The following is a 139,037-nucleotide window of genomic DNA, read 5'->3' on the forward strand; positions in this document are numbered from 1 at the left end:
AGATCCTGAGGGACAGGATTTATGAGCATTTAGAGAAGTTTAGTATGCTCAAAAGTAGTCAGCACGGCTTTGTCAAAGGCAAATCGTGCCTTACCAGCCTGGTGGATTTCTTTGAAAATGTGACTAAACACATTGACGAAGGAAAAGTGGTAGATGTCGTTTACATGGACTTCAGCAAGGCATTCGGTAAGGTCCCCCATGCAAGACTTTTCGAGAAAGTGAGAGGGCATGGGATCCAAGGAGCTGTTGCCTTGTGGATCCAGAACTGGCTTGGCTGCAGAAGGCAGAGTGTGGTTGGAGATGGGTCTTTTTCTGAATGGAGGTCGGTCACCAGTCGAGTGCCCCAGCGATCTGTTCTGGGATCCTTGCTGTTTGTCATTTTCATAAATGACCTGGATGAGGAAGTGGAGGGATGGGTTAGTAAGTTTGCCGACGACACGAAGGTTGGTGGTGTTGTGGATAGGCTGGAGGGATGTCAGAAGCTGCAGCGTGACATAGATAGAATGCAAGACTGGGCGGAGAAGTGGCAGATGGACTTCAACCCGAATAAGTGTGTAGTTGTCCATTTTGGCAGGTCAAATGGGAAGATGGAGTATAATATCAAGGGTAAGACTCTTATAAGTGTAGAGGATCAGAAGGACCTTGGGGTCCGGGTCCACAGGACTTTTAAATCGGCCTCGCAGGTGGAGGAGGTGGTTAAGAAGGCGTACGGTGTGCAGGCCTTCATCAATCGAGGGATTGAGTTTAGGAGTCGGGAGATAATGATGCAGCTACATATGACCCTCGTCAGACCCCACTTGGAATACTGTGCTCAGTTCTGGTCGCCTCATTACAGGAGAACAAACAAAGAACAAAGAACAGTACAGCACAGGAAACAGGCCCTTCGGCCCTCAATGCCTGTGATGCTCGTTGGTCCAACCAGACTAATCGTTTGTAACCCTCCATTCCCAGTCTGCTAATGTGTCTATCCAGGTAAGTCCTAAACGACGTCAGCGTGCCTGCCTCCACCACCCCGCTTGGCAGCGCATTCCAGGCCCCCACCACCCTCTGTGTAAAAAACATCCCTCTAATATCTGAGTTATACCTCGTCCCTCTCACCTTGAGCCCGTGACCCCTCGTGATCGTCACCTCCGACCTGGGAAAAAGCTTCCCACTGTTCACCCTATCTATCCCCTTCATGAACTTGTACGCCTCTATTAGTTCTCCCCTCATTATCCGTCTTTCCAGGGAGAACAACCCCAGTTTACGCAATCTCTCCTCATAGCTAAGACCCTCCATACCAGGCAACATCCTGGTAAACCTCTCTGCACTTTTTGTAAAGCCTCCACGTCCTTCTGGTAGTGTGGCGACCAGAACTGGACGCAGTACTCCAAATGTGGCCTAACCAGCGTTCTATACAGCTGCATCATCGGACTCCAGCTTTTATACTCTATACCCCGTCCTATAAAGGCAAGCATACCATATGCCTTCTTCACCACCTTCTCCACCTGTGTTGCCACCTTCAAGGATTTGTGGACTTGCACACCTAGGTCCCTCTGTGTTTCTATACTCTTGATGGCTCTGCCATTAATTGTATAACTCCTCCCTACATTATTTCTTCCAAAATGCATCACTTCGCATTTAACCGGATTAAATTCCATCTTCCACCTCTCCGCCCAATTTTCCAGCCTATCTATATCCTGCTGTATTGCCCGACAATGCTCATCGCTATCCGCAAGTGCAGCCATCTTCGTGTCATCCACAAACTTGCTGATATCACCAGTTACACCTTCTTCCAAATCATTTGTATATATCACAAATAGCAGAGGTCCCAGTACAGAGCCCTACGCAACTCCACTGGTCACAGACCTCCAGCCGGAAAAAACGCTATCCTCTGTCTCCTATGGCCAAGCCAGTTCTCCACCCATCTAGCCACTTCTCCTTGTATCCCATGAGCCTTAACCTTCTTAACCAACCTGCCATGTGGGACTTTGTCAAATGCCTTCCTGAAATCCATAGAGCTGAAATCCACGGCCCTTCCTTCGTGGGAGTGGAAATGATTGAAAGGGTGAAGAGAAGATTTACAAGGATGTTGCCTGGATTGAGTGGCATGCCTCATGAGGATAGGCTGAGGGAGCTCGGTCCTTTCTCCTTGGAGAGACGAAGGACGAGAGGTGACCTGATAGAGGTGTATAAGATGTTTAGAGGTATAGATCGGGTGGATTCTCGGAGGCTTTTTCCCAGGGCTGAAATGGCTGCTACGAGAGGACACAGGTTTAAGGTGCTGGGGAGTAGGTACAGAGGAGATATAAGGGGTAAGTTTTTCACTCAGAGGGTGGTGGGTGAGTGGAATCGGCTGCCGTCAGTGGTGATGGAGGCAAACTCGAAAGGGCCTTTTAAGAGCCTTCTGTATGAGTGCATGGGACTGAGGATTGAGGGTTATAGGTTCGGTAGGCAGGGACACGACTGGCGCAACTTGTGGGCCGAAGGGCCTGTTTGTGCTGTATATTTTCTATGTTCTATTTGCCTTCTTGATTACCTGCTGCACCTGCAAACTGAGTTTTTATGATCCATGCACAAAGAGCCCCAGGTCCGTTTGCACAGCAGCATGTTGCAATTTTTCACCCTTTAAATAAGAGTCCATTTTGCTGTTATTCCTTCCAAAGTGGATAACCTCACACTTACCAACGTTATACTCCATCTGCCAGATCCTTGCCCACTCACTTAGCCTATCCAAATCTCTCTGCAGACTTTCTGCATCCTCCACGCAATTCGCTTTCCCACTTGTCTTTGTGTCCTCCGCAAACTCTGTTACCCTACACTCAGTCCCCTCCTCCAGGTCGTCTATGTATATGGTCAACAGTTGAGGCCCCAGCACCGATCCCTGCGGCACGCCACTAATTGCCAACCGGAAAAGCACCCATATATTCGGACTCTCTGCTTCCTGTTAGATAGCCAATCCTCAGTCCATGCTATCACTTTACCCCCAACTCCGTGTACCTATATCTTATGCTGTGAGGGGGTGACGGGGTGGGGGGGGGGGGGGGAGGCAGGGTGTGTACGGGGTGTTGTACAATAATTTGCCACACTGACAGGGGGTGAGGAGGGGTGGGGGAGGGGGGGGGGAAGCTGCTGCTGGTGAGGTTTATAGGGTAGTTTGGTAACTCCTGTGGCGGGGACTGTCAACAAACAAAGAACAAAGAACAGTACAGCACAGGAAACAGGCCCTTCAAGCCTGTGCCGCTCCTTGGTCCAACTAGACCAATCGTTTGTATCCCTCCATTCCCAGGCTGCTCATGTGACTATCGAGGTAAGTCTTAAACGATGTCAGCGTGCCTGCCTCCACCACCCTACTTGGCAGCGCATTCCAGGGGGAGAGAGAGAGGGGGGAGAGAGGGGGAGAGAGAGAAAGGTGGAGAGAGAGTGAGAGGGGGGAGAGAGGGGGGGGGAGAGAGAGAGAGAGACGGGGGAGATCTTTCTGTGATTGTGGCTTTGTCCCCAACTGAGCTCCGTATGTTAATGGAAATCTCTGCGTTCCCCCTTCCCTCTCCCCCGTCCCTCTCCCCCTTCCACCCCTCTGTCTCCCCCTCTCTCTCCCCCACGCCTCTCTCTCTCTCTCCCCCCTCTCTCTCTCCCCCTCTCTCTCTCACTCCACCCTCTCTCCCCCCCTCTCTGTCTCTCCCCCCACCACTCTCTCTTTCTCTCTTACCCCCCTCTCTCTCTCTCCCTCTCTCTCTCTCTCTCCGCCTCTCTCTATCTCTCTCACCCTTCTCTCTCTACCCCCTCTCTCTTTCTCTCCCCCCCTCCCCCTCCCTCTCTCTTCCTCTCTCTCTCTCTCCCGCCTTCTCTCACCCCTCTCCCCCCTTCACTATCTCTCTCTCCCTCTCTCTCTCCCTCTCTCTCCCCCTCTCACTCTCTCTCCACCTCACTCTCTCTCTCCCCCTCTCTCCCCCCTCTCTCTCTCCCCCTCCCTCTCTCTTCCCCACTCTCACTCTCCCTCCCCCCCTCTCTTCCCCTCTCTCTCTCTCTCTCTCTCCCCCTCTCTCTTTCCCTCCCCCCTCTCCTTCCCCCCCCTTTCTCTCTCTCTCTCTCTCTCTCTCTCGCACGACCCCTTCTCTCTCTCTCACTCCCCGCCCTCTCTCTCACCCCCGGACTTTTCCCAGCGAACCTGCACCAACATGTCAACATGTGCTCGGACCCAAGCTGCCGCTAGCCCGGGAATATCCTGCTAAAACTTCTGGGAGAACGAGGGACCTCCGTTACATTGCCACGATTACCAAGAAGCATTATTCCTTTCTGTTTGAGACGAGACTTGATCGAGGCGGCAAAAGCCAACTCGAAAGCGATTTTGCCAGAATCAAGAGGAGATATTGCCTTTATCACTGTCTGTGTGGAGTTTGCACGTTCTCCCCGTGTCTGCGTGGGTTTCCTCGAGGTTCTCCGGTTCCCTCCCACAGTCCAACTTTCGTGGATTGGCCATGCTAAATTGCCCCTTAGTGTCAGAACATGTGCAAATTAATTGAATTGGCCAGACTAATTGTCCCTTAGTGTTCAAAGATATGTGGGTTAGTTGGATTGGCCAGACTAAGTTGCCCCTTCGTGTTCAAAGATGTGCTGGTTATGTGGATTGGCCATGCCAAATTCTCCCTCAGTGTGACCCAAACAGGCGGCGGAGTGTGGCAACTAGGGGATTTTCACAGTAACTTCATTGCGGTGTTAATGTAAGCCTATTTGTGACATTGATTTAAAAAAAACTACCATCCTTACCCGGTCTGGCCTCCATGTGACTCCAGAGCCACAGCAATATGGTTGACTCTCAACTGCCCTCCAAGGGCAACTGGGGATGGGCAATAAATGCTGTCCCAGCCAGCGACGCCCGTGTCCCACAAATGAATAAAAAGCCTCCCCTTGCAAGGTACAGCAAGATTTACACTTTTTGGGCTAGATTTGTAAAAATTAGTTCCCACGCTCTATTTTTAAAGTAAAAAGCCAGATGGTTCTTTTTCAATGGAAATCGGCAACAGTTGCATCATCATCATTGGATTTTAAATCCAATATGTTTGTATAAAATTGAATTCGAATTTCTCCGTCTGCTGTGATGGGGTTTCCAACCCAGGACCCCAGATCTCATCCAGGGTCTCCACTAATCTTACTGCGTTTACCCCGTCCAACGCCAGCATCTCCACATTATAGATTACGGAAGCAGGGAGGTTAGATTGGAGTTATATAGAACTTTGGTGAGGCCACAGCTCGAGGAGCGTGTGCCGTTCTGGCAGTGGCGGATTAACTACCACCCGGACCCCTCAGCTGAGCTTTAGTAAGGCCCCCTGACCTTGCCCCCCGCCCCCTGCCCCCACCCTTCGTTGAAGAGAATAAAGTGACGTTACGTGACGTTAGCAGTGGCGGATTAACGACCACAATGGCGGCGCGCCAACAAAAGTCTATTTTGACGTTTGTTTTCACAGGCAGTAAATGCGCTCAACAACAGTTTTGATGATGGATTATGCAGTGATGATAGTGGGAGTGATTTAGATGCCGAGGATTTTGAAGTTGATATTGGTGAATTCTCAAATGATGATTGTGAATTTGATGATACATTGATAGCACTGGTGGCAGTGGTGACAGTCATCATGCTGTGGTGTGGGACGAATACTAAGTGAGGGTGAACGTTGACAAAAGTACTATATGTAACTAAGCATGCACTAAAATCATCATAGAAACCCTACAGTGCAGAAGGAGGCCATTCGGCCCATCGCGTCTGCACCGACCACAATCCCACCCAGGCCCTACCCCCACATATTTACCCGCTAATCTACACATTTTAGGATTCTAAGGGGCAATTTTGAACCTGGCCAATTAACCTAACCCACACATCTTTGGACTGTGGGAGGAAACCGGAGCACACCCACGCAGACACGAGGAGAATGTGCAAACTCCACACAGACAGTGACCCGAGCCGGGAATCAAACCCAGGACCCTGGAGCTGTGAAGCAGCAGTGCTAACCACTGTGCTACCGTGCCGCATGTAAATATGTATACATGTTATAGCATGATAATAAAGCCTTTGTTGAATTTATTTTGTATTTATTTGCATATAGTGCAAGTCCGGGAGTGAAGCTCCTCTATTTATAGGTATGTGTTATATTAATTCACCCACGGGGAACAGTTATGAAAATTTATTCACCCTTAAAAGGGTTAAACCCATTTTTTTTTTTGCTCTCGGGGCCTCCCTCCCTTCTAGGCCCCTGGGCTTAAGCCGACTCAGCCTAATGGTTAATCAGCCAATGCGTTCTGGTTGCCAAATTATCGGAAGGATGTGATCGCACTGGAGTGGGTGCAGAGGAGATTCACCAGGATGATGCCTGGGATGGAACGTTTCAGCTATGAAGAGGTGTTGAGTAGGGTTGGGTTGTTTTCGTTGGAGCAGGGAAGACTGAGGGGCGACCTGATTGAGGTGTACACGGTTATGAGGGGCATGGACAGAGTGGATAAAGAGCAGCCGTTCCCTTTAGTTGAAGGGTCAGTAAGGAGGGGACACAGGTTCAAAGTGAGGGGCAGGAAATTGAGGGGGAATGTGAGGAAAAACCTTTTTACCCAGAAGGTGGTGACGGTTTGGAAGGTGCTGCCCTTGGAGGGTGGTGTAGGCGGGATGCCTCACATCCTTTCCAAAGTAACTGGATGAGCAGTTGGCACGTCGTAACATTCAGGACTATGGGCCAAGTGCTGGTAAATGGGTTTAGGTCAGGTCAGGTGTTTCTCGCACGTCGGTTCAGACTCGATGGGCTGAAGGGCCTCTTCTGCACTGTGTGATATTATGATTGTTTGCGTGTCACTGTGTGGGTGTCTGTCTCTTGTAAGGAATAATCATTAAGACAACATATATTGGAAGGAATAATTATTAGGACAAGTAGGAGATAATAATTAACATAGAAGAGATAATCACTACTTAAGAAGTTCTCATATATATCACATATCTTATTAAGCATACACATGGATACTCGCATAAATGGACATAGAAGCTGAAAGTAATTTCTTAAATAAACGTGAGAAAGTCAGACACGGGAAAAAAGACTTGGCATAGATTAGACAATAAACTTCAGATAAGAAGGCAGGATGTAACCACAGTGATATCATAGCACATTCATTAGTGAAAAAACAGAAAGAAGGCAAATAACGTAGGTCTAGTAAATCATGGTGGCTAACGAAAAGTGGCCTTGGGGTCTGCAACAAAAAAACCTTGACTGTAAGATAAGAATGAAGCTAAATGTGGATAAAAAGGACTGTGAGAGCACTGGTTTTTTGGATTTGCCTGGGAATCCCGGCTTTATTGAAATGTACTAGCTAATAAAGCCTTGCTGCCTGGAAGATCAAGACTCAGACTCTCTATTCTGATTGATGAATTCTTCTTGCCGTCCACGGGGAACCACGGCAATTTTGGCGCTTGCGAGCAGGGCAGAGTTGAGGTCGTCCGGTGACTCAACCCCGGAGGGATCGAGGGAGACGGTGGTCCGACCGGAACCGAGAAGTCCCCAGCCGGCCTTCTGTCAACAAGGTAAGCAGACTTGCATGCATGTAAATCCTTGTTGTCAGAAAGGGGTTTTCGAGGCCTGGCGCACCCGGTTCTCCACTGGTCCTGGATCTCACCTGCCCAAAAGATAACCTGCATTGGTAAAGTTAAAATTGTGTAAAATATTGAGAGACTGAGTCTGATCGGAAGGGCAAATTTTGCATGTAAAAAGCACGCTTTAGTTTTATGTACTGTATTGTCCACGAATGGGTAAAAAGTGAGACGCTACAAAAACCGAACGCTAATTGATGCAATTAGGTTAGTCGAGCGGTTTGGAGCGGGCTTCCAGGTTACAACTTGCCCAAGGAGAGTAAGTGTAGGCAAGCCTGCCAGTCCAAACCTACCCAGGACCTCGGAGAGAGAGACGTCAGCCGAGAGGAAGGAGAGATCGAGGAGAGATTGGTCTCCTACCTGATATAGTAATTAAGGACCTACGTTGATCGCCGGAAGAAGAGAGGGGATAGGTAGTGAAATCAAGTAAAGGGGCTACAAGGAGAAGCCTGAAAAGGTTGATCTGGAATAGCGGTGTAAGCAGCTGTTGGTAAATGTGGAGTGCAAAGCAGGATCACGACAGTGATGAATCACGTAGGAATATTGCAGTAATAGATTTCTTAAGTAGTGGTGTTAACACACATTTTTTTAGAGAAGATCTAGTAAAAATAGTTAGAGGAGGTTTTAGGGAGTGGTACGAGGGTGAGAGAAATGCCCTGCTAAGAAGAATAACTGAAGTAGTTAATTTGGAGGAAGTGAATAAGGAGTGGCCATACGTAAATTGGGACGAAATAATATACAAAAATTGGACGAGTGAAGCAGTAGAAGAAACATTGACAGAATTAATAGAAGAAATCAGACCAAGTAAGGCTCTGTTGGAAATCAGTGAGCAAGTGGAGGCATATTATCCACTAGCAGAAGAAAAAGGATTATCACCAGGAGAGGGAAGAACAGGGAAGCAAATACTGAGACCTCGGTTGGAAATACAGGTGTCAGTCAGGGAAGTGCAGTGGGAAGATAGTCCAAGGACAGAAAAAGGGAAAACAGTATATCGCATAAAAATAACAATAGTGCCAAATACCAACATATCAGAAAATATTAAGCCGCAAGGCAGTGCAAAGAAACAGAACATGCCATATCAAACTAAGACACCGGTGGAAATTCTGGGAGAAAAGTACCCAGCCCTGAAAGGAGACATAGCCCATGTCTCCCAAAAATGGACCAAAAGAACAAGTAAATTAAACACACAGTGGCCAGAGGGAGGCACCTGGTGTACAGAAAGATGTGAGGATCAGAAAGGACTGGTAAAGAACTATAAACTAAGGGATAAATCACAAAAGAGAAATCAGAAAAGAAGAAAAGAATTGGAGACACTAACATTATTTGAAAAGGAAGGAAAAGAGAAAAAGCGCATATGGAAAATGCAAATGCCAGTTCAGATTCAGGAAAAGGAAAAATTGAAAGACCCAAATATAGCCCCGCCCCCTTATAAGGAAAACCAAGATTTTGCTGGGCTGTATCCAGTAATAAAGGGGACAGTGAATTTTGAGGGGGAATATGAAGAAAGGGACATGACCCGCGAACAATGGGCAAAGCAGGAGGTGGAAAGAAAGGTAAAAAGGGAAGAAGAAGGTGCTAAATTGGAAGGAGAACTGGATAACATACGCCGTATGAGGCAAGAGTTAGAGGAAGAGTTGGTTCGGGTAAGGGTGTTAAAATGGGCAAATAGAAAAATGGAGGAAGAACAGAGTAAAAAAGGTGAGGAGGCAGTGGACAGTGAGGCAAGGTGTGAAGAGGAGGAGGGTAAGGAAGAATGGGATGAAAAATGTAAATATAGCAAGGGAAGTGCAGGAGGAAAAGGACAGGGACAGGGAAAAGCACCCTATCAGAACCAGAGGGGACAAAACCAAGGATATAATCAAGGCCCCAGGCAGGGAGGACCACCTGGCCCTCCAGGGGTATGCTGGGGATGTGGGGAAACAGGACACATAAAGAGGAATTGTCCCCAAAACAGCTATAGACAAGGAGGTCAACAACAAATGAGTCAGCAAATGATGCAAGTGCCAACCAGTGATTGCCCAATGAGTCAGGGGCCAGTAAATCACCAGAGTTTCCTATAGGGAGGCCCAGAGAACCCCGAAATGGTAGGCCAGTATGTACAAATAACGGACACAGCAAATCAAGAACCTGTAATCAATGTTAGAATAGGGGGGGTTGAGATCCCCATGATGATAGATACAGGAGCTACTTGTACGTGCATACAAGAAAAATATGCAGGACACCTACCATTGTCAGGTCAGTTTGTAAAAACTGTGGGGTTCTCGGGGAAAGCAGTATTGACTCAAATGACGATGCCGGTGCCTATCACCGTTGGAAACAAAACCACTCATGTGCCTGTGTTAGTATGCAATAAAACACCACTGAATTTGTTAGGCCGGGATGCAATCTTAGGGTTAGGGTTAAAATTAGAGTGCACAACTCAAGGAATTAATCTGACGGGCATGTACGTAATTAGGGTAAGGGGAGAAGAGTGGGCCAATGTATATTGGCTAGGGGACATAGAAGAACAAATTAAAAAGCAGGTATGGGAAATTTGGGGGACATTTGTAGAGGCACAGATTCCAGACGCCGAATGGCCAAAAACTGAACTACATAGCACAATGATTTTTGATAAAATACAACAGTCAGAGATACAGGAGAAGTGGAATAAAGAGGCAGGACAAGAACAGGAAATAAATTCAGACAGCATTTTAATCGGACCAGAGGGAGCAGCCCTCACAATTAGAAGGAATGAATGGGTTAGAAAATGGTTCTCAGTGCCTGAGACAGAACCACATGTAACGCTAAAGGTGAATCCTGATTACAGACCAAAGGATTTGGGACTTATGACGTTTAGGGCACAGGAACTGGAATTTATTAAAGCAAACAATGAGAATATTTGGATGTCGACTGACGGACAAATGATGAAAATATCTGTTAATGCAAGGATGACTGGAAGACCAAAAGAGGTAAAAATAGAGTTAAAAGATAAAGAAGTAGAGCAAGAATGGAGAGCAAAGTTAGAAAAAGATTTAGATTCTCTCCCTGAGGAATTGTGGTCAAAGAACGACACAGATGTAGGCAAAGTTAAAACAGCTACCCCAGTCGAAGTAAAATTGAAGCCAGGATGTCAAGGACCTTATAAACCACAATATCCAATCAAGGCAGAAGCAGTAAAAGGCATAAGAGAAACAATCAAAGGATTAGTAGACGCAGAAATATTAAAAGAAACCCGAAGTAAATGTAACACACCCTTATTACCAGTTAAAAAGGCAGATGGGGAAAAGTGGAGGTTAGTTCACGACCTGAGAGCAGTTAATGAAGTAGTTGAAAATATGCCAGTAGAAGTCCCTAACCCCTACACCTTATTGACTAACATACCGTCTGAAAGCAGATGGTTTACAGTAATAGACTAATGCTCAGCATTTTTCAGTTTGGCACACGCGAGTCAGTACTTATTTGCTTTCAAGTACGAGGGAAAGCAGTACACATACAATAGAATGCCACAAGGATTCAAACACTCCCCACATGTATTCAACCAAGTGTTGAGAGCAGATTTGGCAGGGATACAACTAGAAGGAACACTGATACAATATGTGGATGACTTGTTGTTGTGTACAGAAACAAAGGAACAGTGTAGGGAAGAAAGTTTAAAACTGCTGGGAAAGCTGGCGAAAGGAGGACATAAAGTGTCAAGAAAGAAATTACAGTTCTGTCAAAGAAAAGTAGAATACCTTGGAAGGGAAATAACTGTTGGACAAAAAAGAATAGCTCACCAGCAGATAGAAGCAGTATTGAAAATCCCAAAACCACAGACAGTGAGACAGATGATGACATTCTTAGGAATGACAGGATTTAGTTCAGAATGGATAGAAAACTATGCAGAAAAAACACAAGCGTTAAGGAAAATAATGAAAGAGGCCGGATGTGAGGAGTTAAAAGCGATCTTGATATGGGACAGGGAGGCCTCAGAAGCATTTGATAACGTGAAACAAGAGATGGTGCAAGCACCAGCACTGATGCTGCCTTCGTATGATAAACCCTTCGACCTTTTTGTTAGCAACAGGGAAACAGGATTCGCAACTGCTGTGTTAATGCAGGACAGCTGTAAAGGAAGAAAGAAACAAGCAATAGCTTATTATAGCACCAAGTTAGATGATGTGGCCCTGGGGTACCCTCCATGTTATCAGGGTTTGGCAGCTGCTTGGTGGGCTTACGAAAAAGCAGCTACCATCACAATGGGATATTTAATAAACATACATGTACACCACAAAGTAGCTGAATTGATTGAGCAAGGAAAATTTGTGCTGGCACCTGCTAGGATCCATCATTATCGAATGCTAACCACATTTCCAGATATCACGATAATAAAGTGCAACAGAGTAAATCCAGCTGATTACATGCCATTACCTCATGAAGGAGAAGAACATGAATGCTTAAGAGAAGCAAAAACATTTATGAAACTGAGAGAAGACTTAAGAGCAGAGGGACTAGTGACAGAAGAGAAGAGGACACTGTATGTAGATGGCTCATGTTACAGGGATCACTTAGGAAACCACGCAGGCTATGCCATAGTTGAACAATGACCAGGAGGACTTGAAGTTGTAGAAGCAGAAAAATGTGAACAGCCCTGTTCGGCCCAACTAGCAGAACTTAAGGCACTAACCAGAGCATGTGAATTAGCAAAAGGGGAGGCAGTAGAAGTGTATACAGATTCGGCTTATGCACATGGAGTGTGTCATCTGTTTGGATCAATCTGGAAACAGAGAGGCTTTATGAAAAGTAGTGGGGGACCAATACAGCATGAAAGTCAAATAAAAGCCTTAATACAAGCTATGATGGGCCCAAAAGAATTGGCCATAATATTTGGAATTGGCTTGATAATGTATTCGGACAATGGGGAGCATGGTTTGCAAAGGCAGGGGTTATAATGGTAGTAGTAATAATCATAATTGGACTAATCTTTTGTTGTTTACTGCCTGCTTTGAGATCTTTTATTACCAGACGAATGATGCGACAAATGGTAGTGCGAATGGAGAATGAACAAATCCCCGAACAAGAAGTCCAGGAATGGGGTCAAGTTGAATTACCCCCACCGAATAGACTCATGATAACTTTGATTGAGACTGACGCTCCTTGTTTTGCAATGTAGCACTAAAGACTGCAAAAGAGGGGAAGATCTGTTTCAATGCGTTAAAAGAAGATGGAAATTTGATTTGTATACCAGTGATCAGTATTTTCCTTCCTCAGGAACAAGGACTGTTGACACAAACTCTACCGCTCAAGTTCATGGTTCATCGAATTCGACCCAGGAAACTGAGCTATCAACTGAACTGACAAAACAAGAGAAATCACTGAAATTGAAGCTGAAAGACTGTATAAACTAAATAGTAGTAGCGGCGACTAAGCGCGGGAAAAGAATTGTGTAAACTGTGATAAATTGTACTCTCCCTCCTTGTGATAGCATGGGAAAAGTAGGGGTAGGATGGATGGGGATAATACTAGTACTTAGTATGGGGGGTGGCAAGAGTAAAAATGAACAGGAAGAAGACAGATCGCATATAAATACTTACCTATATATGTCATATATGTATGCAGAAAGATTGAATATAAGCAAATGTTGGGTCTGTACTCATGTCCCAAGCCATTCCCAAGAAGGCCTACCACTCCAGTCTCTCCCTTTTCAGATTTCAGAAACTATAGAATGGATATTGAGACAAAATAAGACAGGGGAAGGAGGAAACATGACAATGTGGGAGTCAGCTGGGTATAGAATGACCAGGTTTGCTACATGGTACCAACCAACCTACGACCATTCCCAGTTCCCACCTGTACCGACGGTCCTAAAATCAAATGGACCAGGATCCTTCTGTTTAAAGAAAAATGTGGATTGAGCAAGAGTTGGAGAAACTAAATGTCAGCAAACTGTAGAATGGCAACCACCTGTGAAAGATTTAAGTACAGCTGGTATGTTCAAAATAGACTGGACTGGAATATGCAACATCACATCAAGCAACGTGTGGGAAGGAAAAGCTGTACAACCTTGGATGACGTTGGCTGATAACTTTACGGCCTACAATGGAACTTACTTTATATGCGGTACAAAGGCATATCCCTGGCTTCCTGCGAACTGGACAGGCTCCTGTTATCTGGGATATGTAGTGCCCTATATGCACCACATGCCTTCCCTACGAAGCTACCCTTCGCGAGCAAAACGAACAATCAGTAAGACTGACTGGTTCTTTATGATGGCCTTTCCATTACATGGGACAGGAAGAACGGCAAATGAGTTAATTTTGATGGCCACAGCCCTGGAACAACTGGCTAATATCACTGCAGCTGAAGCTCGATAAACAGGGCAAGCCTTGACAGAAGTATCAGCAGAACTGATGGCAGTCTGCACAGTAGCCCTGCAAAATAGACTGGCTTTGGACTATCTATTGGCCTCGCAGGGAGGAACATGTGCCATAATTTAACAAGAATGCTGTACTTACATACCAGATAAATCTGAGAATATAACTAACCTTGCAAAGCATATCAAGGCACAAGCAGACCAACTCCAAAAGATAGGTTACGAATTCCATGATTATAACCCACCTGGATGGTTAGGATGGGTAGGAAATGGGATGTTTGATTGGATTTTTAAATCATTTATGTTACTGCTGCTTATGATAGTAGGGATAGCGTTAGCAGGATGCTTATGTCGATGTGTAATTAACAGGGCAATGGACAGCATGTACCATTATCAATTGTTTGAAAATAAGAGGAGATAATATGACCCTAGATACCATACGCATAGAGAGGAATACTTAAATGATCAAGCAAAATCAAGGAGGGAGAGATGTGTTAGTACAAAGTGTATGAAATGTATTAATGCAAAAATGTATTTTAATGAACTATCAGGTAAAGGAAATCTGGAGGAGCAGTTCGCAATTAGGCTATTAATAAACAAAAAGGGATATTGATCCTACACTTAAGCTCCTCCACATTTCGTGAAACCAAACATAACTAAGACATATATTGGGAAAATATATCAAGAAATAGTTTAGTGAGACAATGATGTCTCAAAGAGGGGATATGGAAGGAATAATCATTAAGACAACATATATTGGAAGGAATAATTATTAGGACAAGTAGGAGATAATAATTAACATAGAAGAGATAATCACTACTTAAGAAGTTCTCATATATATCACATATCTTATTAAGCATACACATGGATACTCGCATAAATGAACATAGAAGCTGAAAGTAATTTCTTAAATAAACGTGAGAAAGTCAGACAACGGGAAAAAAGACTTGGCATAGATTAGACAATAAACTTCAGATAAGAAGACAGGATGGAACCACAGTGATATCATAGCACATTCATTAGTGAAAAAACAGAAAGAAGGCAGATAACGTAGGTCTAGTAAATCATGGTGGCTAACGAAAAGTGGCCTTGGGGTCTGCAACAAAAAAACCTTGGCTGTAAGATAAGAATGAAGCTAAATGTGGATAAAAAGGACTGTGAGAGCACTGTTTTTTTGGGTTTGCCTTGGAATCCCGGCTTTATTGAAATGTACTAGCTAATAAAGCCTTGCTGCCTGGAAGATCAAGACTCAGACTCTCTATTCTGATTGATGAATTCTTCTTGCCGTCCACGGGGAACCACGGCACTCTCTCTCTCTCTTTCCATGTGTGTGTGTGTGTCTCTGTCTCTGTCTGTGTGTGTGTGTCTCACTCACGCTCTCTCTCTCCCTGTGCCTATCTCTCTCTCTCTCTCTGTGCCTGTCTCTCTGTCTCTCTCTGTGCCTCTCTCTCTCTCTCTGTGCCTCTCTCTGTCTCTCTCTGTCTCTCTCTGTCTCTCTCTCTGTCTCTATCTCTCTGTCTCTCTCTCTGTCTCTTTCTCTCTCTCTCTGTCTCTTTCTCTCTCTCTGTCTCTCTCTCTGTCTCTGTCTCTGTCTTTCTCTCTGTCTCTCTCTCTCTGTCTCTGTCTCTCTCCGTCTGTCTCTCTCTCTCTCTCTCTCCCTTGTCCCTGTCTCTCTCTCCCTCTGTCTGTCTCCTCTGTCTGTCTCTCTCTCTCCCTCTCTCTCCCTCTCTCCCTCTGTCGCTCTCCCTCTCTCCCTCTCTCCCTCTGTCTCTCTCTCTCCCCCTGTCTCTTTCTCTCTCTCCCTCTGTCTGTCTGTCTCTCTCCCTCTGTCTCTCTCTCTCTCTCCCTTGTCCCTGTCGCTCTCTCCCTCTGTCTCTTTCTCCTCTGTCTGTCTCCCTCTCTCCCTCTGTCTGTCTCTCTCTGTCTCTCTCTCTCTCTCCCTCTGTCTCTCTCCCTCTGTCTCTCTCTTCCTCTGTCTCTGTCTCTCTCTCCCTCTGCCTGTCTCTCTCTCTCTCCCTCTGTCTCTGTCTCTCTCTCCCTCTGTCTCTCTCTCCCTCTGTCTCTGCCTCTCTCTCCCTCTGTCTGTCACTCTGTCTCCCTCTGTCTCTCTCTCTCCCTCTGTCTGTCTGTCTGTCTCTCTCTCTCTCTCTGTGTGTGAGTGTGTCTCTCTCTCTCTGTCTATCTCAGGATACTGTCAAACGCACAGTCCATTTTCCAATACTGGTTGCTGTGTTGGGTGTGTGCGTGTTTGCCTGAGGACACGCAACAGACTGGGAACAATGGTCTGTTCATCTCTGAGCTCCAAGATTAGCAGCCCATGCAAATACGGCGGAGGAAAGATAAAGATCTGTGAGCTTGCTTCTGTATCCACAGCATGCAAAACAGTGAGGTCCCTGGAATGATGCCAATATAGTGAGGAGTCTCGCTACACCAGGTTAAAGTCCAACAGGTTTATTTGGTAGCAAACGCCACTAGCTTTCGGAGCGCCGCTCCTACGTCAGGTGAGTGGGAGTTCGAGAACAAAGAACAAAGAACAATACAGCACAGGAACAGGCCCTTCGGCCCTCCAAGCCCGCGCCGCTCCCTGGTCCAAACTAGACCATTCTTTTGTATCCTTCCATTCCCACTCCGTTCATATGGCTGTCGAGATAAGTCTTAAACGTTCCCAGTGTGTCCGCCTCCACCACCTTGCCTGGTATGTGCCCAGTTCACAAACAGGGCACATAAAGACACAAACTGAATTTACAAAATAATGAATCATGATTGGAATGCGAGTCTTTACAGCTAATCAAGTCTCAAAGGTACAGACAATGTGATTGGAGAGAGCATGAGCACAGGTTAAAGAGATGTGTATTGTCTCCAGACAGGACAGCCAGTGAGACTTTGCAATTCGAGGCAAGTTGTGGAATTACAGATAGTGTGATATGTTCTACAGATCATGAACCCAAGATCCCGATTGAGGCCGTCCACATTTGTGCGGAACATGGCCATCAGTCTCTGCTCAGCGACTCTGCGCTGTCCTGTGTCGTGAAGGCCGCCTTGGAGAATTTTCACACGAATATCAGAAGCCGAATGCCCGTGACCGCTGAAGTGCTCCCCAACAGGAAGAGAACAGTCTTGCCTGGTGATTGTCGAGCGGTGTTCATTCATCCTTTGTTGTAGCGTCTGCATGGTTTCCCCAATGTACCATGCATCGGAACATCCTTTTTTGCAGCGTATCAGGTAGACAACGTTGGCCGAGTTGCAAGAGTATGTACCGTGTACCTGGTGGATGGTGTTCTCACGTGAGATGATGGCATCTGTCTCGATGATGCGGCACGTCTTGCAGAGGTTGCTGTGGCAAGGTTGTGTGGTGTCGTGGTCACTGTTCTCCTGAAGGCTGGGTAGTTTGCTGCGGACAATGGTCTGTTTGAGGTTGTGCGGTTGTTTGAAGGGAAGAAGTGGGGGTGTGGGGATGTCCTTGGCGAGATGTTCGTCTTCATCAATGACATGTTGAAGACTCCGGAGGAGATGCCGTAGCTTCTCCGCTCCGGGGAAGTACTGGACAACGAAGGGTACTCTGTCCACCGTGTCCCGTGTTTGTCTTCTGAGGAGGTCGGTGCGGTTTTTTGCTGTGGCGCGTCGGAACTGTCGATCAATGAGTCGAGCACCATATCCTGTTCTTATGAGGGCATCTTTCAGCGTCTGGAGGTGTCTGTTGCGATCCTCCTCATCCGAGCAGATCCTGTGTATACGGAGGGCTTGTCCGTAGGGGATGGATTCTTTAACGTGTTTAGGGTGGAAGCTGGAGAAGTGGAGCATCGTGAGGTTATCCGTGGGGTTGCGGTAGAGTGCGGTGCTGAGGTGACCGTCCTTAATTGAGATGCATGTGTCCAAGAATGCAACCGATTCCGGAGAGAAGTCCATGGTGAGTCTGATGGTGGGATGGAACTTGTTGATGTCATCATTGTGTTGTGTCAGTGATTGTTCGCCATGAGTCCAAAGGAAGAAAATGTCATCGATGTATCTAGTGTATATCATCGGTTGAAGGTCCTGTGCGGTGAAGAAGTCTTGTTCAAACCTGTGCATGAAGATGTTGACATATTGAAGGGCGAATTTGGTCCCCATGGCTGTTCCGTGTGTCTGGATGAAGAACTGGTTGTTGAAGGTGAAGACATTGTAGTCCAGGATGAAGCGGATGAGTTGTAAAATTGCATCTGGAACCTGACAGTTGTCGGCATTGAGTACAATCATTATTCATTATTCTGTAAATTGAGCTTGTGTCTTAAGATGCCCTGTTTGTGAACAGAACTCCCACTCACCTGACGAAGGAGCAGCGCTCCGAAAGCTAGTGGCGTTTGCTACCAAATAAACCTGTTGGACTTTAACCTGGTGCTGTTAGACTCCTTACTGTGTTTACCCCAGTCCAACGCCGGCGTCTCCACATCATGATGCCAATATGCCAACCTTCCAGAGCTGGGAAAGAAAGGGCAGGTAATGGCTCAGTTCCCAGCCTGGTGCTGTGGATGGATGGATGGGGCCGAGAATTAATGCAGGTCGCCGTCACACCAGTTTTAAAGTGTATTTAGTAGAGTCAGAAGTCAGCTTATATTAACACTGCAATGAAGCAACTGTGAAAATCCTCTCGTCGCCACACTGCCCCTTACCGTCAAAGACATGCGGGTTCGGTGGATTGGCCATGCTAAATTGCCCCTCAGTATCCAAAGATGTGCGGGTTGGGTGGATTGGCCGTGCAAAATGGCTCCTTCATGTCGGGGGGGCTGGCAAGGCTAAATGCATGGGGTTTCGGGGATGAGGCCTGCGTGGGATTGATTCGGTGCCGACTCGATGGGTTGAATGGCCTCTTTCTGCACTCTGATTCTATGAGTTCTATACTCCAGCCTCTTTGAAATTAAAACCAGCCTTCCATTTACCTTCCCTGTTACCTCCTGCACCTGTATCCTAGCTTTCTGGGATTCATGAACAAAGACCCCCCTCCCCATCCCCCCAACGGCCCCTTTGTGCCTCCGCTTTCTGCAGTCTCTCTCCATTTAAATAACGATTCCCCCGTCTCATTCTCCATTCCAAAATGAACAGCCCCACATTTCCCCGTGTTGAAATCCATTTGCCAATTTTCTGCCCACTGTCGATATCTCTGTGTAAACTATTTGTATCCTCCTTACAACCTCCCTTCCCTCCCACCTTTGTGTCATCCGCACATTTAGCCACAGTACATTCAGTTAGAATGGGGTGGCACGGTGACACAGTGGGTTAGCACTGCTGTCTCTCAGCGCCAGGGACCCGAGTTCGATTCCCGGCCTTGGGTCACTGTCTGTGCGGAGTCTGCACGTTCTCCCCGTGTCTGCGTGGGTTTCCTCCGGGTGCTCTGGCTTCCTCCCACAGTCCGTAAGACATGCTGGTTAGGTGGGTTGGCCATGCTAAATTGTCCCTTAGTGTCAGGGGGTGAGTAGGGTAGATCAGTAGGGTTATGGGGATAGGGCCTGGGTGGGATTGTGGTCGGTGCAGACTCGGTGGGCCGAATGGCCTCCTGCACTGTAGGATTCTATGAATCATAGAATTGAAACACTACAATGCAGAAGGAGGCCATTTGGCCCATCAAGCCTCACTGACCACAATCCCACCCAGCCCCTATCCCTGTTACCCCATGTATTTACCCCACAGCCCCACTGACATTAAGGGGCAGCATAGCACGGCCAGTCAACCCAACCCGCACATCTTTGGAGTGTGGGAGGAAACCGGAGCACCCGGAGGAAACACACGCAGACACGGGGAGAATGTGCAAACTCCACACAGACAGTTGTGATCACTCCCTTCCCCCCTCCCCCACTCCCCCCTCACTAAGACAGCAACAACCTCAATGCAGGAGGGAGTGTCGGGGGATGGGGGACCTCAGTGACGTGGAGAGATTGGAGAAAGTCGGGGAATGTTCTCCACGGGGAAGATGTGAAGGCGGAGAGGAGATTGGATCCAGGGGTTCAGGATCATGAGGAGGGTCTGGGACAGAGTCGAGAGGGAGAAACGGTTCATGTTGTGGGGGTCGGGTTGAGAACGAGAGGGGACAGAGACAGTTTCACGGGGATCGGGTAGAGAAGCGATGGGGACACGAGGAGAAATGTTTTCACGCGGCGAGTGGTTCGGGTGTGGAGTGAGCTGTCTGAGAGTGTGGGGGAGGCAGCTTCAATCGAGGGATTCGAAAGGGAATTAGACCAGTACTCGGAAAGGCGGAATGTGCCGAGGTTACAGCCCACTCCCCACACTCACTCCATCCCACTGCCCTCACTCACTCCATCCCACTCCCCTCACTCACTCCATCCCACTCCCCTCACTCACTCCATCCCACTCCCCTCACTCACTCCATCCCACTCCCCTCACTCACTCCATCCCACTCCCCTCACTCACTCCATCCCACTCCCCTCACTCACTCCATCCCACTCCCCTCACTCACTCCAGACCACTCCCCTCACTCACTCCATCCCACTCCCCTCACTCACTCCATCCCACTCCCCTCACTCCATCCCACTCCCCTCACTCACTCCATCCCACTCCCCTCACTCCATCCCACTCACTTCACCCGCTCCATCCCACTCCCCTCACTCACGCCATCCCACTCCCCTCACTCACGCCATCCCACTCCTCTCACTCACTCCATCCCACTCCCCTCACTCACTCCATCCCACTCCGCTCAGTCACTGCGTCCCATTCCCCTCACTCACTCCATCCAACTGCCCTCATTCACTACATCACACTCCCCTTGCTCACTCTATCGCAATTCCCCTCAATAACTCCGTCCCTCTCCCCTCAGTCACTCCGTCCCTCTCCCCTCAGTCACTCCGTCCCTCTCCCCTCAGTCACTCCGTCCCTCTCCCCTCAGTCACTCCATCCCTCTCCCCTCAGTCAATCCGTCCCTCTCCCCTCAGTCACTCTGTCCCTCTCCCCTCAGTCACTCTGTCCCTCTCCCCTCAGTCACTCCGTCCCCCTCCCCTCAGTCACTCCGTCCCTCTCCCCTCAGTCACTCCGCCCCTCTCCCCTCAGTCACTCCGTCGCTCTCCCCTCAGTCACTCCGTCCCTCTCCCCTCAGTCACTCCGTCCCTATCCCCTCAGTCACTCCGTCCCTCTCCCCTCAGTCACTTCGGCCCTCTCCCCTCAGTCACTGCGTCCCATTCCCCTCACTCACTCCATCCAACTCCGCTCATTCACTACATCACACTCCCCTTGCTCACTCTATCGTAACTCCCCTCACTCACTCCATCCCACTCCCCTCACTCACGCCATCCCACTCCCCTCACTCACGCCATCCCACTCCCCTCACTCTCTCCATCCCACTCGCCTCATTCTCTCCATCCCACTCCCCTCACTCACTCCATCCCACTCCCCTCAGTCACTGCGTCCCATTCCCGTCACTCACTCTATTCAACTCCCCGCATTCACTACATCACACTCCCCTTGCTCACTGTATCGCAACTCCCCTCAGTCAATCCGTCCCCCTCCCCTCAGTCAATCCGCCCCTCTCCCCTCAGTCACTACGTCCCTCTTCCCTCAGTCACTCGGTCCCTCTCCCCTCAGTCACTCCATCCCTCCCCCCTCAGTCACTCCGTCCCTCTCCCCTCAGTCAATCCGTCCCTCTCCCCTCAGTCACTCCGTCCCTCTCCCCTCAGTCACTCCGTCCCCCTCCCCTCAGTCACTCCGTCCCTCTCCCCTCAGTCACTCCGCCCCTCTCCCCTCAGTCACTACGTCCCTCTTCCCTCAGTCACTCGGTCCCTCTCCCCTCAGTCACTCCGTCCCTCTCCCCTCAGTCACTCCGTCCCTCTCCCCTCAGTCACTCCGTCCCTATCCCCTCAGTCACTCCGTCCCTCTCCCCTCAGTCACTCCGGCCCTCTCCCCTCAGTCACTGCATCCCATTCCCCTCACTCACTCCATCCAACTCCCCTCATTCACTACATCACACTCCCCTTGCTCACTCTATTGCAACTCGCCTCACTCACTCCGTCCCTCTCCCCTCAGTCACTCCGTCCCTCTCCCCTCAGTCACTCCGTCCCTCTCCCCTCAGTCACTCCGTCCCTCTCCCCTCAGTCACTCCGCCCATCTCCCCTCAGTCACTACGTCCCTCTCCCCTCAGTCACTCCATCCCTCTCCCCTCAGTCACTCTGTCCCCCTCCCCTTAGTCACTCCGTCCCTCTCCCCTCAGTCACTCCGCCCCTCTCCCCTCAGTCACTACGTCATTCTTCCATCAGTCACTCGGTCCCTCTCCCCTCAGTCACTCCATCCCTCTCCCCTCAGTCACTCCGCCCCTCTCCCCTCAGTCACTCCGTCCCTCTCCCCTCAGTCACTCCGTCCCTCTCCCCTCACTCACTCCGTCCCTCTCCCCTCAGTCGCTCCGTCCCTCTCCCCTCAGTCACTCCGTCCCTCTCCCCTCAGTCACTGGGTGTGTCAGTGTCCCGGTATATCCAGTGTTGCCCTCCTGGGTCATTTTGAAACAGCAATGTACCTGTGCAATAAGCAGCCTCACAGCCTGGTGTCGGTTTCAGCTCATAGACAAAGTAACCGTCGCAGTTTTTAATCTTTATCTCTCGCTTCCAGCTGCAGGGATTCCCATCCCAGTAAAAACAAACTGTCCGGTTTACTTCCCCCTGTTCCAGGGTGGGATGTGATCCTGAAATGAGGTGTATAAATATTGGTGAGTGTAAGCGATGTGAACAGTGCTGGACAGTGAGTGTAAATCTGATATTGTAAAGTCTGTCTCTACCCTGTAACCAGCCTGGATGATGTGTGGAGCAGTGTCCCAGTGCGACCCGAGTCTCCGGAATCTTCCATCCGCCAGGACTGGAACAACAATCACAGAGTCAGAGAATTACAGAATGATACAGCTGAGAATGAGCGCCATTCAGTCCCCCATGTCCCTGCTATCCCTTGTGAATGATCTATCCAATGATGTCCCACTCCCTTCCCATTCGCTCCCCACTGGACTGAACAGGGGTCTATAGACCAATGAGCAAAATGTCGGTAAGTCATAGAATCATTACAGTACAGGAGGAGGCCACTCAGGCCATTGCACTTACAACCTTAGTTAAGCTACACTTAGAACCTTAGTTCAGCCGCACTTTGTACCTTAGTTAGGCCGCATTTAGAACCATAGTTAGGCCGCACTTACAACCTTAGTTAGGCCGCATTAAGAACCTTAGTTAGGCCGCACTTACAACCTTAGTTAGGCCGCACTTCGAACATTAGTTAGGCCGCACTTCGAACCTTATTTAGGCCGCATTTGCAGCCTTAGTTAGGCCGCACTTAGAAACTTAGTCAGGCCGCACTTGGAATAAAGTGTTCAATTCTGTCCCAGAGAAGCTGTTCTTGAGTCTGGGATGTGATCTCAAACTTTTGTAACTTTTTCCCGAAGGAAGAAGGTGGAAGAGGGAATGTCCAGGGTGCATGGGGTCCTTAATTATGCTGGCTGCTTTTCCCGAGGCAGCGGGAAGTGTAGATAGAGTCATTGGATGGGAGGCTGGTGCGTGATGGATTGGGTTACATTCACGATATTTTGTAGTTCCTTGCGGTCTTGGGCAGAGCAGGAGCCATACCAAGCTGTGATACAACCAGAAAGAATGCTTTCCATGGTGCATCTGTAGAATTTGGTGAGAGTCGTAGCTGACATGGCAAATTTCCTTAGTCTTCTGAGAAAGTAACGGCATTGGTGGTGCTACCTTAACTATAGTGTCAGCATGGGGGGACCAGGACAGGTTGTTAGTGATCTGGACACCGAAAAACCTGATGCTCTCGATGGGCTGAATGGCCTCCTTTCTGCACTGTAGGAATTCTATGAAAATATTGTATGATTTTAGAAGCAGTTAGATAGAGCTCTTGGGGCTAAGGGGATCCATGGATGTGAGGGACGATTGATGGAGATGTGGAAATATTTTTTCACCCAAAGAGTAGTGAGCCTGTGGCATTCACTACCAAGCAAGCAGTTGAGGCCAAAACTTGGGTGGCATGGTGGCACGGCAGTTAGCGCTGCTGCCTCACAGCGCCAGGGATCCGGGTTCAATTCCAATCTCGGGACACTGTCTGTGTGGAACTTGTACTTTCTCCCCGTGTCTGCGTGGGTTTCCTCCGGGTGCTCCGGTTTCGTCCCACAGTCCAAAGAAGTGCGGGTTCGGTTGATTGAAAAAAAATGTTTATTTATTAGTCACAACTAAGCCTGACATTAACACTGCAATGAAGTTACTGCAATTCCCCGAGTTGCCACACTCCGGCACTTGTTCGGGTCAATCTACCTAACCAGCACGTCTTTCAGGCAGTGGGAGGAAACCGGAGCACCCAGAGGAAACCCACGCAGACACGAGGAGAACGTGCAGACTCCACACAGACAGTGACCCAGATCGAACCCGGGCCCCTGATCCTCTGAGGCAGGAGTGCGAACCACAATTCACACTCGTGTCAGGTGGATTAGCAGCGCAAATGTGTGGGATTACGGGAATAGGGCTTGGGAGGGATTGGAGTCGGTACAGATACGATGGGCTGAATGGCCTACTTCTGCACTGAAGGGATTGTACGAAAACATTGTGTGGCTTTGGAAGCAATTAGATAAAGCTCTTGGGGCGAAGGGGATCCATGGATATGAAGGGAAGGCAGGGATCAGGTTATTGAGTTGGACGGTCAGCCATGATCATCCGGAATGGTGGAGCAAAGGGCCGAATGGCCTTCTCCTGCTCCAACCTTCTCTGTTTCCCTGTTTCTCATTTGCATCTGCGGCTGAGTGTGACCTTTGAATGTTCTGAGCTGGGCTGTGCTATGAACAGGCCATTGTTCGTCTCTCTGGAACATATTTTTTCCAACACAACTTCCTCCACCACTGTACAAATGTGAGGTCATGCATTTTGGAAGGTCGAATACAGATGGGAAATATACAGTAAATGGCAGAACCCTTAAGAGTATTGATAGGCAGAGGGATCTGGGTGTACAGGTACACAGGTCACTGAAAGTGGCAACGCAGGTGGAGAAGTTGGTCAAGAAGGCACTTGGCATGCTTGCCTTCATCGGCCGGGGCACTGAGTTTAAAAATTGGCAAGTCATGTTGCAGCTTTATCGATCCTTAGTTATGCCGCACTTGGGGTATAGTGTTCAATTCTGGTCGCCACACGACCAGAAGGATGTGGAGGCTTTGGAAAGGGTAGAGAAAAGATTTACCAGGATGTTGCCTGGTATGGAGGGCATTAGCGATGAGGAGAGGTTGGAGAAACTTGGTTTGTTCTCACTGGAGCGACAGAGGTTGAGGGGAGACCTGATAGAAGTCTCCAAGATGATGAGGGGCATGGACAGAATGGATAGTCAGAAGCTTTTTCCCAGGTTGGAAGAGTCAATTACTAGGGGCCACAGGTTTAGGGTGCGAGGGGCAAGGTTTAAAGGAGATGTACGAGGCAGATTTTTTACACAGAGAGTAGTCGGTGCCTGGAACTCGTTACCGGGGGAGGTAGTGGAAGCGGATACGGTCGTGACTTTTAAGGGGCGTCTTGACAAATGCATGAATAGGATGGGAATAGAGGGATATGGTCCCTGGAAGGGTAGGGGGGTTTAGTCAGACAGGCAGCATGGTCGGTGCAGTGTTGATGGGCCGAAGGGCCTGTTCCTGTGCTGTAATTTTCTTTGTTCTTGTTCTATTTAAATTTGCTGAAATTGCCAACTCTCCCCGGATAGAAGCAGAGAGACGAGGAGCAGGAGTCGGCCTCGGAGCCTGCTCCACCATTCAATATGATCATGGCTGTCCCTCTCTCTGCACGCCACACGCACGCTCTCCGCGCCCACCCCCTCCCCCCGCCTCCAACTCCCTCCCTTTTGACACCTTCAGAGACTGGAAATCTATCCATTTCCTCCTTGAATACGTTCAGTGACTTGGCTTCCACCACTTTCTGTGGGAGAGAATTTCCACAGGTTCACCACCCTCTGAGTGAAGAAATTTATCCTCATCTCTGTCCCAAATGGTCTTCCCCTGTATCTTGAGACTGAGAACCCCCACCCCCTCGCCCAGCTTGTTCTAGACCCTTCCCCACCCAGCCAGAGGAAATATCATTCAATCTGTCCAGCCCTGTCAGAAGCTTATACCTTCCAATCAGACCACCCGCCCCAGCATTCTTCTAAACTCCAGTGAACACAGGACCCAGTCATAGAGATTTACAGCATGGAAACAGGCCCTTCGGCCCAACTTGTCCATACCACCCCTTTTTTTAAACCCCTAAGCTAGTCCCAATTGCCCGCATTTGGCCCAAATATCTCTATACCCATGTTACCCATGTACCTATCTAAATGCTTTTTAAAAGACAAAATTGTACCCGCCTCGACTACTACCTCTGGCAGCTTGTTCCAGACACTCAGCACCCTCTGTGTGAAAAGAATGCCCCTCTGGACACTTTTTGTATCTGTCCCCTCTCACCTTAAACATATGCCCTCTAGTTTTAGACTCCCCTACTTTTGGGAAAAGAGAAACCCCAAAACTCCGACCTCTTCCCATTTACCAGCCCGTATCCCTGCAAGTTCTGATGTGCCAAGTGCTCATCCAGGTACTTTTTAAAGGATGTGAGGCAACCCACCTCCACCACCTTCCCAGGCAGCGCATTCTAAACCCTCACCCACCCTCTGGGTGAAAAAGCTTTTCCTCACATCCCCCCCCCCCACGCAAGCCTCCCGCCCCCTCACCTTGAACCTGTGTCCCATCGTGACTGACCCTTCAACTAAGGGGAACGGCTGCTCCTTATCCACTCTGTCCATGCCCCTCGTAATCTGGAACACCTCAATCAGGTCGCCCCTCAGTCTTCTCTACTCCAACGAAAACAACCCAAGCCTTCACAACCACTCTTCATAACATAAATGTTCCATCCCAGTCAGCATCCTGGTGAATCTCCTCTGCACCCCTTCCAGTGTGATCATGGCACGTTGGGACAGTGGCTCAGCACTCCGGCCTCACAGTGCCAGGGAGCCAGGTTCAATTCCAGCCTTGGGTCACTGTCTGTGTGGAGTTTGCACAGTCTCCCCGTGTCTGCGTGGATTTCCTCCGGATGCTCCGGTTTCCTCCCACGAAAGACGTGTTGGTCAGGTGAATTGGCGGTGCTAATTCTCCCTCAGTGTAGCCGAACAGGGGCCGGATTGTGGCGACTAGGGAATTTTCACAGAAACTTCATTGCAGTGTTAATGTAACCTTACTTGTGGCACGAATGAATGAACTTTACTTTGCATCCTTCTTATAATGTGGTGACCAGAACTGCACACAGTACTCCAGCTGTGACCTCACCAAACTTTCCTGAGGACACAGGAGAACACATCCACCTTTCACTGGAACAATTTGCATGGATATTATACACTGTTGATTCATGATATTGATCCATCTAACTGGAGTTGACGTCAGTGCCAGGCCGGTGTCGGGGGCGGGGGGGGGGTGGCGTTTGGAGGTGTTTTAACTCCGTCCGAAACCTCTCCCAAACACATCGCGCCGGAGGCGGAGGAGGAAGGAGATAACCTGAACCCCCCCGCGACTGCCTCTGGCCCAGCGACACCTCCTTTGGTGGTAAGTCATTGGGTATGAATGGACTTTTCCAGTGAGTTCAGGGATGTGTGAGTTGTGGTGAGCTGTGTCTCGAGGGAACAGTAATGGAGCTGTGTTAGGATGTCAGGAAAGCAGCTCTGTACTGAGAGTGTGGAGAGTTTACTGTTTGTAGTGATTAATGATCTAGACGTGAATGTGGGGGGGAGGGGGGTTTTGATCAGTAAGTTTGATTTGATTTATTTATTGTCACATATATGAGTACACAGTGAAAAGCATTGTTTCTTGCGCGGTATACAGACAAAACATCCTGCTCATAGAGAGGGAAAGGAGAGGGTGCAGAATGTAGTGTTACAGTCATAGCGAGGGTGTGGAGAATGATCAAATTCATATAAGGTAGATACATTCAAAAGCCTGATGACAGCAGGAAAGAAGCTGTTCTTGAGTCGGTTGGTACATGTCCTCAGATTTTTGTATGTTTTTCCCGACGGAAGAAGTTGGAAGAGAGAATGTCTGGGGTGCGTGGGGGGGTCCTTGGTCATGCTGGCTGCTTTCCCCGAGGCAGCGGGAAGTATAGACAGAGTCTATGGATGAGAGGCTGGTTTGTGTGATGGGACTGGGCTACATTCACAGCCCTTTATAGTTTCTTGCGGTCTTGGTCAGAGCAGGAGCTGTGATACACCCGGAAAGGATGCTTTCTATGGTGCATCTGTAAAAGTTGGTGAGAGTCGTAGCTGACATGCCAAATTTCCTTAGTCTCCTGAGAAAGTAGAGGCGTTGGTGGACTTTCTTAACTATAGTGTCGGCATGGAGGGACCAGGACAGGTTGTTGGTGATCTGGACACTTCGTAACTTCGAGTTCTCGACCATTTCTCCCTCATTCCTGTTGATATAGACAGGGACATGTCCTCCACTGTGGTTCCTGAAGTCGATGACTATCTCCTTCATTTTACTGACATTGAGGGAGAGATTATTGTCACCGCACCAGTTTACCAGATTATCTATCTCTTTCCTGTACTCCGCCTCATCATCAAGTTCTCAGATGACATGAGAAATTAGTGATTTGCTAAATAAATAACGAGGAGTTAATCCTTAGATTACAGGATGATGTACACGGGGCTGGGCAGATGGGCTGAACCGTGGCAAATGGGATTTAACCCTGAAAAGTGTGAGGTGAGGCATTTTTGGGGGGACTCACAAGGCAAAGGAATATACAATGAACAGTAGGATGCTTGAACAGAGGAACCGAGGGGTGCGTGTCCATTGATCCTTGAAGGCAGCAGGACAGAGAGACCAAAGAACAAAGAACAGTACAGCACAGGAAACAGGCCCTTCGGCCCTCCAAGCCTGTGCCGCTCCTTGGTCCAACTAGACCAATCGTTTGTATCCCTCCATTCCTAGGCTGCTCATGTGACTATCCAGGTAAGTCTTAAACGTTGTCAGCGTGCCTGCCTCCACCACCCTACTTGGCAGCGCATTCCAGGCCCCCACCACCCTCTGTGTAAAAAACGTCCCTCTGATATCTGAGTTATACTTCGCCCCTCTCACCTTGAGCCCGTGACCCCTCGTGATCGTCACCTCCGACCTGGGAAAAAGCTTCCCACTGTTCACCCTATCTATACCCTTCATAATCTTGTACACCTCTATTAGATCTCCCCTCATTCTCCGTCTTTCCAAGGAGAACAACCCCAGTCTACCCAATCTCTCCTCATAGCTAAGACCCTCCATACCAGGCAACATCCTGGTAAACCTTCTCTGCACTCTCTCGAACGCCTCCACGTCCTTCTGGTAGTGCGGCGACCAGAACTGGACGCAGTACTCCAAATTTGGCCTAACCAGCGTTCTATACAGCTGCATCATCAGACTCCAGCTTTTATACTCTACACCAGGTGGTGAAGGAGGAATATGGGGATACTTGTCTTTATTAGCTGAGGCAGAGAATATCAGAACAGTGAGGTTACGATGGGAGCTGTATAAAACGCTGGTGATGCCAAAGTTAGAGCATTGTGTACAGTTCTGGTCGCCACACTTTATGAAGAATGTGATCGCACGAGAGAGACAGGGGGGGGGGGTGTGCAGAGGAGGGTCACCAGGCTGTTTCCTGGTCTGGCGCGTCTCAGCTATGGAGAGAGGGTGGTTAGGCTGGGGTTGTTTACCTCAGAGCAGAGAAGGCTGAGGAGGTGGGGACCTGATTGAGGAGCGCAAAATAATAAAAGGTATATATCGGGTAGAGAGGAAGAAACTTTTCCCACCTTAGTCGAGGGGTCAATAGCCAGGGGGCAGAGATTTAAGAGGCAGGAGATTTAGAGAGTGGAGGGAATCTGGATCTTGCTGCCTGAAAGGGTGTTCGAGGCAACAACTCTCACAACAATTAAGATGAGTTTAGGTCAGCACTTGAAACGCCACAGCGATGCAGAGCTGCAGACCAAGTCAATAGAGGAACTGAGTTTAGAAATCGGGAGATAATGCTGCAGCTGTATAGGACCCTGGTCAGACCCCACCTGGAGTACTGTGCCCAGTTCTGGTCGCCTCATTACAGAAAGGATGTGGAAGCCATAGAAAGGGTGCAGAGGAGATTTACAAGGATGTTGCCTGGATTAGGTGGCATGCCTTATGAGGATAGGTTGAGAGAGATAGGTCTATTCTCCTTGGAGAGGCGAAGGATGAAAGGTGACCTGATAGAGGTGTATAAGATGTTGAGGGGTATTGATAGAGTGGATTCTCAGAGGCTTTTACCCAGGGCTGAAATGGTTGCCACAACAGGTCACAGGTTTAGGGTGCTAGGGAGTAGGTACAGAGGAGATGTTAGGGGTAAGTTTTTCACTCAGAGGGTGATGGGTGCGTGGAATCGGCTGCCGGTAGTGGTGGTGGAGGCGGATTCGATAGGATTTTTAAGAGACTTTTGGATACGTTCATGGTTTGTTGGTAAGATAGAGGATTATAGGTAAGCCGAGTAGGTCGGGACATGTTCGGCACAACTTGTGGGCTGAAGGGACTGTTTGTGCTGTAGCTTTTCTATGTTCTGTGTTCTAAGTCCTAGAAAATGGAATTCCAATCGATAGGTGCTTGATGGCTGATGCTGACACAATGGGCTGAAGGGCTTCTCTCTCTGCTGTAAAACTCCGTGGGGACGATCTTACCAGCTCATTATGCCGGTCAATCGGCGAGCTGATAAGATCGCACGAGTGGCGAAAAGTTGGGTTCGCGCCGGCTTCTCACCTCTTGCGACCTTACCGGCCCCGATCTGCCAGCCTAATCTCGGCACTCGGCTGATTTCAATAATTAAAACCTAAGTTTAATGTGGTTAGTGAACCTGGGATGCGATTGTGTAGGTTCACTCGCCTTAACGGCCTTGCCAATGGAGCATGCATGGTCAGCTGATGTGAACCGGGGTGGTAGGGTGGAGGTGGGGGTACGATGTACGGGTGGGAGTTGAGGGGGAGTGCTGATCTCCCAGTGCGCTGTGTACTCTTGTCACAACACACTGGGAGATTCGGGTGCATGCGCAATGGCACCCTCTAGCTGTCTTCAGCCGGCTCATCGGCAAGTTTCGGCTCCACCCTCTGACGGGTAACTCATGGGGAGTTTTGGGGGTGGGAATTGAATACACAACCAGGGAAGGATGGAGTCAGCGGTGTAGTGGGACAGGAGGTGGGGCTCACCTAGGTCTATAGAGGACCCAGTCAGAGCTCACCTACTCTAACTGGAGAAACAGACTGATCTCTTGTAGGCACTCACTGTTTAATACTGGCTCCATTTCCCCGCACCCTCCCCCATATCTTCTCAACTCTCTCTAATATGAATTCTGTCTTTGCCTCTGCAGAATTTCAGCCAGCGAGATGAGGACCCTGCTGCTGATTCTGGTCCTCCTGAGTGAGTCATGTTGACAATCTCCACTGCATTGATGTCACGTGTTTTACATTTGTGTTTGCATGATTGCTTTACGATCACATGATTGGAAGGTGATGTCATTAGGGTGTTGCACAGGCTGCTGCTTAATGCAATCTGTACAGAAAGTGTCTCTCTCTTAGAATCATTGAATCCCTACAGTACATGAGGAAGACATTCGGCCCATCAAGCCTGCACTGACCCTCCAAAGAGGCACTCGACCTAGGCCCACTGACCTGCCCTGCCCCGTAACCCCACTTATTGATCCTGACCAATCCACCTAACTTACATATCTCCGGACACTGAGGGGACAATTTAGCATGGCCAACCCATCCAACCTGCACATCTTTGGACACTAAGCAACAAGCTAGCATGGCCAATCCACCCAGACACAGGAGGGCAATTTACCATGGCCAATCCACCTAACCTGTACATCTATAGATACGAAAGGACAATTTAGCAGGGCTAATCCACCATACCTACCCACTCTGGACACTGAAAGGCAATTTAGCATGGCCTATCCACCTAACCTACACAACTTTGGACACTAAAGGGCAATTCAGTATGGCCAATCCATCATACCTATGCACGCTGTACACTGAAAGGCAATGTAGCATGGTCAATCAATCTAATCTACACATCTATAGACACGAAGGGCCAATCAAGAATGGCCAATCCACCTAACTTTCACGTATTTAGACACTAATGGACAACTTAGCGTGGCAAATGCAGTTAAACTCAACATCATTGGACAGAAAGGGACAATTTAGCATGCCTTATCCACCTAAACTACACATCGTTGGACACTAAGGGGCAATTTAGCATGGCTAATCCACCAAACCTGCACATTTTTTGACATTAATGGGATACTTACCATGGTCATGCCACAAACCCACACATCTTTGGACATTAATGGCAAATTTCCCAAGGCCAATCCACATACTTTGCACATCTTTGTTCTCTGAGGGGCAATTTAGCATGGCCAATCCACCTAACCTATACATCTGTGGACACTAAGACGCACAGTGGCAATTTCGGCTGACCAATTCACTTAACATGCTCATCTATGGACACCAAGGGGCAATTTAGCATGGCCAATCTACATAACCTGCACATCTTTGGACTCAGATGGGCAATTCTGCATGGCCAGACGACCTATTTTACATACCTTTGATACTAAGAGGTAGTTTTTCATGGCCAATCCACCGAACCTGCACATCTTTGGTCCTAAAAGGGGCAATTTAATCTGGCCAATTCATCTAACATGCACATCTTTGGAAACCAAAAGTCAAATTAAAATGGTCAATCCAATCAAATTATATATCTTTGGACATAAGGGGGCAATTTGGCATGTCCAATCCACTCAACCTACACATCTTTGGACACTAATGTGCAAGCTCGAATGACCAATTCAGCAAAACTACAGATCATTGGACAGTAAGGGGAAATTTAGCGTAGGCCAAACCTACACATCTGTGGACACGAAAAGTAATTTCAGAATGGCCAACTAATCTTACCTACGCATCGTTGGACAGTAAGGGGCAATTTGGCATGGTGAATCAATCTGAACCACACACCTTTGGACACTGAGAGGCAATTTAGCATGCTCAATCCACTTAACCTGCACATCTTTGGACACTAAGGGGCAAATTAGCATTGTCATGCTGCCAACCTACACATATTTGGACATTAAAATGCAATTTACCGTGGCTAATCCACATCATCGGCACATCTATGGACATTACGGGGTAATTTACGATGGCCAAAGCGAAAGAGCAATTTAACATGGCTATTCCACACAACTTCAACCTCTTTCAATACTATGGGGACACTTTAGCATGGCCAATCCACCTAACCTGCTCATCTTTGTATATTAAGGGGCAATTTAACATGTCGGGTCACCCTATTATAGAAAGGATATTATTAAATTAGAAAAAGTGCAGTAGAGATTTATTAGGATGCGACCGGGACTTGATGGTTTGAGTTATAAGGAGAGGATGGATAGACGGGGATTTTTTTCCCTGGAGCGTAGAAGGCTGAGGGGTGATCTTATCGAGGCCTATAAAATGATGAGGGGCACAGATCAGCTGGGTCGTCAATATCTTTTCACAAAGTTAGGGGAGTCTAAAGCTAGAGAGCAGAGGTTTAAGGTGAGAGTGGAGAGATACAGAAGGGTCCAGAGGGGCAATTTGTTCACGCAGAGGGTGGTGAGTGTCTGGAACAAGCTGCCAGAGGTAGCAGTAGAGGCGGGTACAATTTTATCTAGAGACAAGTTAGCCTGGCCAATCCACCTAACCAGCACATCTGTAGATGTCACGATCAATGTAATATGATCAATCCACCTAAGTTACATATCTGTGGACACTAAGCGGCAGTTCAACATGGCCAGTCCACCTAGCCTATAGGTGTATTGGCCATGTTGGTCCACCCTGGCCGATAGGTGGATTCGAAGGAAAAGGGTAGATGTGGTTTACTTGGACTTCAGCAAGGCGTTCGATAAGGTCCCCCATGCAAGACTTCTCACGAAAGTGAGAGGGCATGGGATCCAAGGGGCTGCTGCCCTGTGGATCCAGAACTGACTTGCTCAAAGGAGGCAGAGAGTGGGTATAGATGGGTATTTTTCTAAATGGAGGTCGGTCACCAGTGGTGTGCACCAGGGATCTGTTCTGGGACCCTTGCTGTTTGTTTTTTTCATAAATGACCTGGATGAGGAAGTGGAGGGATGGGTTGGTAAGTTTGCCAACGACACGAATGTTGGTGGTGTTGAGGACAGGTTGGAGGGATGTCAGAAGCTGCAGCATGACATAGATAGGATGCAAGGCTGGGCAGAGAAGTGACAGATGGACTTTAACCCGGATAAATGTGTAGTGGTCCATTTTGGCAGGTCAAATGGGATGAAGGAGTGTAATATCAATGGTAAGAATCTTAGCAGTGTAGAGGATCAGAAGGATCTTGGGGTCCGGGTCCAAAAGACTTAAATCGGCTTCGCAGGTGGAGGAGGTGGTTAAGAAGGCGTATGGTGTGCTGGCCTTTATCAATCGAGGGATTGAATTTAGGAGTCGGGAGATAATGATACAGCTTTATAAGACCCACGTCAGACCCCACTTGGAGTACTGTGCTCGGTTCTGGTTGCCTCATTACAGGAGGGATGTGGAAATGATTGAAAGGGTGCAGAGAAGATTTACAAGGATGTTGCCTGGATTGGTTGGCATGCCTTACGAGGATAGGCTGAGGGAGCTCAGTCTTTTCTCCTTGGAGAGTCGAAGGATGAGAGGTGACCTGATAGAGGTGTACGGGATGTTGAGAGGTATAGATCGGGTGGATTCTCGGAGGCTTTTTCCCAGGGCTGAAATGGCTGCTACGAGAGGACACAGGTTCAAGGTGCTGGGGGGTAGGTACAGAGGAGATGTCAGGGGTAAGTGTTTCACTCAGAGGGTGGTGGGTGAGTGGAATCGGCTGCCGTCAGTGGTGGTGGGGGCAAACTCGATAGGGTCTGTTAAGTGACTTCTGGACGAGTACATGGGACTTAATAGGATTGAGGGTTACAGGTAAGCCTATATATAAGCCTAGGTAGGTAGGGACATGACCGGCGGAACGTGTGGGCCGAAGGGCCTGTTTGTGCTGTATTTCTTCTATGTTCTATGTTCTATACATCTTTGGACAATAAGGAGCAATTTGGACACAAAGGACTACATTTAGCATGATGAATCCATTTAATTATTTTTGAACACTAAGGGGAAATTTAGCATGGCCAATCCACCTAATCTGCATATGCTTAGACACACAAGGGGCAATTTATTATGGCGAGTCCAGCTAACCTGTACATTCTTGGACAATAATAAACAATTTAGCATGGCCAATCCGCATAATTTGCACATCTTTGGACACCAAGGGGCAACTTAGCATAGCAAATCCACTTAACCTCATCATTTTTGGACACTAAGGGGCAACTTAGCATCCTAATCCACCGAACCTACATATCTGTGGATGCTAAGGGGCAATTTAGCATCGCAAACCCAGTTAACCTTCATATCTTTGGTCATGAAGGGGAATTTTAAAATGACCAATCAACCTAACATACAATTGTTGGATTCACAATTTGGCATGGCGATTCCATGTTCCCAATACATCTTTGGTCAAAAAGGGACAATTTAGTCTGGTTAACCCACCGAACATGCACGACTTTGGAAACCAAAGGTGAATTTAACATGGTCAATACACCCACACTACACATCTTTGGACACAAAGGGGCAATTTAGCATGGCCATTCAACGTAAGCTACATATCTTTGGACAGCAAGGTGGAATTTAGCGTGGCCCATCCACTTAACCTTCACATCTTTCGACAGGAAATGAGATTTTACAAGGGCCAATCCACCGAACCTGCACACCTTTGGACACTGATGAGCAATTTAGCATAACCAATCCACCTAACCGACAAATCTGTGGATGCTAAGGGGCAATTTAGCATGGCCAATCCACATAATTTGCACATCTTTGGACACAGAAGGGGAATTTACCATGGCGAATCCACTTTACCTAAACATTTCTGGACACTGAGGGGCAATTTAGCATCCCAATCCACCTAACCTACATATCCGTGCACACTAAGGAGCAATTTAACATAGCGAGACTTGTCAAAGGGGGAAAAGCAGCTTTAAACCCCGTAGAATGGGGACCCGAGCAGGAAGAGGCTCATAATAAATTCAAAACAGAATTGATATCAGCCCCTGGGCTAGGATTATGAGATTCCAATAAAGACTTCCATATACATTGTAATAACGAAGGAGTGTTCTATTCCGCAGTGGTAACACAGGATCATGGCGACAAAAGGAGAGTAAGAAGTCTCACAACACCAGGTTAAAGTCCAACAGGTTTATTTGGTAGCAAATACCATTAGCTTTCGGAGCAATGCTCCTTCGTCAGATGGAGCTCCACATCATGACAAAAGGAGACCCATAGGTTACTATTCAGCTGCAGAAGGGCCAGTAGTCACCGGGCTGCCAAGGTGCATAGCCGCCTTAGATTGTGCCGCCTGGGCGGTAAAGGTTAGCGAGCCAATAATAATGACAGGGAATATAATCCTTCACACCAAACACACCGTGGCAATGCTGAACACGGGAAAGGTAAGGTCCATCCCAAACATGAGAAGGCTAAATGGGAAGCTGTCCTCCTACCTCCAAGCAAATCAGTTATAATCATAGAATCATAGAAACCCTACAGTGCAGAAGGAGGCCATTCGGCCCATCGAGTCTGCACCGACCACAATCTCACCCAGACCCTACTCCCATATCCCTACAGATTTACCCACTAATCCCTCTAACCTACGCATCTCAGGACTCTAAGGGGCAATTTATAGCCTGGCCAATCAACCTAACCTGCACATCTTTGGACTGGGACACAGGGGATAACCCAGCAGAAGGGATTTTAGACACAGGAGAGTCACACAATTGTGGGGATCTAGATACGGACGCAGAAGAAGGTAGGATGAAGGATGTACCGTTAACAACAGCTGAAGAGAGCCTTTTTGTAGATGGTTGACGCAAGTATGTGGAAGGATCACCCCGGACAGGGTGGGCAGTAGTAAATGACAAATTAGAGACAGTAAGGTCAGGAAGGATTGACGGAGGTCTATCCGCGCAAGTGGCAGAACTAGTGGCACTCACACAGGCACTAGAGTTATCTGAAGGCAAGACGGTAAACATATGTACAGCTAGTCGGTACGCATTCGGGGCAATACACGACTATATGACAGCATGGGGTAGAAGGGGGTTCGTAACCACGGGAGGAACTCCTTTTAAACACCAACAAAGAATCAGGGCATTGCTAAAAGCTAGTGAGAAACCTCGAGAAGCCGCAGTAATAAAAAATAAAGTGCACCAGAAAGAACCAGGAAGAGATAACCCGGACTGGTTAAATTTCAAAGGGAACCAAGCCGCAGAGAGAGCAACACAATTAGCCTGAGGACAGGAGACAGTTGGCCAGCTGCCAATAGCAGCAACGGAACACACACGAGATGAAATCGATATTCGGGACTTACATGAGGATACCTCGAAAGAGGAAAAGGGAAGTGGGAAGCACAGGGAGCGAGCGAAGGGACTGATAACGTTTGGAGACGAGAAGATAAGGTACTGGCACCAGAGTGCATACAAAACACCCTATTGGAACTACACCATGGACTCTCACATGTGGGTAGAGAGGCCATGATAACTAGTATAGGAAAGGAATGGTGGTGGAAAGGAATGGGAAGGGACATAGCCCGGCATTGTCACCGATGCGTGACGAGCTAGCAACACAACGCTGGTGGAACCATAAAAATTAAGATGGGACACCAGCCCCGACCAAAGGGGCCCTGGGAACATCTGCAACCGAATTTCACGGGGCCACTACCACAATCCCATGGCAAAACCTATTGTCTGGTTAATATAGACCAGTTCACCAGGTGGGTAGAAGCGTTCCCTACTACAAATTGTACTGCTACCACGGTGGCTAGGATATTGGCAGAAGAGGTAATCCCTAGATGGGGAATACCCCTCCAAATCGATTCAGATCAAGGGACCCACTTCACCGGAAAGGTGGAAAAAGTGTGTCAATTAATGGGGATAAAACAAAAATTCCACATCCCTTAGCACCCACAGAGTTCTGTAATGGTGGAACGTATGAACAGAACCCTTAAGAATGCACTGGTTGAAGCCATACAATCGTCAGGAAAAATGTGGACAGAAGTATGGCCCACTATGTTAATGAGGCGAAGAGCTACCACAAACCGGACAACCGGATTAACCCCTTATGAGCTGATGACAGGACAGGCGATGTAATTACCAGAAAGCATCATAACAGGTGGGACCGATGTAGGTCCACTAAAAGATAAAATCAAAAGGTATGTTTTGGAACTAAGCGCCCAAGCAAAAGGGATGCACCTGAAGAGAGGTGGCAGTTTTTCAAGGAATGTCTGTCTAGAGTTCTACAAGACAACGTTCCGAGCAGACAGGGAGGAGTTGGAAGGTTAAAGGAACTGTGGTGCACGAAAGCTGTGCAGGACCTAGTCGAGAAGAAAAGGAAAGCATACAAAAGGTTCAGAGAGCTTGGCGAAGATAGGGATCTAGATGAGTACACGGCTTGTAGGAAGGGACTAAAGAAGGAAATTAGGAGAGCCAGAAGGGGTCAAGAGAAGGCCCTGGCAGGTAGGATTAAGGAAAACCTTAAGGCGTTCTATAAATATGTGAAGAGTAAAAGGATGAGACGTGAAGGAATAGGGCCTATAAAAGGTGTAGGTGGGAAGGTCTGTACGGAACCAGTAGAAATGGCAGAGGTGCTTAATGAGTATTTTGCCTCGGTTTTCACAGAAGAGAAGGACCTGGGTGATGTACTGCGGGCGTGCGGTGGACTGAAAAGATTGAGTATGTGGACTTTAACAAAGAGGTTGTGCTGGAATCTTTGAATGGCATCAAGATAGATAAGTCGCTGGGTCCGGATGGGATGTACCCCAGGTTACTGTGGGAGGCGAGGGAAGAGATTGCAGAGCCTCTGGCGATGATCTTTGCATCGTCGATGGAGACGGGAGAGGTGCCGGAGGATTGGAGGATTGCGGATGTGGTTCCTATTTTCAAGAAGGGGAATAGGGATAGCACAGGAAATTATGGACCTATGAATCGAACCTCAGTGGTTGGTAAGCTGATGGAGAAGATCCTGAGGGACAAGATTTATGAGCATTTAGAGAGGTTTAGTATGCTCAAGAATACTCAGCATGGCTTTGTCAAAGGCAGATCGTGCCTTACAAGCCTGGTCGAGTTCTTTGAAAATGTGACTCATCACACTGACGAAGGGAAAGCGGTCGATGTGGTTTATATGGATTTCAGCAAGGCGTTCGATAAGATCCTCCATGCAAGACTTCCAGAAAAAGTGAGAGGGCATGGGATCCAAGGGGCTGCTGCCCTGTGGATCCAGAACTGGCTTGCCCAAATGAGGCAGAGAGTGGGTATAGATGGGTTTATTTCGAATTGGAGGTCGGTCACCAGTGGTGTGCCCCAGGGATCTGTTCTGGGACCCTTGCTGTTTGTCATTTCCATAAATGGCCTGGATGAGGAAGTGGAGGGATGGGTCGGTAAGTTTGCCGACGACACGAAGGTTGGTGTGTTTGTGGATAGTCTGGAGGGATGTCAGAAGTTACAGAGGGACATAGATAGGATGCAAGACTGGGCGGAGAAGTGGCAGATGGACTTCAACCCAGATAAATGCGTAGAGGTCCATTTTGGCAGGTAAAATGGGATGAAGGGGCTTGTAGAGTAACGTGGGACTGAATAGGATGGAGGGTTATAGAAGGCATAGAAGGGAGGGATATGTTCGGCACAACTTGTGGGGCCAAAGGGCCTGTTTCGTGCTGTAGTTTTCTATGTTTCTATGTTTCTAAGGAGTACAATATAAAGGGAAAGACTCTTAGTACGGTAGAGGATCAGAAGGACCTTGGGGTCCGGGTCCATAGGACTCTAAAATTGGGCCGCAGGTGGAGGAGGTGGTTAAGAAGGCGTATGGTGTGCTGGCCTTTATCAATCGAGGGATTCAGTTTAGGAGTCCACGGATAATGATGCAGCTATATAAGACCCTCGCCAGACCTCACTTGGAGTATTGTGCTCAGTTATGGTCGCCTCATTACAGGAAGGATGTGGAAAAGATTGAAAGGGTGCAGAGGAGATTTACAAGGATGTTGCCTGGATTGAGTGGCATGCCTTATGAGGATAGGCTGAGGGAGCTCGGTCTTTTGTCCTTGGAGAGACGGAGGATAAGAGGAGATCTAATAGAGGTATATAAGATGTTGAGAGGCATAGATCGGGTGGACTCTGAGGCTTTTTCCCAGGGTGGAAATGGCTGCTACGAGAGGACACAGGTTTAAGGTGCTGGGGGGTAGGTACCGGGGAAATGTTAGGGGGAAGTTTTTCACACAGAGGGTGGTGGGAGAGTGGAATCGGCTGCTGTCAGTGGTGGTGGAGGCAAACTCAATAGGGTCTTTTAAGAGACTCCTGGATGAGTACATGGGACTTAATAGGATGGAGGGTAGCCCTAAAAGGTAGGGATATGTTTGGCACAACAGGAAGAAAGTGACGCACAGAGAGAGCTTGAAATGCTCCCTGACGTCCCAACAGCGGGAAGTCGCGTCCCAGTAAAAACATTACCCGAAAAACCAGGGTTTGCACCAAAATGGAATGGGCCATATGAAGTTATAATCAGTGGAGACGCCTGTGCCTGTATAGACATAAGAGGGAAAGGTGTATGGAAACACTGGACACAGCTAAAATTACACAAGGAATGAATGAATGAATTAAAGTGACCCGAGTGCTTTCCCCAAAACAGGTGATGACTGCAAGCAAGAGCAACTGACGTGTTCGGGTTGACAATATAACTTTTGGAAAATTGTATAACTTGAAGTAATAAGATTCATACTTGCTTGTTGTGGACATGTATGAGATTGCGTATGTAACTGTGTCGCGACTGTAAACTTGACTGGGCGAGAGGATAACCTATTTTACATGGCTCATATACATTTACACGGGAATCGAACTGTATGTTACCCGTTAGCCCAACCGGTAGAAGCCCTATTTGTGGCCACCCCTGGGTGGACCCCCCATGACTTATATACAGCAGATACATCAGACGCACCCTGTAAGGGACAAATTGGCAAATATAAACGAGGTATACAGGGGAGATGTGTGGAACTTGTAAATTCCACGGATCCCGTGCAGCGGGGGCTCCAAGGGGTGGGAGGAAGAGCGTGCTCGGATAATGCAAGCTATCCGCTTTGTTTTTCGGGGCAGGGATGGGGATGTGCCTTGATCCCCAAGAATGATCCCTGCGTACAGACGCAGTGTGTCCGTCAACACTGTCGAGTAAATAGGGGTCAGTTTACTGCACCTGTGATGAGCAGAAATGCCTGAATGTAACCGCGGGGAGACAGCTCATTTGTGGACAGTGTAATGGGACTCATGTCAGTTCAGCCGAATGGACATACCCGTTTGATACTTACCAGGTGGTGCGATCAAACGGGGAGTCAAGTAAACCGAGCAATTGGCGGTATACACAAACTAACAATCAGGACACTAAATGCTATCGGGCTAAGAAGGCATTTCAATGGCACCTACACGACAGCAACACCAACCCTCCGGATCCTTTTTGCAATCGGAACAATAGGACCACTCACTGCTCCATGCCATCAGAAGGGGCATATCCGGAGAAAGATAGCAACCCGGGCTATCAGCAAAGAATTCTATGCTGAATTGGAAAACCCGGGCACAATGGGATAACCATATTGTCTGTGGACTAACAGTCCTGGGAAACAGTACATCAAAAGCACTGGAAGCTGTCAACCAAGAAATGGCTGAACTGAGGTTATACGCGCAGCAGACCCAATATGCAGTAGACTACCAGTTAGCACAACAGGGGGGGAGTGTGTACAATCACCGGAGACAAATGCATAACCGATGTCACAGACGAAACCTATAACATCACCGAAGTCATTAATAACATCAGAAAACAGCTTGATGATTTCAGACAAGGACCCAAGAAAGGGGGGAGCTGGCTGGAACGGCGAGTGGGGGATCCTGGGAATCCTATTTAATGCATGGACTGAGCATTCTCATTGTAATAGTAATTGTCTGTTGCCAAATTGCCTTAATGTCTGTTGCAAAGTAATGGTGAGACAAATTGTGCCAAGAGCCAGTAGAAGAAGCATACATGGTGGGAACCTCCGAAGACATCGAGAGCTACGGGGAAGGAAAGAAGAAGCCGGACATCTACCTGTGAAGATGCTGCTGCTGTTGGTCTGTGGATTATTAAATGATAATCCTGACCAAAAGGGGGAGTTGTTATGGTGAAATAACCATCTACCTCCATGGTGGTAGATGTGGTTTATATGGATTTTGGCAAGGCGTTCGATAAGCAAGGCTTCGAGAAAAAGTGAGAGGGCATGGGATCCAAGGGACTGCTGCCCTGTGGATCCAGAACTGGCTTGCCCAAAGGAGGCAGAGAGTGGGTATAGATGGGTATTTTTCTAAATGGAGGTCGGTCACCAGTGGTGTGCCCCAGGGATCTGTTCCGGGACCCTTGCGGTTTGTCATTTTCATAAATGACCTGGATGAGGAAGTGGAGGGATGGCTTGGTAAGTTTGCCGATGACACAAAGGTTGCTGGGGTTGTGGATAGTCTGGAGGGATGTCAGAAGTTGCAGAGGGACATAGATAGGATGCAAGACTGGGCGAAGAAGTGGCAGATGGACTTCAACCCAGATGAATGTGTAGTGGTTCATTTTGTCAGGTCAAATGGGATGAAGGAGTACATTATAAAGGGAAAGACTCTTCGTACTGTAGAGGATCAGAAGGAGCTTCGGGTCCGGGTCCATAGGACTCTAAAATCGGTCCCATAGGTGGAGGAGGTGGTTAAGAAGGCGTATGGTGTGCTGGCCTTTATCAATCGAGGGATTCAGTTTAGGAGTCCACGGATAATGATGCAGCTATATAAGACCCTCGTCAGACCCCACTTGGAGTACTGTGCTCAGTTCTGGTCGCCTCATTACAGGAAGGTTGTGGAAAAGATTTAAAGGGTGCAGAGGAGATTTACAAGGATGTTGACTGGATTGAGTGGCATGCCTTATGAGGATAGGCTGAGGGAGCTCGGTCTTTTCTCCTTGGAGAGACGGAGGATGAGAGTCGACCTAATAGAGGGATATAAGATGTTGAGAGGCATAGATCGGGTGGACTCCCAGGGGCTTTTTCCCAGGGTGGAAATGTCTGCTACGAGAGGACACAGGTTTAAGGTGCTGGGGGGGGGGGGGGGGGGTAGGTACAGGGGAAATGTTTGGGGTAAGTTTTTCACACAGAGGGTGGTGGGCGAGTGGAATCGGCTGCCGTCAGTTGTGGTGGAGGCGAACTCAATAGGATATTTTAAGAGACTCCCGGATGAGTACATGGGACTTAATAGGATGGAGTGTTATTGGTAGGCCTAAAAGGGAGGGATATGTTCGGCACAACTTGTGGGGCCGAAGGGCCTGTTTTGTGCAGTAGTTTTCTATGTTTCTATGCTTCTTACTGTGCTCTGGGAGCCGCAGTATTTATATGGCTGGGTCCCAGTTCAGCTTCTGGTCAATGGTAGCCCCCCCAAGGATGCTGACAGTGGGGGCAACACTGGATATCCCGGGACACTGACACACCCAGCGACAGAGGGAGAGAGGGACGGAGGGACAGAGGGGGAGAGGGACGGAGCGACAGAGGGGGAGAGGGACGGAGCGACAGAGGGGGAGAGGGACGGAACGACAGAGGGGGAGAGGGACGGAGCGACAGAGGGGGAGAGGGACGGAGCGACAGAGGGGGAGAGAGACGGAGCAACAGAGGGGGAGAGGGACGGAGCGACAGAGGGGGAGAGGGACGGAGCGACAGAGGGGGAGAGGGACGGAGCGACAGAGGGGGAGAGGGACGAAGCGACTGAGGGGTGAGGGGCGGAGCGACAGAGGGGGAGAGGGACGGAGCGACAGAGGGGGAGAGGGACGGAGCGACAGAGGGGGAGCGGGACGGAGCGACAGAGGGGGAGAGGGACGGAGCGACAGAGGGGGAGAGGGACGGAGCGACAGCGGGGGAGAGGGACAGATCAACAGAGGGATTGAGGGAGTGAGCGGAGTGGGATTGAGGGAGCGAGGGCAGTGGGATTGAGGGAGGGAGGGGAGTGGGATTGAGGGAGCGAGGGGAGTGGGATTGAGGGAGTGAGGGCAGTGGGATGCAGTGACAGAAGTTAGTGTGCTGCGTGCAGAGTGCAGTGTGATTTAATGTCTCGTTGTGACACAGTTTCTGGGCACTGACTGATTCCGGGTGGAATAAATTGGGAAGTGGAATTTGGCCTGAATTTCCGTTACAAACAGATGAAGGATTGAGATGATTCCTGCTCTGTGATCTCCCATATCTCCTCCCTTGTCACAGATCCAGGGACAGCTCCAACTCTGGGAGAAGACGGTACAACCGACACAGATTCCACTGAATCAACTTCCCCAATCACGATAGAATCTACAAACTTAGGTTTCAATCTGACGCTAGTTTATCCGGATTCGAAATTAACTTTAAGTTCAAGAACTGAAAGGCCGGAATTTTAGGAGTGAGGGGATTGGGAGGCGGTGAGTGAGGGTATTGGGAGGCGGAGCAAGGGAGGGGATTGGGATGGAGCGAGTGAGGGGAGTGGGATAGAGCGAGTGAGGGGAGTGGGCGGAGCGAGTGAGGGGAGTGGGATGGAGCGAGTGAGGGGAGTGGGATGGAGCGAGTGAGGGGAGTGGGCGGAGCGAGTGAGGGGAGTGGGACGGAGCGGGTGAGGGGAGTGGGGCAGAGGGAGTGAGAGGAGTGGGGCGGAGCGGGTGAGGGGAGTGGGGAGGAGCGAGTGAGGGGAGTGGGGCGGAGCGAGTGAGGGGAGGGGGGCGGAGCGAGTGAGGGGAGTGGGACGGAGCGAGTGAGGGAAGTGGGGTGGAGCGAGTGAGGGGAGTGGGGCGGTGCGAGTGAGGGGATTAGGGCCGAGTGAGTTAGATGAGTGGGGCGGAGCGAGTGAGGGGAGTGGGACGGAGCGAGTGAGGGGAGTGGGACGGAGCGAGTGAGGGGAGTGGGGCGGAGCGAGTGAGGGGAGTGGGGCGGAGCGAATGGAGGGGAGTGGGACGGAGCGAGTGAGGGGAGTGGGACGGAGCGAGTGAGGGGAGTGGGACGGAGCGAGTGAGGGGAGTGGGGCGGAGCGAGTGAGGGGAGTGGGGCGGAGCGAGTGAGGGAAGTGGGACGGAGCGAGTGAGGGAAGTGGGGTGGAGCGAGTGAGGGGAGTGGGAAGGAGCGAATGTGGGGAGTGGGGCAGAGCGGGTGAGGGGAGTGCAGCGGAGCGAGTGAGGGGAGTGGGAGGAGCGAGTGAGGGGAGTGGGGCGGAGCGAGTGAGGGGAGTGGGGCGGTGCGAGTGAGGGTATTGGGGCGGAGCGAGTTAGATGAGTGGGGCAGAGCGAGTGAGGGGAGTGGGACAGAGCGAGTGAGGGGAGTGGGACGGAGCGAGTGAGGGGAGTGGGACGGAGCGAGTGAGGGGAGTGGGGCGGAGCGAGTGAGGGGAGTGGGGCGGAGCGAATGAGGGGAGTGGGACGGAGCGAGTGAGGGGAGTGGGACGGAGCGAGTCAGGGGAGTGGGACGGAGCGAGTGACGGGAGTGGGGCGGAGCGAGTGAGGGGAGTGGGGCGGAGCGATTGAGGGGAGTGGGACGGAGTGAGTGAAGGGAGTGGGACCGAGCGAATGAGGGGAGTGGGACCGAGCGAGTGAGGGGAGTGTGACCGAGTGAGTGAGGGGAGTGGGACCGAGTGAGTGAGGGGAGTGGGACCGAGCGAGTTAGGGGAGTGGGACCGATTGAGTGAGGGGAGTGGGACTGAGCGAGTGAGGGGATTGGGACCGAACGAGTGAGGGGAGTGGGACCGAGCGAGTGAGGGGAGTGGGACCGAGCGAGTGAGGGGAGTGGGGCAGAGGGAGTGAAGGGAGTGGGGCGGAGCAGATGAGGGGAGTGGGGCGGAGCAAGTGAGGGGAGTGGGACGGAGCGAGTGAGGGGTGTGGGATGGAGCGAGTGAGGGGAGTGGGGCGGAGCAATTAAGGGGAGTGGGGCGGAGTGAGTGAAGGGAGTGGGCGGAGCGAGTGAGGGGAGTGGGGCGGAGCGAGTGAGGGGAGTGGGGCGAGCGAGTGAGGGGAGTGGGGCGAAGCGAGTGAGGGGAGTGGGGCGGAGCGAGTGAGGGGAGTGGGGCGGAGCGAGCAAGGGGAGTGGGCCAGAGCGAGTGAGGGTAGGGGGACTGAGCGAGTGAGGGGCATGGGATGGAGCGAGTGAGGGGATTGTGTTGGAGCGAGTGAGGGGAGTGGGACGGAGCGAGTAAGGGGAGTGGGACGGAGCGAGTGAGGGGAGTGGGACGGGGGGAGTGGAACTGGGCGAGTGAGGGGAGTGGGATGGAGCGAGTGAGGGGAGTGGGACGTAGCGAGTGAGGGGAGTGGGACCGAGCGTGTGAGGGGAGTGGGATGGAGCGAGTGAGGGGAATGGGACCGACCGAGTGAGGGGAGTGGGACCGAGCGAGTGAGGGGAGTGGGACCTAGTGAATCAAGGGAGTGGAACGGAGCGATTGAGGGGAATGAGACCGAGCGAGTGAGGGGAGTGGGACGGAGCGAATGAGGGGAGTGGGACGGAGCGAGTGAGGGGAGTGGGATGGAGCGAGTGAGGGGAGTGGGACTGTGCGAGTGAGGGGAGTGGGACGGAGCAAGTGAGGGGAGTGGGACGGAGCGATTGAGGGGAGTGGGATGGACAGAGTGAGGAGAGTGGGACGGAGCGAGTGAGGGGAGTGGGACGGAGCGAGTGAGGGGAGTGGGACTGAGCGAGTGAGGGGAGTGGGACGGAGCGAGTGAGGGGAGTGGGATGGAGCGACTGAGGGGGAGAGGGACGGAGCGACAGAGGGGGAGCGGGACGGAGCGACAGAGGGGGAGAGGGACGGAGCGACAGAGGGGGAGAGGGACGGAGCAACAGAGGGGGAGAGGGACGGAGCGACAGAAGGGGAGAGGGACGGAGCGACAGAGGGGGAGAGGGACGGAGCGACAGAGGGGGAGTGGGACGGAGCGACTGAGGGGAGAGGGGCGGAGCGCCAGAGGGGGAGAGGGACGGAGCGACAGAGGGGGAGAGGGAAGGAGCGACAGAGGGGGAGCGGGACGGAGCGACAGAGGGGGAGAGGGACGGAGCGACAGAGGGGGAGAGGGACGGAGCGACAGCGGGGGAGAGGGACAGAGCAACAGAGGGATTGAGGGAGTGAGCGGAGTGGGATTGAGGGAGCGAGGGCAGTGGGATTGAGGGAGGGAGGGGAGAGGGATTGAGGGAGCGAGGGGAGTGGGATTGAGAGAGCGAGGGCAGTGGGATGCAGTGACAGAAGTTAGTGTGCTGCGTGCAGAGTGCAGTGTGATTTAATGTCTCGTTGTGACACAGTTTCTGGGCACTGACTGATTCCGGGTGGAATAAATTGGGAAGTGGAATTTGGTCTGAATTTCCGTTACAAACAGATGAAGGATTGAGATGATTTCTGCTCTGTGATCTCCCATATCTCATCCCTTGTCACAGATCCAGGGACAGCTCCATCTCTGGGAGAAGACGGATCAACCGATCCAGATTCCACTGAATCGACTTCCCCAATCACGATAGAATCTACAAACTTAGGTATCAATCTGACGCTAGTTTATCCGGATTCGAAGTTAACTTTAAGTTCAAGAACTGAAAGGCCGCAATTTTGGGAGTGAGGGGATTGGGAGGCGGTGAGTGAGGGGATTGGGAGGCGGAGCGAGGGAGGGGATTGGGATGGAGCGAGTGAGGGAAGTGGGATGGAGCGAGTGAGGGGAGTGGGATGGAGCGAGTGAGGGGAGTGGGATGGAGCGAGTGAGGGGAGTGGGCGGATCGGGTGAGGGGAGTGGGACGGAGCGGGTGAGGGGAGTGGGGCAGAGGGAGTGAGGGGAGTGGGGCGGAGCGGGTGAGGGGAGTGGGGTGGAGCGAGTGAGGGGAGTGGGGCGGAGCAAGTAAGGGGAGTGGGACGGAGTGAGTGAAGGGAGTGGGACCGAGCGAGTGAGGGGAGTGGGGCGGAGCGAGTGAGGGGAGTGGGACGGAGCGAGTGAGGGGAGTGGGACGGAGCGAGTGAGGGGAGTGGGGCGGAGCGGGTGAGGGGAGTGGGGCGGAGCGAGTGAGGGGAGTGGGGCGGAGCGAGTGAGGGGAGTGGGGCGGAGCGAGTTAGAGGAGTGGGGCGGTGCGAGTGAGGGGATTGGGCGGAGGGAGTTGGATGAGTGGGGCGGAGTGAGTGAGGGGAGTGGGGCGGAGCGAGTGAGGGGGGTGGGGTGGAGCGAGTGAGGGGAGTGGGATGCAGCAAGTGAGGGGGTTGGGCGGAGCGAGAGAGGGGAGTGGGACCGAGCGAGTGAGGGGAGTGGGACCAAGCGAGTGCAGGGAGTGGGCCCGAGTGAGTGAGGAGCGTGGGACCGAGCGAGTGAGGGGAGTGGGACCGAGCGAGTGAGGGGAGTGGGACCGAGAGAGTGAGCGGAGTGGGACCGGGCGAGTGAGGGGGTGGGGCGGAGCGAGTGAGGGGAGTGGGACCAAGCGAGTGAGGGGAGTGTGACCGAGTGAGTGAGGGAATTGGGACCGAGCGAGTGAGGGGAGTGGGACCGAGAGAGTGAGCGGAGTGGGATGGAGCGAGTGAGTGGAGTGGGACCGGGCAAGTGAGGGGAGTGGGACCGAACGAGTGAGGGGATTGGGACCGAACGAGTGAGGGGAGTGGGGCCGAGCGAGTGAGGGGAGTGGGACCGAGGGAGTGAGGGGAGTGGGACCGAGTGAGTGAGGGGAGTGGGACGGAGCGAGTGAGGGGAGTGGGGCGGAGCGAGTGAGGGGAGTGGGGCGGAGCGAATGAGGGGAGTGGGGCGGAGAGGGTGAGGGGAGTGGGGCGGAGCGAGTTAGAGGAGTGGGGCGGAGCGAGTGAGGGGAGTGGGGCGGTGCGAGTGAGGGGATTGGGGCGGAGCGAGTTAGAGGAGTGGGGCGGAGCGAGTGAGGGGTGTGGGGCGGAGCGAGTGAGGGGAGTGGGATCCAGCGAGTGAGGGGAGTGTGACCGAGTGAGTGAGGGGAGTGGGACCGAGCGAGTGAGGGGAGTGGGACCGAGCGAGTGAGGGGAGTGGGACCGAGCGAGTGACGGGAGTGGGACCGAACGAGAGAGGGGAGTGGGACCGACCGAGAGAGGGGAGTGGGACCGAGCGAGTGAGGGGAGTGGGACCGAGCGAGTGAGGGGTGTGGGACGGAGCGAGTGAGGGGAGTGGGGCCGAGCGAGTGAGGGGAGTGGGACCGAGCGAATGAGGGGAGTGGGACCGAGCGAGTGAGCGGAGTGGGACCGAGCGAGTGAGGGGATTGGGACCGAACGAGTGAGGGGAGTGGGACCGAGTGAGTGAGGGGAGTGGGACCGAGTGAGTGAGGGTACTGGGACCGAGCGAGTGAGGTGAGTGGGACCGAGCGAGTGAGTGGAGTGGGAGCGAGCGAGTGAGGGGAGTGGGACCGAGCGAGTGAGGGGATTGGGACCGAACGAGTGAGGGGAGTGGGACCGAGTGAGTGAGGGGAGTGGGACCAAGCGAGTGAGGGGACTGGGACCGAGCGAGTGAGGTGAGTGGGACCGAGCGAGTGAGGGGAGTGATGCGGAGCGAGTGAGGGGAGTGGGGCGGAGCGAGTAACGGAAGTTGGGCGGAGCGAGTGAGAGGAGTGGGGCAGAGCGAGTGAGGGGAGTGGGGCAAAGCGAGTGAGGGGAGTGGGCGAGCGAGTGAGGGGAGTGGTAGAGAGTGAGTGAGGGGAGTGGGGCGGAGTGAGTGAAGTCAGTGGGGTGGAGCGAGTGAGGCGAGTGGGGCGGAGCGAGTGAGTGGAGTGGGGCGGAGCGAGTGAGGGGAGTGGGGCGGTGCGAGTGAGGGTAGTGGGGCGGAGGTAGTCAGGGGAGTGGGGCGGAGCGAGTGAGGGGAGTGGGACGGAGTGAGTGAGGGGAGTGGGACAGAGCGAGTGAGGGGAGTGTGGCGGAGTGTGCGAGGGGAGTGGGGCGGAGCGAGTGAGGGGAGTGGGGTGGAGCGAGTAAGGGTAGTGGGGCGGAGCGAGTGAGGGGAGTGTGGCGGAGCGTGCGAGGGGAGTGGGGCGGAGCGAGTGTGGGGAGTGGGGCGGGGCGAGTGAGGGGAGTCGTGCGGAGCGAGTGAGGGGAGTGGGGCGGAGCGAGTGAGTGGCGTGGGGCGGAGCGAGTGAGGGGAGTGGGACGGAGCGAGCGAGGGGAGTGGGGCGGAGCGAGTGAGGGGAGTGGGGCGGAGCGAGTTAGAGGAGTGGGGCGGTGCGAGTGAGGAGATTGGGCGGAGCGAGTTGGATGAGTGGGGCGGAGCGAGTGAGGGGAGTGGGGCGGAGCGAGTGAGGGGGGTGGGGTGGAGCGAGTGAGGGGAGAGGGATGCAGCAAGTGAGGGGGTTGGGCGGAGCGAGAGAGGGGAGTGGGACCGAGCGAGTGAGGGGAGTGGGACCAAGCGAGTGCGGGGAGTGGGCCCGAGTGAGTGAGGAGCGTGGGACCGAGCGAGTGAGGGGAGTGGGACCGAGTGAGTGAGGGGAGTGGGACCGAGAGAGTGAGCGGAGTGGGACCGGGCGAGTGAGGGGGTGGGGCGGAGCGAGTGAGGGGAGTGGGACCAAGCGAGTGAGGGGAGTGTGACCGAGTGAGTGAGGGAATTGGGACCGAGCGAGTGAGGGGAGTGGGACCGAGAGAGTGAGCGGAGTGGGATGGAGCGAGTGAGTGGAGTGGGACCGGGCAAGTGAGGGGAGTGGGACCGAACGAGTGAGGGGATTGGGACCGAACGAGTGAGGGGAGTGGGGCCGAGCGAGTGAGGGGAGTGGGACCGAGGGAGTGAGGGGAGTGGGACCGAGTGAGTGAGGGGAGTGGGACGGAGCGAGTGAGGGGAGTGGGGCGGAGCGAGTGAGGGGAGTGGGGCGGAGCGAATGAGGGGAGTGGGGCGGAGCGGGTGAGGGGAGTGGGGCGGAGCGAGTTAGAGGAGTGGGGCGGAGCGAGTGAGGGGAGTGGGGCGGTGCGAGTGAGGGGACTGGGGCGGAGCGAGTTAGAGGAGTGGGGCGGAGCGAGTGAGGGGAGTGAGGCGGAGCGAGTGAGGGGAGTGGGATCCAGCGAGTGAGGGGAGTGTGACCGAGTGAGTGAGGGGAGTGGGACCGAGCGAGTGAGGGGAGTGGGACCGAGCGAGTGAGGGGAGTGGGACCGAGCGAGTGACGGGAGTGGGACCGAGCGAGAGAGGGGAGTGGGACCGAACGAGAGAGGGGAGTGGGACCGACCGAGAGAGGGGAGGGGGACCGAGCGAGTGAGGGGAGTGGGACCGAGCGAGTGAGGGGTGTGGGACGGAGCGAGTGAGGGGAGTGGGGCCGAGCGAGTGAGGGGAGTGGGACCGAGCGAGTGAGGGGAGTGGGACCGAGCGAGTGAGCGGAGTGGGACCAAGCGAGTGAGGGGATTGGGACCGAACGAGTGAGGGGAGTGGCACCGAGTGAGTGAGGGGAGTGGGACCGAGTGAGTGAGGGTACTGGGACCGAGCGAGTGAGGTGAGTGGGACCGAGCGAGTGAGTGGAGTGGGACCGAGCGAGTGAGGGGAGTGGGACCGAGCGAGTGAGGGGATTGGGACCGAACGAGTGAGGGGAGTGGGACCGAGTGAGTGAGGGGAGTGGGACCAAGCGAGTGAGGGGACTGGGACCGAGCGAGTGAGGTGAGTGGGACCGAGCGAGTGAGGGGAGTGATGCGGACCGAGTGAGGGGAGTGGGGCGGAGCGAGTAACGGAAGTTGGGCGGAGCGAGTGAGAGGAGTGGGGCAGAGCGAGTGAGGGGAGTGGGGCAAAGCGAGTGAGGGGAGTGGGCGAGCGAGTGAGGGGAGTGGGAGAGAGTGAGTGAGGGGAGTGGGGCGGAGTGAGTGAAGTGAGTGGGGTGGAGCGAGTGAGGTGAGTGGGGCGGAGCGAGTGAGTGGAGTGGGGCGGAGCGAGTGAGGGGAGTGGGGCGGTGCAAGTGAGGGTAGTGGGGCGGAGGTAGTCAGGGGAGTGGGGCGGAGCGAGTGAGGGGAGTGGGACGGAGCGAGTGAGGGGAGTGGGACAGAGCGAGTGAGGGGAGTGTGGCGGAGTGTGCGAGGGGAGTGGGGCGGAGCGAGTGAGGGGAGTGGGGTGGAGCGAGTAAGGGTAGTGGGGCGGAGCGAGTGAGGGGAGTGTGGCGGAGCGTGTGAGGGGAGTGGGGCGGAGCGAGTGAGGGGAGTGGGGCGGGGCGAGTGAGGGGAGTCGTGCGGAGTGAGTGAGGGGAGTGGGGCGGAGCGAGTGAGGGGCATGGGGCGGAGCGAGTGAGGGGAGTGGGACGGAGCGAGCGAGGGGAGTGGGACGGAGGGAGTGAGGGGAGTGGGGCGGAGCGAGAGTGGGAAGGGGGGTGACAAAGTGAGGGGAGTGGGGTGGAGTGTGTGAGGGGAGTGGGGTGGAGTGTGAGACGGGAGTGGAGGAGCGAGTGAAGGGAGTGGGGCGGAGCGAGTGAGGGGAGTGGGGCGGACCGAGTGAGGGGAGTGGGGGGGAGGTAGTCAGGGGAGTGGGGCGGTGCGTCTGAGCGGGGTGGGGCAGAGCGAGTGAGGGAAGTGGGGTAGAACGAGTGAGGGGAGTGGGGCGGAGCGAGTGAGGGGAGCGGGGCGGAGCGATTGAGGGAGCGGGGTGGAGCGAGTGAGGGGAGTGGGACCAAGCAAGTGAGGGGATTGGGACCGAGTGAGTGAGGGGAGTGGGACCGAGCGAGTGGGGGAGTGGGACAGAGAAAGTGAGGGGAGTGCGACCGAGCGAGTGAGGCGAGTGGGCCCGAGCGAGTGAGGGGAGTGGGACCGAGCGAGTGAGGGAATGGGACCGAGCAAGTGAGGGGAGTGAGAACGAGCGAGTGAGGGGAGTGGGACCGAGCGAGTGAGGCGAGTGGGCCCGAGTGTGTGAGGGGAGTGGGACCGAGCGAGTGAGGGAATGGGACCGAGCAAGTGAGGGGAGTGAGAACGAGCGAGTGAGGTGAGTGGGACCGAGCGAGTGAGGGGAGTGGGACCGAGTGAGTGAGGGGAGTGGGACCGAGCGAGTGAGGGTAGTGGCACCGAGCAAGTGAGGGGCGTGGGACAGAGCGATTGAGGGGAGTGGGACGGAGAGAGTGAGGGGAGTGTGACTGAACGAGTGAGGGGAGTGGGACGGAGCGAGTGAGGGGAGTGGGACGGAGCAAGTGAGGGGAGTGGGACGGAGCAAGTGAGGGGAGTGGGACGGAGCGAGTTAGGGGAGTGGGATCGAATGAGTGAGGGGAGTGGGACGGAGCGAGTGAGGGGAGTGGGGCAGAGCGAGTGAGGGGAGTGGGACGGAGCGAGTGAGGTGAGTGGGACGGAGCTAGTGAGGGGAGGGGGACGGAGCTAGTGACGGGAGAGGGATGGAGCGAGTGAGGGAAGTGGGTCCGAGCGAGTGAGGGGAATGGAACCGAGCGAGTGAGGGGAGTGGGAAGGAGTGAGTGAGGGGAGTGGGACGGAGCGAGTGAGGGGAGTGGGACGGAGCTAGTGACGGGAGTGGGACGGAGCGAGTGAGGGAAGTGGGTCCGAGCGAGTGAGGGGAGTGGGACCAAGCGAGTGAGGGGAGTGGGACCGAGCGAGTGAGAGGAGTGGGACCGAGAGAGTGAGGGGAGTGAGACCGAGTGAGTGAGGGGAGTGGGACCGAGCGAGTGAGGGGAGTGGGTCAGAGCGAGTGAGGTGAGTGCGACGGAGCGAGTGAGGGGAGTGGGACCGAGCGAGTGAGGGGAGTGGAACCGAGCGAGTCATGGGAGTGGGACGGAGCGAGTGAGGGGAGTGGGACCGAGCGAGTGAGGGGAGTGGGACTGAGCGAGTGAGGGGAGTGGGACGGAGCGAGTGAGGGGAGTGGGACCGAGCGAGTGAGGGGAGTGGGACAGAGCGAGTGAGGGGAGTAGGGCGGAGTGAGTGAAGTGAGTGGGGTGGAGCGAGTGAGGCGAGTGGGGCGGAGCGAGTGAGTGGAGTGGGGCGGTGCGAGTGAGGGGAGTGGGGCGGAGCGAGTGAGGGTAGTGGGGCGGAGGTAGTCAGGGGAGTGGGGCGGAGCGAGTGAGGGGAGTGGGACGGAGCGAGTGAGGGGAGTGGGACGGAGGTAGTCAGGGGAGTGGGGCGGAGCGAGTGAGGGCAGTGGGACCGAGCGAGTGAGGGGAGTGTGGCGGAGCGTGTGAGGGGAGTGGGGCGGAGCGAGTGAGGGGAGTGGGGCGGAGCGAGTAAGGGTAGTGGGGCGGAGTGAGTGAGGGGAGTGTGGCAGAGCGTGCGAGGGGAGTGGGGCGGAGCGAGTGAGGGGAGTGGGGCGGAGAGAGTGAGGGGAGTCGTGCGGAGCGAGTGAGGGGAGTGGGGCGGAGCGAGTGAGGGGAGTGCGACGGAGCGAGCGAGGGGAGTGGGACGGAGGGAGTGAGGGGAGTGGGGCAGAGCGTGCAAGGGGAGTGGGGCGGAGCGAGTGAGGGGAGTGGGGCGGGGCGAGTGAGGGGAGTCATGCGGAGTGAGTGAGGGGAGTGGGGCGGAGCGAGTGAGGGGATTGGGACGGAGCGAGCGAGGGGAGTGGGACGGAGGGAGTGAGGGGAGTGGGGCGGAGCGAGAGTCGGAAGGGGGTGACCAAGTGAGGGGAGTGGGGTGGAGTGTGTGAGGGGAGTTGGGTGGAGCGAGTGACGGGAGTGGAGGAGCGAGTGAAGGGAGTGGGGCGGAGCGAGTGAGGGGAGTGGGGCGGACCGAGTGAGGGGAGTGGGGGGGAGGTAGTCAGGGGAGTGGGGCGGTGCGTCTGAGCGGGGTGGGGCAGAGCGAGTGAGGGGAGTGGGGTAGAACGAGTGAGGGGAGTGGGGCGGAGCGAGTGAGGGGAGCGGGGCGGAGCGATTGAGGGAGCGGGGTGGAGCGAGTGAGGGGAGTGGGTCCAAGCGAGTGAGGGGACTGGGACCGAGTGAGTGAGGGGAGTGGGACCGAGCGAGTGAGGGAGTGCGACAGAGAAAGTGAGGGGAGTGCGACCGAGCGAGTGAGGCGAGTGGGCCCAAGCGAGTGAGGGGAGTGGGACTGAGCGAGTGAGGGAATGGGACCAAGCAAGTGAGGGGAGTGAGAACGAGCGAGTGAGGGGGGTGGGACCGAGCGAGTGAGGCGAGTGGGCCCGAGTGAGTGAGGGGAGTGGGACCGAGCGAGTGAGGGAATGGGACCGAGCAAGTGAGGGGAGTGAGAACGAGCGAGTGAGGGGAGTGGGACGGAGAGAGTGAGGGGAGTGGGACTGAACGAGTGAGGGGAGTGGGACGGAGGGAGTGAGGGGAGTGGGGCAGAGCGTGCAAGGGGAGTGGGGCGGAGCGAGTGAGGGGAGTGGGGCGGGGCGAGTGAGGGGAGTCATGCGGAGCGAGTGAGGGGAGTGGGGCGGAGCGAGTGAGGGGATTGGGACGGAGCGAGCGAGGGGAGTGGGACGGAGGGAGTGAGGGGAGTGGGGCGGAGCGAGAGTCGGAAGGGGGTGACCAAGTGAGGGGAGTGGGGTGGAGTGTGTGAGGGGAGTTGGGTGGAGCGAGTGACGGGAGTGGAGGAGCGAGTGAAGGGAGTGGGGCGGAGCGAGTGAGGGGAGTGGGGCGGACCGAGTGAGGGGAGTGGGGGGGAGTTAGTCAGGGGAGTGGGGCGGTGCGTCTGAGCGGGGTGGGGCAGAGCGAGTGAGGGGAGTGGGGTAGAACGAGTGAGGGGAGTGGGGCGGAGCGAGTGAGGGGAGCGGGGCGGAGCGATTGAGGGAGCGGGGTGGAGCGAGTGAGGGGAGTGGGTCCAAGCGAGTGAGGGGACTGGGACCGAGTGAGTGAGGGGAGTGGGACCGAGCGAGTGAGGGAGTGCGACAGAGAAAGTGAGGGGAGTGCGACCGAGCGAGGGAGGCGAGTGGGCCCAAGCGAGTGAGGGGAGTGGGACTGAGCGAGTGAGGGAATGGGACCAAGCAAGTGAGGGGAGTGAGAACGAGCGAGTGAGGGGGGTGGGACCGAGCGAGTGAGGCGAGTGGGCCCGAGTGAGTGAGGGGAGTGGGACCGAGCGAGTGAGGGAATGGGACCGAGCAAGTGAGGGGAGTGAGAACGAGCGAGTGAGGGGAGTGGGACGGAGAGAGTGAGGGGAGTGGGACTGAACGAGTGAGGGGAGTGGGACGGAGCGAGTGAGGGGAGTGGGACGAAGCAAGTGAGGGGAGTGGGACGGAGCAAGTGAGGGGAGTGGGACGGAGCGAGTTAGGGGAGTGGGACCGAATGAGTGAGGGGAGTGGGACGGAGCGAGTGAGGGGAGTGGGGCAGAGCGAGTGAGGGGATTGGGACGGAGCGAGTGAGGTGAGTGGGACGGAGCTAGTGAGGGGAGTGGGACGGAGCTAGTGACGGGAGAGGGATGGAGCGAGTGAGGGAAGTGGGTCCGAGCGAGTGAGGGGAATGGGACCGAGCGAGTGAGGGGAGTGGGAAGGAGTGAGTGAGGGGAGTGGGACGGAGCGAGTGAGGGGAGTGGGACGGGGCTAGTGACGGGAGTGGGACGGAGCGAGTGAGGGAAGTGGGTCCGAGCGAGTGAGGGGAGTGGGACCAAGCGAGTGAGGGGAGTGGGACTGAGCGAGTGAGAGGAGTGGGACCGAGAGAGTGAGGGGAGTGAGACCGAGTGAGTGAGGGGAGTGGGACCGAGCGAGTGAGGGGAGTGGGTCAGAGCGAGTGAGGTGAGTGGGACGGAGCGAGTGAGGGGAGTGGGACCGAGCGAGTGAGGGGAGTGGGACCGAGCGAGTGATGGGAGTGGGATGGAGCGAGTGAGGGGAGTGGGATGGAGCGAATATGGGGAGTGGGATGGAGCGAGTGAGGGGAGTGGGACTGAGCGAGTGAGGGGAGTGGGACGGAGCGAGTGAGTGGAGTGGGACGGAGCGAGTGAGGGGAGTGGGACTGAGCGAGTGAGGGGAGTGGGACGGAGCGAGTGAGGGGAGTGGGACCGAGCGAGTGAGGGGAGTGGGACAGAGCGAGTGAGGGGAGTAGGGCGGAGTGAGTGAAGTGAGTGGGGTGGAGCGAGTGAGGCGAGTGGGGCGGAGCGAGTGAGTGGAGTGGGGCGGAGCGAGTGAGGGGAGTGGGGCGGAGCGAGTGAGGGTAGTGGGGCGGAGGTAGTCAGGGGAGCGGGGCGGAGCGAGTGAGGGGAGTGGGACGGAGCGAGTGAGGGGAGTGGGACGGAGGTAGTCAGGGGAGAGGGGCGGAGCGAGTGAGGGGAGTGGGACCGAGCGAGTGAGGGGAGTGTGGCGGAGCGTGCGAGGGGAGTGGGGCGGAGCGAGTGAGGGGAGTGGGGCGGAGCGAGTAAGGGTAGTGGGGCGGAGCGAGTGAGGGGAGTGTGGCGGAGCATGCGAGGGGAGTGGGGCGGAGCGAGTGAGGGGAGTGGGGCGGAGCGAGTGAGGGGAGTCGTGCGGAGCTAGTGAGGGGAGTGGGGCGGAGCGAGTGAGGGGCGTGGGGCGGAGCGAGTGAGGGAAGTGGGACGGAGCGAGCGAGGCGTGTGGGACGGAGGGAGTGAGGGGAGTGGGGCGGAGCGAGAGTGGGAAGGGGGGGGACCATGTGAGGGGAGTGGGGTGGAGTGTGTGAGGGGAGTGAGGTGGAGCGAGTGACGGGAGTGGAGGAGCGAGTGAAGGGAGTGGGGCGGAGCGAGTGAGGGGAGTGGGGCGGACCGAGTGAGGGGAGTGGGGGGGAGGTAGTCAGGGGAGTGGGGCGGTGCGTCTGAGCGGGGTGGGGCAGAGCGAGTGAGGGGAGTGGGGTAGAACGAGTGAGGGGAGTGGGGCGGAGCGAGTGAGGGGAGCGGGGCGGAGCGATTGAGGGAGCGGGGTGGAGCGAGTGAGGGGAGTGGGACCAAGCGAGTGAGGGGACTGGGACCGAGTGAGTGAGGGGAGTGGGACCGAGCGAGTGAGGGAGTGCGACAGAGAAAGTGAGGGGAGTGAGACCGAACGAGTGAGGGGAGTGGGACAGAGCGAGTGAGGTAAGTGGGACGGAGCGAGTGAGGGGAGTGGGACTGAACGATTGAGGGGAGTGGGACCGAGCGAGTGATGGGAGTGGGACGGAGCGAGTGAGGGGAGTGGGATGGAGCGAATGAGGGGAGTGGGATGGAGCGAGTGAGGGGAGTGGGACTGAGCGAGTGAGGGGAGTGGGACGGAGCGAGTGAGGGGAGTGGGACCGAGCGAGTGAGGGGAGTGGGGCGGAGCGAGTGAGGGGAGTGTGGCGGAGCGTGCGAGGGGAGTGGGGCGGTGCGAGTGAGGGGAGTGGTGTGGAGCGAGTGAGGGGAATGGTGCGGAGCGAGTGAGGGGAGTGGGGCGTGGCGAGTGAGGGGAGTGGGGCAGAGCGAGAGTGGGGAGGGGAGGGGACCAAGTGAGGGGAGTGGAGCGGAGCGAGTGAAGGGAGTGGGGCGGAGCGAGTGAGGGGAGTGGGGCGGAGCGAGTGAGGGGAGTGGGGCGCAGCGAGTGAGGGGAGTGGGGCGGAGCGAGTGAGGGGGGTGGGGCGGAGCGAGTGAGGGGAGTGGGACGGAGCGAGTGAGGGGAGTGGGATGGAGCGAGCGAGGGGAGTGGGGCGGTGCGAGTGAGGGGAGTGGGATGGAGCGAGTGAGGGGAGTGGGGCGGAGCGAGTGAGGGGAGTGGGGCGGAGCGAGTGAGGGGAGTGGGATGGAGTGAGCGAGGGGAGTGGGACGGAGCGAGTGAGGGGAGTGGGATGGAGCGAGTGAGGGGAGTGGGGCGGAGCGAGTGAGGGGAGTGGGGCGGAGCGAGTGAGGGGAGTGGGGCAGAGGGAGTCAGGGGAGTGGGACGGAGCGAGTGAGGGGAGTGGGACGGAGCATGTGAGGGGAGAGGGGCGGAGCGAGTGAGGGGACTGGGATGGTGCGAGTGAGGTGAGTGGGGCGGAGCGAGTGAGGGCAGTGGGGCGGAGGGAGTCAGGGGAGTGGGGCAGAGCGAGTGAGGGGAGTGGGACTGAGCGAGTGAGGGGAGTGGGACGGAGCGAGTGAGGGGAGTGGGATGGAGCGACTGAGGGGGAGAGGGACGGAGCGACAGAGGGGGAGCGGGACGGAGCGACAGAGGGGGAGAGGGACGGAGCGACAGAGGGGGAGAGGGACGGAGCGACAGAGGGGGAGAGGGACGGAGCGACAGAGGGGGAGAGGGACGGAGCGACAGAGGGGGAGAGGGACGGAGCGACAGAGGGGGAGTGGGACGGAGCGACTGAGGGGAGAGGGGTGGAGCGCCAGAGGGGGAGAGGGACGGAGCGACAGAGGGGGAGAGGGACGGAGCGACAGAGGGGGAGCGGGACGGAGCGACAGAGGGGGAGAGGGATGGAGCGACAGAGGGGGAGAGGGACGGAGCGACAGCGGGGGAGAGGGACAGAGCAACAGAGGGATTGAGGGAGTGAGCGGAGTGGGATTGAGGGAGCGAGGGCAGTGGGATTGAGGGAGGGAGGGGCGTGGGATTGAGGGAGCGAGGGGAGTGGGATTGAGAGAGCGAGGGCAGTTGGATGCAGTGACAGAAGTTAGTGTGCTGCGTGCAGAGTGCAGTGTGATTTAATGTCTCGTTGTGACACAGTTTCTGGGCACTGACTGATTCCGGGTGGAATAAATTGGGAAGTGGAATTTGGTCTGAATTTCCGTTACAAACAGATGAAGGATTGAGATGATTTCTGCTCTGTGATCTCCCATATCTCATCCCTTGTCACAGATCCAGGGACAGCTCCATCTCTGGGAGAAGTCGGATCAACCGAACCAGATTCCACTGAATCGACTTCCCCAATCACGATAGAATCTACAAACTTAGGTATCAATCTGACGCTAGTTTATCCGGATTCGAAGTTAACTTTAAGTTCAAGAACTGAAAGGCCGCAATTTTGGGAGTGAGGGGATTGGGAGGCGGTGAGTGAGGGGATTGGGAGGCGGAGCGAGGGAGGGGATTGGGATGGAGCGAGTGAGGGAAGTGGGATGGAGCGAGTGAGGGGAGTGGGATGGAGCGAGTGAGGGGAGTGGGATGGAGCGAGTGAGGGGAGTGGGCGGATCGAGTGAGGGGAGTGGGACGGAGCGGGTGAGGGGAGTGGGGCAGAGGGAGTGAGGGGAGTGGGGCGGAGCGGGTGAGGGGAGTGGGGTGGAGCGAGTGAGGGGAGTGGGGCGGAGCAAGTAAGGGGAGTGGGACGGAGTGAGTGAAGGGAGTGGGACCGAGCGAGTGAGGGGAGTGGGGCGGAGCGAGTGAGGGTAGTGGGACGGAGCGAGTGAGGGGAGTGGGACGGAGCGAGTGAGGGGAGTGGGGCAGAGCGGGTGAGGGGCGTGGGGCGGAGCGAGTGAGGGGAGTGGGGCGGAGCGAGTGAGGGGAGTGGGGCGGAGCGAGTGAGGGGAGTGGGACGGAGCGAGTGAGGGGAATGGGGCGGAGCGAGTGAGGGGAGTGGGGCAAAGCGAGTGAGGGGAGTGGGCGAGCGAGTGAGGGGAGTGGTAGAGAGTGAGTGAGGGGAGTGGGGCGGAGTGAATGAAGTGAGTGGGGTGGAGCGAGTGAGGCGAGTGGGGCGGAGCGAGTGAGTGGAGTGGGGCGGAGCGAGTGAGGGGAGTGGGGCGGTGCGAGTGAGGGTAGTGGGGCGGAGGTAGTCAGGGGAGTGGGGCGGAGCGAGTGAGGGGAGTGGGACGGAGCGAGTGAGGGGAGTGGGACAGAGCGAGTGAGGGGAGTGTGGCGGAGTGTGCGAGGGGAGTGGGGCGGAGCGAGTGAGGGGAGTGGGGTGGAGCGAGTAAGGGTAGTGGGGCGGAGCGAGTGAGGGGAGTGTGGCGGAGCGTGCGAGGGGAGTGGGGCGGAGCGAGTGTGGGGAGTGGGGCGGGGCGAGTGAGGGGAGTCGTGCGGAGCGAGTGAGGGGAGTGGGGCGGAGCGAGTGAGTGGCGTGGGGCGGAGCGAGTGAGGGGATTGGGACGGAGCGAGCGAGGGGAGTGGGGCGGAGCGAGTGAGGGGAGTGGGGCGGAGCGCGATAGAGGAGTGGGGCGGTGCGAGTGAGGAGATTGGGCGGAGCGAGTTGGATGAGTGGGGCGGAGCGAGTGAGGGGAGTGGGGCAGAGCGAGTGAGGGGGGTGGGGTGGAGCGAGTGAGGGGAGAGTGATGCAGCAAGTGAGGGGGTTGGGCGGAGCGAGAGAGGGGAGTGGGACCGAGCGAGTGAGGGGAGTGGGACCAAGCGAGTGCGGGGAGTGGGCCCGAGTGAGTGAGGAGCGTGGGACCGAGCGAGTGAGGGGAGTGGGACCGAGCGAGTGAGGGGAGTGGGACCGAGAGAGTGAGCGGAGTGGGACCGGGCGAGTGAGGGGGTGGGGCGGAGCGAGTGAGGGGAGTGGGACCAAGCGAGTGAGGGGAGTGTGACCGAGTGAGTGAGGGAATTGGGACCGAGCGAGTGAGGGGAGTGGGACCGAGAGAGTGAGCGGAGTGGGATGGAGCGAGTGAGTGGAGTGGGACCGGGCAAGTGAGGGGAGTGGGACCGAACGAGTGAGGGGATTGGGACCGAACGAGTGAGGGGAGTGGGGCCGAGCGAGTGAGGGGAGTGGGACCGAGGGAGTGAGGGGAGTGGGACCGAGTGAGTGAGGGGAGTGGGACGGAGCGAGTGAGGGGAGTGGGGCGGAGCGAGTGAGGGGAGTGGGGCGGAGCGAATGAGGGGAGTGGGGCGGAGCGGGTGAGGGGAGTGGGGCGGAGCGAGTTAGAGGAGTGGGGCGGAGCGAGTGAGGGGAGTGGGGCGGTGCGCGTGAGGGGATTGGGGCGGAGCGAGTTAGAGGAGTGGGGCGGAGCGAGTGAGGGGAGTGGGGCGGAGCGAGTGAGGGGAGTGGGATCCAGCGAGTGAGGGGAGTGTGACCGAGTGAGTGAGGGGAGTGGGACCGAGCGAGTGAGGGGAGTGGGACCGAGTGAGTGAGGGGAGTGGGACCGAGCGAGTGACGGGAGTGGGACCGAGCGAGAGAGGGGAGTGGGACCGAACGAGAGAGGGGAGTGGGACCGACCGAGAGAGGGGAGTGGGACCGAGCGAGTGAGGGGAGTGGGACCGAGCGGGTGAGGGGTGTGGGACGGAGCGAGTGAGGGGAGTGGGGCCGAGCGAGTGAGGGGAGTGGGACCGAGCGAGTGAGGGGAGTGGGACCGAGCGAGTGAGCGGAGTGGGACCAAGCGAGTGAGGGGATTGGGACCGAACGAGTGAGGGGAGTGGGACCGAGTGAGTGAGGGGAGTGGGACCGAGTGAGTGAGGGTACTGGGACCGAGCGAGTGAGGTGAGTGGGACCGAGCGAGTGAGTGGAGTGGGACCGAGCGAGTGAGGGGAGTGGGACCGAGCGAGTGAGGGGATTGGGACCGAACGAGTGAGGGGAGTGGGACCGAGTGAGTGAGGGGAGTGGGACCAAGCGAGTGAGGGGACTGGGACCGAGCGAGTGAGGTGAGTGGGACCGAGCGAGTGAGGGGAGTGATGCGGACCGAGTGAGGGGAGTGGGGCGGAGCGAGTAACGGAAGTTGGGCGGAGCGAGTGAGAGGAGTGGGGCAGAGCGAGTGAGGGGAGTGGGGCAAAGCGAGTGAGGGGAGTGGGCGAGCGAGTTAGGGGAGTGGGAGAGAGTGAGTGAGGGGAGTGGGGCGGAGTGAGTGAAGTGAGTGGGGTGGAGCGAGTGAGGTGAGTGGGGCGGAGCGAGTGAGTGGAGTGGGGCGGAGCGAGTGAGGGGAGTGGGGCGGTGCGAGTGAGGGTAGTGGGGCGGAGGTAGTCAGGGGAGTGGGGCGGAGCGAGTGAGGGGAGTGGGACGGAGCGAGTGAGGGGAGTGGGACAGAGCGAGTGAGGGGAGTGTGGCGGAGTGTGCGAGGGGAGTGGGGCGGAGCGAGTGAGGGGAGTGGGGTGGAGCGAGTAAGGGTAGTGGGGCGGAGCGAGTGAGGGGAGTGTGGCGGAGCGTGCGAGGGGAGTGGGGCGGAGCGAGTGAGGGGAGTGGGGCGGGGCGAGTGAGGGGAGTCGTGCGGAGTGAGTGAGGGGAGTGGGGCGGAGCGAGTGAGGGGCGTGGGGCGGAGCGAGTGAGGGGAGTGGGACGGAGCGAGCGAGGGGAGTGGGACGGAGGGAGTGAGGGGAGTGGGGCGGAGCGAGAGTGGGAAGGGGGGTGACAAAGTGAGGGGAGTGGGGTGGAGTGTGTGAGGGGAGTGGGGTGGAGCGAGTGACGGGAGTGGAGGAGCGAGTGAAGGGAGTGGGGCGGAGCAAGTGAGGGGAGTGGGGCGGACCGAGTGAGGGGAGTGGGGGGGAGGTAGTCAGGGGAGTGGGGCGGTGCGTCTGAGCGGGGTGGGGCAGAGCGAGTGAGGGAAGTGGGGTAGAACGAGTGAGGGGAGTGGGGCGGAGCGAGTGAGGGGAGCGGGGCGGAGCGATTGAGGGAGCGGGGTGGAGCGAGTGAGGGGAGTGGGACCAAGCAAGTGAGGGGATTGGGACCGAGTGAGTGAGGGGAGTGGGACCGAGCGAGTGGGGGAGTGCGACAGAGAAAGTGAGGGGAGTGCGACCGAGCGAGTGAGGCGAGTGGGCCCGAGCGAGTGAGGGGAGTGGGACCGAGCGAGTGAGGGAATGGGACCGAGCAAGTGAGGGGAGTGAGAACGAGCGAGTGAGGGGAGTGGGACCGAGCGAGTGAGGCGAGTGGGCCCGAGTGAGTGAGGGGAGTGGGACCGAGCGAGTGAGGGAATGGGACCGAGCAAGTGAGGGGAGTGAGAACGAGCGAGTGAGGTGAGTGGGACCGAGCGAGTGAGGGGAGTGGGACCGAGTGAGTGAGGGGAGTGGGACCGAGCGAGTGAGGGTAGTGGCACCGAGCAAGTGAGGGGCGTGGGACAGAGCGATTGAGGGGAGTGGGACGGAGAGAGTGAGGGGAGTGTGACTGAACGAGTGAGGGGAGTGGGACGGAGCGAGTGAGGGGAGTGGGACGGAGCAAGTGAGGGGAGTGGGACGGAGCAAGTGAGGGGAGTGGGACGGAGCGAGTTAGGGGAGTGGGATCGAATGAGTGAGGGGAGTGGGACGGAGCGAGTGAGGGGAGTGGGGCAGAGCGAGTGAGGGGAGTGGGACGGAGCGAGTGAGGTGAGTGGGACGGAGCTAGTGAGGGGAGGGGGACGGAGCTAGTGACGGGAGAGGGATGGAGCGAGTGAGGGAAGTGGGTCCGAGCGAGTGAGGGGAATGGGACCGAGCGAGTGAGGGGAGTGGGAAGGAGTGAGTGAGGGGAGTGGGACGGAGCGAGTGAGGGGAGTGGGACGGAGCTAGTGACGGGAGTGGGACGGAGCGAGTGAGGGAAGTGGGTCCGAGCGAGTGAGGGGAGTGGGACCAAGCGAGTGAGGGGAGTGGGACCGAGCGAGTGAGAGGAGTGGGACCGAGAGAGTGAGGGGAGTGAGACCGAGTGAGTGAGGGGAGTGGGACCGAGCGAGTGAGGGGAGTGGGTCAGAGCGAGTGAGGTGAGTGGGACGGAGCGAGTGAGGGGAGTGGGACCGAGCGAGTGAGGGGAGCGGAACCGAGCGAGTCATGGGAGTGGAATGGAGCGAGTGAGGGGAGTGGGATGGAGCGAGTGAGGGGAGTGGGACTGAGCGAGTGAGGGGAGTGGGACAGAGCGAGTGAGGGGAGTGGGACCGAGCGAGTGAGAGGAGTGGGACTGAGCGAGTGAGGGGAGTGGGACGGAGCGAGTGAGGGGAGTGGGACCGAGCGAGTGAGGGGAGTGGGACAGAGCGAGTGAGGGGAGTAGGGCGGAGTGAGTGAAGTGAGTGGGGTGGAGCGAGTGAGGCGAGTGGGGCGGAGCGAGTGAGTGGAGTGGGGCGGTGCGAGTGAGGGGAGTGGGGCGGAGCGAGTGAGGGTAGTGGGGCGGAGGTAGTCAGGGGAGTGGGGCGGAGCGAGTGAGGGGAGTGGGATGGAGCGAGTGAGGGGAGTGGGACGGAGGTAGTCAGGGGAGTGGGGCGGAGCGAGTGAGGGGAGTGGGACCGAGCGAGTGAGGGGAGTGTGGCGGAGCGTGCGAGGGGAGTGGGGCGGAGCGAGTGAGGGGAGTGGGGCGGAGCGAGTAAGGGTAGTGGGGCGGAGCGAGTGAGGGGAGTGTGGCGGAGCGTGCGAGGGGAGTGGGGCGGAGCGAGTGAGGGGAGTGGGGCGGAGAGAGTGAGGGGAGTCGTGCGGAGCGAGTGAGGGGAGTGGGGCAGAGCGAGTGAGGGGTGTGGGACGGAGCGAGCGAGGGGAGTGGGACGGAGGGAGTGAGGGGAGTGGGGCAGAGCGTGCAAGGGGAGTGGGACCGAGCGAGTGAGGGGTGTGGGACGGAGCGAGTGAGGGGAGTGGGGCCGAGCGAGTGAGGGGAGTGGGACCGAGCGAGTGAGGGGAGTGGGACCGAGCGAGTGAGCGGAGTGGGACCAAGCGAGTGAGGGGATTGGGACCGAACGAGTGAGGGGAGTGGGACCGAGTGAGTGAGGGGAGTGGGACCGAGTGAGTGAGGGTACTGGGACCGAGCGAGTGAGGTGAGTGGGACCGAGCGAGTGAGTGGAGTGGGACCGAGCGAGTGAGGGGAGTGGGACCGAGCGAGTGAGGGGATTGGGACCGAACGAGTGAGGGGAGTGGGACCGAGTGAGTGAGGGGAGTGGGACCAAGCGAGTGAGGGGACTGGGACCGAGCGAGTGAGGTGAGTGGGACCGAGCGAGTGAGGGGAGTGATGCGGACCGAGTGAGGGGAGTGGGGCGGAGCGAGTAACGGAAGTTGGGCGGAGCGAGTGAGAGGAGTGGGGCAGAGCGAGTGAGGGGAGTGGGGCAAAGCGAGTGAGGGGAGTGGGCGAGCGAGTTAGGGGAGTGGGAGAGAGTGAGTGAGGGGAGTGGGGCGGAGTGAGTGAAGTGAGTGGGGTGGAGCGAGTGAGGTGAGTGGGGCGGAGCGAGTGAGTGGAGTGGGGCGGAGCGAGTGAGGGGAGTGGGGCGGTGCGAGTGAGGGTAGTGGGGCGGAGGTAGTCAGGGGAGTGGGGCGGAGCGAGTGAGGGGAGTGGGACGGAGCGAGTGAGGGGAGTGGGACAGAGCGAGTGAGGGGAGTGTGGCGGAGTGTGCGAGGGGAGTGGGGCGGAGCGAGTGAGGGGAGTGGGGTGGAGCGAGTAAGGGTAGTGGGGCGGAGCGAGTGAGGGGAGTGTGGCGGAGCGTGCGAGGGGAGTGGGGCGGAGCGAGTGAGGGGAGTGGGGCGGGGCGAGTGAGGGGAGTCGTGCGGAGTGAGTGAGGGGAGTGGGGCGGAGCGAGTGAGGGGCGTGGGGCGGAGCGAGTGAGGGGAGTGGGACGGAGCGAGCGAGGGGAGTGGGACGGAGGGAGTGAGGGGAGTGGGGCGGAGCGAGAGTGGGAAGGGGGGTGACAAAGTGAGGGGAGTGGGGTGGAGTGTGTGAGGGGAGTGGGGTGGAGCGAGTGACGGGAGTGGAGGAGCGAGTGAAGGGAGTGGGGCGGAGCAAGTGAGGGGAGTGGGGCGGACCGAGTGAGGGGAGTGGGGGGGAGGTAGTCAGGGGAGTGGGGCGGTGCGTCTGAGCGGGGTGGGGCAGAGCAAGTGAGGGAAGTGGGGTAGAACGAGTGAGGGGAGTGGGGCGGAGCGAGTGAGGGGAGCGGGGCGGAGCGATTGAGGGAGCGGGGTGGAGCGAGTGAGGGGAGTGTGACCAAGCAAGTGAGGGGATTGGGACCGAGTGAGTGAGGGGAGTGGGACCGAGCGAGTGGGGGAGTGCGACAGAGAAAGTGAGGGGAGTGCGACCGAGCGAGTGAGGCGAGTGGGCCCGAGCGAGTGAGGGGAGTGGGACCGAGCGAGTGAGGGAATGGGACCGAGCAAGTGAGGGGAGTGAGAACGAGCGAGTGAGGGGAGTGGGACCGAGCGAGTGAGGCGAGTGGGCCCGAGTGAGTGAGGGGAGTGGGACCGAGCGAGTGAGGGAATGGGACCGAGCAAGTGAGGGGAGTGAGAACGAGCGAGTGAGGTGAGTGGGACCGAGCGAGTGAGGGGAGTGGGACCGAGTGAGTGAGGGGAGTGGGACCGAGCGAGTGAGGGTAGTGGCACCGAGCAAGTGAGGGGCGTGGGACAGAGCGATTGAGGGGAGTGGGACGGAGAGAGTGAGGGGAGTGTGACTGAACGAGTGAGGGGAGTGGGACGGAGCGAGTGAGGGGAGTGGGACGGAGCAAGTGAGGGGAGTGGGACGGAGCAAGTGAGGGGAGTGGGACGGAGCGAGTTAGGGGAGTGGGATCGAATGAGTGAGGGGAGTGGGACGGAGCGAGTGAGGGGAGTGGGGCAGAGCGAGTGAGGGGAGTGGGACGGAGCGAGTGAGGTGAGTGGGACGGAGCTAGTGAGGGGAGGGGGACGGAGCTAGTGACGGGAGAGGGATGGAGCGAGTGAGGGAAGTGGGTCCGAGCGAGTGAGGGGAATGGGACCGAGCGAGTGAGGGGAGTGGGAAGGAGTGAGTGAGGGGAGTGGGACGGAGCGAGTGAGGGGAGTGGGACGGAGCTAGTGACGGGAGTGGGACGGAGCGAGTGAGGGAAGTGGGTCCGAGCGAGTGAGGGGAGTGGGACCAAGCGAGTGAGGGGAGTGGGACCGAGCGAGTGAGAGGAGTGGGACCGAGAGAGTGAGGGGAGTGAGACCGAGTGAGTGAGGGGAGTGGGACCGAGCGAGTGAGGGGAGTGGGTCAGAGCGAGTGAGGTGAGTGGGACGGAGCGAGTGAGGGGAGTGGGACCGAGCGAGTGAGGGGAGTGTAACCGAGCGAGTCATGGGAGTGGGATGGAGCGAGTGAGGGGAGTGGGATGGAGCGAGTGAGGGGAGTGGGACTGAGCGAGTGAGGGGAGTGGGACGGAGCGAGTGAGGGGAGTGGGACCGAGCGAGTGAGAGGAGTGGGACAGAGCGAGTGAGGGGAGTGGGACGGAGCGAGTGAGGGGAGTGGGACCGAGCGAGTGAGGGGAGTGGGACAGAGCGAGTGAGGGGAGTAGGGCGGAGTGAGTGAAGTGAGTGGGGTGGAGCGAGTGAGGCGAGTGGGGCGGAGCGAGTGAGTGGAGTGGGGCGGTGCGAGTGAGGGGAGTGGGGCGGAGCGAGTGAGGGTAGTGGGGCGGAGGTAGTCAGGGGAGCGGGGCAGAGCGAGTGAGGGGAGTGGGATGGAGCGAGTGAGGGGAGTGGGACGGAGGTAGTCAGGGGAGTGGGGCGGAGCGAGTGAGGGGAGTGGGACCGAGCGAGTGAGGGGAGTGTGGCGGAGCGTGCGAGGGGAGTGGGGCGGAGCGAGTGAGGGGAGTGGGGCGCAGCGAGTAAGGGTAGTGGGGCGGAGCGAGTGAGGGGAGTGTGGCGGAGCGTGCGAGGGGAGTGGGGCGGAGCGAGTGAGGGGAGTGGGGCGGAGAGAGTGAGGGGAGTCGTGCGGAGCGAGTGAGGGGAGTGGGGCAGAGCGAGTGAGGGGAGTGGGACGGAGCGAGCGAGGGGAGTGGGACGGAGGGAGTGAGGGGAGTGGGGCAGAGCGTGCAAGGGGAGTGGGGCGGAGCGAGTGAGGGGAGTGGGGCGGGGCGAGTGAGGGGAGTCGTGCGGAGCGAGTGAGGGGAGTGGGGCGGAGCGAGTGAGGGGATTAGGACGGAGCGAGCGAGGGGAGTGGGACGGAGAGAGTGAGGGGAGTGGGGCGGAGCGAGAGTGGGAAGGGGGGTGACCAAGTGAGGGGAGTGGGGTGGAGTGTGTGAGGGGAGTTGGGTGGAGCGAGTGACGGGAGTGGAGGAGCGAGTGAAGGGAGTGGGGCGGAGCGAGTGAGGGGAGTGGGGCGGACCGAGTGAGGGGAGTGGGGGGGAGGTAGTCAGGGGAGTGGGGCGGTGCGTCTGAGCGGGGTGGGGCAGAGCGAGTGAGGGAAGTGGGGTAGAACGAGTGAGGGGAGTGGGGCGGAGCGAGTGAGGGGAGCGGGGCGGAGCGATTGAGGGAGCGGGGTGGAGCGAGTGAGGGGAGTGGGTCCAAGCGAGTGAGGGGACTGGGACCGAGTGAGTGAGGGGAGTGGGACCGAGCGAGTGAGGGAGTGCGACAGAGAAAGTGAGGGGAGTGCGACCGAGCGAGTGAGGCGAGTGGGCCCAAGCGAGTGAGGGGAGTGGGACTGAGCGAGTGAGGGAATGGGACCAAGCAAGTGAGGGGAGTGAGAACGAGCGAGTGAGGGGGGTCGGACCGAGCGAGTGAGGCGAGTGGGCCCGAGTGAGTGAGGGGAGTGGGACCGAGCGAGTGAGGGAATGGGACCGAGCAAGTGAGGGGAGTGAGAACGAGCAAGTGAGGTGAGTGGGATCGAGCGAGTGAGAGGGAGTGGGACCGAGTGAGTGAGGGGAGTGGGACCGAGCGAGTGTGGGGAGTGGGACGGAGAGAGTGAGGGGAGTGGGACTGAACGAGTGAGGGGAGTGGGACGGAGCGAGTGAGGGGAGTGGGACGAAGCAAGTGAGGGGAGTGGGACGGAGCAAGTGAGGGGAGTGGGACGGAGCGAGTTAGGGGAGTGGGACCGAATGAGTGAGGGGAGTGGGACGGAGCGAGTGAGGGGAGTGGGGCAGAGCGAGTGAGGGGATTGGGACGGAGCGAGTGAGGTGAGTGGGACGGAGCTAGTGAGGGGAGTGGGACGGAGCTAGTGACGGGAGAGGGATGGAGCGAGTGAGGGATGTGGGTCCGAGCGAGTGAGGGGAATGGGACCGAGCGAGTGAGGGGAGTGGGAAGGAGTGAGTGAGGGGAGTGGGACGGAGCGAGTGAGGGGAGTGGGACGGAGCTAGTGATGGGAGTGGGACGGAGCGAGTGAGGGAAGTGGGTCCGAGCGAGTGAGGGGAGTGGGACCAAGCGAGTGAGGGGAGTGGGACTGAGCGAGTGAGAGGAGTGGGACCGAGAGAGTGAGGGGAGTGAGACCGAGTGAGTGAGGGGAGTGGGACCGAGCGAGTGAGGGGAGTGGGTCAGAGCGAGTGAGGTGAGTGGGACGGAGCGAGTGAGGGGAGTGGGACCGAGCGAGTGAGGGGAGTGGGACCGAGCGAGTGATGGGAGTGGGATGGAGCGAGTGAGGGGAGTGGGATGGAGCGAATGAGGGGAGTGGGATGGAGCGAGTGAGGGGAGTGGGACTGAGCGAGTGAGGGGAGTGGGACGGAGCGAGTGAGTGGAGTGGGACGGAGCGAGTGAGGGGAGTGGGACTGAGCGAGTGAGGGGAGTGGGACGGAGCGAGTGAGGAGAGTGGGACCGAGCGAGTGAGGGGAGTGGGACAGAGCGAGTGAGGGGAGTAGGGCGGAGTGAGTGAAGTGAGTGGGGTGGAGCGAGTGAGGCGAGTGGGGCGGAGCGAGTGAGTGGAGTGGGGCGGAGCGAGTGAGGGGAGTGGGGCGGAGCGAGTGAGGGTAGTGGGGCGGAGGTAGTCAGGGGAGCGGGGCAGAGCGAGTGAGGGGAGTGGGACGGAGCGAGTGAGGGGAGTGGGACGGAGGTAGTCAGGGGAGAGGGGCGGAGCGAGTGAGGGGAGTGGGACCGAGCGAGTGAGGGGAGTGTGGCGGACCGTGCGAGGGGAGTGGGGCGGAGCGAGTGAGGGGAGTGGGGCGGAGCGAGTAAGGGTAGTGGGGCGGAGCGAGTGAGGGGAGTGTGGCGGAGCATGCGAGGGGAGTGGGGCGGAGCGAGTGAGGGGAGTGGGGCGGAGCGAGTGAGGGGAGTCGTGCGGAGCTAGTGAGGGGAGTGGGGCGGAGCGAGTGAGGGGCGTGGGGCGGAGCGAGTGAGGGAAGTGGGACGGAGCGAGCGAGGCGTGTGGGACGGAGGGAGTGAGGGGAGTGGGGCGGAGCGAGAGTGGGAAGGGGGGGGACCATGTGAGGGGAGTGGGGTGGAGTGTGTGAGGGGAGTGGGGTGGAGCGAGTGACGGGAGTGGAGGAGCGAGTGAAGGGAGTGGGGCGGAGCGAGTGAGGGGAGTGGGGCGGACCGAGTGAGGGGAGTGGGGGGGAGGTAGTCAGGGGAGTGGGGCGGTGCGTCTGAGCGGGTTGGGGCAGAGCGAGTGAGGGGAGTGGGGTAGAACGAGTGAGGGCAGTGAGGCGGAGCGAGTGAGGGGAGCGGGGCGGAGCGATTGAGGGAGCGGGGTGGAGCGAGTGAGGGGAGTGGGACCAAGCGAATGAGGGGACTGGGACCGAGTGAGTGAGGGGAGTGGGACCGAGCGAGTGAGGGAGTGCGACAGAGAAAGTGAGGGGAGTGAGACCGAACGAGTGAGGGGAGTGGGACAGAGCGAGTGAGGTAAGTGGGACGGAGCGAGTGAGGGGAGTGGGACTGAACGAGTGAGGGGAGTGGGACCGAGCGAGTGATGGGAGTGGGACGGAGCGAGTGAGGGGAGTGGGATGGAGCGAATGAGGGGAGTGGGATGGAGCGAGTGAGGGGAGTGGGACTGAGCGAGTGAGGGGAGTGGGACGGAGCGAGTGAGGGGAGTGGGACCGAGCGAGTGAGGGGAGTGGGGCGGAGCGAGTGAGGGGAGTGTGGCGGAGCGTGCGAGGGGATTGGGGCGGTGCGAGTGAGGGGAGTGGTGTGGAGCGAGTGAGGGGAATGGTGCGGAGCGAGTGAGGGGAGTGGGGCGTGGCGAGTGAGGGGAGAGGGGCAGAGCGAGAGTGGGGAGGGGAGGGGACCAAGTGAGGGGAGTGGAGCGGAGCGAGTGAAGGGAGTGGGGCGGAGCGAGTGAGGGGAGTGGGGCGGAGCGAGTGAGGGGAGTGGGGCGCAGCGAGTGAGGGGAGTGGGGCGGAGCGAGTGAGGGGGGTGGGGCGGAGCGAGTGAGGGGAGTGGGACGGAGCGAGTGAGGGGAGTGGGATGGAGCGAGCGAGGGGAGTGGGGCGGTGCGAGTGAGGGGAGTGGGATGGAGCGACTGAGGGGAGTGGGGCGGAACGAGTGAGGGGAGTGGGGCGGAGCGAGTGAGGGGAGTGGGATGGAGCGAGCGAGGGGAGTGGGACGGAGCGAGTGAGGGGAGTGGGATGGAGCGAGTGAGGGGAATGGGGCGGAGCGAGTGAGGGGAGTGGGGCGGAGCGAGTGAGGGGAGTGGGGCAGAGGGAGTCAGGGGAGTGGGACGGAGCGAGTGAGGGGAGTGGGACGGAGCATGTGAGGGGAGAGGGGCGGAGCGAGTGAGGGGACTGGGATGGTGCGAGTGAGGTGAGTGGGGCGGAGCGAGTGAGGGCAGTGGGGCGGAGGGAGTCAGGGGAGTGGGGCAGAGCGTGTGAGCGGGGTGGGGCGGAGTGAGTGATGGGAGTGGGGCAGACCGAGTGAGGGGAGTGGGGCGGAGCGAGTGAGGGGAGCGGGGCGGAGCGATTGAGGGGAGCGGGGTGGAGCAAGTGATGGGAGTGGGACCGAGCGAGTGAGGGGACTGTGACCGAGCGAGTGAGGGGAGCTGGACCGAGCGAGTGAGGGGAGTGCGACCGAGCGAGTGAGGGGAGAGCGACCGAGCGGGTGAGGGGAGTGGAACCGAGCGAGTGAGTGGAGTGGGACCGAGCGAGTGAGGGGAGTGGGACCGAGCGAGTGAGGGGAGTGGGACCGAGCGAGTGAGGGCAGTGGGACCGAGCGAGTGAGTGGAGTGGGACCGAGCGAGTGAGGGGAGTAAGACCGGGGGAGTGGGACCGAGCGAGTGAGGGTAGTGGGACCGAGCGAGTGAGGGGAGTGGCACTGAGCGCGTGAGGGGAGTGGGACGGAACGAGTGAGGGGAGTGGGACCGAGCGAGTGAGGGGAGTGGGACCGAGCCAGTGAGGGGTATGGGACCGAGCAAGTGAGGGGAGTGGGACCGAGCAAGTGAGGGGAGTGGGACCGAGTGAGTGAGGGGAGTGGGACAGAGCGAGTCAGGGGAGTGGGACCGAGCGAGTGAGAGGAGTGGGACCGAGAGAGTGAGGGGAGTGAGACCGAGTGAGTGAGGGGTCTGGGACCGAGCGAGTGAGGGGAGTGGGTCAGAGCGAGTGAGGGGAGTGGGAAGGAGCGAGTGAGGTGAGTGGGACGAAGCGAGTGAGGGGAGTGGGACGGAGCGAGTGAGGGGAGTGGGACGGAGCGAGTGATGGGAGTTTGACGGAGCGAGTGAGGGGAGTCGGACTGAGCGTGTGAGGGGAGTGGGACGGAGCGAGTGAGGGGAGTGGGACCGAGCGAGTGAGGGGAGTGGGACGGAGCGAGTGAGGTAAGTGGGACGGAGCGAGTGAGGGGAGTGGGACTGAACGAGTGAGGGGAGTGGGACCGAGCGAGTGATGGGAGTGGGACGGAGCGAGTGAGGGGAGTGGGATGGAGCGAATGAGGGGAGTGGGATGGAGCGAGTGAGGGGAGTGGGACTGAGCGAGTGAGGGGAGTGGGACGGAGCGAGTGAGGGGAGTGGGACCGAGCGAGTGAGGGGAGTGGGGCGGAGCGAGTGAGGGGAGTGTGGCGGAGCGTGCGAGGGGAGTGGGGCGGTGCGAGTGAGGGGAGTGGTGTGGAGCGAGTGAGGGGAATGGTGCGGAGCGAGTGAGGGGAGTGGGGCGTGGCGAGTGAGGGGAGTGGGGCAGAGCGAGAGTGGGGAGGGGAGGGGACCAAGTGAGGGGAGTGGAGCGGAGCGAGTGAAGGGAGTGGGGCGGAGCGAGTGAGGGGAGTGGGGCGGAGCGAGTGAGGGGAGTGGGGCGCAGCGAGTGAGGGGAGTGGGGCGGAGCGAGTGAGGGGGGTGGGGCGGAGCGAGTGAGGGGAGTGGGACGGAGCGAGTGAGGGGAGTGGGATGGAGCGAGCGAGGGGAGTGGGGCGGTGCGAGTGAGGGGAGTGGGATGGAGCAACTGAGGGGAGTGGGGCGGAACGAGTGAGGGGAGTGGGGCGGAGCGAGTGAGGGGAGTGGGATGGAGCGAGCGAGGGGAGTGGGACGGAGCGAGTGAGGGGAGTGGGATGGAGCGAGTGAGGGGAATGGGGCGGAGCGAGTGAGGGGAGTGGGGCGGAGCGAGTGAGGGGAGTGGGGCAGAGGGAGTCAGGGGAGTGGGACGGAGCGAGTGAGGGGAGTGGGACGGAGCATGTGAGGGGAGAGGGGCGGAGCGAGTGAGGGGACTGGGATGGTGCGAGTGAGGTGAGTGGGGCGGAGCGAGTGAGGGCAGTGGGGCGGAGGGAGTCAGGGGAGTGGGGCAGAGCGTGTGAGCGGGGTGGGGCGGAGTGAGTGATGGGAGTGGGGCAGACCGAGTGAGGGGAGTGGGGCGGAGCGAGTGAGGGGAGCGGGGCGGAGCGATTGAGGGGAGCGGGGTGGAGCAAGTGATGGGAGTGGGACCGAGCGAGTGAGGGGACTGTGACCGAGCGAGTGAGGGGAGTTGGACCGAGCGAGTGAGGGGAGTGCGACCGAGCGAGTGAGGGGAGAGCGACCGAGCGGGTGAGGGGAGTGGAACCGAGCGAGTGAGTGGAGTGGGACCGAGCGAGTGAGGGGAGTGGGACCGAGCGAGTGAGGGGAGTGGGACCGAGCGAGTGAGGGCAGTGGGACCGAGCGAGTGAGTGGAGTGGGACCGAGCGAGTGAGGGGAGTAAGACCGGGGGAGTGGGACCGAGCGAGTGAGGGTAGTGGGACCGAGCGAGTGAGGGGAGTGGCACTGAGCGCGTGAGGGGAGTGGGACGGAACGAGTGAGGGGAGTGGGACCGAGCGAGTGAGGGGAGTGGGACCGAGCCAGTGAGGGGTGTGGGACCGAGCAAGTGAGGGGAGTGGGACCGAGCAAGTGAGGGGAGTGGGACCGAGTGAGTGAGGGGAGTGGGACAGAGCGAGTCAGGGGAGTGGGACCGAGCGAGTGAGAGGAGTGGGACCGAGAGAGTGAGGGGAGTGAGACCGAGTGAGTGAGGGGTCTGGGACCGAGCGAGTGAGGGGAGTGGGTCAGAGCGAGTGAGGGGAGTGGGAAGGAGCGAGTGAGGTGAGTGGGACGAAGCGAGTGAGGGGAGTGGGACGGAGCGAGTGAGGGGAGTGGGACGGAGCGAGTGATGGGAGTTTGACGGAGCGAGTGAGGGGAGTCGGACTGAGCGTGTGAGGGGAGTGGGACGGAGCGAGTGAGGGGAGTGGGACCGAGCGAGTGAGGGGAGTGGGACGGAGCGAGTGAGGGGAGTGGGACCGAACGAGTGAGGGGAGTGGGACCGAGCGAGTGAGGGGAGTGGGTCGAGCGAGTGAGGGGAGTGGGACCGAGCGAGTGAGGGGAGTGGTACCGAGCGAGTGAGGGGAGTGGGACGGAGCGAGTGAGGGGAGTGGGACCGAGCGAGTGAGGGGTGTGGGGTGGAGCGAGTGAGGGGAGTGGGGCGGAGCAAGTGAGGGGAGTGGGACGGAGCGAGTGAGGGGAGTGTGACGGAGCGAGTGAGGGGAGTGGGACTGAGCGAGTGAGGTGAGTGGGACGGAGCGAGTGAGGGGTGTGGGACCGAGCGAGTGAGGGGAGTGGGACCGAGCGAGTGAGGGGTGTGGGGTGGAGCGAGTGAGGGGAGTGGGGCGGAGCAAGTGAGGGGAGTGGGACGGAGCGAGTGAGGGGAGTGTGACGGAGCGAGTGAGGGGAGTGGGACTGAGCGAGTGAGGTGAGTGGGACGGAGCGAGTGAGGGGTGTGGGACCGAGCGAGTGAGGGGAGTGGGACAGAACGAGTGAAGGGAGTGGGACCGAGCGAGTGAGGGGTGTGGGGTGGAGCGAGTGAGGGGAGTGGGGCGGAGCGAGTGAGGGGAGTGGGACGGAGCGAGTGAGGGGAGTGGGATGGAGCGAGTGAGGGGAGTGGGATGGAGCGAGTGAGGGGAGTGGGATGGAGCGAGTGAGGGGAGTGGGATGGAGCGAGTGAGGGGAGTGGGATGGAGCGAGTGAGGGGAGTGAGTGAGGGGAGTGGGGCGGAGCGAGTGAGGGGAGTGGGATGGAGCGAGTGAGGGGAGTGGGATGGAGCGAATGAGGCGATTGGGACCGAGCGAGTTAGGGGAGTGGGACGGAGCGAGTGAGGGGAGTGGGACAGAGCGAGTGAGGGGAGTGGGTCCGAGTGAGTGAGGGGAATGCGACCGAGCGAGTGAGGGGAGTGGGACGGAGCGAGTGAGGAGAGTGGGACGGAGCGAGTGAGAGGAGTGGGACCGAGCCAGTGAGTTGAGTGGGACCAAGCGAGTGAGGGGAGTGGGACGGAGCGAGAGAGGGGAGTGGGACTCAGTGAGTGAGGGGAGTCGGACGGAGCCAGTGAGAGGAGTGGGACCGAGCCAGTGCGATGAATGGGACCGAGCGAGTGAGGGAAGTGGGACCGAGCGAGTGAGGGGAGTGGGACCGAGTGAGTGAGGGGAGTGGGACCGAGGGAGTGAGGGGAGTGGGACCGAGCGAGTGAGGGGAGTGGGACCGAGCGACTGAGAGGAGTGGGACCGAGAGAGTGAGGGGAGTGAGACAGAGTGAGTGAGGGGAATGGGACTGAGCGAGTGAGGGGAGTGGGTCGGAGCGAGTGAGGGGAGTGGGACGGAGCGAGTGAGGTGAGTGGGACGGAGCGAGTGAGGGGAGTGGGACGGAGCGAGTGATGGGAGTGTGACGGAGCGAGTGAGGGGAGTGGGACTGAGCGAGTAAGGGTGTGGGACGGAGCGAGTGAGGGGAGTGGGACCGAGCGAGTGAGGGGAGTGGGACCGAGCGAGTGAGGGGAGTGGGACCGAACGAGTGAGGGGAGTGGGACCGAGTGAGTGAGGGGAGTGTGTCGAGCGATGAGGGGAGTGGGACCGAGCGAGTGAGGGGAGTGGGATCGAGCAAGTGAGGGGAGTGGGACCGAGCGAATGAGGGGAGTGGAACCGAGCGAGAGAGGGGAGTGGGACCGAGCAAGTGAGGGGAGTGGGACGGTGCGAGTGAGGGGAGTGGGACGGAGCGAGTGAGGGGAGTGGGACCGAACGAGACAGCGGAGTGGGACCGAGCGAGTGAGGGGAGTGGAACCGAGCGAGTGAGGGGAGTGGGACCGAGCGAGTGAGGGGAGTGGGACGGAGCGAGCGAGGGAATTGGGACGGAGCGAGCGAGGGGAGTGGGACGGAGCGAGCGAGGGGAGTGGGACGGAGCGAGCGAGGGGAGTGGGACGGAGCGAGCGAGGGGAGTGGGACGGAGCGAGCGAGGGGTGTGGGACGGACCGAGCGAGGGGAGTGGGACAGAGCGAGCGAGGGGCGTGGGACGGAGCGGGCGAAGGGAGTGGGACGGAGCGAGCGAGGGAATTGGGACGGAGCGAGCGAGGGGAGTGGGACGGAGCGAGCGAGGGGAGTGGGACGGAGCGAGTGAGGGGAGTGGGATGGAGTGAGTGAGGGGAGTGGGACGGAGCGAGTGAGGGGAGTGGGACGGAGCGAGTGAGGGGAGTGGGACGGAGCCAGTGAGGGGAGTCGGACGGAGCGAGCGAGGGGAGTGGGACGGAGCGAGCGAGGGGAGTGGGACGGAGCGAGCGAGGGGAGTGGGATGGATCGAGTGAGGGGAGTGGGACGGAGCGAGTGAGGGGAGAGGGACGGAGCGAGTGAGGGGAGTGGGATGGAGCGAGTGAGGGGAGTGGGACGGAGCGAGTGAGGGGAGTGGGACGTAGCGACTGAGGGGAGTGGGACCGAGCATTTGAGAGGAGTGGGACCGAGCGTGTGATGGGAGTGGGACCGACCGAGTGAGGGGAGTGGGACCGAGCGAGTGATGGGAGTGGGACCTAGTGAATCAGGGGAGTGGGACCTAGTGAATCAGGGGAGTGGAACGGAGCGATTGAGGGGAGTGGGACCGAGCGAGTGAGGGGAGTGGGACGGAGCGAATGAGGGGAGTGGGTCGGAGCGAGTGAGGGGAGTGGGATGGAGTGAGTGAGAGGAGTGGGACGGAGCGAGTGAGGGGAGAGGGACGGAGCGAGTGAGGGGAGCGGGATGGAGCGAGTCAGGGGAGTGGGACGGAGCGAGTGAGGGGAGTGGGATGGAGCGAGTGAGGGGAGTGGAATGGAGCGAGTGAGGGGAGTGGGATGGAGCGAGTGAGGGTAGTGCGATGGAGCGAGTGAGGGGAGTGGGATGGAGCGAGTGAGGGGAGCGGGACGGACCGAGTGAGGGGAGTGGGACGGAGCGAGTGAGGGGAGCGGGATGGAGCGAGTCAGGGGAGTGGGACGGAGCGAGTGAGGGGAGTGGGATGGAGCGAGTGAGGGGAGTGGAATGGAGCGAGTGAGGGGAGTGGGATGGAGCGAGTGAGGGTAGTGCGATGGAGCGAGTGAGGGGAGTGGGATGGAGCGAGTGAGGGGAGCGGGACGGACCGAGTGAGGGGAGTGGGACGGAGCGAGTGAGGGAAGCAGGACGGAGCGAGTGAGGAGAGCGGGACGGAGCGAGTGAGGGGAGCGGAACGGAGCGAGGGAGGGGAGCGGGACGGAGCGAGGGAGGGGAGCGGGACGGAGCGAGTGAGGGGAGCGGGACCGAGCGAGTGAGGGGAGCGGGACGGAGCGAGTGAGGGGAGCGGGACGGAGCGAGTGAGGGGAGTGGGACGGAGCGAGTGAGGGGAGCGGGACGGAGCGAGTGAGGGGAGCGGGACGGATCGAGTGAGGGGAGCGGGACGGAGCGAGTGAGGGGAGCGGGACGGAGTGAGTGAGGGCACTGGGATGGAGCGAGTGTGGGGAGTGGGATGGAGCGAGTGGGAGGAGTGGGACGGAGCGAGTGAGGGGAGTGCCTGGAGCGAGTGAGGATAGTGGGATGGAGCGAATTAGGGAAGTGGGTTGTAGTGAGTGAGGGGAGAGGGACGTAGTGAGTGATTAAAGTGGATGGAGTGACTGAGGCAGTGGGACGTAGTGAGTGATGGGATTGGGACGTAGTGAGTGATGGAATTGGGACGAAGTAACCGAGGGGATTGGGACGGAGTGAGTGAGGGGACTGCGATGGTCTGACTGAGGGATGTGGAATGGTGTCAGAGAGGGGGCTATGATGGATTGAGCGAGGGGAGTGGGATGGAGCGAGTGAGGGGAGTGGGATGGAGCGAGTGAGGGGAGTGGGATGGAGCAAGTGAGGGCACTGGGACGGAGCGAGTGTGGGGAGAACGATGGAGCGAGTGAGCCGAGTGGGATGGAGCGAGTGAGGGGAGTGGGACCGAGCGAGTGAGGGGAGTGGGAGCGAACGAGAGAGGGGAGTGGGACCGAGCGAGTGAGGGGACTGTGTCAAGCGATGAGGGGAGTGGGACCGAGCGAGTGAGGGGAGTGGGACCGAGCGAGTGAGGGGAGTGGGACCGAGCGAATGAGGGGAGTGGAACCGAGGGAGAGAGGGGAGTGGGACCGAGCAAGTGAGGGGAGTGGGACGGTGCGAGTGAGGGGAGTGGGACGGAGCGAGTGAGGGGAGTGGGACCGAACGAGACAGCGGAGTGGGACCGAGCGAGTGAGGAGAGTGGAACCGAGCGAGTGAGGGGAGTGGGACCGAGCGAGTGAGGCGAGCGGGACCGAGCGAGTGAGGGGAGTGGGACGGAGCGAGTGAGGGGATTGGGACGGAGCGAGCGAGGGGAGTGGGACGGAGCGAGCGAGGGGAGTGGGACGGAGCGAGCGAGGGGAGTGGGATGGAGCGAGCGAGGGGAGTGGGACGGAGCGAGCGAGGGGTGTGGGACGGAGCGAGCGAGGGGAGTGGGACAGAGCGAGCGAGGGGCGTGGGACGGAGCGGGCGAAGGGAGTGGGACGGAGCGAGCGAGGGAATTGGGACGGAGCGAGCGAGGGGAGTGGGACGGAGCGAGCGAGGGGAGTGGGACGGAGTGAGTGAGGGGAGTGGGACGGAGCGAATGAGGGGAGTGGGACCGAGCGAGTGAGGGGAGTGGGACGGAGCGAGTGAGGGGAGTGGGACGAAGTGAGTGAGGGGAGTGGGACCGAGCGAGTGAGGGGAGTGGGACGGAGCGAGTGAGGGGAGTGGGACGGAGCCAGTGAGGGGAGTGGGACGGAGCGAGCGAGGGGAGTGGGACGGAGCGAGCGAGGGGAGTGGGACGGAGCGAGCGAGGGGAGTGGGACGGATCGAGTGAGGGGAGTGGGACGGAGCGAGTGAGGGGAGAGGGACGGAGCGAGTGAGGGGAGTGGGATGGAGCGAGTGAGGGGAGTGGGACGGAGCGAGTGAGGGGAGTGGGACGTAGCGACTGAGGGGAGTGGGACCGAGCGTTTGAGAGGAGTGGGACCGAGCGTGTGAGGGGAGTGGGACCGACCGAGTGAGGGGAGTGGGACCGAGCGAGTGATGGGAGTGGGACCGAGTGAATCAGGGGAGTGGGACCTAGTGAATCAGGGGAGTGGAACGGAGCGATTGAGGGGAGTGGGAGCGAGCGAGTGAGGGGAGTGGGACGGAGCGAATGAGGGGAGTGGGTCGGAGCGAGTGAGGGAAGTGGGATGGAGTGAGTGAGAGGAGTGGGACGGAGCGAGTGAGGGGAGTGGGATGGAGCGAGTGAGGGGAGCGGGATGGAGCGAGTAAGGGGAGTGGGACGGAGCGAGTGAGGGGAGTGGGATGGAGCGAGTGAGGGGAGTGGAATGGAGCGAGTGAGGGGAGTGGGATGGAGCGAGTGAGGGTAGTGCGATGGAGCGAGTGAGGGGAGTGGGATGGAGCGAGTGAGGGGAGCGGGACGGACCGAGTGAGGGGAGTGGGACGGAGCGAGTGAGGGAAGCAGGACGGAGCGAGTGAGGAGAGCGGGACGGAGCGAGTGAGGGGAGCGGAACGGAGCGAGTGAGGGGAGCGGGACGGAGCGAGTGAGGGGAGCGGGACGGAGCGAGTGAGGGGAGCGGGACGGAGCGAGTGAGGGGAGTGGGTCGGAGCGAGTGAGGGGAGCGGGACGGAGCGAGGGAGGGGAGCGGGACGGAGCGAGGGAGGGGAGCGGGACGGAGCGAGTGAGGGGAGCGGGATGGAGCGAGTGAGGGGAGCGGGACGGAGCGAGTGAGGGGAGCGGGACGGAGCGAGTGAGGGGAGTGGGACGGAGCGAGTGAGGGGAGTGGGATGGAGCGAGTGAGGGGAGTGGGACGGAGCGAGTGAGGGAAGCAGGACGGAGCGAGTGAGGAGAGCGGGACGGAGCGAGTGAGGGGAGCGGAACGGAGCGAGTGAGGGGAGCGGGACGGAGCGAGTGAGGGGAGCGGGACGGAGCGAGTGAGGGGAGCGGGACGGAGCGAGTGAGGGGAGTGGGTCGGAGCGAGTGAGGGGAGCGGGACGGTGCGAGGGAGGGGAGCGGGACGGAGCGAGGGAGGGGAGCGGGACGGAGCGAGTGAGGGGAGCGGGACGGAGCGAGTGAGGGGAGTGGGACCGACCGAGTGAGGGGAGTGGGACCGAGCGAGTGATGGGAGTGGGACCTAGTGAATCAGGGGAGTGGGACCTAGTGAATCAGGGGAGTGGAACGGAGCGATTGAGGGGAGTGGGACCGAGCGAGTGAGGGGAGTGGGACGGAGCGAATGAGGGGAGTGGGTCGGAGCGAGTGAGGGGAGTGGGATGGAGTGAGTGAGAGGAGTGGGACGGAGCGAGTGAGGGGAGAGGGACGGAGCGAGTGAGGGGAGCGGGATGGAGCGAGTCAGGGGAGTGGGACGGAGCGAGTGAGGGGAGTGGGATGGAGCGAGTGAGGGGAGTGGAATGGAGCGAGTGAGGGGAGTGGGATGGAGCGAGTGAGGGTAGTGCGATGGAGCGAGTGAGGGGAGTGGGATGGAGCGAGTGAGGGGAGCGGGACGGACCGAGTGAGGGGAGTGGGACGGAGCGAGTGAGGGAAGCAGGACGGAGCGAGTGAGGAGAGCGGGACGGAGCGAGTGAGGGGAGCGGAACGGAGCGAGGGAGGGGAGCGGGACGGAGCGAGGGAGGGGAGCGGGACGGAGCGAGTGAGGGGAGCGGGACCGAGCGAGTGAGGGGAGCGGGACGGAGCGAGTGAGGGGAGCGGGACGGAGCGAGTGAGGGGAGTGGGACGGAGCGAGTGAGGGGAGCGGGACGGAGCGAGTGAGGGGAGCGGGACGGATCGAGTGAGGGGAGCGGGACGGAGCGAGTGAGGGGAGCGGGACGGAGTGAGTGAGGGCACTGGGATGGAGCGAGTGTGGGGAGTGGGATGGAGCGAGTGGGAGGAGTGGGACGGAGCGAGTGAGGGGAGTGCCTGGAGCGAGTGAGGATAGTGGGATGGAGCGAATTAGGGAAGTGGGTTGTAGTGAGTGAGGGGAGAGGGACGTAGTGAGTGATTAAAGTGGATGGAGTGACTGAGGCAGTGGGACGTAGTGAGTGATGGGATTGGGACGTAGTGAGTGATGGAATTGGGACGAAGTAACCGAGGGGATTGGGACGGAGTGAGTGAGGGGACTGCGATGGTCTGACTGAGGGATGTGGAATGGTGTCAGAGAGGGGGCTATGATGGATTGAGCGAGGGGAGTGGGATGGAGCGAGTGAGGGGAGTGGGATGGAGCGAGTGAGGGGAGTGGGATGGAGCAAGTGAGGGCACTGGGACGGAGCGAGTGTGGGGAGAACGATGGAGCGAGTGAGCCGAGTGGGATGGAGCGAGTGAGGGGAGTGGGACCGAGCGAGTGAGGGGAGTGGGAGCGAACGAGAGAGGGGAGTGGGACCGAGCGAGTGAGGGGACTGTGTCGAGCGATGAGGGGAGTGGGACCGAGCGAGTGAGGGGAGTGGGACCGAGCGAGTGAGGGGAGTGGGACCGAGCGAATGAGGGGAGTGGAACCGAGGGAGAGAGGGGAGTGGGACCGAGCAAGTGAGGGGAGTGGGACGGTGCGAGTGAGGGGAGTGGGACGGAGCGAGTGAGGGGAGTGGGACCGAACGAGACAGCGGAGTGGGACCGAGCGAGTGAGGAGAGTGGAACCGAGCGAGTGAGGGGAGTGGGACCGAGCGAGTGAGGCGAGCGGGACCGAGCGAGTGAGGGGAGTGGGACGGAGCGAGTGAGGGGATTGGGACGGAGCGAGCGAGGGGAGTGGGACGGAGCGAGCGAGGGGAGTGGGACGGAGCGAGCGAGGGGAGTGGGATGGAGCGAGCGAGGGGAGTGGGACGGAGCGAGCGAGGGGTGTGGGACGGAGCGAGCGAGGGGAGTGGGACAGAGCGAGCGAGGGGCGTGGGACGGAGCGGGCGAAGGGAGTGGGACGGAGCGAGCGAGGGAATTGGGACGGAGCGAGCGAGGGGAGTGGGACGGAGCGAGCGAGGGGAGTGGGACGGAGTGAGTGAGGGGAGTGGGACGGAGCGAATGAGGGGAGTGGGACCGAGCGAGTGAGGGGAGTGGGACGGAGCGAGTGAGTGGAGTGGGACGAAGTGAGTGAGGGGAGTGGGACCGAGCGAGTGAGGGGAGTGGGACGGAGCGAGTGAGGGGAGTGGGACGGAGCCAGTGAGGGGAGTGGGACGGAGCGAGCGAGGGGAGTGGGACGGAGCGAGCGAGGGGAGTGGGACGGAGCGAGCGAGGGGAGTGGGACGGATCGAGTGAGGGGAGTGGGACGGAGCGAGTGAGGGGAGAGGGACGGAGCGAGTGAGGGGAGTGGGATGGAGCGAGTGAGGGGAGTGGGACGGAGCGAGTGAGGGGAGTGGGACGTAGCGACTGAGGGGAGTGGGACCGAGCGTTTGAGAGGAGTGGGACCGAGCGTGTGAGGGGAGTGGGACCGACCGAGTGAGGGGAGTGGGACCGAGCGAGTGATGGGAGTGGGACCGAGTGAATCAGGGGAGTGGGACCTAGTGAATCAGGGGAGTGGAACGGAGCGATTGAGGGGAGTGGGAGCGAGCGAGTGAGGGGAGTGGGACGGAGCGAATGAGGGGAGTGGGTCGGAGCGAGTGAGGGAAGTGGGATGGAGTGAGTGAGAGGAGTGGGACGGAGCGAGTGAGGGGAGTGGGATGGAGCGAGTGAGGGGAGCGGGATGGAGCGAGTAAGGGGAGTGGGACGGAGCGAGTGAGGGGAGTGGGATGGAGCGAGTGAGGGGAGTGGAATGGAGCGAGTGAGGGGAGTGGGATGGAGCGAGTGAGGGTAGTGCGATGGAGCGAGTGAGGGGAGTGGGATGGAGCGAGTGAGGGGAGCGGGACGGACCGAGTGAGGGGAGTGGGACGGAGCGAGTGAGGGAAGCAGGACGGAGCGAGTGAGGAGAGCGGGACGGAGCGAGTGAGGGGAGCGGAACGGAGCGAGTGAGGGGAGCGGGACGGAGCGAGTGAGGGGAGCGGGACGGAGCGAGTGAGGGGAGCGGGACGGAGCGAGTGAGGGGAGTGGGTCGGAGCGAGTGAGGGGAGCGGGACGGAGCGAGGGAGGGGAGCGGGACGGAGCGAGGGAGGGGAGCGGGACGGAGCGAGTGAGGGGAGCGGGACGGAGCGAGTGAGGGGAGCGGGACGGAGCGAGTGAGGGGAGCGGGACGGAGCGAGTGAGGGGAGTGGGACGGAGCGAGTGAGGGGAGTGGGATGGAGCGAGTGAGGGGAGTGGGACGGAGCGAGTGAGGGAAGCAGGACGGAGCGAGTGAGGAGAGCGGGACGGAGCGAGTGAGGGGAGCGGAACGGAGCGAGTGAGGGGAGCGGGACGGAGCGAGTGAGGGGAGCGGGACGGAGCGAGTGAGGGGAGCGGGACGGAGCGAGTGAGGGGAGTGGGTCGGAGCGAGTGAGGGGAGCGGGACGGAGCGAGGGAGGGGAGCGGGACGGAGCGAGGGAGGGGAGCGGGACGGAGCGAGTGAGGGGAGCGGGACGGAGCGAGTGAGGGGAGCGGAACGGAGCGAGTGAGGGGAGCGGGACGGAGCGAGTGAGGGGAGTGGGACGGAGCGAGTGAGGGGAGCGGGACGGAGCGAGTGAGGGGAGCGGGACGGATCGAGTGAGGGGAGCGGGACGGAGCGAGTGAGGGGAGCGGGACGGAGCGAGTGAGGGCACTGGGATGGAGCGAGTGTGGGGAGTGGGATAGAGCGAGTGGGAGGAGTGGGACGGAGCGAGTGAGGGCACTGGGATGGAGCGAGTGTGGGGAGTGGGACAGAGTTTGTGGGAGGAGTGGGACGGAGCGAGTGAGGGGAGTGCCTGGAGCGAGTGAGGATAGTGGGATGGAGCGAATTAGGGAAGTGGGTTGTAGTGAGTGAGGGGAGTGGGACGTAGTGAGTGATTAAAGTGGATGGAGTGACTGAGGCAGTGGGATGTAGTGAGTGATGGGATTGGGACGTAGTGAGTGAGGGGACTGCGATGGTCTGACTGAGGGATGTGGAATGGTGTCAGAGAGGGGGCTATGATGGATTGAGCGAGGGGAGTGGGATGGAGCGAGTGAGGGGAGTGGGATGGAGCGAGTGAGGGCACTGGGACGGAGCGAGTGTGGGGAGAACGATGGAGCGAGTGAGCCGAGTGGGATGGAGCGAGTGAGGGGAGTGGGACGGAGCGAGTGAGGGGAGTGGGACCGAACGAGTGAGGGGAGTGGGACGGAGCGAGTGAGGGGAGTGGGACGGAGCGAGTGAGGGGAGTGGGACGGAGCGAGTGAGGGGAGTGGGACGGAGCGAGTGAGGGGAGTGGGACGGAGCGAGAGAGGGGAGTGGGACGGAGCGAGTGAGGGGAGTGGGACGGAGCGAGTGAGGGGAGTGGGACGGAGCAAGTGAGGGGAGTGGGACGGAGCGAGTGAGGGGAGTGGGACGGAGTGAGTGAGGGGAGTGGGACGGAGAGAGTGAGGGGAGTGGGAGGGAGCCAGTGAGGGGAGTGGGACGGAGCCAGTGAGGGGAGTGGGACGGAGCCAGTGAGGGGAGTGGGACGGAGCGAGTGAGGGGAGTGGGACGGAGCCAGTGAGGGGAGTGGGACAGAGCAAGTGAGGGGAGTGGGACGGAGCGAGTGAGGGGAGTGGGACGGAGCGAGTGAGGGGAGTGGGACGGATCGAGTGAGGGGAGTAGGATGGAGCGAGTGAGGGGAGTGGGAAGTAGTGAGTGAGGGGAGTGGGATGCAGTGACTGAGGGGAGGGATGCAGTGACTGTGCTGGGTGGGAAGCAGTGAATGAGGGGAGTGGGATGGAGCGAGTGAGGGGAGTGGGACGGAGCGAGCGAGGGGAGTGGGACGGAGCGAGCGAGGGGAGTGGGATGGAGCGAGTGAGGGGAGTGGGACGGAGCGAGTGAGGGGAGTGGGACGAAGTGAGTGAGGGGAGTGGGATGGAGCGAGTTAGGGGAGTGGGAGGGAGCGAGTGAGGGGAGTGGGACGGAGTGAGTGAGGGGAGTGGGACGGAGTGAGTGAGGGGAGTGGAACTGGGCGACTGAGGGGAGTGGGATGTAGCGAGTGAGGGGAGTGGGACATCGCGAGTGAGGGGAGTGGGACGGAGAGAGTGAGGAGAGTGGGATGGAGCGAGTGAGGGGAATGGTTTGGAGCGAGTGAGAGGAGTGGGAAGGAGCGAAGTAGGGGAGTGGGACGGAGCGAGTGAGGAGAGTGGGACGGAGAGAGTGAGGGGAGTGGGACGGAGCGAGTGAGGGAAGCGGGACAGAGCGTGTGAGGGGAGTGGGACGGAGCGAGTCAGGGGAGCTGAACGGAGCGAGTGAGGGGAGTGGGACGGAGTGAGTGAGGGGAGCAGGATGGAGCGAGTGAGGGGAGCGGGACGGAGCGAGTGAGGGGAGCGGGACAGAGCGAGTGAGGGGAGCGGGACGGAGCGAGTGAGGGGAGCGGGAGGGAGCGAGTGAGGGGAGTGGGACGGAGCGAGTGAGGGGAACGGGAAAGAGTGAGTGAGGGGAACGGGACGGAGTGAGTGAGGGGAGCGGGCCGGAGCGAGTGAGGGGAGTGGGACGGAGCGAGTGAGGGGAGTGGAATGGAGCGAGTGAGGGGAGTGGGATGGAGCGAGTGAGGGTAGTGCGATGGAGCGAGTGAGGGGAGTGGGATGGAGCGAGTGAGGGGAGCGGGACGGACCGAGTGAGGAGAGCGGGACGGAGCGAGTGAGGGGAGCGGAACGGAGCAAATGAGGGGAGCGGGACGGAGCGAGTGAGGGGAGCGGGACGGAGCGAGTGAGGGGAGCGGGATGGAGCGAGTGAGGGGAGTGGGTCGGAGCAAGTGAGGGTTGCGGGACGGAGCGAGGGAGGGGAGCGTGACGGAGCGAGTGAGGGGAGCGGGACGGAGTGAGTGAGGGGAGCGGGACGGAGCGAGTGAGGGGAGCGGGATGGAGCGAGTGAGGGGAGTGGGACGGAGCGAGTGAGGGGAGCGGGATGAAGCGAGTGAGGGGAGCGGGACGGATCGAGTGAGGGGAGCGGGACGGAGCGAGTGAGGGGAGCGGGACGGAGCGAGTGAGGGCACTGGGATGGAGCGAGTGTGGGGAGTGGGACGGAGCGAGTGGGAGGAGTGGGACGGAGCCAGTGAGGGCACTGGGATGGAGCGAGTGTGGGGAGTGGGACGGAGTTTGTGGGAGGAGTGGGACGGAGCGAGTGAGGTGAGTGCCTGGAGTGAGTGAGGATCGTGGGATGGAGCCAATTAGGGAAGAGGGTTGTCGTGAGTGAGGGGAGTGGGACATAGTGAGTGATTAAAGTGGATGGAGTGACTGAGGCAGTGGGACGTAGTGAGTGATGGGATTGAGACATAGTGAGTGATGGAATTGGGACGAAGTAACCGAGGGGATTGGGACGGAGTGAGTGAGGGGACTGCGATGGTCTGACTGAGGGATGTGGAATGGTGTCAGAGAGGGGGCTATGATGGATTGAGCGAGGGGGTGGGATGGAGCGAGTGAGGGGAGTGGGATGGAGCGAGTGAGGGCACTGGGACGGAGCGAGTGTGGGGAGAACGATGGAGCGAGTGAGCCGAGTGGGATGGAGCGAGTGAGGGGAGTGGGACAGAGCGAGTGAGGGGAGTGGGACGGAGCGAGTGAGGGGAGTGGGACGGAGCGAGTGAGGGGAGTGGGAAGGAGCGAGTGAGGGGAGTGGGACGGAGCGAGTGAGGGGAGTGGGACGGAGCGAGAGAGGGGAGTGGGACGAAGCGAGTGAGGGGAGTGGGACGGAGCGAGTGAGGGGAGTGGGACGGAGCGAGTGAGGGGAGTGGGACGGTGCGAGTGAGGGGAGTGGGACGGAGCGAGTGAGGGGAGTGGGATGGAGCGAGTGAGGGGAGTGGGACGGAGCGAGTGAGGGGAGTGGGACGGAGCCAGTGAGGGGAGTGGGACGGAGCCAGTGAGGGGAGTGGGATGGAGCGAGTGAGGGGAGTGGGACGGAGCCAGTGAGGGGAGTGGGACAGAGCAAGTGAGGGGAGTGGGACGGAGCGAGTGAGGGGAGTGGGACGGAGCGAGTGAGGGGAGTGGGACGGAGCGAGTGAGGGGAGTGGGATGGAGCGAGTGAGGGGAGTGGGAAGTCGTGAGTGAGGGGAGTGGGATGCAGTGACTGAGGGGAGGGATGCAGTGACTGAGCTGGGTGGGAAGCAGTGAATGAGGGGAGTGGGATGGAGCGAGTGAGGGGAGTGGGACGGAGCGAGCGAGGGGAGTGGGACGGAGCGAGCGAGGGGAGTGGGATGGAGCGAGTGAGGGGAGTGGGACGGAGCGAGTGAGGGGAGTGGGACGAAGCGAGTGAGGGGAGAGGGATGGAGCGAGTTAGGGGAGTGGGAGGGAGCGAGTGAGGGGAGTGGGACGGAGCGAGTGAGGGGAGTGGGACGGAGCGAGTGAGGGGAGTGGAACTGGGCGAGTGAGGGGACTGGGACGTAGCGAGTGAGGGGAGTGGGACATAGCGAGTGAGGGGAGTGGGATGGAGCGAGTGAGGGGAGTGGGACGGAGAGAGTGAGGAGAGTGGGATGGAGCGAGTGAGGGGAGTGGGATGGAGCGAGTGAGGGGAGTGGGTTGGAGCGAGTGAGGGGAGTGGGAAGGAGCGAGGTAGGGGATTGGGACGGAGTGAGTGAGGAGAGTGGGACGGAGCGAGTGAGGGGAGTGGGACGGAGCGAGTGAGTGAAGCGGGACAGAGCGAGTGACGGGAGAGGGACGGAGCGAGTTAGGGGAGCTGAACGGAGCGAGTGAGGGGAACGGGACGGAGCGAGTGAGGGGAGCAGGATGGAGCGAGTGAGGGGAGCGGGACGGAGCGAGTGAGGGGAGCGGGACAGAGCGAGTGAGGGGAGCGGGACGGTGCGAGTGAGGGGAGCGGTAGGGAGCGAGTGAGGCGAGTGGGACGGAGCGAGTGAGGGGAACGGGACAGAGCGAGTGAGGGGCGTGGGACGGAGCGGGCGAAGGGAGTGGGACGGAGCGAGCGAGGGAATTGGGACGGAGCGAGCGAGGGGAGTGGGACGGAGCGAGCGAGGGGAGTGGGACGGAGCGAGTGAGGGGAGTGGGATGGAGTGAGTGAGGGGAGTGGGACGGAGCGAGTGAGGGGAGTGGGACGGAGCGAGTGAGGGGAGTGGGACGGAGCCAGTGAGGGGAGTCGGACGGAGCGAGCGAGGGGAGTGGGACGGAGCGAGCGAGGGGAGTGGGACGGAGCGAGCGAGGGGAGTGGGATGGATCGAGTGAGGGGAGTGGGACGGAGCGAGTGAGGGGAGAGGGACGGAGCGAGTGAGGGGAGTGGGATGGAGCGAGTGAGGGGAGTGGGACGGAGCGAGTGAGGGGAGTGGGACGTAGCGACTGAGGGGAGTGGGACCGAGCATTTGAGAGGAGTGGGACCGAGCGTGTGATGGGAGTGGGACCGACCGAGTGAGGGGAGTGGGACCGAGCGAGTGATGGGAGTGGGACCTAGTGAATCAGGGGAGTGGGACCTAGTGAATCAGGGGAGTGGAACGGAGCGATTGAGGGGAGTGGGACCGAGCGAGTGAGGGGAGTGGGACGGAGCGAATGAGGGGAGTGGGTCGGAGCGAGTGAGGGGAGTGGGATGGAGTGAGTGAGAGGAGTGGGACGGAGCGAGTGAGGGGAGAGGGACGGAGCGAGTGAGGGGAGCGGGATGGAGCGAGTCAGGGGAGTGGGACGGAGCGAGTGAGGGGAGTGGGATGGAGCGAGTGAGGGGAGTGGAATGGAGCGAGTGAGGGGAGTGGGATGGAGCGAGTGAGGGTAGTGCGATGGAGCGAGTGAGGGGAGTGGGATGGAGCGAGTGAGGGGAGCGGGACGGACCGAGTGAGGGGAGTGGGACGGAGCGAGTGAGGGAAGCAGGACGGAGCAAGTGAGGAGAGCGGGACGGAGCGAGTGAGGGGAGCGGAACGGAGCGAGGGAGGGGAGCGGGACGGAGCGAGGGAGGGGAGCGGGACGGAGCGAGTGAGGGGAGCGGGACCGAGCGAGTGAGGGGAGCGGGACGGAGCGAGTGAGGGGAGCGGGACGGAGCGAGTGAGGGGAGTGGGACGGAGCGAGTGAGGGGAGCGGGACGGAGCGAGTGAGGGGAGCGGGACGGATCGAGTGAGGGGAGCGGGACGGAGCGAGTGAGGGGAGCGGGACGGAGTGAGTGAGGGCACTGGGATGGAGCGAGTGTGGGGAGTGGGATGGAGCGAGTGGGAGGAGTGGGACGGAGCGAGTGAGGGGAGTGCCTGGAGCGAGTGAGGATAGTGGGATGGAGCGAATTAGGGAAGTGGGTTGTAGTGAGTGAGGGGAGAGGGACGTAGTGAGTGATTAAAGTGGATGGAGTGACTGAGGCAGTGGGACGTAGTGAGTGATGGGATTGGGACGTAGTGAGTGATGGAATTGGGACGAAGTAACCGAGGGGATTGGGACGGAGTGAGTGAGGGGACTGCGATGGTCTGACTGAGGGATGTGGAATGGTGTCAGAGAGGGGGCTATGATGGATTGAGCGAGGGGAGTGGGATGGAGCGAGTGAGGGGAGTGGGATGGAGCGAGTGAGGGGAGTGGGATGGAGCAAGTGAGGGCACTGGGACGGAGCGAGTGTGGGGAGAACGATGGAGCGAGTGAGCCGAGTGGGATGGAGCGAGTGAGGGGAGTGGGACCGAGCGAGTGAGGGGAGTGGGAGCGAACGAGAGAGGGGAGTGGGACCGAGCGAGTGAGGGGACTGTGTCGAGCGATGAGGGGAGTGGGACCGAGCGAGTGAGGGGAGTGGGACCGAGCGAGTGAGGGGAGTGGGACCGAGCGAATGAGGGGAGTGGAACCGAGCGAGAGAGGGGAGCGGGACCGAGCAAGTGAGGGGAGTGGGACGGTGCGAGTGAGGGGAGTGGGACGGAGCGAGTGAGGGGAGTGGGACCGAACGAGACAGCGGAGTGGGACCGAGCGAGTGAGGAGAGTGGAACCGAGCGAGTGAGGGGAGTGGGACCGAGCGAGTGAGGCGAGCGGGACCGAGCGAGTGAGGGGAGTGGGACGGAGCGAGTGAGGGGATTGGGACGGAGCGAGCGAGGGGAGTGGGACGGAGCGAGCGAGGGGAGTGGGACGGAGCGAGCGAGGGGAGTGGGATGGAGCGAGCGAGGGGAGTGGGACGGAGCGAGCGAGGGGTGTGGGACGGAGCGAGCGAGGGGAGTGGGACAGAGCGAGCGAGGGGCGTGGGACGGAGCGGGCGAAGGGAGTGGGACGGAGCGAGCGAGGGAATTGGGACGGAGCGAGCGAGGGGAGTGGGACGGAGCGAGCGAGGGGAGTGGGACGGAGTGAGTGAGGGGAGTGGGACGGAGCGAATGAGGGGAGTGGGACCGAGCGAGTGAGGGGAGTGGGACGGAGCGAGTGAGGGGAGTGGGACGAAGTGAGTGAGGGGAGTGGGACCGAGCGAGTGAGGGGAGTGGGACGGAGCGAGTGAGGGGAGTGGGACGGAGCCAGTGAGGGGAGTGGGACGGAGCGAGCGAGGGGAGTGGGACGGAGCGAGCGAGGGGAGTGGGACGGAGCGAGCGAGGGGAGTGGGATGGATCGAGTGAGGGGAGTGGGACGGAGCGAGTGAGGGGAGAGGGACGGAGCGAGTGAGGGGAGTGGGATGGAGCGAGTGAGGGGAGTGGGACGGAGCGAGTGAGGGGAGTGGGACGTAGCGACTGAGGGGAGTGGGACCGAGCGTTTGAGAGGAGTGGGACCGAGCGTGTGAGGGGAGTGGGACCGACCGAGTGAGGGGAGTGGGACCGAGCGAGTGATGGGAGTGGGACCTAGTGAATCAGGGGAGTGGGACCTAGTGAATCAGGGGAGTGGAACGGAGCGATTGAGGGGAGTGGGAGCGAGCGAGTGAGGGGAGTGGGACGGAGCGAATGAGGGGAGTGGGTCGGAGCGAGTGAGGGAAGTGGGATGGAGTGAGTGAGAGGAGTGGGACGGAGCGAGTGAGGGGAGTGGGATGGAGCGAGTGAGGGGAGCGGGATGGAGCGAGTAAGGGGAGTGGGACGGAGCGAGTGAGGGGAGTGGGATGGAGCGAGTGAGGGGAGTGGAATGGAGCGAGTGAGGGGAGTGGGATGGAGCGAGTGAGGGTAGTGCGATGGAGCGAGTGAGGGGAGTGGGATGGAGCGAGTGAGGGGAGCGGGACGGACCGAGTGAGGGGAGTGGGACGGAGCGAGTGAGGGAAGCAGGACGGAGCGAGTGAGGAGAGCGGGACGGAGCGAGTGAGGGGAGCGGAACGGAGCGAGTGAGGGAAGCGGGACGGAGCGAGTGAGGGGAGCGGGACGGAGCGAGTGAGGGGAGCGGGACGGAGCGAGTGAGGGGAGTGGGTCGGAGCGAGTGAGGGGAGCGGGACGGAGCGAGGGAGGGGAGCGGGACGGAGCGAGGGAGGGGAGCGGGACGGAGCGAGTGAGGGGAGCGGGACGGAGCGAGTGAGGGGAGCGGGACGGAGCGAGTGAGGGGAGCGGGACGGAGCGAGTGAGGGGAGTGGGACGGAGCGAGTGAGGGGAGTGGGATGGAGCGAGTGAGGGGAGTGGGACGGAGCGAGTGAGGGAAGCAGGACGGAGCGAGTGAGGAGAGCGGGACGGAGCGAGTGAGGGGAGCGGAACGGAGCGAGTGAGGGGAGCGGGACGGAGCGAGTGAGGGGAGCGGGACGGAGCGAGTGAGGGGAGCGGGACGGAGCGAGTGAGGGGAGTGGGTCGGAGCGAGTGAGGGGAGCGGGACGGAGCGAGGGAGGGGAGCGGGACGGAGCGAGGGAGGGGAGCGGGACGGAGCGAGTGAGGGGAGCGGGACGGAGCGAGTGAGGGGAGCGGGACGGAGCGAGTGAGGGGAGCGGGACGGAGCGAGTGAGGGGAGTGGGACGGAGCGAGTGAGGGGAGCGGGACGGAGCGAGTGAGGGGAGCGGGACGGATCGAGTGAGGGGAGCGGGACGGAGCGAGTGAGGGGAGCGGGACGGAGCGAGTGAGGGCACTGGGATGGAGCGAGTGTGGGGAGTGGGATGGAGCGAGTGGGAGGAGTGGGACGGAGCGAGTGAGGGCACTGGGATGGAGCGAGTGTGGGGAGTGGGACAGAGTTTGTGGGAGGAGTGGGACGGAGCGAGTGAGGGGAGTGCCTGGAGCGAGTGAGGATAGTGGGATGGAGCGAATTAGGGAAGTGGGTTGTAGTGAGTGAGGGGAGTGGGACGTAGTGAGTGATTAAAGTGGATGGAGTGACTGAGGCAGTGGGATGTAGTGAGTGATGGGATTGGGACGTAGTGAGTGAGGGGACTGCGATGGTCTGACTGAGGGATGTGGAATGGTGTCAGAGAGGGGGCTATGATGGATTGAGCGAGGGGAGTGGGATGGAGCGAGTGAGGGGAGTGGGATGGAGCGAGTGAGGGCACTGGGACGGAGCGAGTGTGGGGAGAACGATGGAGCGAGTGAGCCGAGTGGGATGGAGCGAGTGAGGGGAGTGGGACGGAGCGAGTGAGGGGAGTGGGACCGAACGAGTGAGGGGAGTGGGACGGAGCGAGTGAGGGGAGTGGGACGGAGCGAGTGAGGGGAGTGGGACGGAGCGAGTGAGGGGAGTGGGACGGAGCGAGTGAGGGGAGTGGGACGGAGCGAGAGAGGGGAGTGGGACGGAGCGAGTGAGGGGAGTGGGACGGAGCGAGTGAGGGGAGTGGGACGGAGCAAGTGAGGGGAGTGGGACGGAGCGAGTGAGGGGAGTGGGACGGAGTGAGTGAGGGGAGTGGGACGGAGAGAGTGAGGGGAGTGGGAGGGAGCCAGTGAGGGGAGTGGGACGGAGCCAGTGAGGGGAGTGGGACGGAGCCAGTGAGGGGAGTGGGACGGAGCGAGTGAGGGGAGTGGGACGGAGCCAGTGAGGGGAGTGGGACAGAGCAAGTGAGGGGAGTGGGACGGAGCGAGTGAGGGGAGTGGGACGGAGCGAGTGAGGGGAGTGGGACGGATCGAGTGAGGGGAGTAGGATGGAGCGAGTGAGGGGAGTGGGAAGTAGTGAGTGAGGGGAGTGGGATGCAGTGACTGAGGGGAGGGATGCAGTGACTGTGCTGGGTGGGAAGCAGTGAATGAGGGGAGTGGGATGGAGCGAGTGAGGGGAGTGGGACGGAGCGAGCGAGGGGAGTGGGACGGAGCGAGCGAGGGGAGTGGGATGGAGCGAGTGAGGGGAGTGGGACGGAGCGAGTGAGGGGAGTGGGACGAAGTGAGTGAGGGGAGTGGGATGGAGCGAGTTAGGGGAGTGGGAGGGAGCGAGTGAGGGGAGTGGGACGGAGTGAGTGAGGGGAGTGGGACGGAGTGAGTGAGGGGAGTGGAACTGGGCGACTGAGGGGAGTGGGATGTAGCGAGTGAGGGGAGTGGGACATCGCGAGTGAGGGGAGTGGGACGGAGAGAGTGAGGAGAGTGGGATGGAGCGAGTGAGGGGAATGGTTTGGAGCGAGTGAGAGGAGTGGGAAGGAGCGAAGTAGGGGAGTGGGACGGAGCGAGTGAGGAGAGTGGGACGGAGAGAGTGAGGGGAGTGGGACGGAGCGAGTGAGGGAAGCGGGACAGAGCGTGTGAGGGGAGTGGGACGGAGCGAGTCAGGGGAGCTGAACGGAGCGAGTGAGGGGAGTGGGACGGAGTGAGTGAGGGGAGCAGGATGGAGCGAGTGAGGGGAGCGGGACGGAGCGAGTGAGGGGAGCGGGACAGAGCGAGTGAGGGGAGCGGGACGGAGCGAGTGAGGGGAGCGGGAGGGAGCGAGTGAGGGGAGTGGGACGGAGCGAGTGAGGGGAACGGGAAAGAGTGAGTGAGGGGAACGGGACGGAGTGAGTGAGGGGAGCGGGCCGGAGCGAGTGAGGGGAGTGGGACGGAGCGAGTGAGGGGAGTGGAATGGAGCGAGTGAGGGGAGTGGGATGGAGCGAGTGAGGGTAGTGCGATGGAGCGAGTGAGGGGAGTGGGATGGAGCGAGTGAGGGGAGCGGGACGGACCGAGTGAGGGGAGTGGGACGGAGCGAGTGAGGGAAGCAGGACGGAGCGAGTGAGGAGAGCGGGACGGAGCGAGTGAGGGGAGCGGAACGGAGCAAATGAGGGGAGCGGGACGGAGCGAGTGAGGGGAGCGGGACGGAGCGAGTGAGGGGAGCGGGATGGAGCGAGTGAGGGGAGTGGGTCGGAGCAAGTGAGGGTTGCGGGACGGAGCGAGGGAGGGGAGCGTGACGGAGCGAGTGAGGGGAGCGGGACGGAGTGAGTGAGGGGAGCGGGACGGAGCGAGTGAGGGGAGCGGGATGGAGCGAGTGAGGGGAGTGGGACGGAGCGAGTGAGGGGAGCGGGATGAAGCGAGTGAGGGGAGCGGGACGGATCGAGTGAGGGGAGCGGGACGGAGCGAGTGAGGGGAGCGGGACGGAGCGAGTGAGGGCACTGGGATGGAGCGAGTGTGGGGAGTGGGACGGAGCGAGTGGGAGGAGTGGGACGGAGCCAGTGAGGGCACTGGGATGGAGCGAGTGTGGGGAGTGGGACGGAGTTTGTGGGAGGAGTGGGACGGAGCGAGTGAGGTGAGTGCCTGGAGTGAGTGAGGATCGTGGGATGGAGCCAATTAGGGAAGAGGGTTGTCGTGAGTGAGGGGAGTGGGACATAGTGAGTGATTAAAGTGGATGGAGTGACTGAGGCAGTGGGACGTAGTGAGTGATGGGATTGGGACATAGTGAGTGATGGAATTGGGACGAAGTAACCGAGGGGATTGGGACGGAGTGAGTGAGGGGACTGCGATGGTCTGACTGAGGGATGTGGAATGGTGTCAGAGAGGGGGCTATGATGGATTGAGCGAGGGGGTGGGATGGAGCGAGTGAGGGGAGTGGGATGGAGCGAGTGAGGGCACTGGGACGGAGCGAGTGTGGGGAGAACGATGGAGCGAGTGAGCCGAGTGGGATGGAGCGAGTGAGGGGAGTGGGACAGAGCGAGTGAGGGGAGTGGGACGGAGCGAGTGAGGGGAGTGGGACGGAGCGAGTGAGGGGAGTGGGAAGGAGCGAGTGAGGGGAGTGGGACGGAGCGAGTGAGGGGAGTGGGACGGAGCGAGAGAGGGGAGTGGGACGAAGCGAGTGAGGGGAGTGGGACGGAGCGAGTGAGGGGAGTGGGACGGAGCGAGTGAGGGGAGTGGGACGGTGCGAGTGAGGGGAGTGGGACGGAGCGAGTGAGGGGAGTGGGATGGAGCGAGTGAGGGGAGTGGGACGGAGCGAGTGAGGGGAGTGGGACGGAGCCAGTGAGGGGAGTGGGACGGAGCCAGTGAGGGGAGTGGGATGGAGCGAGTGAGGGGAGTGGGACGGAGCCAGTGAGGGGAGTGGGACAGAGCAAGTGAGGGGAGTGGGACGGAGCGAGTGAGGGGAGTGGGACGGAGCGAGTGAGGGGAGTGGGACGGAGCGAGTGAGGGGAGTGGGATGGAGCGAGTGAGGGGAGTGGGAAGTCGTGAGTGAGGGGAGTGGGATGCAGTGACTGAGGGGAGGGATGCAGTGACTGAGCTGGGTGGGAAGCAGTGAATGAGGGGAGTGGGATGGAGCGAGTGAGGGGAGTGGGACGGAGCGAGCGAGGGGAGTGGGACGGAGCGAGCGAGGGGAGTGGGATGGAGCGAGTGAGGGGAGTGGGACGGAGCGAGTGAGGGGAGTGGGACGAAGCGAGTGAGGGGAGAGGGATGGAGCGAGTTAGGGGAGTGGGAGGGAGCGAGTGAGGGGAGTGGGACGGAGCGAGTGAGGGGAGTGGGACGGAGCGAGTGAGGGGAGTGGAACTGGGCGAGTGAGGGGACTGGGACGTAGCGAGTGAGGGGAGTGGGACATAGCGAGTGAGGGGAGTGGGATGGAGCGAGTGAGGGGAGTGGGACGGAGAGAGTGAGGAGAGTGGGATGGAGCGAGTGAGGGGAGTGGGATGGAGCGAGTGAGGGGAGTGGGTTGGAGCGAGTGAGGGGAGTGGGAAGGAGCGAGGTAGGGGATTGGGACGGAGCGAGTGAGGAGAGTGGGATGGAGCGAGTGAGGGGAGTGGGACGGAGCGAGTGAGTGAAGCGGGACAGAGCGAGTGACGGGAGAGGGACGGAGCGAGTTAGGGGAGCTGAACGGAGCGAGTGAGGGGAACGGGACGGAGCGAGTGAGGGGAGCAGGATGGAGCGAGTGAGGGGAGCGGGACGGAGCGAGTGAGGGGAGCGGGACAGAGCGAGTGAGGGGAGCGGGACGGTGCGAGTGAGGGGAGCGGTAGGGAGCGAGTGAGGCGAGTGGGACGGAGCGAGTGAGGGGAATGGGACAGAGCGAGTGAGGGGAACGGGACGGAGCGCGTGAGGGTAGTGGGATGGAGCGAGTGAGGGGAGCGGGACGCAGCGAGTGAGGGGAGCGGGACGCAGCGAGTGAGGGGAGTGGGACGCAGCGAGTGAGGGGAGCGGGACGCAGCGAGTGAGGGGAGCGGGACGCAGCGAATGAGGGGAGCGGGACGCAGCGAGTGAGGCCACTGGGATGGAGCGAGTGTGGGGAGTGGGACGGAGCGAGCGGGAGGAGTGGGACGGAGCGAGCGAGGGGAGTGGGACGAAGCGAGCGAGGGGAGAGGGACGGAGACAGCGAGAGGAGTGGGACGGAGCGAGCGAGTGGAGGGGGACAGAGAGAGCGAGGGGAGTGGGACGGAGAGAGCGAGGGGAATGGGACGGAGCGAGCGAGGGCAGTGGGACGGAGCAAGTGAGGGGAATGGGTCGGAGCGAGTGAGGGGAGTGGGACAGAGTGAGCGAGGGGAGTGGGACGGAGCGAGCGAGGGGAGTGGGACGGAGCGAGCGATGGCAGTGGGATGGAGCAAGCGAGGGGAGTGGGTCGGAGCGAATGAGGGGAGTGGGACGGAGCGAGTGAGGGGAGTGGGACGTAGCGAGTGAGGGGAGTGGGACGTAGCCAGTGAGGGGAGTGGGATGGAGCGAGTGAGGGGAGTGGGACGGAGCGAGTGAGGGGAGTGGGACGTAGCGAGTGAGGGGAGTGGGACCGAGTGTGTGAGGGGAGTGGGATGGAGCGAGTGAGGGGAGGGGGACGGAGCAAGTGAGGGGAGGGGGATGGAGCGAGTGAGGGGAGGGGGACAGAGCGAGGGAGGGGAGGGGGACAGAGCGAGGGAGGGGAGTGGGACCGAGCGAGCGAGGGGAGTGGGACACAGCGAGTGAGGGGAGTGGGACGGAGCGAGCGAGGCGAGTGGGACGGAGCGAGTGAGGGGAGTGGGACGGATCGAGTGAGGGGAGTGGGACGGAGCGAGTGAGGGGAGAGGGACGGAGCGAGTGAGGGGAGTGGGATGGAGCGAGTGAGGGGAGTGGGACGGAGCGAGTGAGGGGAGTGGGACGTAGCGACTGAGGGGAGTGGGACCGAGCGTTTGAGAGGAGTGGGACCGAGCGTGTGAGGGGAGTGGGACCGACCGAGTGAGGGGAGTGGGACCGAGCGAGTGATGGGAGTGGGACCTAGTGAATCAGGGGAGTGGGACCTAGTGAATCAGGGGAGTGGAACGGAGCGATTGAGGGGAGTGGGAGCGAGCGAGTGAGGGGAGTGGGACGGAGCGAATGAGGGGAGTGGGTCGGAGCGAGTGAGGGAAGTGGGATGGAGTGAGTGAGAGGAGTGGGACGGAGCGAGTGAGGGGAGTGGGATGGAGCGAGTGAGGGGAGCGGGATGGAGCGAGTAAGGGGAGTGGGACGGAGCGAGTGAGGGGAGTGGGATGGAGCGAGTGAGGGGAGTGGAATGGAGCGAGTGAGGGGAGTGGGATGGAGCGAGTGAGGGTAGTGCGATGGAGCGAGTGAGGGGAGTGGGATGGAGCGAGTGAGGGGAGCGGGACGGACCGAGTGAGGGGAGTGGGACGGAGCGAGTGAGGGAAGCAGGACGGAGCGAGTGAGGAGAGCGGGACGGAGCGAGTGAGGGGAGCGGAACGGAGCGAGTGAGGGAAGCGGGACGGAGCGAGTGAGGGGAGCGGGACGGAGCGAGTGAGGGGAGCGGGACGGAGCGAGTGAGGGGAGTGGGTCGGAGCGAGTGAGGGGAGCGGGACGGAGCGAGGGAGGGGAGCGGGACGGAGCGAGGGAGGGGAGCGGGACGGAGCGAGTGAGGGGAGCGGGACGGAGCGAGTGAGGGGAGCGGGACGGAGCGAGTGAGGGGAGCGGGACGGAGCGAGTGAGGGGAGTGGGACGGAGCGAGTGAGGGGAGTGGGATGGAGCGAGTGAGGGGAGTGGGACGGAGCGAGTGAGGGAAGCAGGACGGAGCGAGTGAGGAGAGCGGGACGGAGCGAGTGAGGGGAGCGGAACGGAGCGAGTGAGGGGAGCGGGACGGAGCGAGTGAGGGGAGCGGGACGGAGCGAGTGAGGGGAGCGGGACGGAGCGAGTGAGGGGAGTGGGTCGGAGCGAGTGAGGGGAGCGGGACGGAGCGAGGGAGGGGAGCGGGACGGAGCGAGGGAGGGGAGCGGGACGGAGCGAGTGAGGGGAGCGGGACGGAGCGAGTGAGGGGAGCGGGACGGAGCGAGTGAGGGGAGCGGGACGGAGCGAGTGAGGGGAGTGGGACGGAGCGAGTGAGGGGAGCGGGACGGAGCGAGTGAGGGGAGCGGGACGGATCGAGTGAGGGGAGCGGGACGGAGCGAGTGAGGGGAGCGGGACGGAGCGAGTGAGGGCACTGGGATGGAGCGAGTGTGGGGAGTGGGATGGAGCGAGTGGGAGGAGTGGGACGGAGCGAGTGAGGGCACTGGGATGGAGCGAGTGTGGGGAGTGGGACAGAGTTTGTGGGAGGAGTGGGACGGAGCGAGTGAGGGGAGTGCCTGGAGCGAGTGAGGATAGTGGGATGGAGCGAATTAGGGAAGTGGGTTGTAGTGAGTGAGGGGAGTGGGACGTAGTGAGTGATTAAAGTGGATGGAGTGACTGAGGCAGTGGGATGTAGTGAGTGATGGGATTGGGACGTAGTGAGTGAGGGGACTGCGATGGTCTGACTGAGGGATGTGGAATGGTGTCAGAGAGGGGGCTATGATGGATTGAGCGAGGGGAGTGGGATGGAGCGAGTGAGGGGAGTGGGATGGAGCGAGTGAGGGCACTGGGACGGAGCGAGTGTGGGGAGAACGATGGAGCGAGTGAGCCGAGTGGGATGGAGCGAGTGAGGGGAGTGGGACGGAGCGAGTGAGGGGAGTGGGACCGAACGAGTGAGGGGAGTGGGACGGAGCGAGTGAGGGGAGTGGGACGGAGCGAGTGAGGGGAGTGGGACGGAGCGAGTGAGGGGAGTGGGACGGAGCGAGTGAGGGGAGTGGGACGGAGCGAGAGAGGGGAGTGGGACGGAGCGAGTGAGGGGAGTGGGACGGAGCGAGTGAGGGGAGTGGGACGGAGCAAGTGAGGGGAGTGGGACGGAGCGAGTGAGGGGAGTGGGACGGAGTGAGTGAGGGGAGTGGGACGGAGAGAGTGAGGGGAGTGGGAGGGAGCCAGTGAGGGGAGTGGGACGGAGCCAGTGAGGGGAGTGGGACGGAGCCAGTGAGGGGAGTGGGACGGAGCGAGTGAGGGGAGTGGGACGGAGCCAGTGAGGGGAGTGGGACAGAGCAAGTGAGGGGAGTGGGACGGAGCGAGTGAGGGGAGTGGGACGGAGCGAGTGAGGGGAGTGGGACGGATCGAGTGAGGGGAGTAGGATGGAGCGAGTGAGGGGAGTGGGAAGTAGTGAGTGAGGGGAGTGGGATGCAGTGACTGAGGGGAGGGATGCAGTGACTGTGCTGGGTGGGAAGCAGTGAATGAGGGGAGTGGGATGGAGCGAGTGAGGAGAGTGGGACGGAGCGAGCGAGGGGAGTGGGACGGAGCGAGCGAGGGGAGTGGGATGGAGCGAGTGAGGGGAGTGGGACGGAGCGAGTGAGGGGAGTGGGACGAAGTGAGTGAGGGGAGTGGGATGGAGCGAGTTAGGGGAGTGGGAGGGAGCGAGTGAGGGGAGTGGGACGGAGTGAGTGAGGGGAGTGGGACGGAGTGAGTGAGGGGAGTGGAACTGGGCGACTGAGGGGAGTGGGATGTAGCGAGTGAGGGGAGTGGGACATCGCGAGTGAGGGGAGTGGGACGGAGAGAGTGAGGAGAGTGGGATGGAGCGAGTGAGGGGAATGGTTTGGAGCTAGTGAGAGGAGTGGGAAGGAGCGAAGTAGGGGAGTGGGACGGAGCGAGTGAGGAGAGTGGGACGGAGAGAGTGAGGGGAGTGGGACGGAGCGAGTGAGGGAAGCGGGACAGAGCGTGTGAGGGGAGTGGGACGGAGCGAGTCAGGGGAGCTGAACGGAGCGAGTGAGGGGAGTGGGACGGAGTGAGTGAGGGGAGCAGGATGGAGCGAGTGAGGGGAGCGGGACGGAGCGAGTGAGGGGAGCGGGACAGAGCGAGTGAGGGGAGCGGGACGGAGCGAGTGAGGGGAGCGGGAGGGAGCGAGTGAGGGGAGTGGGACGGAGCGAGTGAGGGGAACGGGAAAGAGTGAGTGAGGGGAACGGGACGGAGTGAGTGAGGGGAGCGGGCCGGAGCGAGTGAGGGGAGTGGGACGGAGCGAGTGAGGGGAGTGGAATGGAGCGAGTGAGGGGAGTGGGATGGAGCGAGTGAGGGTAGTGCGATGGAGCGAGTGAGGGGAGTGGGATGGAGCGAGTGAGGGGAGCGGGACGGACCGAGTGAGGGGAGTGGGACGGAGCGAGTGAGGGAAGCAGGACGGAGCGAGTGAGGAGAGCGGGACGGAGCGAGTGAGGGGAGCGGAACGGAGCAAATGAGGGGAGCGGGACGGAGCGAGTGAGGGGAGCGGGACGGAGCGAGTGAGGGGAGCGGGATGGAGCGAGTGAGGGGAGTGGGTCGGAGCAAGTGAGGGTTGCGGGACGGAGCGAGGGAGGGGAGCGTGACGGAGCGAGTGAGGGGAGCGGGACGGAGTGAGTGAGGGGAGCGGGACGGAGCGAGTGAGGGGAGCGGGATGGAGCGAGTGAGGGGAGTGGGACGGAGCGAGTGAGGGGAGCGGGATGAAGCGAGTGAGGGGAGCGGGACGGATCGAGTGAGGGGAGCGGGACGGAGCGAGTGAGGGGAGCGGGACGGAGCGAGTGAGGGCACTGGGATGGAGCGAGTGTGGGGAGTGGGACGGAGCGAGTGGGAGGAGTGGGACGGAGCCAGTGAGGGCACTGGGATGGAGCGAGTGTGGGGAGTGGGACGGAGTTTGTGGGAGGAGTGGGACGGAGCGAGTGAGGTGAGTGCCTGGAGTGAGTGAGGATCGTGGGATGGAGCCAATTAGGGAAGAGGGTTGTCGTGAGTGAGGGGAGTGGGACATAGTGAGTGATTAAAGTGGATGGAGTGACTGAGGCAGTGGGACGTAGTGAGTGATGGGATTGGGACATAGTGAGTGATGGAATTGGGACGAAGTAACCGAGGGGATTGGGACGGAGTGAGTGAGGGGACTGCGATGGTCTGACTGAGGGATGTGGAATGGTGTCAGAGAGGGGGCTATGATGGATTGAGCGAGGGGGTGGGATGGAGCGAGTGAGGGGAGTGGGATGGAGCGAGTGAGGGCACTGGGACGGAGCGAGTGTGGGGAGAACGATGGAGCGAGTGAGCCGAGTGGGATGGAGCGAGTGAGGGGAGTGGGACAGAGCGAGTGAGGGGAGTGGGACGGAGCGAGTGAGGGGAGTGGGACGGAGCGAGTGAGGGGAGTGGGAAGGAGCGAGTGAGGGGAGTGGGACGGAGCGAGTGAGGGGAGTGGGACGGAGCGAGAGAGGGGAGTGGGACGAAGCGAGTGAGGGGAGTGGGACGGAGCGAGTGAGGGGAGTGGGACGGAGCGAGTGAGGGGAGTGGGACGGTGCGAGTGAGGGGAGTGGGACGGAGCGAGTGAGGGGAGTGGGATGGAGCGAGTGAGGGGAGTGGGACGGAGCGAGTGAGGGGAGTGGGACGGAGCCAGTGAGGGGAGTGGGACGGAGCCAGTGAGGGGAGTGGGATGGAGCGAGTGAGGGGAGTGGGACGGAGCCAGTGAGGGGAGTGGGACAGAGCAAGTGAGGGGAGTGGGACGGAGCGAGTGAGGGGAGTGGGACGGAGCGAGTGAGGGGAGTGGGACGGAGCGAGTGAGGGGAGTGGGATGGAGCGAGTGAGGGGAGTGGGAAGTCGTGAGTGAGGGGAGTGGGATGCAGTGACTGAGGGGAGGGATGCAGTGACTGAGCTGGGTGGGAAGCAGTGAATGAGGGGAGTGGGATGGAGCGAGTGAGGGGAGTGGGACGGAGCGAGCGAGGGGAGTGGGACGGAGCGAGCGAGGGGAGTGGGATGGAGCGAGTGAGGGGAGTGGGACGGAGCGAGTGAGGGGAGTGGGACGAAGCGAGTGAGGGGAGAGGGATGGAGCGAGTTAGGGGAGTGGGAGGGAGCGAGTGAGGGGAGTGGGACGGAGCGAGTGAGGGGAGTGGGACGGAGCGAGTGAGGGGAGTGGAACTGGGCGAGTGAGGGGACTGGGACGTAGCGAGTGAGGGGAGTGGGACATAGCGAGTGAGGGGAGTGGGATGGAGCGAGTGAGGGGAGTGGGACGGAGAGAGTGAGGAGAGTGGGATGGAGCGAGTGAGGGGAGTGGGATGGAGCGAGTGAGGGGAGTGGGTTGGAGCGAGTGAGGGGAGTGGGAAGGAGCGAGGTAGGGGATTGGGACGGAGCGAGTGAGGAGAGTGGGACGGAGCGAGTGAGGGGAGTGGGACGGAGCGAGTGAGTGAAGCGGGACAGAGCGAGTGACGGGAGAGGGACGGAGCGAGTTAGGGGAGCTGAACGGAGCGAGTGAGGGGAACGGGACGGAGCGAGTGAGGGGAGCAGGATGGAGCGAGTGAGGGGAGCGGGACGGAGCGAGTGAGGGGAGCGGGACAGAGCGAGTGAGGGGAGCGGGACGGTGCGAGTGAGGGGAGCGGTAGGGAGCGAGTGAGGCGAGTGGGACGGAGCGAGTGAGGGGAACGGGACAGAGCGAGTGAGGGGAACGGGACGGAGCGCGTGAGGGTAGTGGGATGGAGCGAGTGAGGGGAGCGGGACGCAGCGAGTGAGGGGAGCGGGACGCAGCGAGTGAGGGGAGTGGGACGCAGCGAGTGAGGGGAGCGGGACGCAGCGAGTGAGGGGAGCGGGACGCAGCGAATGAGGGGAGCGGGACGCAGCGAGTGAGGCCACTGGGATGGAGCGAGTGTGCGGAGTGGGACGGAGCGAGCGGGAGGAGTGGGACGGAGCGAGCGAGGGGAGTGGGACGAAGCGAGCGAGGGGAGAGGGACGGAGACAGCGAGAGGAGTGGGACGGAGCGAGCGAGTGGAGGGGGACAGAGAGAGCGAGGGGAGTGGGACGGAGAGAGCGAGGGGAATGGGACGGAGCGAGCGAGGGCAGTGGGACGGAGCAAGTGAGGGGAATGGGTCGGAGCGAGTGAGGGGAGTGGGACAGAGTGAGCGAGGGGAGTGGGACGGAGCGAGCGAGGGGAGTGGGACGGAGCGAGCGATGGCAGTGGGATGGAGCAAGCGAGGGGAGTGGGTCGGAGCGAATGAGGGGAGTGGGACGGAGCGAGTGAGGGGAGTGGGACGTAGCGAGTGAGGGGAGTGGGACGTAGCCAGTGAGGGGAGTGGGATGGAGCGAGTGAGGGGAGTGGGACGGAGCGAGTGAGGGGAGTGGGACGTAGCGAGTGAGGGGAGTGGGACCGAGTGTGTGAGGGGAGTGGGATGGAGCGAGTGAGGGGAGGGGGACGGAGCAAGTGAGGGGAGGGGGATGGAGCGAGTGAGGGGAGGGGGACAGAGCGAGGGAGGGGAGGGGGACAGAGCGAGGGAGGGGAGTGGGACCGAGCGAGCGAGGGGAGTGGGACACAGCGAGTGAGGGGAGTGGGACGGAGCGAGCGAGGCGAGTGGGACGGAGCGAGTGAGGGTAGTGGGACGGAGCAAGTGAGGGGAGTGGGACGGAGCGAGTGAGGGGAGTGGAACGGAGCGAGTGAGTGGAGTGGGACGAAGCGAGTGAGGGGAGTGGGACGGAGCGAGTGAGGGGAGTGGGACGGAGCGAGCGAGGGGAGTGGGACGGAGCGAGCAAGGGGAGTGGGACGGAGCGTGGGAGGGGAGTGGGACGGAGCGAGTGAGGGGAGTGGGACGGAGCGAGTGAGGGGAGTGGGACGGAGCGTGGGAGGGGAGTTGGACGGAGCGAGTGAGGGGAGTGGGATGGAGCGAGTGAGGGGAGTGGGACGGAGCTAGTGAGGGGAGTGGGACGGAGCGAGTGAGGGGAGTGTGACGGAGCGAGTGAGGGGAGTGGGACGGAGCGAGTGAGGGGAGTGGGACGGAGTGAGTGAGGGGAGTGGGACGGAGCGAGTGAGGGGAGTGGGACGGAGCGAGTGAGGGGAGTGGGACGAAGCGAGTGAGGGGAGTGGGACGGCGTGGTTGAGGGGTGTGGGATGGAGCGAGTGAGGGGAGTAGGATGGAACGAGTGAGGGTAGTGGGACGGAGCGAGTGATGGGAGTGGGACGGAGCCAGTGAGGGGAGTGGGACGGAGTGAGTGAGTGGAGTGGGACAGAGCGAGTGAGGGGAGTGGGACGGAGCGAGTAAGGGGAGTGGGACGGAGCGAGTGAGAGGAGTGGGACGGAGTGAGTGAGGGGAGTGGGATGGAGCGAGTGAGGGCAGTGGGACGGAGCGAGTGAGGGGAGTGCGATGGAGCGAGTGAGGGGAGTGTGACGGTGCGAGTGAGGGAAGCAGGACAGAGTGAGTGAGGAGAGCGGGACCGGGCGAGTGAGTGGAGTGGGACGGAGCGAGTGAGGGGAGCGGGACGGAGCGAGTGAGGGGAGCGGAACGAAGCGAGTGAGGGGAGCGGGACGGAGCGAGTGAGGGGAGCGGGACGGAGCGAGTGAGGGGAGCGGGAGGGAGCGAGTGAGGGGAGCGGGACGGAGCGAGTGAGGGGAGCCGGACGGTGCGAGTGAGGGGAGCGGGACGGATCGAGTGAGGGGAGCGGGACGGAGCGAGTGAGGGGAGTGGGACGGAGCGAGTGAGGGCACTGAGATGGAGCCAGTGTGGGGAGTGGGACGGAGCAAGTTGGAGGAGTGGGAAGGAGCGAGTGAGGGGAGTGGGACGGATCGAGTGTGGGGAGCGGGACGGAGCGAGTGAGGGGAGCGGGACTGAGAGAGTGAGGGCACTGGGATGGAGCGAGTGTGGGGAGTGGGACGGAGCGAGTTGGAGGAGTGGGACGGAGCGAGTGAGGGGAGTGCCTGGAGCGAGTGAGGTTAGTGGGATGGAGCGAATTAGGGAAGTGGATTGTAGTGAGTGAGGGGAGTGTGACATAGTGAGTGATTAAAGTGAATGGAGTGACTGAGGCAGTGGGACGTAGTGAGTGATGGGATTGGGACGTAGTGAGTGATGGAATTGGGACGAAGTAACCGAGGGGATTGGGACGGAGTGAGTGAGGGGACTGCGATGGTCTGACTGAAGGATGTGGAATAGTGTCAGAGAGGGGGCTATGATGGATTGAGCGAGGGGGTGGGATGGAGCGAGTGAGGGGAGTGGGATGGAGCGAGTGAGGGCACTGGGACGGAGCGAGTGTGGGGAGAACGATGGAGCGAGTGCGCCGAGTGGGATGGAGCGAGTGAGGGGAGTGGGACAGAGCGAGTGAGGGGAGTGGGACGGAGCGAGTGAGGGGAGTGGGACGGAGCGAGTGAGGGGAGTGGGACGGAGCGAGTGAGGGGAGTGGGACGGAGCGAGTGAGGGGAGTGGGACGGAGCGAGTGAAGGGAGTGGGACGAAGCGAGTGAGGGGAGTGGGACGGAGCGAGTGAGGGGAGTGGGACGGAGCGAGTGAGGGGAGTGGGACGGAGTGAGTGAGGGGAGTGGGACGGAGCGAGTGAGGGGAGTGGGACGGTGCGAGTGAGGGGAGTGGGACGGAGCGAGTGAGGGGAGTGGGATGGAGCGAGTGAGGGGAGTGGGACGGAGCGAGTGAGGGGAGTGGGACGGAGCCAGTGAGGGGAGTGGGACGGAGCCAGTGAGGGGAGTGGGACGGAGCCAGTGAGGGGAGTGGGATGGAGCGAGTGAGGGGAGTGGGACGGAGCCAATGAGGGGAGTGGGACAGAGCAAGTGAGGGGAGTGGGACGGAGCGAGTGAGGAGAGTGGGACGGAGAGAGTGAGGGGATTGGGACGGAGCGAGTGAGGGAAGCGGGACAGAGCGTGTGAGGGGAGTGGGATGGAGCTAGTGAGGGGAGTGGGACGGAGCGAGTGAGGGGAGTGGGAAGGAGCGAGTGAGGGGAGTGGGACGGAGCGAGTGAGGGGAGTGGGACGGAGCGAGTGAGGGGAGTGGGACGGAGCGAGTGAGGGGAGTGGGACGGAGCGAGTGAGGGGAGTGGGACGGAGTGAGTGAGGGGAGTGGGACCGAGTGAGTGAGGGGAGTGGGACGGTGCGAGTGAGGGGAGTGGGACGGAGCGAGTGAGGGGAGTGGGATGGAGCGAGTGAGGGGAGTGGGACGGAGCGAGTGAGGGGAGTGGGACGGAGCCAGTGAGGGGAGTGGGACGGAGCCAGTGAGGGGAGTGGGACGGAGCCAGTGAGGGGAGTGGGATGGAGCGAGTGAGGGGAGTGGGACGGAGCCAGTGAGGGGAGTGGGACAGAGCAAGTGAGTGGAGTGGGACGGAGCGAGTGAGGGGAGTGGGACGGAGCGAGTGAGGGGAGTGGGACGGAGCGAGTGAGGGGAGTGGGATGGAGCGAGTGAGGGGAGTGGGAAGTAGTGAGTGAGGGGAGTGGGATGCAGTGACTGAGGGGAGGGATGCAGTGACTGAGCTGGGTGGGAAGCAGTGAATGAGGGGAGTGGGATGGAGCGAGTGAGGGGAGTGGGACGGAGCGAGCGAGGGGAGTGGGACGGAGCGAGCGAGGGGAGTGGGATGGAGCGAGTGAGGGGAGTGGGACGGAGCGAGTGAGGGGAGTGGGACGAAGCGAGTGAGGGGAGAGGGATGGAGCGAGTTAGGGGAGTGGGAGGGAGCGAGTGAGGGGAGTGGGACGGAGCGAGTGAGGGGAGTGGGACGGAGCGAGTGAGGGGAGTGGAACTGGGCGAGTGAGGGGACTGGGACGTAGCGAGTGAGGGGAGTGGGACATAGCGAGTGAGGGGAGTGGGATGGAGCGAGTGAGGGGAGTGGGACGGAGAGAGTGAGGAGAGTGGGATGGAGCGAGTGAGGGGAGTGGGATGGAGCGAGTGAGGGGAGTGGGTTGGAGCGAGTGAGGGGAGTGGGAAGGAGCGAGGTAGGGGATTGGGACGGAGCGAGTGAGGAGAGTGGGACGGAGCGAGTGAGGGGAGTGGGACGGAGCGAGTGAGTGAAGCGGGACAGAGCGAGTGACGGGAGAGGGACGGAGCGAGTTAGGGGAGCTGAACGGAGCGAGTGAGGGGAACGGGACGGAGCGAGTGAGGGGAGCAGGATGGAGCGAGTGAGGGGAGCGGGACGGAGCGAGTGAGGGGAGCGGGACAGAGCGAGTGAGGGGAGCGGGACGGAGCGAGTGAGGGGAGCGGTAGGGAGCGAGTGAGGCGAGTGGGACGGAGCGAGTGAGGGGAACGGGACAGAGCGAGTGAGGGGAACGGGACGGAGCGCGTGAGGGGAGTGGGATGGAGCGAGTGAGGGGAGCGGGACGCAGCGAGTGAGGGGAGCGGGACGCAGCGAGTGAGGGGAGTGGGACGGAGTGAGTGAGGGGAGTGGGATGGAGCGAGTGAGGGCAGTGGGACGGAGCGAGTGAGGGGAGTGCGATGGAGCGAGTGAGGGGAGTGGGTTGGAGCGAGTGAGGGGAGCGGGATGGAGCGAGGGAGGGGAGCGGGACGGAGCGAGGGAGGGGAGCGGGACGGAGCGAGTGAGGGGAGCGGGACGGAGCAAGTGAGGGGAGCGGGACGGAGCGAGTGAGGGGAGCGGGACGGAGCGAGTGAGGGGAGTGGGACGGAGCGAGTGAGGGGAGCGGGACGGAGCGAGTGAGGGGAGTGGGACGGAGCGAGTGAGGGGAGTGGGACGGAGCGAGAGAGGGGAGTGGGACGGAGCGAGTGAGGGGAGTGGGACGGAGCGAGTGAGGGGAGTGGGACGGAGCGAGTGAGGGGAGTGGGACGGAGCGAGTGAGGGGAGTGGGACGGAGTGAGTGAGGGGAGTGGGACGGAGAGAGTGAGGGGAGTGGGAGGGAGCCAGTGAGGGGAGTGGGACGGAGCCAGTGAGGGGAGTGGGACGGAGCCAGTGAGGGGAGTGGGACGGAGCGAGTGAGGGGAGTGGGACGGAGCCAGTGAGGGGAGTGGGACAGAGCGAGTGAGGGGAGTGGGACGGAGCGAGTGAGGGGAGTGGGACGGAGCGAGTGAGGGGAGTGGGACATATCGAGTGAGGGGAGTAGGATGGAGCGAGTGAGGGGAGTGGGAAGTAGTGAGTGAGGGGAGTGGGATGCAGTGACTGAGGGGAGGGATGCAGTGACTGTGCTGGGTGGGAAGCAGTGAATGAGGGGAGTGGGATGGAGCGAGTGAGGGGAATGGGACGGAGCGAGCGAGGGGAGTGGGACGGAGCGAGCGAGGGGAGTGGGATGGAGCGAGTGAGGGGAGTGGGACGGAGCGAGTGAGGGGAGTGGGACGAAGTGAGTGAGGGGAGTGGGATAGAGCGAGTTAGGGGAGTGGGAGGGAGCGAGTGAGGGGAGTGGGACGGAGTGAGTGAAGGGAGTGGGACGGAGCGAGTGAGGGGAGTGGAACTGGGCGACTGAGGGGAGTGGGATGTAGCGAGTGAGGGGAGTGGGACATCGCGAGTGAGGGGAGTGGGACGGAGAGAGTGAGGAGAGTGGGATGGAGCGAGTGAGGGGAATGGGTTGGAGCGAGTGAGAGGAGTGGGAAGGAGCGAGGTAGGGGAGTGGGACGGAGCGAGTGAGGAGAGTGGGACGGAGAGAGTGAGGGGAGTGGGACGGAGCGAGTGAGGGAAGCGGGACAGAGCGTGTGAGGGGAGAGGGACGGAGCGAGTCAGGGGAGCTGAACGGAGCGAGTGAGGGGAGTGGGACGGAGTGAGTGAGGGGAGCAGGACAGAGCGAGTGAGGGGAGCGGGACGGAGCGAGTGAGGGGAGCGGGAGGGAGCGAGTGAGGGGAGTGGGACGGAGCGAGTGAGGGGAGTGGGACGGAGCGAGTGAGGGGAGCGGGACGGAGCGAGTGAGGGGAGCGGGACGGATCGAGTGAGGGGAGCGGGACGGAGCGAGTGAGGGGAGCGGGACGGAGCGAGTGAGGGCACTGGGATGGAGCGAGTGAGGGGAGTGGGACGGAGCGAGTGAGGGGAGTGGGACGGAGTGAGTGAGGGGAGTGGGACGGAGCGAGTGAGGGGAGTGGGACGGTGCGAGTGAGGGGAGTGGGACGGAGCGAGTGAGGGGAGTGGGATGGAGCGAGTGAGGGGAGTGGGACGGAGCGAGTGAGGGGAGTGGGACGGAGCCAGTGAGGGGAGTGGGACGGAGCCAGTGAGGGGAGTGGGACGGAGCCAGTGAGGGGAGTGGGATGGAGCGAGTGAGGGGAGTGGGACGGAGCCAGTGAGGGGAGTAGGACAGAGCAATTGAGGGGAGTGGGACGGAGCGAGTGAGGGGAGTGGGACGGAGCGAGTGAGGGGAGTGGGACGGAGCGAGTGAGGGGAGTGGGATGGAGCGAGTGAGGGGAGTGGGAAGTAGTGAGTGAGGGGAGTGGGATGCAGTGACTGAGGGGAGGGATGCAGTGACTGAGCTGGGTGGGAAGCAGTGAATGAGGGGAGTGGGATGGAGCGAGTGAGGGGAGTGGGACGGAGCGAGCGAGGGGAGTGGGACGGAGCGAGCGAGGGGAGTGGGATGGAGCGAGTGAGGGGAGTGGGACGGAGCGAGTGAGGGGAGTGGGACGAAGCGAGTGAGGGGAGAGGGATGGAGCGAGTTCGGGGAGTGGGAGGGAGCGAGTGAGGGCACTGGGATGGAGCGAGTGAGCCGAGTGGGACGGAGCGAGTGAGGGCACTGGGATGGAGCGAGTGTGGGGAGAACGATGGAGCGAGTGAGGGGAGTGGGACGGAGCGAGTGAGGGGAGTGGGACGGAGTGAGTGAGGGGAGTGGGACGGAGGGAGTGAGGGGAGTGGGACGGAGCGAGTGAGGGGAGTGGGACGGAGCGAGTGAGGGGAGTGGGACGGAATGAGTGAGGGGAGTGGGGCGGAGCGAGTGAGGGGAATGGGGCGGAGCGAGTGAAGTGAGTGGGACGGAGCGAGTGACAGGAGAGGGACGGAGTGAGTGAGGGGAGTGGGACGGAGCAAGTGAGGAGAGTGGGACGGAGCGAGTGAGGGGAGTGGGACGGAGCGAGTGAGGGGAGTGGGACGGAGCGAGTGAGGGGAGTGGGACGGAGCGAGCGAGGCGAGTGGGACGGAGCGAGTGAGGGTAGTGGGACGGAGCAAGTGAGGGGAGTGGGACGGAGCGAGTGAGGGGAGTGGAACGGAGCGAGTGAGTGGAGTTTGACGAAGCGAGTGAGGGGAGTGGGACGGCGCGAGTCAGGGGAGTGGGACGGAGCGAGCGAGGGGAGTGGGACGGAGCGAGCAAGGGGAGTGGGACGGAGCGTGGGAGGGGAGTGGGACGGAGCGAGTGAGGGGAGTGGGACGGAGCGAGTGAGGGGAGTGGGACGGAGCGTGGGAGGGGAGTTGGACGGAGCGAGTGAGGGGAGTGGGATGGAGCGAGTGAGGGGAGTGGGACGGAGCAGGTGAGGGGAGTGGGACGGAGCGAGTGAGGGGAGTGGGACGGAGCGAGTGAGGGGAGTGGGACGGAGCGAGTGAGGGGAGTGGGACGGAGCGACTGAGGGGAGTGGGACGGAGCGAGTGAGGGGAGTGGGACGGAGCGAGTGAGGGGAGTGGGACGAAGCGAGTGAGGGGAGTGGGACGGCGTGGTTGAGGGGTGTGGGATGGAGCGAGTGAGGGGAGTAGGATGGAACGAGTGAGGGGAGTGGGACGGAGCGAGTGATGGGAGTGGGACGGAGCCAGTGAGGGGAGTGGGACGGAGTGAGTGAGTGGAGTGGGACAGAGCGAGTGAGGGGAGTGGGACGGAGCGAGTAAGGGGAGTGGGACGGAGCGAGTGAGAGGAGTGGGACGGAGTGAGTGAGGGGAGTGGGATGGAGCGAGTAAGGGCAGTGGGACGGAGCGAGTGAGGGGAGTGCGATGGAGCGAGTGAGGGGAGTGTGACGGTGCGAGTGAGGGAAGCAGGACAGAGCGAGTGAGGAGAGCGGGACCGGGCGAGTGAGTGGAGTGGGACGGAGCGAGTGAGGGGAGCGGGACGGAGCGAGTGAGGGGAGCGGAACGAAGCGAGTGAGGGGAGCGGGACGGAGCGAGTGAGGGGAGCGTGACGGAGCGAGTGAGGGGAGCGGGAGGGAGCGAGTGAGGGGAGCGGGACGGAGCGAGTGAGGGGAGCCGGACGGTGCGAGTGAGGGGAGCGGGACGGATCGAGTGAGGGGAGCGGGACGGAGCGAGTGAGGGGAGTGGGACGGAGCGAGTGAGGGCACTGAGATGGAGCCAGTGTGGGGAGTGGGACGGAGCAAGTTGGAGGAGTGGGACAGAGCGAGTGAGGGGAGTGGGGCGGATCGAGTGTGGGGAGCGGGACGGAGCGAGTGAGGGGAGCGGGACGGAGCGAGTGAGGGGAGTGGGACGGAGCGAGTGAGGGGAGTGGGACGGAGCGAGTGAGGGGAGTGGGACGGAGCGAGTGAGGGGAGTGGGACGAAGCGAGTGAGGGGAGTGGGACGGCGTGGTTGAGGGGTGTGGGATGGAGCGAGTGAGGGGAGTAGGATGGAACGAGTGAGGGGAGTGGGACGGAGCGAGTGATGGGAGTGGGACGGAGCCAGTGAGGGGAGTGGGACGGAGTGAGTGAGTGGAGTGGGACAGAGCGAGTGAGGGGAGTGGGACGGAGCGAGTAAGGGGAGTGGGACGGAGCGAGTGAGAGGAGTGGGACGGAGTGAGTGAGGGGAGTGGGATGGAGCGACTGAGGGCAGTGGGACGGAGCGAGTGAGGGGAGTGCGATGGAGCGAGTGAGGGGAGTGTGACGGTGCGAGTGAGGGAAGCAGGACAGAGCGAGTGAGGAGAGCGGGACCGGGCGAGTAAGTGGAGTGGGACGGAGCGAGTGAGGGGAGCGGGACGGAGCGAGTGAGGGGAGCGGAACGAAGCGAGTGAGGGGAGCGGGACGGAGCGAGTGAGGGGAGCGGGACGGAGCGAGTGAGGGGAGCGGGAGGGAGCGAGTGAGGGGAGCGGGACGGAGCGAGTGAGGGGAGCCGGACGGTGCGAGTGAGGGGAGCGGGACGGATCGAGTGAGGGGAGCGGGACGGAGCGAGTGAGGGGAGTGGGACGGAGCGAGTGAGGGCACTGAGATGGAGCCAGTGTGGGGAGTGGGACGGAGCAAGTTGGAGGAGTGGGACGGAGCGAGTGAGGGGAGTGGGGCGGATCGAGTGTGGGGAGCGGGACGGAGCGAGTGAGGGGAGCGGGACTGAGAGAGTGAGGGCACTGGGATGGAGCGAGTGTGGGGAGTGGGACGGAGCAAGTTGGAGGAGTGGGACGGAGCGAGTGAGGGCACTGGGATGGAACGAGTGTGGGGAGTGGGACGGAGTTTGTGCGAGGAGTGGGACATAGCGAGTGAGGGGAGTGCCTGGAGCGAGTGAGGTTAGTGGGATGGAGCGAATTAGGGAAGTGGATTGTAGTGAGTGAGGGGAGTGTGACATAGTGAGTGATTAAAGTGAATGGAGTGACTGAGGCAGTGGGACGTAGTGAGTGATGGGATTGGGACGTAGTGAGTGATGGAATTGGGACGAAGTAACCGAGGGGATTGGGACGGAGTGAGTGAGGGGACTGCGATGGTCTGACTGAGGGATGTGGAATGGTGTCAGAGAGGGGGCTATGATGGATTGAGCGAGGGGGTGGGATGGAGCGAGTGAGGGGAGTGGGATGGAGCGAGTGAGGGCACTGGGACGGAGCGAGTGTGGGGAGAACGATGGAGCGAGTGAGCCGAGTGGGATGGAGCGAGTGAGGGGAGTGGGACAGAGCGAGTGAGGGGAGTGGGACGGAGCGAGTGAGGGGAGTGGGACGGAGCGAGTGAGGGGAGTGGGACGGAGCGAGTGAGGGGAGTGGGACGGAGCGAGTGAGGGGAGTGGGACGGAGCGAGTGAAGGGAGTGGGACGAAGCGAGTGAGGGGAGTGGGACGGAGCGAGTGAGGGGAGTGGGACGGAGCGAGTGAGGGGAGTGGGACGGAGTGAGTGAGGGGAGTGGGACGGAGCGAGTGAGGGGAGTGGGACGGTGCGAGTGAGGGGAGTGGGACGGAGCGAGTGAGGGGAGTGGGATGGAGCGAGTGAGGGGAGTGGGACGGAGCGAGTGAGGGGAGTGGGACGGAGCCAGTGAGGGGAGTGGGACGGAGCCAGTGAGGGTAGTGGGACGGAGCCAGTGAGGGGAGTGGGATGGAGCGAGTGAGGGGAGTGGGACGGAGCCAGTGAGGGGAGTGGGACAGAGCAAGTGAGGGGAGTGGGACGGAGCGAGTGACGGGAGTGGGACGGAGCGAGTGAGGGGAGTGGGACGGAGCGAGTGAGGGGAGTGGGATGGAGCGAGTGAGGGGAGTGGGAAGTAGTGAGTGAGGGGAGTGGGATGCAGTGACTGAGGGGAGGGATGCAGTGACTGAGCTGGGTGGGAAGCAGTGAATGAGGGGAGTGGGATGGAGCGAGTGAGGGGAGTGGGACGGAGCGAGCGAGGGGAGTGGGACGGAGCGAGCGAGGGGAGTGGGATGGAGCGAGTGAGGGGAGTGGGACGGAGCGAGTGAGGGGAGTGGGACGAAGCGAGTGAGGGGAGAGGGATGGAGCGAGTTCGGGGAGTGGGAGGGAGCGAGTGAGGGGAGTGGGACGGAGCGAGTGAGGGGAGTGGGACGGAGCGAGTGAGGGGAGTGGAACTGGGCGAGTGAGGGGACTGGGACCTAGCGAGTGAGGGGAGTGGGACATAGCGAGTGAGGGGAGTGGGATGGAGCGAGTGAGGGGAGTGGGACGGAGAGAGTGAGGAGAGTGGGATGGAGCGAGTGAGGGGAGTGGGATGGAGCGAGTGAGGGGAGTGGGTTGGAGCGAGTGAGGGGAGTGGGAAGGAGCGAGGTAGGGGATTGGGACGGAGCGAGTGAGGAGAGTGGGACGGAGCGAGTGAGGGGAGTGGGACGGAGCGAGTGAGTGAAGCGGGACAGAGCGAGTGACGGGAGAGGGACGGAGCGAGTCAGGGGAGCTGAACGGAGCGAGTGAGGGGAACGGGACGGAGCGAGTGAGGGGAGCAGGATGGAGCGAGTGAGGGGAGCGGGACGGAGCGAGTGAGGGGAGCGGGACAGAGCGAGTGAGGGGAGCGGGACGGAGCGAGTGAGGGGAGCGGTAGGGAGCGAGTGAGGCGAGTGGGACGGAGCGAGTGAGGGGAACGGGACAGAGCGAGTGAGGGGAACGGGATGGAGCGCGTGAGGGGAGTGGGATGGAGCGAGTGAGGGGAGTGGGACGGAGCGAGTAAGGGGAGTGGGACGGAGCGAGTGAGAGGAGTGGGACGGAGTGAGTGAGGGGAGTGGGATGGAGCGAGTGAGGGCAGTGGGACGGAGCGAGTGAGGGGAGTGCGATGGAGCGAGTGAGGGGAGTGTGACGGTGCGAGTGAGGGAAGCAGGACAGAGCGAGTGAGGAGAGCGGGACCGGGCGAGTGAGTGGAGTGGGACGGAGCGTGTGAGGGGAGCGGGACGGAGCGAGTGAGGGGAGCGGAACGAAGCGAGTGAGGGGAGCGGGACGGAGCGAGTGAGGGGAGCGGGACGGAGCGAGTGAGGGGAGCGGGAGGGAGCGAGTGAGGGGAGCGGGACGGAGCGAGTGAGGGGAGCCGGACGGTGCGAGTGAGGGGAGCGGGACGGATCGAGTGAGGGGAGCGGGACGGAGCGAGTGAGGGGAGTGGGACGGAGCGAGTGAGGGCACTGAGATGGAGCCAGTGTGGGGAGTGGGACGGAGCAATTTGGAGGAGTGGGACGGAGCGAGTGAGGGGAGTGGGACGGATCGAGTGTGGGGAGCGGGACGGAGCGAGTGAGGGGAGCGGGACTGAGAGAGTGAGGGCACTGGGATGGAGCGAGTGTGGGGAGTGGGATGGAGCGAGTTGGAGGAGTGGGACGGAGCGAGTGAGGGCACTGGGATGGAACGAGTGTGGGTAGTGGGACGGAGTTTGTGGGAGGAGTGGGACATAGCGAGTGAGGGGAGTGCCTGGAGCGAGTGAGGATAGTGGGATGGAGCGAATTAGGGAAGTGGATTGTAGTGAGTGAGGGGAGTGTGACATAGTGAGTGATTAAAGTGAATGGAGTGACTGAGGCAGTGGGACATAGTGATTGATGGGATTGGGACGGAGTGAGTGATGGGATTGGGACTAAGAAACCGAGGGGATTGGGACGCAGTGAGTGAGGGGACTGCGATGGTCTGACTGAGGGATGTGGAATGGTGTCAGTGAGGGGGCTATGATGGATTGAGCGAGGGGAGTGGGATGGAGCGAGTGAGGGCACTGGGATGGAGCGAGTGAGCCGAGTGGGACGGAGCGAGTGAGGGCACTGGGATGGAGCGAGTGTGGGGAGAACGATGGAGCGAGTGAGGGGAGTGGGATGGAGCGAGTGAGGGGAGTGGGACGGAGAGAGTGAGGGCACTGGGATGGAGCGAGTGAGGGGAGTGGGACGGAGCGAGTGAGGGGAGTGGGACGGAGCGAGTGAGGGGAGTGCCTGGAGCGAGTGAGGATCGTGGGATGGAGCGAATTAGGGAAGTGGGTTGTAGTGAGTGAGGGGAGTGGGACGTAGTGAGTGATTAAAGTGGATGGAGTGACTGAGGCAGTGGGACGTAGTGAGTGATGGGATTGGGACGTAGTGAGTGATGGAATTGGGATGAAGTAACCGAGGGGATTGGGACGGAGTGAGTGAGGGGACTGCGAAGGTCTGACTGAGGGATGTGGAATGGTGTCAGAGAGGGGGCTATGATGGATTGAGCGAGGGGAGTGGGATGGAGCGAGTGAGGGGAGTGGGATGGATCGAGTGAGGGGAGCGGGACGGAGCGAGTGAGGGGAGCAGGACGGAGCGAGTGAGGGGAGCGGGTCGGAGCGAGTGAGGGGAGCGGGACGGAGCGAGTGAGGGGAGCGAGACGGAGCGAGTGAGGGGAGCGGGACGGAGCGAGTGAGGGGAGTGGGACGGAGCGAGTGAGGGGAGCGGGACGGAGCGAGTGAGGGTAGCGGGACGGATCGAGTGAGGGGAGCGGGACGGAGCCAGTGAGGGGAGTGGGACAGAGCAAGTGAGGGGAGTGGGACGGAGCGAGTGAGGGGAGTGGGACGGAGCGAGTGAGGGGAGTGGGACGGAGCGAGTGAGGGGAGTGGGATGGAGCGAGTGAGGGGAGTGGGAAGTAGTGAGTGAGGGGAGTGGGATGCAGTGACTGAGGGGAGGGATGCAGTGACTGAGCTGGGTGGGAAGCAGTGAATGAGGGGAGTGGGATGGAGCGAGTGAGGGGAGTGGGACGGAGCGAGCGAGGGGAGTGGGACGGAGCGAGCGAGGGGAGTGGGATGGAGCGAGTGAGGGGAGTGGGACGGAGCGAGTGAGGGGAGTGGGACGAAGCGAGTGAGGGGAGAGGGATGGAGCGAGTTCGGGGAGTGGGAGGGAGCGAGTGAGGGGAGTGGGACGGAGCGAGTGAGGGGAGTGGGACGGAGCGAGTGAGGGGAGTGGAACTGGGCGAGTGAGGGGACTGGGACCTAGCGAGTGAGGGGAGTGGGACATAGCGAGTGAGGGGAGTGGGATGGAGCGAGTGAGGGGAGTGGGACGGAGAGAGTGAGGAGAGTGGGATGGAGCGAGTGAGGGGAGTGGGATGGAGCGAGTGAGGGGAGTGGGTTGGAGCGAGTGAGGGGAGTGGGAAGGAGCGAGGTAGGGGATTGGGACGGAGCGAGTGAGGAGAGTGGGACGGAGCGAGTGAGGGGAGTGGGACGGAGCGAGTGAGTGAAGCGGGACAGAGCGAGTGACGGGAGAGGGACGGAGCGAGTCAGGGGAGCTGAACGGAGCGAGTGAGGGGAACGGGACGGAGCGAGTGAGGGGAGCAGGATGGAGCGAGTGAGGGGAGCGGGACGGAGCGAGTGAGGGGAGCGGGACAGAGCGAGTGAGGGGAGCGGGACGGAGCGAGTGAGGGGAGCGGTAGGGAGCGAGTGAGGCGAGTGGGACGGAGCGAGTGAGGGGAACGGGACAGAGCGAGTGAGGGGAACGGGATGGAGCGCGTGAGGGGAGTGGGATGGAGCGAGTGAGGGGAGTGGGACGGAGCGAGTAAGGGGAGTGGGACGGAGCGAGTGAGAGGAGTGGGACGGAGTGAGTGAGGGGAGTGGGATGGAGCGAGTGAGGGCAGTGGGACGGAGCGAGTGAGGGGAGTGCGATGGAGCGAGTGAGGGGAGTGTGACGGTGCGAGTGAGGGAAGCAGGACAGAGCGAGTGAGGAGAGCGGGACCGGGCGAGTGAGTGGAGTGGGACGGAGCGTGTGAGGGGAGCGGGACGGAGCGAGTGAGGGGAGCGGAACGAAGCGAGTGAGGGGAGCGGGACGGAGCGAGTGAGGGGAGCGGGACGGAGCGAGTGAGGGGAGCGGGAGGGAGCGAGTGAGGGGAGCGGGACGGAGCGAGTGAGGGGAGCCGGACGGTGCGAGTGAGGGGAGCGGGACGGATCGAGTGAGGGGAGCGGGACGGAGCGAGTGAGGGGAGTGGGACGGAGCGAGTGAGGGCACTGAGATGGAGCCAGTGTGGGGAGTGGGACGGAGCAATTTGGAGGAGTGGGACGGAGCGAGTGAGGGGAGTGGGACGGATCGAGTGTGGGGAGCGGGACGGAGCGAGTGAGGGGAGCGGGAGGGAGCGAGTGAGGGGAGCGGGACGGAGCGAGTGAGGGGAGCCGGACGGTGCGAGTGAGGGGAGCGGGACGGATCGAGTGAGGGGAGCGGGACGGAGCGAGTGAGGGGAGTGGGACGGAGCGAGTGAGGGCACTGAGATGGAGCCAGTGTGGGGAGTGGGACGGAGCAATTTGGAGGAGTGGGACGGAGCGAGTGAGGGTAGCGGGACGGATCGAGTGAGGGGAGCGGGACGGAGCCAGTGAGGGGAGTGGGACAGAGCAAGTGAGGGGAGTGGGACGGAGCGAGTGAGGGGAGTGGGACGGAGCGAGTGAGGGGAGTGGGACGGAGCGAGTGAGGGGAGTGGGATGGAGCGAGTGAGGGGAGTGGGAAGTAGTGAGTGAGGGGAGTGGGATGCAGTGACTGAGGGGAGGGATGCAGTGACTGAGCTGGGTGGGAAGCAGTGAATGAGGGGAGTGGGATGGAGCGAGTGAGGGGAGTGGGACGGAGCGAGCGAGGGGAGTGGGACGGAGCGAGCGAGGGGAGTGGGATGGAGCGAGTGAGGGGAGTGGGACGGAGCGAGTGAGGGGAGTGGGACGAAGCGAGTGAGGGGAGAGGGATGGAGCGAGTTCGGGGAGTGGGAGGGAGCGAGTGAGGGGAGTGGGACGGAGCGAGTGAGGGGAGTGGGACGGAGCGAGTGAGGGGAGTGGAACTGGGCGAGTGAGGGGACTGGGACCTAGCGAGTGAGGGGAGTGGGACATAGCGAGTGAGGGGAGTGGGATGGAGCGAGTGAGGGGAGTGGGACGGAGAGAGTGAGGAGAGTGGGATGGAGCGAGTGAGGGGAGTGGGATGGAGCGAGTGAGGGGAGTGGGTTGGAGCGAGTGAGGGGAGTGGGAAGGAGCGAGGTAGGGGATTGGGACGGAGCGAGTGAGGAGAGTGGGACGGAGCGAGTGAGGGGAGTGGGACGGAGCGAGTGAGTGAAGCGGGACAGAGCGAGTGACGGGAGAGGGACGGAGCGAGTCAGGGGAGCTGAACAGAGCGAGTGAGGGGAACGGGGCGGAGCGAGTGAGGGGAGCAGGATGGAGCGAGTGAGGGGAGCGGGACGGAGCGAGTGAGGGGAGCGGGACAGAGCGAGTGAGGGGAGCGGGACGGAGCGAGTGAGGGGAGTGGGACGGAGCGAGTGAGGGGAACGGGACAGAGCGAGTGAGGGGAACGGGATGGAGCGCGTGAGGGGAGTGGGATGGAGCGAGTGAGGGGAGTGGGACGGAGCGAGTAATGGGAGTGGGACGGAGCGAGTGAGAGGAGTGGGACGGAGTGAGTGAGGGGAGTGGGATGGAGCGAGTGAGGGCAGTGGGACGGAGCGAGTGAGGGGAGTGCGATGGAGCGAGTGAGGGGAGTGTGACGGTGCGAGTGAGGGAAGCAGGACAGAGCGAGTGAGGAGAGCGGGACCGGGCGAGTGAGTGGAGTGGGACGGAGCGTGTGAGGGGAGCGGGACGGAGCGAGTGAGGGGAGCGGAATGAAGCGAGTGAGGGGAGCGGGACGGAGCGAGTGAGGGGAGCGGGACGGAGCGAGTGAGGGGAGCGGGAGGGAGCGAGTGAGGGGAGCGGGACGGAGCGAGTGAGGGGAGCCGGACGGTGCGAGTGAGGGGAGCGGGACGGATCGAGTGAGGGGAGCGGGACGGAGCGAGTGAGGGGAGTGGGACGGAGCGAGTGAGGGCACTGAGATGGAGCCAGTGTGGGGAGTGGGACGGAGCAATTTGGAGGAGTGGGACGGAGCGAGTGAGGGGAGTGGGACGGATCGAGTGTGGGGAGCGGGACGGAGCGAGTGAGGGGAGCGGGACTGAGAGAGTGAGGGCACTGGGATGGAGCGAGTGTGGGGAGTGGGATGGAGCGAGTTGGAGGAGTGGGACGGAGCGAGTGAGGGCACTGGGATGGAACGAGTGTGGGTAGTGGGACGGAGTTTGTGGGAGGAGTGGGACATAGCGAGTGAGGGGAGTGCCTGGAGCGAGTGAGGATAGTGGGATGGAGCGAATTAGGGAAGTGGATTGTAGTGAGTGAGGGGAGTGTGACATAGTGAGTGATTAAAGTGAATGGAGTGACTGAGGCAGTGGGACATAGTGATTGATGGGATTGGGACGGAGTGAGTGATGGGATTGGGACTAAGAAACCGAGGGGATTGGGACGCAGTGAGTGAGGGGACTGCGATGGTCTGACTGAGGGATGTGGAATGGTGTCAGTGAGGGGGCTATGATGGATTGAGCGAGGGGAGTGGGATGGAGCGAGTGAGGGCACTGGGATGGAGCGAGTGAGCCGAGTGGGACGGAGCGAGTGAGGGCACTGGGATGGAGCGAGTGTGGGGAGAACGATGGAGCGAGTGAGGGGAGTGGGATGGAGCGAGTGAGGGGAGTGGGACGGAGAGAGTGAGGGCACTGGGATGGAGCGAGTGAGGGGAGTGGGACGGAGCGAGTGAGGGGAGTGGGACGGAGCGAGTGAGGGGAGTGGGACGGAGAAAGTGAGGGGAGTGGGACGGAGCGAGTGAGGGGAGTGGGACGGAGCGAGTGAGGGGAGTGGGACGGAGCGAGTGAGGGGAGTGGGACGGAGCGAGTGAGGGGAGTGGGACAGAGCGAGTGAGGGGAGTGGGACGGAGCGAGTGAGGGGAGTGGGACGGAGCGAGTGAGCGGAGTGGGACGGAGCGAGTGAGGGGAGTGGGACGGAGCGAGTGAGGGGAGTGGGACGCAGCGCGTGAGGGGAGTGGGACGGAGCGAGTGAGGGGAGTGGGACGGAGCGAGTGAGGGGAGTGGGACGGAGCGAATGAGGGCAGTGGGACGGAGCGAGTGAAGGCAGTGGGACGGAGCGAGTGAGGGCAGTGGGACGGAGCGAGGGAGGGGAGTGGGCCGGAGCGAGCGAGGGGAGTGGGACGGAGCGAGCGAGGGGAGTGGGACCGAGCGAGCGAGGGGAGTGGGACGGAGCGAGCGAGGGGAGTGGGACGGAGCGAGCGAGGGGATTGGGACGGAGCAAGCGAGGGGAGTGGGATGGAGCGAGTGAGGGGAGTGGTTCGGAGCGAGCGAGGGGAGTGGGACGGAGCGAGTGAGGGGAGTGGGACGGAGCGAGCGAGGGGAGTGGGACGGAGCGAGCGAGGGGAGTGGGACGGAGCGAGTGAGGGGAGTGGGACGGAGCGAGTGAGGGGAGTGGGACGAAGCGAGTGAGGGGAGTGGGACGGAGCGAGTGAGGGGAGTGGGATGGAGCGAGTGAGGGGAGTGTGACGTAGCGTTTGAGAGGAGTGGGACCGAGCGTGTGAGGGGAGTGGGACCGACCGAGTGAGGGGAGTGGGACCGAGCGAGTGAGGGGAGTGGGACCTAGTGAATCAGGCGAGTGGGACCTAGTGAATCAGGGGAGTGGAACGGAGCGATTGAGGGGAGTGGGACCGAGCGAGTGAGGGGAGTGGGACGGAGCGAATGAGGGGAGTGAATCGGAGCGAGTGAGCAGAGTGGGATGGAGCGAGTGAGGGGAGTGGGACGGAGCGAGTGAGGGGAGTGCGATGGAGCAAGTGAGGGGAGTGGGATGCAGCGAGTGAGGGGAGCAGGACGGACCGAGTGAGGGGAGTGGGACGGAGCGAGTGAGTGAAGCAGGACAGAGCGAGTGAGGAGAGCGGGACGGAGCGAGTGAGGGGAGCGGAATGGAGCGAGTGAGGGGAACGGGACGGAGCGAGTGAGGGGAGCGGGACGGAGCGAGTGAGGGGAGCGGGACGGAGCGAGTGAGGGGAGCGGGTCAGAGCGAGTGAGGGGAGCGGGACGGAGCGAGTGAGGGGAGCGGGACGGAGCGAGTGAGGGGAGCGGGACGGATCGAGTGAGGGGAGCGGGACGGAGCGAGTGAGGGGAGCGGGACGGAGCGAGTGAGGGTAGCGGGACGGATCGAGTGAGGGGAGCGGGACGGAGCGAGTGAGGGGAGCGGGACGGAGCGAGTGAGGGTAGCGGGACGGATCGAGTGAGGGGAGCGGGACGGAGCGAGATGGAGGAGTGGGACGGAGCGAGTGAGGGCACTGGGATGGAGCGAGTGTGGGGAGTGGGACGGAGTTTGTGGGAGGAGTGGGACGGAGCGAGTGAGGGGAGTGCCTGGAGCGAGTGAGGATAGTGGGATGGAGCGAATTAGGGAAGTGGGTTGTAGTGAGTGAGGGGAGTGGGACGTAGTGAGTGATTAAAGTGGATGGAGTGACTGAGGCAGTGGGACGTAGTGAGTGATGGGATTGGGACGTAGTGAGTGATGGAATTGGGATGAAGTAACCGAGGGGATTGGGACGGAGTGAGTGAGGGGACTGCGAAGGTCTGACTGAGGGATGTGGAATGGTGTCAGAGAGGGGGCTATGATGGATTGAGCGAGGGGAGTGGGATGGAGCGAGTGAGGGGAGTGGGATGGATCGAGTGAGGGGAGCGGGACGGAGCGAGTGAGGGGAGCGGGACGGAGCGAGTGAGGGGAGCGGGTCGGAGCGAGTGAGGGGAGCGGGACGGAGCGAGTGAGGGGAGCGAGACGGAGCGAGTGAGGGGAGCGGGACGGAGCGAGTGAGGGGAGTGGGACGGAGCGAGTGAGGGGAGCGGGACGGAGCGAGTGAGGGTAGCGGGACGGATCGAGTGAGGGGAGCGGGACGGAGCGAGTGAGGGGAGCGGGACGGAGCGAGTGAGGGTAGCGGGGTGGATCGAGTGAGGGGAGCGGGACGGAGCGGGTGGGAGGAGTGGGACGGAGCGAGTGAGGGCACTGGGATGGAGCGAGTGTGGGGAGTGGGACGGAGTTTGTGGGAGGAGTGGGACGGAGCGAGTGAGGGGAGTGCCTGGAGCGAGTGAGGATCGTGGGATGGAGCGAATTAGGGAAGTGGGTTGTCGTGAGTGAGGGGAGTGGGACGTAGTGAGTGATTAAAGTGGATGGAGTGACTGAGGCAGTGGGACGTAGTGAGTGATGGGATTGGGACGTAGTGAGTGATGGAATTGGGACGAAGTAACCGAGGGGATTGGGACGGAGTGAGTGAGGGGACTGCGATGGTCTGACTGAGGGATGTGGAATGGTGTCAGAGAGGGGGCTATGATGGATTGAGTGAGGGGAGTGGGATGGAGCGAGTGAGGGGAGTGGGATGGAGCGAGTGAGGGCACTGGGACGGAGCGAGTGTGGGGAGAACGATGGAGCGAGTGAGCCGAGTGGGATGGAGCGAGTGAGGGAAGTGGGACGGAGCGAGTGAGGGAAGTGGGACGGAGCGAGTGAGGGGAGTGGGACAGAGCGAGTGAGGGGAGTGGGACGGAGCGAGTGAGGGGAGTGGGACGGAGCGAGTGAGGGGAGTGGGACGGAGCGAGTGAGGGGAGTGGGACGGAGGGAGTGAGGGGAGTGGGAGGGAGCGAGTGAGGGGAGTGGGACGGAGCGAGTGAGGGGAGTGGGACGGAGCGAGTGAGGGGAGTGGGACGAAGCGAGTGAGGGGAGTTGGACGGAGCGAGTGAGGGGAGTGGGACGGAGCGAGTGAGGGGAGTGGGACGGAGCGAGTGAGGGGAGTGGGACAGAGCCAGTGAGGGGAGTGCGACGGAGCGAGTGAGGGGAGTGGGACGGAGCCAGTGAGGGGAGTGTGACAGAGCGAGTGAGGGGAGTGGGAGGGAGCGAGTGAGGGGAGTGGGACGGAGCGAGTGAGGGGAGTGGATGGAGCGAGTGAGGGGAGAGGGATGGAGCGAGTGAGGGGAGTGGGATGTAGTGAGTGAGGGGAGTGGGATGGAGTGAGTGAGTGGAGTGGGATGGAGTGAGTGAGGGGAGTGGGGTGTAGTGAGTGAGGGGAGTGGGATGCAGTGACTGAGGGGAGCGATGCAGTGACTGATCGGGGTGGGAAGCAGTGAATGAGGGGAGTGGGATGGAGCGAGTGAGGGGAGTGGGACGGAGCCAGTGAGGGGAGTGGGACAGAGCGAGTGAGGGGAGTGGGACGGAGCGAGTGAGGGGAGTGGGACGGAGCGAGTGAGGGGAGTGGGACGGAGCGAGTGAGGGGAGTAGGATGGAGCGAGTGAGGGGAGTGGGATGTAGTGAGTGAGGGGAGTGGGATGGAGTGAGTGAGTGGAGTGGGATGGAGTGAGTGAGAGGAGTGGGATGTAGCGAGTGAGGGGAGTGGGATGCAGTGACTGAGGGGAGGGATGCAGTGACTGAGCGGGGTGGGAAGCAGTGAATGAGGGGAGTGGAATGGAGCGAGTGAGGGAAGTGGGACGGAGCGAGTGAGGGGAGTAGGACGGAGCAAGTGAGGGGTGTCGGACGAAGCAAGTGAGGGGAGTCGGACGGAGCCAGTGAGGAGAGTGGGATGGAGCGAGTGAGGGGAGTCGGACGGAGCGAGTGAGGGGAGTGGGACGGAGTGAGTGAGGTGAGTGGGATGGAGCGAGTGAGGGGAGTGGGATGGAGCGACTGAGGGGAGTGGGACGGAGCGACTGAGGGGAGTGGGACGGAGCGATTGAGGGGAGCGGGACGGAGTGAGTGAGGGGAGTGGGACGGAGCGAATGAGGGGAGTGGGACGGAGCGAGTGAGGGGAGTGGGAGGATCGAATGAGGGGAGTGGGACGGAGCGAGTGAGGGGAGTGGGACGGAGCGAGTGAGGGGAGTGGGACGGAGTGAGTGAGGGGAGTGGGACGGAGCGAGTGAGGGGAGTGGGACGGGGCGAGTGAAGTGAGTGGGACGGGGCGAGTGAGGGGAGTGGGACGGAGCGAGTGAGGGGAATTGGACGGAGCGAGTGAGGGGAGTGGGACGGAGCGAGTGAGGGGAGTGGGACGGAGCGAGTGAGGGGAGTGGGACGGAGCGAGTGAGGGGAGTGGGACGGAGCGAGTGAGGGGAGTGGGACGGAGGGAGTGAGGGGAGTGGGACGGAGCGAGTGAGGGGAGTGGGACGGAGCGAGTGAGGGGAGTGGGACGGAATGAGTGAGGGGAGTGGGGCGGAGCGAGTGAGGGGAATGGGGCGGAGCGAGTGAAGTGAGTGGGACGGAGCGAGTGACAGGAGAGGGACGGAGTGAGTGAGGGGAGTGGGACGGAGCAAGTGAGGAGAGTGGGACGGAGCGAGTGAGGGGAGTGGGACGGAGCGAGTGAGGGGAGTGGGACGGAGCGAGTGAGGGGAGTGGGACGGAGCGAGCGAGGCGAGTGGGACGGAGCGAGTGAGGGTAGTGGGACGGAGCAAGTGAGGGGAGTGGGACGGAGCGAGTGAGTGGAGTGGGACGAAGCGAGTGAGGGGAGTGGGACGGAGTGAGTGAGGGGAGTGGGACGGAGCGAGTGAGGGGAGTGGGACGGGGCGAGTGAAGTGAGTGGGACGGGGCGAGTGAGGGGAGTGGGACGGAGCGAGTGAGGGGAATTGGACGGAGCGAGTGAGGGGAGTGGGACGGAGCGAGTGAGGGGAGTGGGACGGAGCGAGTGAGGGGAGTGGGACGGAGGGAGTGAGGGGAGTGGGACGGAGCGAGTGAGGGGAGTGGGACGGAGCGAGTGAGGGGAGTGGGACGGAATGAGTGAGGGGAGTGGGGCGGAGCGAGTGAGGGGAATGGGGCGGAGCGAGTGAAGTGAGTGGGACGGAGCGAGTGACAGGAGAGGGACGGAGTGAGTGAGGGGAGTGGGACGGAGCAAGTGAGGAGAGTGGGACGGAGCGAGTGAGGGGAGTGGGACGGAGCGAGTGAGGGGAGTGGGACGGAGCGAGTGAGGGGAGTGGGACGGAGCGAGCGAGGCGAGTGGGACGGAGCGAGTGAGGGTAGTGGGACGGAGCAAGTGAGGGGAGTGGGACGGAGCGAGTGAGGGGAGTGGAACGGAGCGAGTGAGTGGAGTGGGACGAAGCGAGTGAGGGGAGTGGGACGGCGCGAGTCAGGGGAGTGGGACGGAGCGAGCGAGGGGAGTGGGACGGAGCGAGCAAGGGGAGTGGGACGGAGCGTGGGAGGGGAGTGGGACGGAGCGAGTGAGGGGAGTGGGACGGAGCGAGTGAGGGGAGTGGGACGGAGCGTGGGAGGGGAGTTGGACGGAGCGAGTGAGGGGAGTGGGATGGAGCGAGTGAGGGGAGTGGGACGGAGCTAGTGAGGGGAGTGGGACGGAGCGAGTGAGGGGAGTGGGACGGAGCGAGTGAGGGGAGTGGGACGGAGCGAGTGAGGGGAGTGGGACGGAGCGAGTGAGGGGAGTGGGACGGAGCGAGTGAGGGGAGTGGGACGGAGCGAGTGAGGGGAGTGGGACGAAGCGAGTGAGGGGAGTGGGACGGCGTGGTTGAGGGGTGTGGGATGGAGCGAGTGAGGGGAGTAGGATGGAACGAGTGAGGGGAGTGGGACGGAGCGAGTGATGGGAGTGGGACGGAGCCAGTGAGGGGAGTGGGACGGAGTGAGTGAGTGGAGTGGGACAGAGCGAGTGAGGGGAGTGGGACGGAGCGAGTAAGGGGAGTGGGACGGAGCGAGTGAGAGGAGTGGGACGGAGTGAGTGAGGGGAGTGGGATGGAGCGAGTGAGGGCAGTGGGACGCAGCGAGTGAGGGGAGTGCGATGGAGCGAGTGAGGGGAGTGTGACGGTGCGAGTGAGGGAAGCAGGACAGAGCGAGTGAGGAGAGCGGGACCGGGCGAGTGAGTGGAGTGGGACGGAGCGAGTGAGGGGAGCGGGACGGAGCGAGTGAGGGGAGCGGAACGAAGCGAGTGAGGGGAGCGGGACGGAGCGAGTGAGGGGAGCGGGACGGAGCGAGTGAGGGGAGCGGGAGGGAGCGAGTGAGGGGAGCGGGACGGAGCGAGTGAGGGGAGCCGGACGGTGCGAGTGAGGGGAGCGGGACGGATCGAGTGAGGGGAGCGGGACGGAGCGAGTGAGGGGAGTGGGACGGAGCGAGTGAGGGCACTGAGATGGAGCCAGTGTGGGGAGTGGGACGGAGCAAGTTGGAGGAGTGGGACGGAGCGAGTGAGGGGAGTGGGACGGATCGAGTGTGGGGAGCGGGACGGAGCGAGTGAGGGGAGCGGGACTGAGAGAGTGAGGGCACTGGGATGGAGCGAGTGTGGGGAGTGGGACGGAGCGAGTTGGAGGAGTGGGACGGAGCGAGTGAGGGCACTGGGATGGAACGAGTGTGGGGAGTGGGACGGAGTTTGTGGGAGGAGTGGGACATAGCGAGTGAGGGGAGTGCCTGGAGCGAGTGAGGATAGTGGGATGGAGCGAATTAGGGAAGTGGATTGTAGTGAGTGAGGGGAGTGTGACATAGTGAGTGATAAAAGTGAATGGAGTGACTGAGGCAGTGGGACATAGTGATTGATGGGATTGGGACGGAGTGAGTGATGGGATTGGGACTAAGAAACCGAGGGGATTGGGACGGAGTGAGTGAGGGGACTGCGATGGTCTGACTGAGGGATGTGGAATGGTGTCAGTGAGGGGACTGTGATGGATTGAGCGAGGGGAGTGGGATGGAGCGAGTGAGGGCACTGGGATGGAGCGAGTGAGCCGAGTGGGACGGAGCGAGTGAGGGCACTGGGATGGAGCGAGTGTGGGGAGAACGATGGAGCGAGTGAGGGGAGTGGGACGGAGAGAGTGAGGGCACTGGGATGGAGCGAGTGTGGGGAGAAAGATGGAGCGAGTGAGGGGAGTGGGACGGAGAGAGTGAGGGCACTGGGATGGAGCGAGTGAGGGGAGTGGGACGGAGCGAGTGAGGGGAGTGGGACGGAGCGAGTGAGGGGAGTGGGACGGAGAAAGTGAGGGGAGTGGGACGGAGCGAGTGAGGGGAGTGGGACGGAGCGAGTGAGGGGAGTGGGACGGAGCGATTGAGGGGAGTGGGACGGAGCGTGGGAGGGGAGTGGGACGGAGCGAGTGAGGGGAGTGGGACGGAGCGAGTGAGGGGAGTGGGACGGAGCGTGGGAGGGGAGTTGGACGGAGCGAGTGAGGGGAGTGGGATGGAGCGAGTGAGGGGAGTGGGACGGAGCTAGTGAGGGGAGTGGGACGGAGCGAGTGAGGGGAGTGGGACGGAGCGAGTGAGGGGAGTGGGACGGAGCGAGTGAGGGGAGTGGGACGGAGCGAGTGAGGGGAGTGGGACGGAGCGAGTGAGGGGAGTGGGACGGAGCGAGTGAGGGGAGTGGGACGAAGCGAGTGAGGGGAGTGGGACGGCGTGGTTGAGGGGTGTGGGATGGAGCGAGTGAGGGGAGTAGGATGGAACGAGTGAGGGGAGTGGGACGGAGCGAGTGATGGGAGTGGGACGGAGCCAGTGAGGGGAGTGGGACGGAGTGAGTGAGTGGAGTGGGACAGAGCGAGTGAGGGGAGTGGGACGGAGCGAGTAAGGGGAGTGGGACGGAGCGAGTGAGAGGAGTGGGACGGAGTGAGTGAGGGGAGTGGGATGGAGCGAGTGAGGACAGTGGGACGGAGCGAGTGAGGGGAGTGCGATGGAGCGAGTGAGGGGAGTGTGACGGTGCGAGTGAGGGAAGCAGGACAGAGCGAGTGAGGAGAGCGGGACCGGGCGAGTGAGTGGAGTGGGACGGAGCGAGTGAGGGGAGCGGGACGGAGCGCGTGAGGGGAGCGGAACGAAGCGAGTGAGGGGAGCGGGACGGAGCGAGTGAGGGGAGCGGGACGGAGCGAGTGAGGGGAGCGGGAGGGAGCGAGTGAGGGGAGCGGGATGGAGCGAGTGAGGGGAGCCGGACGGTGCGAGTGAGGGGAGCGGGACGGATCGAGTGAGGGGAGCGGGACGGAGCGAGTGAGGGGAGTGGGACGGAGCGAGTGAGGGCACTGAGATGGAGCCAGTGTGGGGAGTGGGACGGAGCAAGTTGGAGGAGTGGGACGGAGCGAGTGAGGGGAGTGGGACGGATCGAGTGTGGGGAGCGGGACGGAGCGAGTGAGGGGAGCGGGACTGAGAGAGTGAGGGCACTGGGATGGAGCGAGTGTGGGGAGTGGGACGGAGCGAGTTGGAGGAGTGGGACGGAGCGAGTGAGGGCACTGGGATGGAACGAGTGTGGGGAGTGGGACGGAGTTTGTGGGAGGAGTGGGACATAGCGAGTGAGGGGAGTGCCTGGAGCGAGTGAGGATAGTGGGATGGAGCGAATTAGGGAAGTGGATTGTAGTGAGTGAGGGGAGTGTGACATAGTGAGTGATTAAAGTGAATGGAGTGACTGAGGCAGTGGGACATAGTGATTGATGAGATTGGGACGGAGTGAGTGATGGGATTGGGACTAAGAAACCGAGGGGATTGGGACGGAGTGAGTGAGGGGACTGCGATGGTCTGACTGAGGGATGTGGAATGCTGTCAGTGAGGGGACTGTGATGGATTGAGCGAGGGGAGTGGGATGGAGCGAGTGAGGGCACTGGGATGGAGCGAGTGAGCCGAGTGGGACGGAGCGAGTGAGGGCACTGGGATGGAGCGAGTGTGGGGAGAACGATGGAGCGAGTGAGGGGAGTGGGATGGAGCGAGTGAGGGGAGTGGGACGGAGAGAGTGAGGGCACTGGGATGGAGCGAGTGAGGGGAGTGGGACGGAGCGAGTGAGGGGAGTGGGACGGAGCGAGTGAGGGGAGTGGGACGGAGAAAGTGAGGGGAGTGGGACGGAGCGAGTGAGGGGAGTGGGACGGAGCGAGTGAGGGGAGTGGGACGGAGCGAGTGAGGGGAGTGGGACGGAGCGAGTGAGGGGAGTGGGACAGAGCGAGTGAGGGGAGTGGGACGGAGCGAGTGAGGGGAGTGGGACGGAGCGAGTGAGGGGAGTGGGACGGAGCGAGTGAGGGGAGTGGGACGGAGCGAGTGAGGGGAGTGGGACGCAGCGCGTGAGGGGAGTGGGACGGAGCGAGTGAGGGGAGTGGGACGGAGCGAGTGAGGGGAGTGGGACGGAGCGAATGAGGGCAGTGGGACGGAGCGAGTGAAGGCAGTGGGACGGAGCGAGTGAGGGCAGTGGGACGGAGCGAGGGAGGGGAGTGGGACGGAGCGAGCGAGGGGAGTGGGACGGAGCGAGCGAGGGGAGTGGGACCGAGCGAGCGAGGGGAGTGGGACGGAGCGAGCGAGGGGAGTGGGACGGAGCGAGCGAGGGGATTGGGACGGAGCAAGCGAGGGGAGTGGGATGGAGCGAGTGAGGGGAGTGGTTCGGAGCGAGCGAGGGGAGTGGGACGGAGCGAGTGAGGGGAGTGGGACGGAGCGAGCGAGGGGAGTGGGACGGAGCGAGCGAGGGGAGTGGGACGGAGCGAGTGAGGGGAGTGGGACGGAGCGAGTGAGGGGAGTGGGACGAAGCGAGTGAGGGGAGTGGGACGGAGCGAGTGAGGGGAGTGGGACGGAGCGAGTGAGGGGAGTGTGACGTAGCGTTTGAGAGGAGTGGAACCGAGCGTGTGAGGGGAGTGGGACCGACCGAGTGAGGGGAGTGGGACCGAGCGAGTGAGGGGAGTGGGACCTAGTGAATCAGGCGAGTGGGACCTAGTGAATCAGGGGAGTGGAACGGAGCGATTGAGGGGAGTGGGACCGAGCGAGTGAGGGGAGTGGGACGGAGCGGATGAGGGGAGTGGATCGGAGCGAGTGAGCAGAGTGGGATGGAGCGAGTGAGGGGAGTGGGACGGAGCGAGTGAGGGGAGTGCGATGGAGCAAGTGAGGGGAGTGGGATGCAGCGAGTGAGGGGAGCAGGACGGACCGAGTGAGGGGAGTGGGACGGAGCGAGTGAGTGAAGCAGGACGGAGCGAGTGAGGAGAGCGGGACGAAGCGAGTGAGGGGAGCGGAACGGAGCGAGGGAGGGGAGCGGGACGGAGCGAGTGAGGGGAGCGGGACGGAGCGAGTGAGGGGAGCGGGACGGAGCGAGTGAGGGGAGCGGGTCGGAGCGAGTGAGGGGAGCGGGACGGAGCGAGTGAGGGGAGCGGGACGGAGCGAGTGAGGGGAGCGGGACGGATCGAGTGAGGGGAGTGGGACGGAGCGAGTGAGGGGAGCGGGACGGAGCGAGTGAGGGTAGCGGGACGGATCGAGTGAGGGGAGCGGGACGGAGCGAGTGAGGGGAGCGGGACGGAGCGAGTGAGGGTAGTGGGACGGATCGAGTGAGGGGAGCGGGACGGAGCGAGAGGGAGGAGTGGGACGGAGCGAGTGAGGGCACTGGGATGGAGCGAGTGTGGGGAGTGGGACGGAGTTTGTGGGAGGAGTGGGACAGAGCGAGTGAGGGGAGTGCCTGGAGCGAGTGAGGATCGTGGGATGGAGCGAATTAGGGAAGTGGGTTGTAGTGAGTGAGGGGTGTGGGACGTAGTGAGTGATTAAAGTGGATGGAGTGACTGAGGCAGTGGGACGTAGTGAGTGATGGGATTGGGACGTAGTGAGTGATGGAATTGGGATGAAGTAACCGAGGGGATTGGGACGGAGTGAGTGAGGGGACTGCGAAGGTCTGACTGAGGGATGTGGAATGGTGTCAGAGAGGGGGCTATGATGGATTGAGCGAGGGGAGTGGGATGTAGCGAGTGAGGGGAGTGGGATGGATCGAGTGAGGGGAGCGGGAAGGAGCGAGTGAGGGGAGCGGGACGGAGCGAGTGAGGGGAGCGGGTCGGAGCGAGTGAGGGGAGCGGGACGGAGCGAGTGAGGGGAGCGAGACGGAGCGAGTGTGTGGAGCGGGATGGAGCGAGTGAGGGGAGTGGGACGGAGCGAGTGAGGGGAGCGGGACGGAGCGAGTGAGGGTAGCGGGACGGATCGAGTGAGGGGAGCGGGACGGATCGAGTGAGGGGAGCGGGACGGAGCGAGTGAGGGGAGCGGGACGGAGCGAGTGAGGGTAGCGGGGTGGATCGAGTGAGGGGAGCGGGACGGAGCGAGTGGGAGGAGTGGGACGGAGCGAGTGAGGGCACTGGGATGGAGCGAGTGTGGGGAGTGGGACGGAGTTTGTGGGAGGAGTGGGACGGAGCGAGTGAGGGGAGTGCCTGGAGCGAGTGAGGATCGTGGGATGGAGCGAATTAGGGAAGTGGGTTGCAGTGAGTGAGGGGAGTGGGACGTAGTGAGTGATTAAAGTGGATGGAGTGACTGAGGCAGTGGGACGTAGTGAGTGATGGGATTGGTTCGTAGTGAGTGATGGAATTGGGACGAAGTAACCGAGGGGATTGGGACGGAGTGAGTGAGGGGACTGCGATGGTCTGACTGAGGGATGTGGAATGGTGTCAGAGAGGGGGCTATGATGGATTGAGCGAGGGGAGTGGGATGGAGCGAGTGAGGGGAGTGGGATGGAGCGAGTGAGGGCACTGGGACGGAGCGAGTGTGGGGAGAACGATGGAGCGAGTGAGCCGAGTGGGATGGAGCGAGTGAGGGAAGTGGGACGGAGCGAGTGAGGGAAGTGGGACGGAGCGAGTGAGGGGAGTGGGACAGAGCGAGTGAGGGGAGTGGGACGGAGCGAGTGAGGGGAGTGGGACGGAGCGAGTGAGGGGAGTGGGACGGAGCGAGTGAGGGGAGTGGGACGGAGGGAGTGAGGGGAGTGGGAGGGAGCGAATGAGGGGAGTGGGACGGAGCGAGTGAGGGGAGTGGGACGGAGCGAGTGAGGGGAGTGGGACGGAGCGAGTGAAGGGAGTGGGACGGAGCGAGTGAGGGGAGTGGGACGGAGCGAGTGAGGGGAGTGGGACGGAGCGAGTGAGGGGAGTGGGACAGAGCCAGTGAGGGGAGTGCGACGGAGCGAGTGAGGGGAGTGGGACGGAGCCAGTGAGGGGAGTGTGACAGAGCGAGTGAGGGGAGTGGGAGGTAGCGAGTGAGGGGAGTGGGACGGAGCGAGTGAGGGGAGTGGATGGAGCGAGTGAGGGGAGTGGGATGGAGCGAGTGAGGGGAGTGGGATGTAGTGAGTGAGGGGAGTGGGATGGAGTGAGTGAGTGGAGTGGGATGGAGTGAGTGAGGGGAGTGGGGTGTAGTGAGTGAGGGGAGTGGGATGCAGTGACTGAGGGGAGCGATGCAGTGACTGATCGGGGTGGGAAGCAGTGAATGAGGGGAGTGGGATGGAGCGAGTGAGGGGAGTGGGACGGAGCCAGTGAGGGGAGTGGGACAGAGCGAGTGAGGGGAGTGGGACGGAGCGAGTGAGGGGAGTGGGACGGAGCGAGTGAGGGGAGTGGGACGGAGCGAGTGAGGGGAGTAGGATGGAGCGAGTGAGGGGAGTGGGATGTAGTGAGTGAGGGGAGTGGGATGGAGTGAGTGAGTGGAGTGGGATGGAGTGAGTGAGAGGAGTGGGATGTAGCGAGTGAGGGGAGTGGGATGCAGTGACTGAGGGGAGGGATGCAGTGACTGAGCGGGGTGGGAAGCAGTGAATGAGGGGAGTGGAATGGAGCGAGTGAGGGGAGTGGGACGGAGCGAGTGAGGGGAGTAGGACGGAGCAAGTGAGGGGAGTCGGACGGAGCAAGTGAGGGGAGTCGGACGGAGCCAGTGAGGAGAGTGGGATGGAGCGAGTGAGGGGAGTCGGACGGAGCGAGTGAGGGGAGTGGGACGGAGTGAGTGAGGTGAGTGGGATGGAGCGAGTGAGGGGAGTGGGACGGAGCGACTGAGGGGAGTGGGACGGAGCGACTGAGGGGAGTGGGATGGAGCGATTGAGGGGAGCGGGACGGAGTGAGTGAGGGGAGCGGGACGGAGCGATTGAGGGGAGTGGGACGGAGCGAGTGAGGGGAGTGGGACGGATCGAATGAGGGGAGTGGGACGGAGCGAGTGAGGGGAGTGGGACGGAGCGAGTGAGGGGAGTGGGACGGAGTGAGTGAGGGGAGTGGGACGGAGCGAGTGAGGGGAGTGGGACGGGGCGAGTGAAGTGAGTGGGACGTGGCGAGTGAGGGGAGTGGGACGGAGCGAGTGAGGGGAATGGGACGGAGCGAGTGAGGGGAGTGGGACGGAGCGAGTGAGGGGAGTGGGACGGAGCAAGTGAGGGGAGTGGGACGGAGCGAGTGAGGGGAGTGGGACGGAGCGAGTGAGGGGAGTGGGACGGAGGGAGTGAGGGGAGTGGGACGGAGCGAGTGAGGGGAGTGGGACGGAGCGAGTGAGGGGAGTGGGACGGAATGAGTGAGGGGAGTGGGGCGGAGCGAGTGAGGGGAATGGGGCGGAGCGAGTGAAGTGAGTGGGACGGAGCGAGTGACAGGAGAGGGACGGAGTGAGTGAGGAGAGTGGGACGGAGCGAGTGAGGGGAGTGGGACGGAGCGAGTGAGGGGAGTGGGACGGAGCGAGTGAGGGGAGTGGGACGGAGAGAGTGAGGGGAGTGGGATGGAGAATGAGGGGAGTGGGACGGAGCGAGTGAGGGGAGTGGGGCGGAGTGAGTGAAGTGAGTGGGACGGAGCGAGTGACAGGAGAGGGACGGAGTGAGTGAGGGGAGTGGGACGGAGCAAGTGAGGAGAGTGGGACGGAGCGAGTGAGGGGAGTGGGACGGAGCGAGTGAGGGGAGTGGGACGGAGCGAGTGAGGGGAGTGGGATGCAGTGAGTGAGGGGAGTGGGATGGAGAATGAGGGGAGTGGGCTGCAGTGGCTGAGGGGGGTTGGGATGCAATTACTGAATTTGTGACTCTCTGAGGAAAGATAATTTCTGTCAAAACCTTTCAGCTTGAACTCGTCATGACAGATTATCAAGGGTACAAAACCTCAAAGGGAGAAATAATTTCCACTCCATTGGAGCAGGAGGCTGATTAGTTGGTGTGCAGTCTCCGATATGTAAATTACATGCCAACAAATCAGCACCATCATTCCCACGCTACACATAGTGTGAGATTGGGTTTTGTTGCATCTGAGTCCTGATGAGTCCCATTTGGAAAACTTCAATAGTGCATCTCTTTTCGAGAAATGTGGTGTATTGGCCCTGACGAGAGTTTCAGAAGAGGAAGGTTTTAGAAATGTTTTGGTCAAGGTTCTGTCCAGAATCTGGTCTGAGTATTATGGTCTGTTCTGGGATTGTCCAATCGCAAGTTGTGAAGTCTCTTCATCTCATTCCAGGAAAATCCACAACTCGGGACAGTGAGGGGAAAACTGCCCAATCATCCACTGTCCAAGCGGGTTCTTCAATCCCAGGTAGGTGAAACTCAGTCAATGTTGACGATGAATTAATCCCTCACTGTGACATCTGAAGATGTCAGTCCTGAAGATTCACTCAGGCATTTCCTGATGGAGTGGGAGCAATGAGTGAGTGAGAATAATTGAAAAGTTAAAGATCATATCAATGATCTGGATGGAGAGATTTTACATCAGAGACAGTGTCTATTTATTTACAGCTATTGAGGGATGGAGCGAGTGATGGGAGTGGGATGGAGCGAGTGAGTGGAGTGGGATGGAGCGAGTGAGGGGAGTGGGATGGAGTGAGTGAGGGGAGTGGGATGGAGCGAGTGAGGGGAGTGGGATGGAGCGAGTGAGGGGAGTGGGATGGAGCGAGTGAGGGGAGTGGGATGGAGCGAGTGAGGGGAGTGGGATGGAGCGAGTGAGGGGTGTGGGACGGAGCGAGTGAAGTGAGTTGGACGGAGCGAGTGAGGGGAGTGGGACGGAGCGAGTGAGGGGAGTGGGACGGACCGAGTGAGGGGAGTGGGACGGAGCGAGTGAGGGGAGTGGGAAGTGGCGAGTGAGGGGACTGGGACGGAGCGAGTGAGGGGAGTGGGACGGAGCGAGTGAGGGGAGTGGGACGGAGCGAGTGAGGGGAGTGGGACGGAGCGAGTGAGGGGAGTGGGACGGAGCGAGTGAGGGGAGTGGGACGGAGCGAGTGAGGGGAGTGGGACGGAGGGAGTGAGGGGAGTGGGACGGAGCGAGTGAGGGGAGTGGGACGGAGCGAGTGAGGGGAGTGGGACGGAGCGAGTGAGGGGAGTGGGACGGAGCGAGTGAGGGGAGTGGGACGGAGCGAGTGAGGGGATTGGGATGGAGCGAGTGAGGGGAGTGGGACGGAGCGAGTGAGGGGAGTGGGACGGAGTGAGCGAGGGGAGTGGGACGGAGCGAGCGAGGGGAGTGGGACGGAGCGAGCGAGGGGAGTGGGACGGAGCGAGTGAGGGGAGTGGGACAGAGCCAGTGAGGGGAGTGCGACGGAGCGAGTGAGGGGAGTGGGACGGAGCCAGTGAGGGGAGTGTGACAGAGCGAGTGAGGGGAGTGGGAGGTAGCGAGTGAGGGGAGTGGGACGGAGTGAGTGAGGGGAGTGGATGGAGCGAGTGAGGGGAGTGGGATGGAGCGAGTGAGGGGAGTGGGATGTCCTGAGTGAGGGGAGTGGGATGGAGTGAGTGAGTGGAGTGGGATGGAGTGAGTGAGGGGAGTGGGGTGTAGTGAGTGAGGGGAGTGGGATGCAGTGACTGAGGGGAGCGATGCAGTGACTGATCGGGGTGGGAAGCAGTGAATGAGGGGAGTGGGATGGAGCGAGTGAGGGGAGTGGGACGGAGCCAGTGAGGGGAGTGGGACAGAGCGAGTGAGGGGAGTGGGACGGAGCGAGTGAGGGGAGTGGGACGGAGCGAGTGAGGGGAGTGGGACGGAGCGAGTGAGGGGAGTAGGATGGAGCGAGTGAGGGGAGTGGGATGTAGTGAGTGAGGGGAGTGGGATGGAGTGAGTGAGTGGAATGGGATGGAGTGAGTGAGAGGAGTGGGATGTAGCGAGTGAGGGGAGTGGGATGCAGTGACTGAGGGGAGGGATGCAGTGACTGAGCGGGGTGGGAAGCAGTGAATGAGGGGAGTGGAATGGAGCGAGTGAGGGGAGTGGGACGGAGCGAGTGAGGGGAGTAGGACGGAGCAAGTGAGGGGAGTCGGACGGAGCAAGTGAGGGGAGTCGGACGGAGCCAGTGAGGAGAGTGGGATGGAGCGAGTGAGGGGAGTCGGACGGAGCGAGTTCGGGGAGTGGGACGGAGTGAGTGAGGTGAGTGGGATGGAGCGAGTGAGGGGAGTGGGACGGAGCGACTGAGGGGAGTGGGACGGAGCGACTGAGGGGAGTGGGACGGAGCGATTGAGGGGAGCGGGACGGAGTGAGTGAGGGGAGCGGGACGGAGCGATTGAGGGGAGTGGGACGGAGCGAGTGAGGGGAGTGGGATGGATCGAATGAGGGGAGTGGGACGGAGCGAGTGAGGGGAGTGGGACGGAGCGAGTGAGGGGAGTGGGACGGAGTGAGTGAGGGGAGTGGGATGGAGCGAGTGAGGGGAGTGGGACGGGGCGAGTGAAGTGAGTGGGACGGGGCGAGTGAGGGGAGTGGGACGGAGCGAGTGAGGGGAATGGGACGGAGCGAGTGAGGGGAGTGGGATGGAGCGAGTGAGGGGAGTGGGATGGAGCAAGTGAGGGGAGTGGGACGGAGCGAGTGAGGGGAGTGGGACGGAGCGAGTGAGGGGAGTGGGACGGAGGGAGTGAGGGGAGTGGGACGGAGCGAGTGAGGGGAGTGGGACGGAGCGAGTGAGGGGAGTGGGACGGAATGAGTGAGGGGAGTGGGGCGGAGCGAGTGAGGGGAATGGGGCGGAGCGAGTGAAGTGAGTGGGACGGAGCGAGTGACAGGAGAGGGACGGAGTGAGTGAGGGGAGTGGGACGGAGCAAGTGAGGAGAGTGGGACGGAGCGAGTGAGGGGAGTGGGACGGAGCGAGTGAGGGGAGTGGGACGGAGCGAGTGAGGGGAGTGGGACGGAGAGAGTGAGGGGAGTGGGATGGAGAATGAGGGGAGTGGGACGGAGCGAGTGAGGGGAGTGGGGCGGAGTGAGTGAAGTGAGTGGGACGGAGCGAGTGACAGGAGAGGGACGGAGTGAGTGAGGGGAGTGGGACGGAGCAAGTGAGGAGAGTGGGACGGAGCGAGTGAGGGGAGTGGGACGGAGCGAGTGAGGGGAGTGGGACGGAGCGAGTGAGGGGAGTGGGATGCAGTGAGTGAGGGGAGTGGGATGGAGAATGAGGGGAGTGGGCTGCAGTGGCTGAGGGGGGTTGGGATGCAATTACTGAATTTGTGACTCTCTGAGGAAAGATAATTGCTGTCAAAACCTTTCAGCTTGAACTCATCATGACAGATTATCAAGGGTACAAAACCTCAAAGGGAGAAATAATTTCCACTCCATTGGAGCAGGAGGCTGATTAGTTGGTGTGCAGTCTCCGATATGTAAATTACATGCCAACAAATCAGCACCATCATTCCCACGCTACACATAGTGTGAGATTGGGTTTTGTTGCATCTGAGTCCTGATGAGTCCCATTTGGAAAACTTCAATAGTGCATCTCTTTTCGAGAAATGTGGTGTATTGGCCCTGACGAGAGTTTCAGAAGAGGAAGGTTTTAGAAATGTTTTGGTCAAGGTTCTGTCCAGAATCTGGTCTGAGTATTATGGTCTGTTCTGGGATTGTCCAATCGCAAGTTGTGAAGTCTCTTCATCTCATTCCAGGAAAATCCACAACTCGGGACAGTGAGGGGAAAACTGCCCAATCATCCACTGTCCAAGCGGGTTCTTCAATCCCAGGTAGGTGAAACTCAGTCAATGTTGACGATGAATTAATCCCTCACTGTGACATCTGAAGATGTCAGTCCTGAAGATTCACTCAGGCATTTCCTGATGGAGTGGGAGCAATGAGTGAGTGAGAATAATTGAAAAGTTAAAGATCATATCAATGATCTGGATGGAGAGATTTTACATCAGAGACAGTGTCTATTTATTTACAGCTATTGAGGGATGGAGCGAGTG

Source organism: Mustelus asterias, unplaced genomic scaffold (genome assembly GCF_964213995.1).
Source record: "Mustelus asterias unplaced genomic scaffold, sMusAst1.hap1.1 HAP1_SCAFFOLD_160, whole genome shotgun sequence".
NCBI classification, from domain to species: domain Eukaryota; kingdom Metazoa; phylum Chordata; class Chondrichthyes; order Carcharhiniformes; family Triakidae; genus Mustelus; species Mustelus asterias.